The sequence below is a fragment of the Ambystoma mexicanum genome, chromosome 5q, assembly GCF_040938575.1.
Source record: "Ambystoma mexicanum isolate Mex_15411 chromosome 5q, UKY_AmexF1_1, whole genome shotgun sequence".
NCBI lineage: Eukaryota > Metazoa > Chordata > Amphibia > Caudata > Ambystomatidae > Ambystoma > Ambystoma mexicanum.
This window is the reverse complement of record NC_090933.1, coordinates 575,423,195-575,567,373: the sequence shown is the minus strand read 5'-3', so window position 1 is coordinate 575,567,373 and position 144,179 is coordinate 575,423,195.

The window sequence follows — 144,179 nt, the reverse complement described above, 5'->3', positions numbered from 1 at the left end:
GTGGGCTCTTGTGAAGAGGGGGAAAATTAGAGGGGGTTGACCATTTTTACATGGGTTATAACGTTGTTGATGTTTGTGGAATGTACGAAAAAGATTTTAGAAAGATCATAGACAGAACCTTGAATTTCTTTGCAAAGTATGAATGGATTTCATGAACTGGGAGCTAAGTTATTTGACTATTTTATATATGTACATTTTGACACTTTTCTAAAAGTAAAATATGGATAGATTTGCAGGAAAGTTGTGCAAGGAGAATTGGCAAGGAGTTGAAAGCATGGTTTTGGAAATGTGTCTGTGCTTTATTTTTTGAAAAGTGTCATAATGTAGGTACAAAGAATAGTGATATACCTTTGGTGACTGAAGTATAGCCGGTGGCCGTGAGCAGCAGCCAGATTGTCAGAGTCATGGCCTGTGGGCATTGGCAGTGACCAGATTGTTTGAGTCATGGCTAAAAGGCCCTGACTCACATAATTTGGCTACTGGCTATGACCATGAGGTACTGGCAATGGGGTTAATGTGGGCATGGCCACCAGGGACTGCCTATGTGGTGAAGTTTTTGAAAGTCGGGATAGGTTTGAATGGGAAAAATCATTCTGCCCATGGCTAAAATTCTGTCCATGGCTACAGCCCAAAGTGCTGCATAGGATTGCATAAACAGATCGCCGTGACCACCACTGCATACACTCTGAGGCAATTCTAATGAGCAGATAATGATCAAGCGCGCTGAACCAGGTGCCCGCGTGGTCACGTTAAAATCATTAAGTACCCTTATTTGTGACTATAGCGTGACAAGATATTGGAATTGGATGCCGGACTCATTTCCACAACTTTGCAGCAATGACTGGCCCACAACCCACATGCCTCGAGAAAGACCCTAGAGAGTCAAATCACGTGTCAGCTGACTTCTAACAATAAATATAGCATCAAGAATGGTTTTGAAGACTGCTTCATTAAGACAACTGTTACTTATTGAATAACCCAGTGCTGAGGTGAACAGGGCTCACTGTCCTATTCGAAACCTAAAACTTGAAGATAGAAGGACACCTTCACAAAAGAACCCCATTACCAGCAGCAGGGTCATCTGTTTAAAGTACTAGACGAAGTGCAGTGATCTACCCATTCTCCCACCTTTCAATTATTTAATAATCGTGTACTCTGATCTGATTATTGGGGCATGCAGCATGGCCGAACTCTAGGTTTCAATGGGAAGAAATATACTGCTTGTGGCTACAGCCTGAAGTGCTTTATTGAATTACAACAAACCTGCATGAGGAGCATAAGCAAGTAGCTTAAAGCATGGTTTTGCAAATCTGTTTTGTGTTTTATTTTTTCTAAGTGTCCAAACGAAAGCAGAGAAAATAGTGATATAAGTTTGGTGCATGGAAAATGTGCCTGGCCCTCGGCAAGGACGAATGCCTCTTTGATTTATTTATTGGGGCATGCAGCATGGTTGAAGCTCTAGATTTAGATGGCAAAAGCAATTCTGCTTGCGGCTGGTGACCGAAGTGCTGTACGGGATTACAGCAAAGTTGCACGAGGAGCATGAGCAAGGACTTGAAAGGATGCTTTTGGAAATGTGTTCTGTGTTTTACTTTTTTAAAATGTTGAAACGTAAGTACATAAAATAGTGATATAACGTTTGTGCCTTGGGCAGAGGGCTTGGCCTTAGGCAAGGACAACTGTCTACTCTGATTTGCCTATTGGGGGTATGCTCTGCTGATAATGACTCACATAAGTATGTGTTGCAAACATATGTTTGTTAAAGGAATTTTGTAATTATTTTATATATGTTAAAAGAGGAATTATTAATAACTTATATACAGTGATGTAACATTATGAAACATTTTCACTTATGAAAACATATTCAATTGACAATTGAAAAGAAGTACCCCACCCTTGGGACTCCTGTGTCCCAGCAGTTAGTGAGTGGCCTCCCCACTTGGCATCGCGTGGCACCTCCCTCCTGGGCTCCCATGAGCACTTATCCATTCGTACTGCCCCTTTTTTAATGCACTTCTGTCACTGCACAATGCATATGTGCATTTATAGGAGCAGTATGTAAAAGTTGTAGGTACACATATGGGAAATGTAGATACAAAAGATATGTAGAACATTGTTACATGGGAGTTGGTGGGTGGAAGTATAATATGTTGATAGGCTATATGTAGAATTTGTTTAAGTGGCTGGGGGATATATGTGTGAATGGTTTAAAGCAAGCAATGGAGGAGTGTTACAAACATAACAGTAAAAAGAGTAGAAGGGCTGTCTTGTGTGATGGTGTGCATGTGCAATCCGGGGGCCTCATTACGACCCTAGCATTAAGGGTTTAACGGCGTCGTAAAAGGTGTCGGCGCCGTTAAACCCTTAATGCCTCATTACGAGTTCCCTTTGCGGGACCCGGCCTTAGCGCCTGCTTTTAGCAGGCGTTAAAGTAGGGTGCCGCAAAGGGACCTTGGTGCCAAGTACGGTGCCGTAATTTGCGGCACCATACTTAGCGCCTTCCCCATTCCCATTGAGCCCTATGGGGCAAAAATGGGAATGGGGAAGGGCCCATGGTGAATGGGGAATTACCGCACCGCCAACCTTGGAATGGGACGGTAATTCCGCCATTCACCATGGCGGACCCCGGCATGGACCATGGTGCTAATAGCACCATGGTTTAGCGCCGGGGTCGTAATGAGGGCCCGGGTGTTCTAATAAGGCATGTGCAAGACAGGGGAATGCAGAGACTGTGGATAGTCATAAAGGGAATGGATTATGGAGTTTATTGTAGAATTTCGGACATACATTTGTTTCTGTGCTTTTTTTTAGCAATATACAAGAAACTCAAGATTGATTACCCCTCTCTTTTATCCCCAAGTGGACAGGAGGTCGGGGACACGAATATCTACTTTCTTATTTGCCAGATATCTCTACAAAATGTTCATATACTCCCAATGTTTGCAATTTTATTAAGACTTTAAAACACATAAAACATATGATAATTCATATCATAAACGCATGAACTAGTGCCCTAATAATTTGTGCATACAATAGGATTTCATGTACAATACAGAATTCATAAATAAAAATAATATTCAGACACAGTTTCAAAGAAAAACATTTATGAAGAAAAATTGGAGGAAAAATTAAGGGTGAAATTAGGGTATACAAGTGACATATAGGTTGCCAAAGAGACAAAAACATACCCATATTTGATCGATTCCTATTATAATGACCTAAACAAACAGACCCAGGGCAGAAGTGGTAATACAGGCAATAGAAGAAGAAATTACGTCAATTTCTCAAACACCTCTAATAGTTCCACCAGCAGCGGTTCAGATACAGTTTCTTCCAATACAGCAGGCTCATCCACTGGACAACAACAACCACAGTTTTTTCGTGGGCAAGGGAAAAAAATCGCAACCAATATCAAGGCCCTCCAAGACTGCAAAACAGAAATTTAAACGGACCGCCTCAGAACTAGTAGTCCCCATTTATAACCTGACAAAATACAATCTGTCGGAAGCAGAATCTAGAATTCTGATGAAAGGCCTCACTTTTGTTCCAGCTACTAGATCTAACCATTTCCAGACAGAACTGCACAAAATCTTTCGGCTGATAAAATATTTTTTCAGACATCCAACAAAAAATGAAAAACAGAAAAACGTCACTGGCCTAAAACCACCGTCTAGGTTTACACCCATCAATTTAATGGTGAGCCCAGCCATTCTAGCCTTTGAAAACAGAATCATTGCTGAAACAAAACAAAAGGCCTTTTAAGCACCAACAACAACTATTAAGACAACTTATCAAAACAGGAAATAATGGCCTTGAACAGCCTTAATAAGAACAACACTTTTGTCATTAATACCCATAGATACGGGTGAGGGAATTGTGGTATGGGATAAACTGCCTATGACAAAGAAGTCTTGAAACATCTTCATGACCCCTCCTTCTACTGGAAAATAGAAAGAGATCCAACAAACCGGCTCAAGGAAGAAACAAAGAGTCTAATGAAACATGCTTTTGATGAAGGCTGGATTGAGATAGATGAAACCGCTTTTCTAGTCAATACTCACCCTACAATTCCAGCCTTTTATATCCTTACAAAAATTCATAAGGACTCCAAAACACCACCTGGGAGACTGAAAGGGCTCACTCCCCGCATTACCAATATAAGTTCTGAATAAACGACACATGCCAGTAGGGAATGAGACCAGGAGAACAGATTGCGAGGTTGCCATAGATGTATAAAAGATTTGGAATCCAGAGAACTCTGCTGCCCTGTGATCGCCCTAGCAAACATTACAATTACAATGGATTATAATGCAAAAAGGTGTCATCAGTGATGTCAGCTATAAAGGTTACAAAGTAAAATGTCATTGGGTGCGAGGCGGCGATGCACAGGTGCCTGTAGGTGCTGCTTCGTCAGGTTTGGCTGCTCCTTTGGTGGGCGGGTGAGCCTCACATGGTTCAGCTGGACTTGTCGGGTGGGATGAACATTGGGTCAAGCTGGAGATGCGGTTGAAACAAGCTAAGCTGGCATGAACATTTATCCTTGGCATATAATAAACAATGAGCATCAATATACCTTTGAGTAAATCTTAGAGGCTTACAAGTTGTACATACATAACTTCATCATTCCACATTGGGTCATTCCTAAGGTGAAAGGTGCGGGGTCTTACTTTTCTGCGATAACCTGGGGGCTGGGTGGGTCCAGCACATCTAGGAGAAATAGGGGAGGTGGATTGACACTTGTTAGTTTAGGACAGGATATACTGTGACAGAGGTCTGAGTTTATTGGGGGCACTCTGGGATTGTCAGCACAATGGGGCACACTTCTGTTACATCAAGAAAATGCCTTAGGAGAGCACAAGGTTACACAAGCAGTCATTTTCCAATAGCAAGGCTGAGGGGTGAGGGAGCAGGTTCGTGGAGATGGATGAGCTACAAGTCATGGTTCAGGATGGTTCACACACAGGACAGTGATCTCAGAGGAAGAAAGATAACATACATAATGTTAATTGTTGCAGATGGCTTCAGTGCATCCGTGAGAAAGGGACTTGGGCCATGCAGAAAAGGTGGGGGTGGTTGGTGCTCGCTGTGCACGGCGCTGCAGAGGGGAGAGGAGACTTCATCGTACCAATTCGCTGCCTAGTCCAAAGATGGAATCGAGGGTACACAAGTGTGTCTTACAATAGTCCCACCTCTGCTTCAGCTGAGGCTGTATTCCTTATGCTAGCAGAAGGGCAATGGAGGCGTCCCCCACTAGTGCAAGTGCAAGCGGACCATCTCATGTAGAATGTATGGGGGGGCTAATCCACCCCTTCCTTCCTTTCAAGACCAATAGTTTCACTGAAACTATGGGTCTCCCAGGAGGTGTTTTGAAATCCTTATGAATTCCAAATTTGTAAATCTTTTTCTCTAGCATACAATTGTCAATTTTTTCCATTAGCATAGTAGAAAATTCTAATGGAATTGTTGTAAAAACGTATTGAATTTAACTACTTTACTGAAAAATATAAAGCAGATGGAGTCTATAAGCTTATTCTTTTAGTTCTATTTTTTTCTGTGAAAGGTGATTCCAAAAAGATCCTTTCCTAACGTTTCTTTACATTTTCTTTTTTTGCAGGAGAGGCCAGAAAGTAAGGTGGGGAAGGAAATTAGTGAAGGGGCACCAACCAAAGATATGAAGTGGCATGTGGACAGGGGAAGATGGTGTACATTTGTTAAATCTAAGGTAGAGGGCAGTGTTTCTCATGCTCCATGATTACAGCTTCAAAAGCACTTCAAAAGTGCTCCCCCCTGCAGAGTGGTGTGTTGCAGTGTATACAGAGGACTGTTGTTTTCAAAAGATATGGATCAACAGCCTCTTCTATCGCTTGTAAGGTATCTGATGGGATTTTGTTTCCCACAGAATTAGGCTGTGTGGTTACAGCATTGGTTGAGGAAGATGAGGTAGAGGAAGACAGCCTACTACTTCCTAAGAAAGGAACAGGCTTTCTGAGAGCATTGCAATGGTTGGATTTGTTGTGGTGGCGCATGGACACGGTCCCATAGGAGTACTGCCCAGGTTGTTCATAATTGAGTACAACGTTGCACTCAGTGCATTTTTCTTTGGTAGGTTTAACCTTTGGTACATTTCCAACAGTGGTAAATAACTGTCAATCCCATGATTCTCTCTAGTTGCTAGAGGAAAGCACTTCGTGTACCTCATCTTCCTGGTCTTCTTGATTGTCTTTTAAAGCATTGCGCTTCTTTCATTGTGTAGGTCCTCCAGCTGGTGGTGGCTCTTGGGGAGGCAGGATGGCAAACAGCTCATGCCATTTTTAAGATAAATAGCAGTTTTCCTAACATTCTTTGAATGATGTGCTGTTTGGTAGATTATTAATGGATAATGAGTAAGGTGGGTGTAGGAGCCGTGCAAGGGTACATTTTGAGGTTGAAAGTTCCTAACTGAACTGAAAAATGCAGTTCTGACTGTTCACATAGCATGGACCTGTTCACAAGGTGCAGACACGTTTGCGAAGACGTCATAATGCCGCGTGCACATGTAGTCACTTGACACGGTTTGAAAGTCAGCAGTGACGTCAGACTTTCGAGAGCATAGGTGAACACAAAAAAGAGTGGAAAAAGATGCAAAAAGCATATTGAAGTGTTAAAAATGATACTAGAAGGTGGGGAATGGCAGAGATGTAAGTTGAAACTTTCTAAATTGGACAAATATGTTGGTAAATTGGGTAAAGTATGATATTAGTAAGTAGTAGTAAATTAGGGTGCACTGGTAAAAACTGGTCACTATACCTATACAAATAACTTTTAAAAGAAATAAAACACAAACACACCAAAATCTATAATTGTAGGGACATAACTACTCATATCCATGGCTATCTGTAGTCCTGTATAGCCTCAAATATTGCTGCGATAATCAGAAAAACTACCAAATAAAAAAGCTTTCCTGCCCTCACCAAGTGCCCCCCTCATGTGTTCCAGCTCCCCCCACTCCACAGATGGCCTCCTCAACTCCCCTGCAATCTCTGTTTCCCCCCCACAACACACGCTGTTTCTGTGACGCAATTTACTTTGAGATGTCAGCTATTCGAGGCTATAGCCGCAGCTACATAGACTTTTGTTTTGCAAACTTAGTCCCTGGACCTCATATAACCCCCAAATACCACTCGGTGACCTCCATCAACCTCCCCACCCCTGGTCTAAATTCATTTGCAATTATTTTAACCTGCAAATAGCCTTTTAACTAGCTGCACATAGCTTTTTAACTACTTTTCATTTCCAATTATCCTTGGTTATAGGCGCAGTTATCTCTCACATCGAGAGAAAAACAAGATGGCTTTCCTTTCATTTCTAAAACCCCTCGGTTTTGGGGAAATCCCTGAGATATAGATATATATTTTTGAAAAGGGGGCCCCCCCTTCTCCATCAAATATTTAAATAACTACTGCACAGAATAACCCCAAACAACAAAAGCACTCTTTTAAATGCTTTGTGCCCAAGTTGTTTCGGACTTTCATTTTTTTAATGTATCTTTATGAAACTTTGCAGTCGGGGGGGCCCATGAGTCCCTAAACATTTTCAAAATGTCAGTCAAATCTGTTACTACAATCAAAAGTTATTAACAGTACCATTTTAAGAGGTTCCAATGGGAGTCCAATGCACCTTAACTATAACTAACGCCGCCATATAATATATATATATATGGTTATGGTTAAGTTGCTCAACTCATAGAAAGAACACTTTTTGTGGGGCTTATAACTTTATTCTCACTGGAGGAATCCTCACCAAACTTTGAAAACACTCTTGAAATTATTTTTTGAAGTTTGGTGTGGTTTCATCAAGGAGGGAGGCAATGGAAAAAAAATTGGATTATCACCAAATGTGTGCCAGGAGTGGTAGCTTGGTCCCAAAATCATGCTTTTGTAAATTTGGTGTAAATCCATCTGGTAGTTTTAAAGAAAATGGCCAAAAAGTCCATGGACACATTTCCTGATTCAGAGTCCACGGACGCCTCTGGACCAATTAAGGTCTGACGTGCCTACCTCTCACATCGTATGCACCTGCTGATCAGTTTTCATAAAATGTGAGACGTGAGCGGCATCAGATATTTTGAAACGGTCGCTGTTGGATCCGCAGACATCAGCCATCGAACTCGGACTCCACGCTGAGAAAAATGTCTGGAAAACAATTTTAGGTTATTTGGTGTTCACGGTGGACACAGCAGTGAGAAAAAGTGTGGAAAACACACTTGAGGTTAATTTGAGCCAAAAGAGAACCTGGGAAGGGTGGTGGAGTGGAAAGAGTTAAGATGGAGCCATTTCTGTATGTGAAAAGAAGAGGTACAGATTTCATTGTATTTTGGTGATTGTGGCCAGCATAAGTAGAAGAGATGCCCTCTGCTATGGTGTCTGCAGACCATAGCGGTAGTCTGCAGATATTGCACGTGCCATCCCGGTGTTTTTACAGTTGCCACGCATGGAAAGGGGACTACAGTGACCATGGACATTCGCGGATGTCCACTGACATCGGGAGGATTAGCCAAGTTAACAGGGGGACTTTCTGCTTTCTATCAAGCTTTTCACATATGTGAATTCATTCTGAGGATCAGACAGAAACAAAGGAAAAAGGGTGCCCGGATGAGTTTCACAGCCATCTTTATTTACAGGTTCACAAGACACACTGCAAAGCACACACAGTCATTCTGCTTTCCCCTCCATATAAACGGCTTTTTGAATGATGCAATACCCACAGGCATATTTCTGGTAGGTCCTATTAGTCAGCGAAAAGCCCTCCTTATCTTTTGATTGGGTGGCTTATCTGTAACTCACCAAGCCCATATTACCTCACTCTTGGTAAACACTTGCTGACTGACACATAGACCGTTACATTTATTTTAGACATAGCCAAACCCAAGTACACTTCCTTCAACTCCTGCCAAAAGCAATTATAGGTATCTCATTTGTCAACTCTATCTACTCTTTGAGGTCCTGTCAAGATGTATTCAGTGTCTCATACCATGTAAAAACACATATAAACTTAATGATGCTGCCCGGTATGCAGCTGTTCTATCCAAATTGGTCTTCAAAAGTACATCATGTCTGGTTTTCCTGCCAAGTTTCTAAAATTAACCTTACAGTGGTACTTATCTTAGAGCAAGATGCTGCCAAAGAACATTCTGTTATCAGCATGAGTCAGGACTTCCACAGCTGCTCTCAAGGCACCATGTTGTACTTTGGCATCCATTTGAAAACATATCTCAGTCTGTTTGACCATGCTTCCATATGGTGAGTCAGTATTTACTTTTATGCATTTCTTAAATTGTATCCTATGTTCAGAATACATTTTTACATATTCATGATATGATTGAGGCACTCTTCACTTCCTGGGTTATTCTGACCCAAAATATGTGTTGCGCCGCATGCACATTTCTTTCTTCAGAAAGCACTATAATACTAAAATGGCAATACTGGAACCATTGAACTGTCTATCATGTTACCTGTTCTCAGAAGAGGAGGGGTCTGGTACCCCTATACACAATCATGTTCTGTGTTTGGGGTGTACAGGAAGATAGGGTAGCAGTTGTTTTTTTTTGTTGGGTGCAGATGTCTGTAGCTATGGTAATGAAGAAGCAGAGTGTGTGGATACTGGGAGATTCTTGGATGCATTCATTGAAGGGTTAACTTGAATCTTCTGGCATCTCTGGTACTATTTGATTGGAGGAAGTGCAAGTTTCGTGGTATGCAGTTTGTGGGTTAAACTGGGTGACCTAATTGCTATTTTCTAAGAGTATGGCTCACTTTAAGCATCCAGATATTATTGTTTTGCATTGTGGAGGCAACAGTTTGGGCTATATAAGTCTATCATTTTTGCAGCTTGCCATAAAGAATATGCTCAGAAGCCCTACGGAACTGTTTCCAGCTGCAAAGATATTTTTTTCTCAAATCAATGAAAGGCAAATATGGAGATGTCCCCATTTGTTTTCTCCACACATGGAAGAAGCTAGGCTCCTTGTCAATAAAGGTGTATGTTCTTTTTTCATGGTTTAGGGATGGTATTTTTTAAGAATGAACATTTCAAGTTGGATGGGGTAAATTCTTTTTAGAGTGATGGAGTGCATTTTACTGATGTTGGCAATCAGATTTTTCTTTGCAATATCACAAATGCATTGAAAAGGTCCATGTGAACAAGTTAAAAGTGACATAAACATTAGAACAAAAAATAAATGTAAACCTCCAAAAAAAGAAAATAAATGATTTTTTAAGAGCCACCATTGTAAAATAAATGCTTTCTTTTCAGTTGAAACCTCCCAACACCATTCAATTGGTCATACCGTCCACGGACAACGCTGTAGTCTCCGGAACTATTTGTTCAATACAGGTATTTGAATGATGCTAGGCATTGAAATGATACTACTGGTTCTGTGGGTGTGGTGTACAGGAAGATTGGCAGCAAGAGTTATCTTTGTTGTGTGCAGTGACGATGGCTTTTGCTTTAAGAAAGCAAAGTGGCTGGTTGGTGGGCGATTCTTGGGTCCTTTGGGATAAGGTGTACTGTGAGCAGTTTGGATTACCTGGGAATCTTGGATTTCAAGAATTTTACGTTTCCTGGTTTGGAGTTCAAGGAATAAAGTGGGTAGAATTGCTCCTGTTTTGTGAGAGTATGTTACTTTGAAGCATCTGGATGTCTTTGTAGTTGACTGTGGGGGCAATAGATTGGGCTATGTTACTGACATTCTATTAAAGTTTGCAATGAAGGATACATTTTCATAGTTGATGGAACTGTTTCCACATTTGATGATTATTTTCACTCAGATAGCTGAAATACAAATGTGGAAGCATTCAAATGTGTTTTGTCCACAAATTGAGAAAGCAAGGTGCAATATAAACAAAGCTGTATGTGCCTTTTTTACAGGATGTTGGAATTACATCTTTTCAGAGTGAAAATATTGCGTTTCATATTGTCAACATTTTTTGAAGAGATTCTTCTTGAAAATATTCTATATGCATTGAAACATACATACTAGTAGTAAACAAAAAGGAGAAACAGAAACTAAAATTAGAAGCACTTTTTGTGAAAGTTAGAAAAAACAATTAAGTTCAGTCGAACATTTGTTAATTAAGTATGTAAAACCCTATAATCATAAGACCCCCAAAAACAGAGTTAATTGATTTTAATTTCCCTGCTCCACCTCTGGAAATTTTAAGGTGTCTGCACACTTTAATAGTGTCTTTGGACCTTACAGGCAGATAAAGGTCCTCTGATTATTTATTTTCGTTCTTTTTTATTTAACTGTGAATGGTGCCTCCAATAGTAACCTTTTTTTGTCTTTCTAGCATTTATGTTTTTTTTCAATTTTGTTTCTTTGTCGGAGAGGTGAGGAGGTAAAGTGGAGTAGAGAAGGTTGGTTAGGGAGGGAAGGGGTAGCAACCACAGATACAGAGGTGTAGGTGGACAGGGGAAGATATTGGGTGGGCCTTAAATATAAGGTAGGGGGCAGTTTTTCTCATGTTCCTTGACTGTGGCTTCGAAAGCACTTTGAAACTGCTCTGCCCTGAAGAGCGGTGTGTCACAGTATATACAGAGAACTGTGACCCTCAAAAGGAAAGTATTGACATCTTCCTGTATGGCCTGCAAGGGAGCTGGCAGGATCCTCTGCTAAAAAGGAGTACCTTGTGTGGTGGTAGAAGTGGTTGAGGACAATGGGGTAGAGGGAGTTCTCTGTGACAAAGGAATAGACTTTCTCCGAGGTTGGATTTGGTAAGGCAGGTATGTGGAGGTGGTGCCGAAGGAGTACTGCTGAGGTTATTTGTGAGCAAGTACGGCCTCGCACTGAATGCATTTTACTTGGTCAGCCTGAGCCTTTGGTACTCCCCCAACCGTGGTAAAACATTGCCACACCCATGGCCTTTTAGTTGATGGTTTTGGTGGTGGTGATGGGCTCTGGGAAGGAGGGATGGTCATGAGAGTTGCCATTGTTAAACTTTTTGAGATTTGTTGGAAGTAGCTCTATTGGAGGATTCTGTCTGCTGGTGAGCCAGATTGTGAATGATTAAAGGAGGGGATAGGTCCCTTTAGAGGAACCATCCACGAACTACCAAGCCAAAAGTAGGCCTTGGAAAGTTGTACAAAGTTGACGGATCAAGAATGGGTCTGGGAGCTGTGGAGAGGTAAACTTAGAATTTGAAATATTGTAGATTGGCTAAAATTCCAGTTTCAAACTGTCCACAGTGATGGACAGTGTCTGTGGACACTCTGTGATGCTGCACGGACTTGTTACACAATGATGTCTGGGGATGTGTGTGGCGGCAGATGTTCGCAGACCGCGTTGAGTGGAAGCTGTCATGTTCATGCACATGCATGTCCAGAAAAGGGTGTGCCGTCCGGGGAATAATAAAAAATGCATTATGTCAGACCGGACATGTGCAGACAGGTTACCAGACATTTGGTCGAAAAAAATTGGTCGACCAGACAAATGGTCGAACCAATTTGGTCGAAAACCAAATGGTCGAATTTTTTTATTTTTTATTTTAACCCTTTTTTTAAATTTTTTTGGGGGGGTCCCCCCCCAGCCCCCTTTTTTTCTCTAAAAACCACTTTTTTTACAAAACGAAAACCCGGAAAATAAATATATAAATAAAAAAAAAATTGCGTTGACCAAATTGCAGTCGCCCAGTTTTTTTTCGACCAATTGACTGGACACCGTGCAGACATGGTGCAATGTGTGTGGACACTCTATATCACTCTATTTCATGAACGGACCCTCGAATAGTCATGTAATCTGTGGAGTATTAATTGGGGTTTTAAAAAGAAAGGAATCACAGAATTATATAGAAGATATTGATAGCATAAAAAATAAATGTATTTATCAAAGTGATGGGGTATCAGCATGAGAAACATAAATGTGAGAATTTGGAATTCATATAAAGTGATGATAGGGTGAGGGAGGGATGTTTATATGATGAATGGTAATAATATTATTGGTTGAGTTGCTAAATTTATGGAAAGAGTATTTTTTGGGCAGCTTATAACTGTTGCACGTTTGAGAAATAGTCACTAAACTTTGTTAAGAGGTGCACGCTAATCGGATGTTTGAAAATGTGAGGTGCATCATCATTTCTGAAACAGTGGCCATATTGGATGGGCGGATCATGGCCTTAGTCCACTGACAGTGCAATGATGAAAAGGAGTCTGGACATTATAGTTGGGGTTATTGTGTGGATGAAAGTGGGCCTGGGAAGGGTGGGGGAGTGTAACAATATAGAGGTCTTTTTATAGGTGAAAAATGTTCTCCAGGTGCTATGGTGTGTTCTGTGAATGTTTCTGTTTGTGGAAATTATTGGGATTGGGGGGTGGGTTAGTATTGTCATTTCAAGTTACATTGTACATACTTGTTATATGGTTCATTCTATTGTGTTGGTTGTGGCCAGGGGCCACATTCACTATAGTAATATGTGTGCAGTTAGTATAGGTACTATAAGGGGAGTATATTGTATTTGTAATATGGTGGAATTATATAATAGAAGTGCATATGGTATTTATGATTATAGTACTATTGAGGATAGTGATCATCAATCTTTTCTTCGCGTTTGACACGGTCAACCATTCTATCGTTATTTAATGGCTCCATCATAACTTTGGCATTATGGACCGGGCACTGGACTGGCTGAACTCTTCCGTCATTAATCACCCTTTGCAGCTGCAACTGGGCTGTTTCTCCTCCACCAGTTGACTCTTCCCAGGGTTCTAAGCTGGAGTACTGGAACAGAGTCATCCTTAACCTCCCCCTTCATTACCTACACCCTCTTCAGATAATCCAAAATAGGGCTGCAAGACTTTTTCTTGGCTTGAAGCCCAGGAATCGTATCTGTGCAGCCCTGAAATATGTACAGCGGCTCCTGGTGTCCATATGGACGAAACAGAGGACCCGGTGCATTATCCAGAAGGCTTTTTGTGGCCTGGGACCACATTATTTACAACTTTGTCTCCCTAAAAACTCCACTGCTCCTGTAACTTGAATTCTCTGCTTGATAAACACTTGTTGAAACAGAGGGCGGGAGGCAGGTCTCTCTGTTCGGCTGGTGCCTCTCTTGGGAACAGGCTCCCTGCCTGCCTACGACTTGAGCGGGACTTCCCAAAGACAATCTTGTCTAAACTTCTATAATAAAAAAGAAAATTCCATGGTGTAATGACACAGTACATTGTACGACTTTCCTGAAAACTTCCACAATGCAAATAGAAGATCTTTAAACATTGAACAAACTAAGACTTATAGTAAGCTGTTTTCACTTTGTGTGTGTCTCTATTTTGGCCACCCACACAGAAGACAAGTCAGACACAGTATATCTAAATAATTCCCTAAAACTATTATTAGTAGTTAGATGTCATTTATTTTACAAACATTGTACTTTATTGTTTTTGTATCTTCATCCTACTGTTTACTTGTTTCATATGAAAACAGACATGGCCTTCTACACTCCTTAACACTCAAAATATTGTACATGGAACCATTTATGTAACCTAGCACTTATAGGGAATACTTGTACATTTCAAAATATACACTGTTTTACACAAACAAAACAGAAGTAGAAGATTGCAGAATGCTGTATTCTCTTCTAAGTTATGTAATATTCGGAATATTATCTCTACATTTATTTCGTAATGATTTTAAAATACATTGTAGTATAAATCCATCTTCTACTTTGCATAAAACACTTATTACCCTATTGTTCCATTTCAAAAAGTTATCGTGCATGTTTATATTCACAAAGAATATAACACATATATTTTAAAACTTTGGTTCTAACAACATTAAGTAAGTATTCCTTAAACCCTTTGGCAATCTAGCTTGGTGTGTGACTATAGAGTAATTACAAACAAGCCAATCTACTTGTGTACACACCCATGTTGTGAAATGTCCACAGTTACTGGATGCCCCCTCATGAAAAATAAATGCACACATCTTAAAAGTTTTCATACTAAGAGAAACTTGACTATTTACAAAATTCACTACTGACGTGTTAAGTATCCTACCATCCACACTGTATCTTTAAACATAACCAATACATACTTATTAAAAACTAGATGTTGCAGTGTATATTGCAAATTACAACTACAGTAACTGTATTGCATGTGATGGAAGTCTTTAGTTAGAATATCAGAAACATTTACACTTTTCTGATCAGTGATAGGGACATATACAAATCTTTCAGAAATATTTAAATAGTGTAATCTTTTGTACATTGTGGAGACATATGATTCCACTCTTAACTAATTCCTACTTATCTATCTACACTAACTGTTGTAATAAATAGAAGACAGTCATTACAAATTCTTGACTATCGTTCTGTGACTACATTTTGAGAAAATTGTTGATTTCCATTTGCAACAGCTACTACATTTCGGATTGACATTGCCAAATGGGTACTGTGTGATTATTCATCTACAGATATGTTAAGAAATTAAAGTTAAACGCATAGCTGCTTGTCTGCTGTAGAAGCTATTTCTTTCATCATCATTATTAAATCTGCAATAAGAGTATGTCATAGTAGAATGACTCTCAAATTCCAGTAGATTCTGTTGTTTGATTTCAGGGGGGTTAGGGAGAAACAAAAACAAGGGACAGAGGGTGGGGGGTAGACGGTAGCGGGTAGAGCTGGCTGTCAGGCGGGATGGAATGCAAGCTTTCACCAGCGATTCAAGCCCACGTTCCTAGCCACCTGATTGGCTAGCTCCCCCCACCAGTGTGCTAATACTCTATCCAGTAACGCGTTTTTTAGTCAACTAGCATCCATAAGGGACATCCAATATAGGCCCAGCCCCCATACATTTGTTCGCAAGCAGGGTTGGACTGGGAAAATTGAAAATAGTCAAGTGCACCAAAATTGACCCATGACAGCATATTGCATTTCATGGTGATTTGCCACACACTACTTAAACTGTACCTGGGAATAGGTTGTGTGGAAAGGTTGGAGCAAATAAACCACTTTAAAGCACATTGGGTTAGTAACATTTGTCGAAATTGCACAGGGCACTGAGCAGTGGAGTAACTTTGCTGAAAATGTTGGGGGGGTCATGACATCTGAAGAAAAGGTGCCCCAGCCAAATGAATGGGGACAAAATGGTGTGCCATGAAAGTTGGGGGGGGGCAAACACCCCTGTCCCCCCCTAAAATTACGCCCATGGCACTGAGTCATCAACCTGGCACAGATTAGTCCACAAAACCAGCCCTGCACACATTGCCTTATTAAACTTTAGGCCGGTGCTAGGCCTTCCCCTTCCACTCATTCAAACAAAGACAGAGAATGAGTTGTGTGTTCATCCCCACCACCAACAGGGACAATTAGTGTTTTGGAGATGGGTTGGCTCCAGTGATCAAGTTGAGGGTATACGCGGGTGGACGGATTCGCCCCACTTTTTTCAGAGGGCACCTTCTTATGCTAATTTCTGGTGATGCCACATTCAATTGGTATGTTAATGAGTCCACCCACTTTTTTTCAGGATTGGTTGGCTGTGGATCGGAGGGTAGTATGTGGAGTAGGCCATATTAATAATGCTGAGCACTAGAAAAGGGTTAAAATTCCACGTTTTTAAATGTACTTCTCTGTCTTTCAATGCTTTCGAGAACAACATGATTGATATGGACTTTCTAAAAATCCCTGTCAAAAAGGAGCATGCAGACAAGCTGGAGCGGTATACACAGATCAGAAAACAGGATTTAAAGGGCAATTGTACATCAGCATATACATGAAAACCGTAAGTCAGCTCCGCTATATAATCGGCTTTCTTATCTCAAGATATGGCTTTACTTATCAGATCAAATCTAAAGCGCGGATTGGCAATGGTTAAGAAGGTTTTAAATGCAGTTCTGTGTTTTCAAATATAAACCGCAAGAATCCATTTCACGGAAATCTTAACAAGTCAAAAGGTTCCCTTTGATTGCAATCGGTCGCTGTCCCAACAGAACTGTCACATCTATTATGTGACCAAATAAATCCAATCTCACCTACACTAATCCATTATCCATTAGCGCTCTTCGCAGGGATGTATCCTGTCTGGAGAACATCTGTGTGCTGCTGCAAATTGATCCTGCTCCACAAGCTGAATGTTTAAATTGGCACATGGACAAGTAACGATGTTTAGATTCCAGAAATGATCAATTTCGCGTTTATCGATGACCAGAACACTCAATATACATTCACTGAACAAATCACCCATATAAAAAAACCGCACAACGTTATGAAACAGCACTGGCTGCGTCCACCCTTCAACTTCTTTCAAATAAACATTTTCATAGAGACAGCAACACAATATATTTGGAACAATCATGCACGGTATGGAAAGAACGATTCAGAAAATCTCAATGATGGAGAAGAAATGAAGAGAAAAGGCGTTATTTTGGTACGTTGGCGCATGCGCAAAAACAATGTGCAAATACCCAAATGTGAGGTGAACCGGGCGCACATGTATTTGCTCTGCCATTAATGGGATTGCACATGTGCACATCCTTTTTTATTCTCCTTCTGTTTTTGGACAAACAGGTTTTTTTTCATACTAGCTCTTTAGCTCTTTATCACATGTTACTTAATGATCTCAATCCGTTAAAAATACAAAAAGATGTCTGGAAGGTGCCCACTCCGGACGGTCTTTGCATTTCACCCTAAGTTAACAAGGATAATCCAGACGTGGACCACTTGCTCACTGTGCTTATTGATGCACGGCTTCACCTCACTGATGAGGCCGAGACACATGTCTGGGGTTGCTGTTGGCACTCTTGCTCAGAGGAGAATTGCCTAGAATTTTGGTGCTGGACTGCCCTTGCGGGGGAGAAAAACACTCATAAGCAAATTGATATTTCTCTTCTTTGAAAGGTACAGTGAACTAATGCGTGGTTGTAGACCCTCCCGATTGGGCACCTTCCCATAGAACAGATTATTTGGCCGTGCTCGTTCTCAGTAGAGGGGCCCCCAGACGTTTTTGTGCGGTTCATTAAATGGACAGAAACGCAGAGACTAGAACTGCAAAACTAAGCTTGTAAGCTGATCTCACAAACCTGTTGCAACCAAGGTAACCCTGATGCCATTGTTTGACAGGACAAAGTAACAGCAGCCGAGGTTGCTCATTTTAGAAAAAGCAGAATTATGCAGTATAAATCCCTGAAGAGATCAGCCTTATCCAAGTCCATACACCACTTAAAGTAGTGGCAGGAAGCCAGGTTTGCTGCCAAGAGGGAATGCTCTTAAGTGGGTACCAGTGGTGATGGAGCAATTTTCAGAGTAAGGGTACTGCCCGTGGCATCACCCTACTAATATCAAAGGCTTGTGAACAGTCTTTAGGCTCCCATAAACAGTAAACTCCCACACGAACGAAGGAAGAAGAGATTTGCCAACTGCACCAGAAATAGGTGTGAGTTTTTCCCCAAACAAGTTTCAGAACAAGTAGAGTGAAATAATGCATTTTACAGCACAGTTTCCCCAAGAACATGGTTTAACAGACAATTAAATAACTTAGGTATCAATTTAGCCTGTCCTTCTAGCATCTTTTAAAATGTATAAAGCATCTCCCTTCACGTCTTCCTCTTACTTCCTTTATGTTCCTTTATTGGCCATTGTTAGGGAGAATTCTCTGTTTAGGCTGAATTTCCTAACCTAGTGAGTCCCCCAGCAGCTTTGCTGAATTTCGGGAGTTTGTTTTTTCCATCCTGCCAAGAGTGAGACTCTTTTCCTCCCACTCTTGGACATGTATGTGTGTAATTCCTTTGAATGTCAATGTGTTCTATGGGCTATGGGGTCTTTTACTCCATAGGGTCTCATATGTTTTTCTATGTGTGTTACACCGCACCCTATGTACCGTAGCACTGGGGCGTCCTAGCGGACCTCCACCATAGACTCCATACCCGGGGACTGACTACTGTCTCCCCGGGCATGTAAAGTCACCATTGGCTTTACTAGACCTAAATTTACTAACAGAACTAGTACAAACCATCTTATTGTGGACATACTAGTAGGGGTAATTCGATTACTCCTGCATCTGTTACTCGAGGGGGCACTGTCCCGTCCCCCCTCGTCGAGTTTTGGCTGGTGGCAGTGGAAACTACTTGTTATGTTCAACCCCGAACCTAACCCTATGGGATTCGTCCCATTGTTGGAGATTGATACTTTTCCTCGTTAATCTCTAACGTACCACCGGTCTACGTATCGTAAATAAGTTTATCGGATGGTATTTTCTGCCAGAACTCGGTTTTTAAAATGGCGTCTGTGTTCGTCTCTGTGACTCCTAAACCAAAGGTTGAGCCCTTTGTTCCACTTTTGGCGGGCTCTGTACAGAGACCCTCCAAAGTGGTGCCATTCTGTCTGGGTTACCACTGGGGTGTGGGAGGGGGTTTAGGCACCCTGGACCGAGTTGCCTTGCCAACTCCGGTCGCACTCTGGAGTGATTGGCCCAAGTGGTGAGCCTTCCCGCTCACCACTTAGCATGTGTTGATTGACAGCTAGGCTGAATGAATGGGGGTTTTGTGCATAAAAGCAGGGCTTTTAGGACTGGATCTTCAGAAGTCGCCACAGGACCTAAGAATCCGACGAGGGTAACGCTGAGCCGACCTGCACGACGACACCTCCGGTGGAGCCCTGCGGAACCGACTCACCACTTCCTGACGACAGAGGAGATCTCCCTGCCGGACAGTCTCTTCCCCTGACTGGTGGGAACAACCAGTCCCCTTTGCTTTTTATTCACCTCAGGACGCAGTGGTCGAATTGCCCGTGCAACGCACCCCGGCAACCGGATAGCCACTACCCCTGTACCACGACCAAAAGGTGGTGCCTTGTGACGGAGCACTCCGCGGCTGGTCTCTTCCCTGGTGGTGCACCGGACTTCACTTTTCTTCGACGATGAGAACCTCTCTACTCTTGGCAAAGACCAGACTTGCATCCACCACCAGGAACAACTGCCCCCACCGGAGCTGCCCTCCACAACAAGGTACCGTGTCCGCCTGGCTTCCCTTTCGATCGGTTCGAGTGAGGTGTCTTAATCCTCTCCATTCCGTTGGGTCGCCTCCAAGCTTTTCTCATTTATTGTTCTGAACTGGTTCAATCTGCCGATAACAATTTGCTACAAAGACTTGAATGCATCTCCACTAGAGACTTTTTGGGACATGTCGCCATGCCTCTATCCGAGTGGGCCTGGCCTCTGAACTTTATGATCTATTGTGGTTCTTGCCTTCTTACCGTACATCTTGCCTGTGAAGTAGTGAACTGTGTTGATTTCGTAAACTGCCTATCTTTTTCTCTCCCGTCCTAACCAATATTAAAGTGCCATCTAGGTTGAGGTATACACCTCTGTCTGTAAATAAGTGGTGCCGGTAGAAGCTAGACTTGTCGAAATATTGCTAGGGGGATTGGTCGTTTCTTCTTCGTAGAGTAATTGTGTTTTATTTGTTTGCCGTGAAAGTGCCATAGTGTTTTTCATAGATGTTTTGTTATAAATAAATACCTTAATATCTTTACACTAAGCCTTGTTGCGTGTTTGCTTGTCTTGCTGGGAATAATTTCCCTATTTTGTATACTCCACATACTGCTCAACTCTTCTTGAGGAAAGTCTGACTGCTCAGCCACAGCTACCAAGTGAATCTGTGTGGTACAGACTGCTACCAAGTGGGTTCACCGCCAAACACAGGTTTCCGCCTAACAGCCATTGTATGTAGATCCCCAGGCATGCAATATTACTGAGAACCTACTTGCCTACAGCATGTTGGGACCATCCTGGGTCCTTCTGAAAGCATTAGACAGCACTGATAATACCCAGATAAGGTAGATGGTACAGGATTAGACAGCAACTTCTCAGGTTAAATGAATGTAATCTGTTTAGGAATTAGACATTGGGGGTCATTACGACCTGGGCACCGGTAAGGTGACCGGTGCTGGTAATCCCTTACCGTCCTATTCCAAGTTCCCTTGGCGGGGAGCGTAAGGAACATGTGGTCTGACGACACGTCCCTAACGGGTCCCGCTACGGAACCAGGGCGCTAATAATGGGCTTATAAGTCGCAAGCCCGTTATTAGCACCCTCCCCATTCCCATTGAGCCCTATGGGGGCTCAAATGGGAATGGGGAATGGTTTGTTCAATGGGGATTTACTGGTCCCACCAAGGTCGTACTAGACCGGTAAGTCCCCATTGAACGAGCCCGGACACGGGAACGGTATGGGAGGCAGCCATGGAGCTAATAGCTCCATGGCTACCACCCATCTCGTAATGAGGCCCATTCTCTTTGGTTACCCTGATTGTACATGCATTAGAAAGCAGGAACTCATGAAAGAGCTGCAAATAGAATATTAGGACATGCCCTAACATTAGCAACAAGGAACTGCAATTTAGCAACAAATAAATAATTTCATAACATTAGTAATAGCATTTGTGTCCCTGAATGACCAAGCAAAAGAAGTGATATACACGTTTTGGTTTTTAATGATGAAACAATAATGTGCCCCGTGCACCTTCAACAGCCTTCGCATTTAGCCGACTAGCCATTTCCTCTTGGACCAGCTCTGTTGGAGTGGAACTATGGTGAGTGAATCAAGATCGAGAAGCTGAGACCCCTCATCATCAAAATGAACAAACTTAGGTGAACCCTTGTCACTGCATGAACACCTTGTGTTTACTCCTAGATCCTCCTTCATTAGTGGCATTAAAACATATAGGAGCCAATATACCCCTATCATTCGCCTTAGGACAAGTCACAGGTTGTCTGGATTCCTTTGCTTCCTCGTCCTCTTGCCATTTCAGCATATGCACGAATTTCATTGAAAAGTTCTTATTTATACATTTGTTTTTCTGATTTTTGGTCTTTTTAACCTATTTCCCCCCTCTTTTTGATCACTTTGTCCTCCCTCCTTCAGCCCTTTCCTGGAAGGTGGTTTCAGAAATAATGATGGCAGAAGTAGGATCAGCCTCTTTCACCACAAGGCAATGCTGCAAGCCTGGCAAATTCCTCGTAATCTTTCTTGTAAAGGGGTTGGCAGGGTGTCAGGATCTTCATGGACTCCCAACAATTCTGCTACAGGAACCAGAGCTTCTAGATTACTCACCTTAAATGGCCCACTTGTGTTTTGTACACAAATGTCTTGTCTGGATCGAATATCGACCAGTATATACGAGTGTAAACAAACATTCACTTTAGTATTATCATATACAAAACTCAACTCATCAAGCATAGAAGCATTAGACTCAGGAGCAACCTTTGGATGGTGGGAGTATTCTGTAGAACAACTATCCAAAGGAGTTTCCAAAGAGGTGTCAACTGCCTCTGGCACCTCACTGCTAAATAATGCTGGACTGTCTGATAATGAACCAAAAGAGGTATTTACCCTGACAGGATGCTCTTTTCTGGTTCATTTGGGACCAGGCCCATTTTCCTGTTCGTGACTCAGGTGCCCGGACCCTCGCCTTTCTAAATTCAGAGATACCATGGAAAGTTCTGAGTGCAAGTCCCCAAACACACATTCTTGATTCTGTGATAAAGTCCATCATTTTCCTTTTGATGTTGGTTGAGGATAATATAAAGTCATGTTGACCTGTAAAAGGTGGCAACCCCCCCTTATCAGGATCTAGGGTTACACTATTGGAGAGATTTGCCGGCAATTACTTATCTGAGCACGATATGAGTCCAACACACCTTCCTCCAACACGCAACCTCCATGTCATTTACCTCAGTTAAATTTTTGCTTCTCAAAAATTGCATTAGTCTGTTATTATTTCAAAGTTGGAAAAAAGTGTCAAGCTAAAGTAGTTTGCAGCCTACAACCTTCAAAATTAAATGAGCCAAACTACTCCCAATACCAAATCTGAGCAACAGCGTTCCTGGTTTAGCTTTAGTCGAGCCTTGCAGAGTCGCTCGAAATGCAGACTGTAACCAAACATCAACCGGATGATAATGGATGACAAAATAAAGCACATACCGGTAAAACCTTCCACCTCCTGCAGACTGCCAACTGCAATCCACTTAGCACACACTTTGCATGGGGTTCGCACAAACACACCCTATTTCAATCCAACGGGGCGTAGCTAAAGGGCACAGCTCTCAGGGACCGTAACTGCCCCAAAGACCCAGAATGCTCAGACAGAAGAGAAATGTTTGCTGCCAATTGCAATCCACGTAAAATGCACTTTGCTACAATTACCATAAAATATCAGGACCACTAGCCATGTCCTTTGCCATAGCCAGTTGCCCTTGCCCCTGTATCTTCGTTACCTTTCATTTCCTTGGTAGCATCCCTGAACATTTCCTGCAGAAACACAACCACATTCAGTGATGCACCACTTTGTACTAATGCAGTAATTGCTTCCAGTATTGCAGTGTTTACTTATTTGTGTGGTGATGGAAACATGTTTGGAAAAAAAAAGACGTCCTCGCCCCAATTCTACTCTCAATATGCACCCCTTCTTTCTTTGGCCCCTAATGTACCCACACCCCTGTGTTATATCCCCAGTACCCTGTTCTATTATTCAATTTCCCCCAATGCTTCCCCTAATTACTTTTTTTCACAAACACATATTTCAATGTTCCATGCAAAATTCTGCAGCAATCGTGCTGGAGTCCTCTGGTAAAACGAAAATGATCTGACCCAAAAGGGGCTCTTCAGCCCCACCCTCAAAGTGGCCAAATATCTCTCCACCCACTCCTACCCTGGTACCCTGGAAGTGAAGCCACCCCTTTCCCTCCTGCCAATATCTTTTTGACCCCATTTCTTGTTCACCTTCCTGCCATGAAAATTGATAACATTGAGAAAAAGAAAATGGTAGCTTTTCATTTCTTTAAAGCTTTAGTACTGATGTTATTCTTATCACCACTACCTCACATAGCGGTTCCTCCACCTCAAGGGAAGTGTGCTTGTCCCCCCCCACCCCTCAGTAGGGGCTCTGGAAGGAATAGAGGTAGAGAAAATCATATACCTGTCAATGCATCAAAAGACAGAGTAGGCAATAAGCCCCTGCCCTCACCTATCCACTCATGACTGATTTATGGGGTCATGTAGTTGTAGAGAGACTATAATGTTCAAACCTCTACCAATCCATTCCTTATCAAAACAGGCATCATATAGAATGAGACAACATACAGTACTTTGTACAGATGCCCCACACCTAATACATATTCATAAGTGCTTCTAACTTGATTCTCAATAATGAACACTCAATGAATGCTCTCACGCTCTCCTGTGAACTAAAGTTCTTTTTATTATGAAAAATAAGTAATAAAAAAAGCATTGCAACTATTACGGTAATGAAACAATTAAACATAACACATTCAATATGCAAAAGGTTGCACATGAAAACACAGCTATGATTTTCTTAGCCTCTATGTCTACTCAAGATGAGTCAACCATCTCAAAAACATTATAGCTCCTTAAAGCTAATTGTATGCTCATCAATTCTCACTAAACAGCCTCATAAAATGAACTGCCTTCTCAATAGTTCATACATTCTCACTAAACAGTTTCATGAAATGAACTACCTTCACAATAACTCATCAATTCTCACTAAACAACCTCATAAATTGAACTGCCTTTTCAACACATCTACTCTTTCCCAATGTAATATTAAAGATTGGTAACACTGGCTCTCATACTCACTCCAGTCCTCTGAGAGTAGGGAGAAGAGAGCGGAAGGCTGGATGCATGGAGCCTGGAGCCAGGCTTGTTGTCTGTACAATCCAGAAAAATCCCTGAATATCCAAAAATATCCATTCCAGTTGAAACAAAAACTATCAAAATCACTATGATCTCTTAGCAAAATGCGGCAAAAGAGATAACATTTCTCGAAAGATTGTGCAACCCCATAGGAAATGTTCTGTGAATGAGGGCCTAAATGTCAATTGGAATGGACCATGATGCACATACTTTTCTCCTACTGGAAAGGAGGCAGATTGGATGACCGGAAGGCTCTGGTTTCTTCTTCAGAATACCGTTGTACACTGATGTTTTATGAAGATTCCAGATTTCACACCAATATTGAATATGACATTCATGCCTGCTCAGGTGGGCTGATAAGGCCGGTAACAGCCTGCCAAGTCAATGGCTTTGACCCGGAGATGGGCGGAGTGCTGGGACCAGAGCACAGACCTCCGTTCCCACAGGTCAGTGGGGATGGAGGGTGGGGATTGGGAAAGTGGAATCAGAGGATTTTGGAAGGAGGGTGGGGAGGCAACAGGGAGAGGAACTCTGTTTCCTCCCCACATTAACAACAACAAAAAATGGTGCCACCTGGGGAAGGGTGACTGGCACAGCTGGTGGAGAATGTCTATTCTCACTCGCTGTTCCAGCCACCCGATTGGCTGAACGCCCTTCTCCAGGTTTTCCCTGTATGAAAGTGATTTATCAACACTATTCTATTCTGTTGCTATAAAATTGAGACAGGAAAACAAATCAACATGTCTCTGTATGTGTGATGCTGCAACAGGTCAAACAAAAAAACATTTTAGAAGGAAAAATTACCATTATCCTTGCCACAGTGAGAGGAACTACAGAATATTGGTATAGAAGACACCCAGAGGTTAGATGCATGATAAAAAAGTAGACCCTCCAAATTGTTTTCTAACTTTAGGTTGTGCTTAGTATGGTTGGGATGATCTTGCAGAGTGAATTTGTGAAGGAAACCCAATTAAAGAAGGTATAGTACACATGACACCAGCAGAATTGTGTGCCGTGGACACTGTAAATGTTTTTGGCCATGATACATTTTATATTTAATAAAGAAAATGGACCACAAGGTACTGTGGTACATTTCTTTTGTGGAACTCCACACATATATATATATATATATATATATATATATATATATATATATATATATATTCAGTAAAAAAACTTTGTTAAAAGGACGTTATGGTTAAGTTGCGCTACTAAAAACCTATGAAATTCAGTGAAAAAACTTTGTTAAAGGGACGTTATGGTTCAAAGTAAAACCGAAAAACCCCCTGAAATTCGGCAGTTATGGTAAGATAAGCAACCATAACTCGCGCCACCGTGCACAGCTAACACTAACACCCAGGACATCAAAGATGACATCACAAATGTCATTGATGACATCACTGATGACATCACATGGCTGGCTCTCCCTTTTTTTCCTTTACTGACATATCTAAGCCACATAGTTTTCTTCAGTAACAGTCAGGAAGTAAAAATTGAAAAGGTACTATATTTGTAGACGTAGGGTCAAGTCAAATCATATGAAACATATACATAGCGGAAGACACAGGCTTGAAAGAGAGCAATCCTTTCTGTGCATGAAGATAATCATTAGGGTTATCAGCACTTTCTCATAGTTTTATTTTTATTACTCTACCTTCCCTGTATATGCTCATATTTGTATACATTATACTCACTCTCCTTTCCTTTGTGTGCAGTCACATCATGGGAATCACATACATATGGTAAGCAGCAGCTTTGAAACAGAGCAATAGTTTCTCTGCATAAAGACAATCAGGTTATGAACTCTTTCTGCTACTACTTCTGCTTTTTTGTTTACTTCACTGTCCCTGTATATACTCATATTTGTATGTGTTGTTGTCTCTTTGTGTTTTGTCTGTAATAATTATGAATTAAGTTGGTTTTATTATCTACTTATTACATGTTTCACAGTACGCAACACTCTAATAAGAAAGCAGTTATCATTTCACTATTCAACATGGCAAGATTATGAATATGGAACCTTCATCATGTATGCTGCACACACTGCCTATGTTTCTGCATGAGTAGCTTAGTATACTGGATAGAACTTCATAATAGAATGCTATTTATATCAATGCATTGCTTAATGCACTAATTAGCTCATGATATTTATCCCAATGATCCTTGACAGTTTTTGGTCAGCATTATAAGAATCCCTTGTACATAGTTTTTATGAAAAGTAAATGCACATGTGATGCCATCAGTGATGTCATCAATGACATTTGTGATGTCATCTTTGATGTCCTGGGTGTTAGTGTTAGCAGTGCACAGTGGGGCGAGTTATGGTTGCTTATCTTAGCATAACTGCCGAATTTCAGGGTTTTTTCGGTTTTACTTTGAACCATAACGTCCCTTTAACAAAGTTTTTGTTACTGAATTTCACAGGTTGTTAGTAGCGCAACTTAACCCTAACGTCCCGTTAACAACATTTTTTTACTGAATTTCATAGGTTTTTAGTAACGAAACTTAACCATAACGTCCCTTTAACAAAGTTTTTTTACTGAATTTCATAGGTTTTTAGTAGCGCAACTTAACCATAACGTCCCTTTAACAAAGTTTTTATACTGAATTTCATAGGTTTTTAGTAGCGCAACTTATCCATAACGTCCCTTTAACAAAGTTTTTTTACTGAATTCCATAGGTTTTTATTAGTGCAACGTAACTATAACGTCCTTTTCAATGGAGGAAGACCACTAGCATCCTAGGTTCTCCAAGTGGGAACCCGGGGTGGTAAAAAAAAGTTTTTTCTTCCCAAACCGGGACGCCGCAGGCAGGCGTCCCGGTGTAGGAAGGAAAATCTTTTACCAAGATAGACACCAGGGAAAGGGAAGGCAGGGTGTATAAAGAGAACAAAACAGGCCATCAGCGGGGGGTCGGGAAGACCAGGAGAGAGACACGGGGCATGAGCAGGGGGTGAAAAGAAGGGGGACACGGGGCATGAGCGGGAAAGAAGGGAGACACGGGGAATGAGCAGGGGTTGGTGGGGGAGAAGGGAGACATGGGGCATGAGCGGGAAAGAAGGGAGACACGGGGCATGAGTGGGGGGTGGGGGTGAACAGGGGAGACACGGGCCATGAGCGGGGGGAAAAGGAGGGAGACAGACATGGAGCATGAGCGGGGGTGGGGGTGAACTGGAGAGACACGGGGCATGAGCGGTGGTAGGGCAAGGTGGGGCCCCCGCTCATGCCCCGTGTCTGCCCTGTTCCAACAGTGCAGACACAGGGCATGAGCGAGGGATGGGAGGGGAGAAGGGGGACACGGGGCATGAGCGGGGAGTGGGGGGGAAAGGAAGACACGGGGCATGAGCGGGGGGTGGGGGGGAAGAAGGGAGACACGGGGCATGAGCGGGGGATGGGTGGAACAAGAGGTCAACAAGGGGCATCATAGGAGGGGGGACAAGAGGAAGACACGGGGCATGAGCAGGGGGTGGGAGGGAACAGGAGGAAGACACAAGGCATCAGCGAGGAGTGGGGGGTCATGAGGAAGACACGGGGCATGAGCGGGGGATGGGTGGAACAAGAGGTCAACAAGGGGCATCATAGGAGGGGGGACAAGAGGAAGACACGGGGCATGAGCAGGGGGTGGGAGGGAACAGGAGGAAGACACAAGGCATCAGCGAGGAGTGGGGGGACAAGAGGAAGACACGGGGCATGAGCGGTGGTGGAGGGCAACAGGAGAGATACACGGGGCATGAGCGGGGGGTGGGGGTTACAGGAGACAGACACAGGGCATGAGCGGGGGAGTGGGGGGAAACAGGAGACAGACACAGGGCATGAGCAGGGGGCAACAGGAGACAGACACGGGGCATGAGCGGGGGGTGGGGCCAACAGGAGAGAGACACGGGGCATGAGCGGGGGGTGGGGAGAACAGGAGACAGACAGGGGGCATGAGCGGGGGGGGTGGGGAGAACAGGAGAGAGACACGGGGCATGAGCAGGGTGTGGGGGCAACAGGAGACAGACACGGGGCATGAGTGGGGGGGCCAACAGGAGAGAGACACGGGGCATGAGCGGGGGGTGGGGAGAACAGGAGACAGACACGGGGCATGAGCGGGGGGGTGGGGAGAACAGGAGAGAGACACGGGGCATGAGCGGGGGGTGGGGAGAACAGGAGACAGACACGGGGCATGAGCGGGGGTGGGGAGAACAGGAGACAGACACAGGGCATGAGCGGGGGTGGAGGGAACAGGAGACAGATGCGGGGCATGAGCGGGGGTGGGGAGAACAGGAGACAGACATGGGGCATGAGCGGGGGGTGGGAGGAACAGGAGACAGATACGGGGCATGAGCGGGGGGTGGGGAGAACAGGAGACAGACACGGGGCATGAGCGGGGGTGGGGGACAACAGGAGACTGACACGGGGCATGAGCAGGGGGTGGGGGGCAACAGGAGAGAGACACAGGGCATGAGCGGGGGGTGGGGGGATACAGGAGACAGACACGGGGCATGGGTGGGGGGCAACAGGAGACAGACACGGGGCAGGGGTGGGGGGAACAGGAGACAGACACAGGGCATGAGCGGGGGGTGGGGGGAACAGAAGACAGACACGGGGCATGAGCGGGGGGTTGGGGGGCAACAGGAGAGACACGAGGCATGAGCGGGGGTGGGGGGTACAGGAGACAGACACAGGGCATGAGCAGGGGTGGGGGGGAAACAGGAGAGAGACACAGGGCATGAGCGGGTGGGGGGAACAGGAGACAGACACGGGGCATGAGCGGGGGGGCAACAGGAGAGAGACACGGGGCATGAACAGGTGGGGGGTACAGGAGACAGACACGGGGCATGAGCGGGGGGTGGGGGGTACAGGAGACAGACACGGGGCATGAGCGGGGGTGGGGGGCAACAGGAGAGAGACGTGGGGGTGGGGGCAACAGGAGACAGTCACAGGGCATGAGCGGGGGGCGGGGGAACAGGAGACAGACACGGGGCATGAGCGGGGCGTGGGGGGAACAACAGACATGGGGCATGAGCTGGGGGTGGGGAGAACAGGAGACAGACACGGGGCATGAGTGGGGGGGTGGGGGCAACAGGAGACAGACACGGGGCATGAGCAGGGGGTGGGAGGAACAGGAGACAGACACGGGGCATGAGCAAGGGGTGGGGAGAACAGGAGACAGACACGGGGCATGAGCGGGGGGTGGGGGGCAACAAGAGAGAGACACGGGGCATGAGCGGGTGGGGGGAACTGGAGACAGACACGGGGCATGAGCGGGGTGTGGGGGTGAACATGGGAGACACGGGCCATGAGCGGGGGGAAAAGGAGAGAGACAGACACAGAGCATGAGCGGGGGTGAACAGGAGAGACACGGGGCATGAGCGGGGGTAGGGCAAGGTGGGGCCCCCACCCCCGCTCAGGCCCTGTGTCTGCCCTGTTCCAACAGTGGAGACATGGGGCATGAGCGGGGGGTGGGGGGGAAGAAGAGAGACGGGGAACGAGCGGGGAGTGGGGGGGAAGGAATACACGGGGCATGAGCGGGGGGTGGGGGGAGAAGGAAGACATGGGGCATGAGTGGGGGGTGGGTGGAACAAGAGGTCAACAAGGGGCATCATAGGAGGGGGGACAAGAGGAAGACATGGGGCATGAGCAGGGGGTGGGAGGGAACAGGAGAGAGACACGGAACATGAGCGGGGGGTGGGGAGTACAGGAGACAAACACGGGGAATGAGCGGGGGTGGGGCAACAGGAGAGAGACACGGGGCATGATCGGCGGGTGGGGGGCAACAGGCGATAGACACGGGGCATGAGCGGGGGGTGGGGGGTGGGGGGAACAGGAGACAGATACGGGGCATGAGCGGTGGGTGGGGAGAACAGGAGACAGACACGGGGCATGAGTGGTGGGGTGGGGGCAACAGGAGACAGACACGGGACATGAGCGGGGGCTGGGGGGCAACAGGAGAGCGACACAGGGAATGAGTGGGGGGTGGGGGGTACAGGAGACAAACACGGGGCATAGGTGGGGGCAACAGCAGAACAACACGGGGCATGAAAGGGGGTGGGGGGTACAGGAGACAGACACGGGGCATGAGCAGGGGGTGGGGGCAACAGGAGAGAGACACGGGGCATGAGCGGGTGGGGGGAACAGGAGACAGACATGGGGCATGAGCGAGGAGGCGAGGGGCAACAGGAGAGACACGGGGCATGAGCAGGTGGGGGGAACAGGAGACAGACACAGGGCATGATCGGGGGGCAACAGGAGAGAGACACGGGGCATGAGTGGGTGGGGGAAAAGGAGATAGACACGGGGCATGAGCGGGGGTGGGGGTACAGGAGAGACACGGGGCATGAGCGGGGGGTGGGCGGGAGGGGGAGAGACCCACGGGGCAAGAGCGGGGGTGGGGGGGAGGGAGAGAGACACACGGGGCATGAGCGGGGGGTGGGCGGGAGGGGGAGAGACACATGGGCATGAACGGGGGTGGGGGGGAGGGAGAGAGACACGGCGCATGAGCGGGGGGGTGGGCAGGATGGGGAGAGACACACGGGGCATGAGCGGGGGGTGGGCGGGAGGGGAACAGACACACAGGGCATGAGCGGGGGGTGGGTAGAACAGGAGACAGACACGGGGCATGAGCGGGGGTGGTGGGGGCAACAAGAGAGAGACACGGGGCATGAGGGGGTGGGGGGAACAGGAGACAGACACGGGGCATGAGCAGGGGGTGGGGGTGAACAGGGGTGACACGGGCCATGAGCGGGGGGAAAAGGAGGGAGACAGACACGGAGCATGAGCGGGGGTGAACAGGATAGACACAGGGCATGAGCGGGGGTAGGGCAAGGTGGGGCCCCCATCCCCGCTCATGCCCCGTGTCTGCCCTGTTCCAACAGTGCAGACACGGGGCATTAGCGGGGGGTGGGGGGGTAGAAGAGAGACACGGGGCACGAGCGGGGAGTGGGGGGGAAGGAAGACACGGGGCATGAGCGGGGGGTGGGGCGGGGAAGGGAGACATGGGGCATGAGCGGGGGTGGGTGGAACAAGAGGTCAACAAGGGGCATCATAGGAGGGGAACAAGAGGAAGACACAGGGCATGATGAGCAGGGGGTGGAAGGGAACAGGAGGAAGACACAGGGCATGATGAGCAGGGGGTGGAAGGGAACAGGAGGAAGACACAGGGCATCAGCGAGGAGTGGGGCGACGGGAGGAAGACACGGGGCATGAGCGGGGGGTGGGGGTAACAAGAGGTCAACAGGTGCATCATAGGAGGGGGGACAAGAGGAAGACACGGGGCATGAGCGGGGGTGGGGGGTACAGGAGACAGACACGGGGCATGAGCGGAGGGTGGGGGGCAACAGGAGACAGACATGGGGCATGAGCGGGGGGTGGGAGGTCGGGAGAACAGGAGACAGACACGGGGCATGAGCGGGGGGTGCGGGGCAATAGGAGACAGACACGGGACATGAGCGGGGATGGGGTGCAACAGGAGAGAGACACAGGGCATGAGCAGAGGGTGGTGGGGTACAGGAGACAGACACGGGGCATGGGTGGGGGGCAACAGCAGACAGACACGGGGCATGAGCAGGGGGTGGGGGGCAACAGGAGAGAGACACGGGGCATGAGCGGGTGGGGGGAACAGGAGACAGACACGGGGCATGAGCGGGGAGGCGGGGGCAACAGGAGAGACACAGGGCATGAGCGGGTGGGAGGAACAGGAGAGCGACACGGGGCATGAGCGGGGGGCAACAGGAGAGAGACACAGGGCATGAGCGGGTGGGGGTACAGGAGACAGACACGGGGCATGAGCGGGGGGTGGGGGGTTACAAGAGAGACACGGGGCATGAGCAGGGGGTGGGCCGGACGGGGAGAGACACACGGGGCATGAGCAGGGGTGGGGGGGGAGAGAGACACATGGGCCATGAGCGGGGGTGGGGGGAGGGAGAGAGACACACGGGGCATGAGCGGGAGGTAGGCGGGAGGGGGAGAGACACACGGGGCATGAGTGGGGGTGGGGGGAAGGGAGAGAGACACGGGGCATGAGCGGGGGGTGGGCGGGAGGGGGAGAGACACACATGGCATGAGCAGGGGTGGGGGGAGGGAGAGAGACACACGGGGCATGAGCGGGGGTGGGGGGGAGGGAGAGAGACACACGGGCATGAGCGGGGGGTGGGCGGGAGGGAGAGAGACACACAGGGCATGAGCGGGGGGTGGGCGGGAGGGAGAGAGACACACGGGGCATGAGCGGGGGTGGGGGGAGGGAGAGAGACACACAGGGCATGAGCGGGGGGTGGAGGGGAGGGGGAGCGACACACAGGGCATGAGCGGAGGTGGGGTGAGGGGGAGAGACACACGGGGCATGGCCGGGGGTGGGGGGGAGGGAGTGAGAATCACGGGGCATGAGCGGCGGTAGGGGGGAGGGAGAGAGACACAAGGGGCATGAGCGGGGGGTGGGGGAGGGAGAGAGACACATGGGGCATGAGCGGGGGTGGTGGGGAGGGAGAGAGACACACGGGGCATGAGCGGGGGCTGGGCGGGAGGGGGAGAGACACACAGGGCATGAGCAGGGGTGGGGGAAGCAGAGAGACACACGGGGCATGAGCGGGGCACGGGGGGAGGAAGAGAGACACACAGGGCTCCTCGGCCCTCCGCTGGCCATCATGTGCCGATGGCGTGAGCGGGGGGCTGGAGGAACAGGGGAGACACGGAGCATGAGTGGGGGTGGAGGGGGACAAGAAGGACACACGGGGCATGAGTTGGGGTGGGAGGAACAGGAGACAGACAAGGACAGGGGCGGACTTACTGTGCAGGCGGCAGATCCCGCTCCTGCTGACAAAGCCTCTCATGCGAGGAACAAAGATGGTGGGCGTCTCTGAAGCCAGACGCACTGCACGCTTTCACCGCATCCAATGAGAGAGCACGTCAGATGTCCGCGGACATCGCGCAAGCCGCTCGGCCAATCAGGGTGCTGTCCGCGGAGCGAACCGGGAAGTCCATCCGTGAAGCGAACAGCGATATCACTAATTTTTTTTCCTTACATTTTGGTCATTTTCAAAAAAACTACTGGACGGATTTACACCAAATTTACAAAAGCACGCGTTCGGGACCAATCCCCTGCTCCTGCCGCAAATTTGGTGTAAATCCGTCCAGCGGTTTGGGCTGTAGGCGTGCGCATTATGTCTATGGGAAAAAACAAAAGTTTTGGGACCCCCCTATAACTTTGCCCCCCCTGGACCAAACCTCTCCAAACTTTGCAAAAAAATTCAGAGTGGGCCAATACTTTTTTTGCAAAGTTTGGTGAGGATTCGTCCAGAGGGAGCGAAGTTATAAGCCACCCAAAAAATGCTCTTCCTATGGAAAAACCAACTTAACCATAACTACACGGACGCTACCGTGTCCATGTAATATATATATATATATATATATATATATATATATATATATATATATATATACATATGTTCTTTTATTTTTAGAAAAAAGGGTGACTGCCACTTAAAACAAGAAATTAGAATTACAGATAATCCGATATTCAGTGATTAACTTCTACCATTCCACAGATATAGCACCTCTCTTGGCTACACATTCAAGACATCGAGCTTCATTACAAGTTTGCCGTTCCACAAACAAGAGGGGGTTAAGCTCACCGGCACCCTTGATTCTGGACCGGCAAACTACGAGTCTGCCTGCCGGAGCCGCTGTGCCCGACAGGTCTGACCCTGCCGGGTACAGCGGCCACTGTAGGCAGATTGGTGACAGAAGAGCTGGCTCCATTGGTAACGGTGCTGGCGCTTCCGGGTCCCCACACGCATAGAGTCCTATGGGACTCTATGGCAATGGGAACTTACATTTTTTCCAGCGCCTGACTTCCTGGTCGCTGGACCCGTAATGAGCCGGTAGCACCAGAAAGTTAGGTGCCAGTAAATCATTACGAGACTGGTGGAAACCCACCGGTAGCACTGCAGGGGTTACCGCCGGGCTCATAATGAAGCCAAACGACTTGCATCAAGGAAAGATTGGGAGTTGGTAAAACAGGAGTCTGTGCAGTTGACACCATTGCTGAAGTTGAAGCTTCTTTTGCAGTTTGTAATATTGTTGCACTGCTGTATGGAAGTGCTGCAAGTGGTGCTGATGTCAGTCTATGCAAAAAATAGAACTCATGCATTTTCCTTTTATAATGTTTGTGTGCTTTCTGATGGTCATTATCAACTTTACCCGAGTGGACTCACACTACATGATTAATTATAATAGATATTCCTACGTTTTCAGATGGAACATTGGAAGGCCCAAATCGTAGAGTTTTGTTGCAGAATGTGCAAATTATTTCCTCTGCCACTTTGACAGAAGAGTGTTGTTTAACTTTAAAGAAGCACCAACTGTCAGCAGTGATTTCCATCACAGTTGCCTTCTTCCTCGGTGGTGATGGATTTGGAACCAAAATGATAACATCATCACTGCTGGTAGCCTCATGGGAGGACATGTTGGAACTGACAACATGAAAAAGACAATGCCTCAAAACATCTTACTGTTTTCTTGCACAATGTTAGACATATTCAAATTTCCAAATGGTGAAGAAAATATAACATAACAAAAATCACAACTCTAAAAATACAATTTTACAAAAAATGAAGCCGCCTCTCTGAACCTCTCCACCATTTCTACTAACTCTTCAAATAGAGTTCTCCATATGACAAAACAAAGACAAATAGAAATTGGGGAAAGGTGAGCAAAAACAATAAATAACTTCAGTGGTATAGTGAAAAAAGAGCTTTCAGTTACTAGTTGTGGTGATTATTCGCACCTACAGACTTCGGCACCCACAGATTGGATAGTTTTGTATGCACGGATGCATTATCTGGCTGCTTCAAAAGATCTGAACGTGCAATTGCACTTTCCATACACACAGCTGGACAACACCACAACAAATGAAGCCACCTCTATGAACTTCTCTACCATTTCCAACAACTCTTCGAATATAGTGGTCCAGTGCTACCAGTGCTTAAAAGCTCTGGCTGTTGCTAGCAGCACTTTTAATGGATGGAGGTTGATTATGCACAACTACTTCTCACAGCTACAGTAAAGATATAAGAATAGATATAAGTAAAAAAAAAAGACGTCAGCCCAGTATGGGCCAGACCATCTTGTCCAATTTCCAATACACATCATCAACATCTTCCCAGGACACTTGCCCCAGATTATTCATCATAATTCATGTTTGCAATTTTTGTGATGGAACATTAAAAAAAACACATCTTCAGCTTTCCTAACTCAATGTGCTTTTTACTGTCCACAATTTCTCTTAGGATGTGTTTTGTGAGTAGTTGCTGTAGCGCTTCTTCTTTCATTCGTTGTCTTACTACAATAACCTCTTCACGTGTTTGAAAATATTTCATATATTTTGAAACAATTGAAGATATAACATACTTTACAAATAATTGTGTTGGTTGTATAAAGAATGTATAGTCGACAGACAATATATATGTGTTTGGTGACTAATATTTCTTTCTTAAAATATTATTGTTAGTATCATTTTACCTATACATAAGAGTGACGTGTAGTCGTAGGAGATTGAGCTATTTTTAAGGTACATTTACTCTTGGATTAGATATTTGAAACATTCAGCCCATTTTTGAAAGAAGATTTTTATTGTTCAGAACACTTAACACTACCAGGCAAAAAAGGTGGACATGTAAAATAGACACTATTATCAAAATCAACAGTTCATTAATTACTGGTGCCATTGCACTAGGGGAATCACCTACTCCACGTGCAGCCAATTTCCATACACATAACACATGATCCCCAAGCACTTTATTTTTTGCAGTGCTCCCACAATTTCCAATACACATCATTAAAATCATTTCAGATCCTTGCCAATGCTCCTTACACGGCTTAGCTGGAAAACCGCCCATGTTTAATTTTTTCAAAACTGTCAAAATGTACATTCATCCAATAGTCATATGACATAGCCCCCACTTCACAAAATGCATTCAGACTTTGCACAAACATTAAAGGTTGGATCTATAATCTTTCTGAAAAAGTTTCTTCACACTCGTCAAATGGCAAAAAAGTTATAAACCATCTAAAAATGTTGAGAACCACCTCTAATTTTGCTAGCTCTTGACAAATAGACTCAACACGAGTTGGGCGGTAACACCGGTGCTATTAGCTCTGGCGTTAATAGCCCTACCGCCAAACACCCTGGCACTAATAACGCCGGATCACGGGTTTGGCAGAACGGGTATTGCCCATTCCCCACTGAGGCCATTTGGGAATTCCCCATTCCCCATTGGGCTCAATGGGGAATTTTTACGCTCTTACCGCATTCGGATTTCCCGCCAGCGGTAAGAGCGTGAAATTTCAGAGGATTTCCCCCCAGCTCAAAGCTGGGGGGAAATCTGTCAAACCCGTGATTTGGTGGACCCTTAAATGCGGCGGTAATAGCACTACTGCCGCATTTAAGGGTTACCGCCAAACTCGTGATGAGGCCCAAAATCTCATTGAGCCCCAAGCATTTTCATTTTTTTAGTTCTCATGCAATTTCCAATACGCATCATCCACATCATTTCAGGAGACTTGCACCACATAATTGATCATAATTAATGTTCCCACGCTTTAAAACAGAACATTAGATGGGCCACTCTTCACATACATAAAATAACTATAAAGCTCCTTTAAGAAACACTTTTTTTGCAACAGATACTTATGTCTGTTGTTATCAGTATTGCATGCCGGGGATGGAAATCATCATTAAATTGCCTAGGCCATAATGCTCCACCATGACCACAGCCAAACTAAACAACCCCATTTATTCACTGCACCTACCCTGAATTCTAGTTCAGTGTCCACTATACCATAATAATGCAACAAATTTCCTCTGCTCATGGTCTGCAACTATGGCAAATCTCTATATCCATGGAGCATAGGCATCAGCCATGCCGCATTACCCAATAAGCAAATCATTTCCATTGTCGAGGGTCAGGCCCACTACCCAGACACCAAATGTATATAACTAGTTTTTCTACTTACATTCTTACACTTTGGAAAAATAAAACACAACACATATTGCCCGCAGGTTCTTGCTAATGCAAGAAACAAGTTTGTTGTTATCTAGTCCACCAATTCAGGCTGTAACCACAAACTTGGCTAAATATGTTTCCTCATTCAAATCTACCTATTCGGCCATGCCACATGCCACAATAAACAAATTACAGTACACATTTCTCCTTGCTAATACCCACTCCCATTGCCCAGTCACCAGTCACCAAAGTTATAGCACTCTGTTGTGTACGTACTATGTTTACTTAAAAAAGAAATCACAGGCGATATTTGCAAAACCATGATTTGCAGTTCTTGCTGCCCCCTCTCGTACACATTTTCTGCAATCCCATCCAGCACTTCAACCTGTACCCACAAGCCCATCTGTTTTTCCCTTTCAAACCTATCCCAATTTCAAAATTCTTGCCACATAGCCGGTCCCTTGTGCACATGGCCACTTAACCCCATTGTCCATCCTTCGTGGTCATGGCCATTATCCAGATTGTCCGGGTCATAACATTATGCCATGAACCAGACATTCTGGCCACTGCCCATGGCCACAGGCTATACCTCAATCACCACAGATATCTCACATTTTTTGTACCTACATTATTCCACTTGTCAAAAAAGAATCATGCTTTCAGGTCCTTGCCAATGTTCCTTACGCGACTTTGCTGGGACTCCACCCATGTTTTATTTGTTCAAAACTGTCTATATGTACATCCATACAATAGTCATATGACTTAGCCCCCACGTCACGAAATCCATTCAGACTTTGCACAAACATTCAAGGTTGGGTCTAACAAATTTTATATCACCCCAAAAATTACTTGAACACACATCATAAGTGATTAAAAAAGTATTTCAGATACAATCACATTTCTACTGCTCTGTGATACATCATTTATTTTGAAAACAAGTATACTTCATGATTTTATATTATGCACCTCACTAAAATTCAATTTCTTTCCCAATAAACAACTTTTAATAATTATTCTCACCCATGATCTACAGCAGCAGCACTTCATTGTTAACAAATACAGTAAAAAAACTAAGAAAACCACAGAGCCCCATTATGAACATATTATCAAATCAAACTTTCAACACAACAATCACCAACAACTGATTAGTGCCAATCATATTTTATCACAGGTAACATGAACTGCATAGTGTGAGTTCTGCAGTGAAAATGAGAAAAATAGACCAAAGTTAACAAAATCAAATCCACAAAAAGAGCACTGATAAAATGGCTAACATGTTCACTGCAACCTAGCACAATGAAGTACACATTTACACTACCCAATTAGAAACACCATAACACATACAAACCCTGCTCAGCATCAAAAGTAGCAGCAGATATTGAACACGGCTACACAACTCAGTGGTAGCCACGGGTACACGTACATTATTCTGCAAGCCCCGAATCAAACTAAATTGGCCTTGAAAACTTTAAATCAAATAAGTGAACAACCAAGTACATGAAAAAAACAAAATAAAAATCTATACTGTATCATCCACATACAAGTATGATTATTGCACAGAAAATGTATATTTATAGACGAGGCCATGACTACCACGTGTCCACAAACACACAAGGTGTCACTTTCTCTAATATAGCCACAGATGCATTGGAGGAGGTGTCTTCCCACGACTGCCAATGCTGCACGCTGGGTGGCTGTTTGTTAGCCGCAAATACTAACAATAGCACCATCCACCAATACAAAGTACAACACACACACACATCATACATACCCTACCCATACAAACTACTAGAAATTCAAAGAATTAATCATTTTCCTGGAAACAGACAAGTACTGTAGATGGCATGGTTGTTTTCAAAACTGTGTGGCTGATTGGAGACAGTTGGCTGTTGGTTCCACGTTTTTCCAAAATTGCTAAGTCTGAGAAGTAGAGGGTACCCAGACATCATACTAATTCATTGTGGAGGCAATGAGTTGGGGAAAGTATAAGGGGTGTTGCTTACTTTAATGATGAAACAAGACATTGTTGGAACTACTTCCTCACACCATCTTCATCTTTTCCAATCTAACTCAGAGACAAAAAAGGAGGTGGACCACCAGATTTAATGGTAACATGGAGAAATCCTGAAGAAATGTTAATAAAGCAGTTTCAGCATTCATGAGAGACCACAACCAATTATGGATTTCAAACAGCAACATACAGTTCTATATGGCCAATTTCTATAGGTATGATGCAGTACACCTAACCGATGAATGAATACTGCACATTTAAACAGTACTCCTGGGGCCAGATTACAGAAACTTTGCACCGGTGCAAGGGCAAAGTTGCACGGTATTAGCACTAGGGCAAAGTTTGCCCTATTTTTAAAAACAGTGGCACACACTAGAAAACTACTGCACCAATGCAAGGGTAGTTTGGCATATTAAAAGCACCAGGGCAAACATTGCCCAAGTGCAAAAAAGATGCATTTCTACTGCATTTTTGCACCAGGGCACAGTTTGCCCTAGTGCTAATACGGAATGGTATTAGCACTAGGGCAAACTTTGCCCTGATGCAAAAATGTGTCAAAAATGTATCTTTTTTGTACCAGGGCAATTTTTGCCCAGGTGCTTTTAATATGCCAAACTACCCTTGCATTGTTTTTAAAAATAGGGCAAACTTTGCCCTAGTGCTAATACCGTGCAACTTTGCCCTTGCACCGGTGCAAAGTTTCTGTAATCTGGCAATTTGCCCCAGTGCTTTTAATATGTCAAACTGCACTTGTCATGGTGCAATAGTTTTCAAATGTGTCCCAGTGTATTTAAAAATAGGTCAAACTTTGCCCTAGTGCTAATACTGTGCAACTTTGCACTTGCACCGGTGCAAAAATTCTGTAATCCGGCCCGTGATGTGCTAAATTTGTACACTCACTGCTCCACCAAACAGTCCTTTTAAGGACAATTTTCATATATAAGTACACAAATACAAAAAAATAACAAACCATTTTTTTTTATTATACCCGTGGCTACAGTTCATTGACTTTTATCATAGCCGTGGTTACAAAAAGTTAGTTGAGAAGGGGACTGACTTTAACTTTTATAATACTATGCAACTTGAATAATCACTACAGAACAACAATGCTCATGTACTTATATGAAATAACTGAAAAATTATAAAAATATGTAACAAACAAGGTAGGCTAACATTCCACAGCCACATAATATAAAACCATAATTGAAAATACTCACCCTAAAATACATACTATTGTACATCTAAAACTACACTACAATTCCTCCTTTTCATATTCATTTTGTTAAACTATTTTCTTCTATTTCTCTCTGAAGTCTCACATGCTCAAAAGTCTGAAAACACACATCCAAAATAAAAAAAGACTCCCTAATACCTGCCAAGTTCCTGACCATCGATTGCTCACCCCGACAAGACTATATCTAAATAAAGAATGTTAAAAAAATAAATAAAACACTGACACTGCAAACTATATAACTGCGCATACCGAATTGCACATACCCAGGGACTATCTGTAGTCTTTTTGTAGCCTTGAATATAGCCGTGAATGTCATCAAAATGGGAGAAAAATTAAATGCTTCCTTGCCCACCCAGACCCTCACCAATTGACCCCTTCATCTGTGCCAGCTCCGTCCACTCCCCAGATGGCCTCCTCACCTCCTCTGCCCTCTCCCTATCACCACCGAACACACACTGCTTCTGTGATGCAGTTTGCATCAAGACTTCGGCTACTTGCGGCTACAGCCGAGGCTACGGAAAGCTTTGTGCTGCAAATTCAGTCCCTACACCCCCTACACCCCCTCCAAATCCCACATTTCTCTAAGTGTTCTCTGGCCGTTCCCGGACCTCTTCCCTGACAACATGTGTATGTTTTATGACCTACAAATAGCTTTTTACTTAGTTCCACTTTCCCATAACCTTGGCTATAGCCGCGAATATCTGTCGCATCGAGAGAAAAACAAGATGGCGGTCTTTTTATTTCTGAAAACAATGATCCTGTAATCCAGCATGGGAGATATAAGTATAATTTTTGTGGAGGCCGGGGCACCCCCTTCTCTGTCAAATTTTAAAATAACAACTGCATGGAATAACCTGCCTCAGTTGTACTGCATTTATCAGAGTTTCATGGCCTTGTAATGTCACTCACCAAGTAGTCTCTGCATGGTAATGGAACTCCTCAGTGGCTTGAAATATCCATAAAGTGTATTTTTGGAGGTATTTATTTTTATATTTTAAGTCAAGAGCTTTTGCCAAAACTCACCTGTAATAAGAAAATAAACTATCGTCCATATGTAGGTATGTCAGGCTTTCGTATATGGAAGGAACATAAAACAGGGTTACAATCGACACGGCCCAGATTTTGTAATTGAATCACATTTCTAGTTTGAGGTTAAGCCTTCTAGCTCAGCTTCACAGTTTTCAAGCAAAGCAAAGGCATTGGGCAACACTGGGACTTTGGTGGTGCAAAAATAAATGGCAGTAAGGGGTTTACCACCACTTTTACCTCACTGCCAAATTCCATCTCTCGAAGTAAGGTGGAGGAAAAGCCACCAACACTTGCCTTGAGGTATTTCCTTGAAGAATTGCCACTTGTGGTATTTCCTCAAAACATCTATTAAATCCTATAACTCCATAAGCGGGAATAACAACACCTCAGAATCTTGAGGGTTTACCTCCAGTTCCGAGGTGGTAATGCAGAGGTAACTGTAAATCCTATTTCATGATTTAACATGTCTAAATCCACCAAACCCAGAACCAGTTCCGTTTACAGTGAAGTACCGAAAGGACTTGTATAAGTATTCAGTGACATGTTCAGGGTTTTAAGTCTGCAAATGGAGTTGTCTTGAACTTTCATGATCACACAATTTCTTAATTCTCCCTTTAAGTGATATGCATGAATTTCAAAATCAGTCCATGGTAATTATATAAAGGATAACCCGGTTGAAGGCGTTCCTTTAGCTGTTAAATTGCACACTGCTAACAGGCTTGGACTGGCCTATAGGACAATAGGGCAATGCCCAAACTGACAGCCCACGTTTCTAGTGTGGGTCCGTCTTTTTGGCCAGACTGGGCCACTTTTTAGCCCGAGTGTGCCAGTTTCATTAGTTACTACAATAGTTTTAACAAACATTGCTAAGAAAATATTCTTTCAACAGCAATATCTTCAACACATTTTACACATAATTCCAGGTTTTCAAACAACCTGTTCTGAAAATTAATGAATTTCAATTTGCGATTGTGGACCACTTTTTCATTTGTGCCCAGCCCTATTTTATGTCCCAATACCACAGTGGTTGGTAGGTTGTTATATTTTTTCTACCTCAAATCAATTTTATAAGCCATTAAAACATACCGGATATCTGTGGCGATGGACGAATGAATGTAGTGTATTGCAGCTACCCTTGTCCTCTCATCCAAGTGCTTCCTTTTCCCGCGTTCAGCAGGTGTACTCATGACTATCAATTTGTTTTAGCGTGTGCCCCACACCTGTATGTCATACAGCATCTTTGAATTCCCTGAGGCTGTTCTCAGCTCACAATAGGACTTATTGTAATTCATCGCACCCTTTGTGCGATCATTATAATGCATAATGGAAACACTCAGAAGAGTAATAGGAAACGAGCTGATTGCTCAGTTGATTGGTAGAAGTCGCAAAGAAGAAGCAGAATCCTCTTCCTTATTAACAAGAAACAGTCAAATCATTTCATTGATCCGTGCATTGATTTTGAGGGGTCTGTGTCTGCACGCTCCTTTTATACTCATTAAAGTGAATGGTGCTCTTTAATGCAATCGGCGTCACCCTGATATAACTGGATGGGCTCCCCATTACATTATGCATCTTTAATTGGGACATGGGATAAAGGCTTGGAAACATGTTTTAGATACTTGGCAAAAACCAATGCGTTGAATTCAATGAGCATAATTTGCTAATAGTTACGTTGCTCACATTATAAAATACAGTGCTTCAGGGATGTTCATTAAAGTTTTGGGTGACTTCTAAGCTATTGTTGGCATGTGATATACACGTGCAAGATTGCTGGCTTTGCTAATTGTTGTAGAGTAAATCACATTTAGGATTAGGGAACAGTTTTCATCTCTCTAGCCATCGCAGATTTAGATACTTCCGAATGAAGCTAGGATTTCTTTTTTAAATGTGTTACCTAATTTGATACATCACCTTTATTGAAAGTGGGCAACATCATTTTTGGTTTGGTACTATATTCTGCAGCAAAGCCCGTTTCTTATCTTAAATCTAAGTTTATCAAACATTCTACAAACAAGGGCGGCATTGCAACCGGGCTGCGCCGCAATATTGAAGTACATGAGCCTCCTCTGTGTCTACATGGACATGCAGAGCGCATCGAGGCAAGCAGTGTCAGTGTCAGTACTGCACATTAGTACCCGGCACGTGCGGCGCACCATGAATCCAACGTGTTGATTGGCTCTTTTCCGAGCCATACCACACGGTATTCAGGCTCGAAATGGGGCAATCCCGCTGCGAGCCTCCCCATGGCTGGAGGCTGCCTTCGTCCCCCGCTGTGGACTCAGGTAAGACTTTTTTCCCTCCCACCTCCCTGTCCTCCCCACCCCACTTACCTTCTATCCCTTGGTCTCCGGCGGAGGACGATGGAAGCCTCCAGGTGTGTGTAGACTCGGAGCGGGGCCATCCCTGATCCGAGCCTCCACTCGGCTGGAGGCTTCCATCCTCCCCCGCCGGAGCCACGGTACTTTTTCCTTCCCCCCTCCCAATGCCACTTACCTTCTTTTTTCTTCTTTTCTTGGGAGCAAACGCGCTGGAAACACTTTTGTTCCCAGCGCGTCCGCTCCCGATGGCTGCCATGGAAGGCGAAAACAAACTACATTTTCCCTTTCCCGGTGGCCATTTAAAAAAAAAAAAAAATTCTTCTTTGAAACGCGGCAGCATTTCTAAACAGAAAAAAATGCCATTAGTACCCCGGTCTAACGGGCCGGGGTACTAATGGCAATAAGATCCGAGGCGGCGGCATTACCTCGGGCAGTATTGAGCCGCCGCCTCGGGTCTTATTGCCATATTGCAAAATTCGTATTATATTCATGGTGGACCCCATATTCTTATGCCTCCTCATTGCTGATCAGAATGTCCCTATGCCATTTATGGCAGGTATTCGGTATGCAATAGTTCCTTGTGCAACCTCATTGGAGGCTATGACCTCGGGAAAGCATTCACTGCACATCTGCTGGCAGAACATTTGGTGTCAGACTTCATGGGTGGAAATTAACAGACGCAAGTGCAGAACATCTGGAAGCCATATGTCACAGTGCCATTGTACAGCTGTGTCGTGAAAATGACAACATAGAATGCCCACCGTCATGCGATTGAACTACATGCACTACAAAAGATGTGAATCATTTGGCCTTATCAAGAGTTGCCGTGTAACAGTAGAAACTGTTAAGGGCCTGATTCATGGAAGTGTTTTATAATGGTGCAATCCCATAGGGAAACGTTCCATGAATCAGGCAGTATTCAATGACATCTGAGTCAAAACCACACAACCAATTGCCGGTCATATACTGCATTACAAATCTGCTGTGGAAGACACATAACACAGTGCAGGTATTATAAACTGTGGCATTACATAGGAAGATTCGTCTATAATTCACTCAACACACCTCAAAAAAATACCTCTAGCCAAATGGCGGTGGTAATGACAGGCAGGGCAGACTATCCAAATCTGGATGCATATTCCTATCAGAGCCTCAAACAATATGCACCTTGCATGAAACAAGGTGCATAACCATGTAATGCCATGTGCAAATCATGAGGAAATTGAATCACAACTGAGCTGCAAACACCCTACCCAGCAACAGGTGCAGGCCACACACTGCACATGAATACAAAAGCCTTACATGACTTAGAAGAACATCACAGAGGAGCGTGCAGGGATGGGACGCTGAACCAACATGTTCAGGCACCTAATTTGCAATTATGGTCAGGAATAGAAACAGCTCTAAAGAATTCATGTTCCAGTGAGAAGACATATTTTGTCACCCTGGATCCACACTGAACAGAAACTGATCCTACTGTACGACCATGACAGAGACAGTCTCTTAGACTAATTGGTGTGCATAAGGGCTCTTCTGATTCCCTGTACAATGCCATGATGGCATGGCATGGTCCTGTAAGACTTTTGTGTTTTGTCAGCGATTGTGTACTGCAAAAGAAAGGGGGAACCCTGGTCAAGAGAGACAAGTCACACATATGGGTGAACCTTGTGAAAACTAGCGGATACAGGCGAATTTCCAGCCTATGCTAGCATTTGATTCCAACAATGAGCCCCCCGACCCCTTTGCAGGTCGACAAGGGAATCTCCAAGCATCTTGTACACTTTGGAAGTCAGCAGTGGCAAGACGGAAACAATCGGGCCTGATCCGGCAGATTCAGTAAATTGACCCAAATAGGAGTCCTACATGCCGAAGTGTTAGATAGGGATCAAGAGGTAACAGAAGAGTGACTGTTGCCTGTTCTTCACCTTGCAATCCATAGATGGCTGTATTGAATGAGACATCAGAAGAGAATTAAAAAACTTCATCATAACCCTGATTTTACCACCAGAGTCACCACAGGAGTTAAGCCAGGGTCTACTTTTCGAATTGATATTCACGTGAAAGCAATATGAGCAGATTTATTCAAAATGAGTACCCGGCACACGCGGCGCACCGGGAATACAATGTGTGGATTGGCTCTTTTGCAAGCCATACCACACGGTATTCCCTTGTATGCCGGTGCGTCCTGTGCGTGCTGGGTACTCAGTTCCCGGGGAGGGGCGTGGCAGCCCCTCAGGCAATGAGGAGACTCGAAACGGGCCAATCCCCGCTCAGAGCCGCCCCATGGCTGGAAGCTGCCTTCGTCCGCTGGGGACTCAGGTAAGGCCTTTTTTTTTTGCCCTTTCCTCCTTCCTCCCACCTTCCTGCCCTCCCCATCCCACTTACCTTCTATGCCTTGGTCTCTGGCGAGGGACGATGGAAGCCTCCAGGAGTGTGGAGACTCGGAGAGGGGGCCATCCCCGCTCCGAGCCTCCACGCGGCTGAAGGCTTCCATCATCCCCTGCCGGAGACCGTGGTAAGTTTTTTGTTCCCTCCCAACCCCACTTACCTTCTTTTTTGTTCTTGTCTTGGGAGCGAACGCGCTGGAAACACTTCTGTTGCCAGCGCGCTCGTTCCCGAGGGCCACCATGGAAAGGGAAAACGGACTACGTTTTCCCTTTCCCGGTGGCCATTTTTGTTCATTTGTTTTTCTGTTTCGAAACGCAGCAGCGTTTCTTAACAGAAAAAAATGCCATTAGTTCCCTGGTCTAACGGGCCGGGGTACTAATGGCAATAAGACCCTCGGCGGCGGGCCAATACCGCCCACAGTAATTCCCCTGGGACTTCGTTAACTACGGCCCCGGGGACATTACCTGGGGTGGTATTGGCCCGCCGCCGAGGGTCTTATTGACTGCACCTGATAAGTTTCGCTGCAAAAATAATTACAAATTCTATATATCTATAACTGCTTCCCAAAATATGACCCGGTCCCCCAGCTAGAGGTAACATCTATTGCTGTGACACTTTGTCCTTCTTCACACCCACTCAACATGTTTAGCATACATGGAGCAACAAGAAACTCTGTTAGAACATTTATGATTGAGGCAATTCTTTATATTGTATACTGCCAAGAGTGGTTGCTGAGTGGGCTGTCTTGCTGTCTCCCACGCTGCTCCTGTGTCAAGAGCAAAACCACTGTGAATCGATTTTGGATTGGACTCTGTTGATTCTGCTGAACCTTGGTACAAACCAGTTATGAAAGTCTACTAAGGAACTGATTGACTTTATTTTGGTGGATAGTGACTTATTTTCTTTATTTTCCTTGTTTTTCTTTGTTTTTCATAGTTACTTGTGTAACCAGTCCATTACATTGACGTTCTTCGGGTCATTTGCCAGCTTCCTGCCCACCCCTTTTCCCAGCAACCTCCTCAAAACCATCAACGCCACGTGTTTACGCGCGCGTATGATTGAGGCAATTCTTTATATTGTATACTGCCAAGAGTGGTTGCTGAGTGGGCTGTCTTGCTGTCTCGCGTGTGAGCGGGCTGCGGCTGCTACTCTGAATTACCAAATTTGTTGGCTGTTAATTTAAAATGACAACAACGGTTAGTAAAAAATGTAAATTAACCTCAGGTATGCCTGTAATCAATCCCGGCCAATTATTTAATTTAGAGATGGTGGCGATCAAAATTGGTAATAGAGTAAGCCGCAAAAAGCAAAATCTTCAGCGCTCAATGTCACTATCGTCTGACATTCGCCTGTACTATACCCAAGAAACGTTGCATAGTGAAGAGAGTGGGTCTAATAGTAGCACGTGTCAGTCAACTAAGCCTCCGTTAATAACGGCCCCCAACCAACTACTGCGCTCTGAGTCTGGGCAAGAGCTGACAAAGAATGTGTTGGCAGAGGTTACCGAGAGTGCTGTCCCTTTGCTTGTTTCCGGAACACTTGCGGAATCACATATGTCAGTTGATATGAATGAAATTACTAGTATAGATAATCTAATAGCTGCTGATGTGCATGTGTTTACTAACCCTTCAGGCGAAGTCACAGACATGACTTTGGTGACAGCTTGTACTCTTGATGTTCTCCAGCCTGGTGGAGAGTTCATGCCCCAAACTGACATGGGCACACAGCCCATGTTGGAGCCCATTTGTTGCTCAGTGGCAGCCCAACATCGTTTGCGCGCTGCCCATGAGGCGCTTACTTTGACAGGGGAAATTGATGAGGAAGCTATGGAGTTTCCGAATACATCGGGAGGGTCCATCTCCCCCTCCACTGATGTCATGTATATATGTTCAAACACTGGGGATTTAATCCAATTAATCCAACACCAAGATAATACTACAGGGAACGAAAATCAGGCAGCTAATTTCAGGGGAGGGTGGACTCCCATTCAAAAATGTCATCAAACCCCTCCAGACATTAATCAAATGCCTAGCTCCAACTGTATTGAGGGATCACCCTCTTTCATTGCTCCGACTCCTTGAAGGACAAGGTTTGAGGAACCTAATCGAGAGTCTGACTTTTTTATTAATAAGAACTGCTCCAAGCGGTTTTCATTTCCAGAAGCCCCGGTGCTTAACAATACTCCTGGCACCATGACTACTGCATTGCTAGCTTTAGCAAAGCTTTATGAAGTTCTCGATGGTAAGCTCAATCATCAAACCATCTTATTAGAACAATGTTGCAGTGGCTTAGCAGTGTTAACACAACTTCTGCCCAATGAGCTAGTGAGCACTCAGTCCAATGTTGAGGCTGTTCAAGCTCATCGGCCTGATTCCCGAAACCTCATGAATGATGAATGTATACAAGACTGTGCCTTGACTGAAATAGGAGTCAATGAAAGAATGTGCGATGCAGATCTGAATGGTTGTAATCAGCAGACAACGATAATGATTGATGAATCTGACCCATCCAGATCCAACAGTAAAGGTACCGAACAGTATCATGTTACCAAAAGAATTGATGATAAAGCTATCCATGAGACCGATGTTCAGACTAAGGAGAAGGAGCCAGTAATCACCGCAGCATCGTCAAGCTACACATTTTTTTCATCTAAACCTGTTAAGACAAATGCAGTCAAGACAATAGCGGTAGTTACAGACCCCTTGCCCCCTGCACCCAGGATATTATTTACAAAGGGGCGAGGTACCACATCACAGGTCCCAGGGCGCAAGTTTATCAAAACCCTATCTAGACGTGAACAAATTGTTAAAGCTGCAAAAGGCAATCTGGCAAAACCATGCCCCAAGCAAACCACTCAAACCTTCATGCCGTATGGGCCCCTGGATGAATTGGTTGCTCTTTCAGTTGGCAAGGGTGCCCCAGAATCTGAACGGTGTCCTAATCCCCAAAAAACATTGAATAATCCTAATTCTGGTGATTCTATGAACAATGGTATAAGACCATACAACAAGGGCCATGAAGATACACAGACCATGGTGCCCACAGAGGCGAGTGATGGGCATTTGAGTCAGTTGGCCCTAGCGGAACTTAGAGAGGAAATTAGAACGTCTATTAAGTCATATATGTCACTCATACCCGAGGGACCCGCCTGTCCACTGAACAGTGCAGGCTCTATGATGATGCAGGGTGTTGATGCGGGCAAAGAGACTACAGCAATGAGAAATGTAAAAACTGTAACGTTTGGTGAAATCCACTTACAAGCTGAGGCAAATTCCAAATCAAGCCTGATGCCCTCCTTGCAAGCTGAATCCCTTGGTCAACCTCAGCTTTCAGCCATGCCCCGACAATCAGTAAATATCTTGGGTGCTCCATTGCCCCAACAATATGGCATCACACAGATACATGGTAAGTTGCTCCGGCCAGAAACTACTGTCCAGGATATTAGAGATATTATAAAATCTTCGATTGCGCCATATATTGACGAGACCAGTCAATGTTCTCAAGGGGCTGGTGATAGTCAAATGCTGCGATATCCTGATGTGATGTGAGCCAGTTATTGAAGGGACCAGCCCAGTTGGTCGATCGAGTAGCATTAGAAAATGATGTTGCAACAAGGCTAAAATTCTCTACAAATGCTCAAGCCCCTAATACTAGTTTTATAGATGGTAATAAACAACAAGCCAAGTTCAGGTCTCACTGCCTAGTGATCAGATGTCGTGACGACCCTTATCCTCAATATGTATTAAATCGGGCTAGCATCTTGAACATATGCAGTGAAATCCCGTCCTTGTCTGACATATCCTCATCAGATGTAACATTGGTCGAATTTACTAACATAAATGATCCATCTGAAGCAAGAATTCATCTCCAATCACAATTGTGATGAATATTTTGTGGCAATCTAAAACAGCCCTTTATGAAATGGGCTTCCTTCTGTTTCAAGATCCACTTACAACAAGTAAAGTGATGGACAAAGCTCAAATCAGGACATACCAGCCTACTAAAAATAGAGAATCGAATCAGATTGTAAACTTTGCTCCAAGAATGTTGACATCACATGAATTCATTACATAACATAATGCCAACGATAATATAGGCAGCCTACTTTCGTGGAACACGAGAGGGCATAAGCACTTATTTGACCTTGCAAGTAAAGATTTGGCTTCCTATGAACTGATAGCCCTACAGGAAACCTGGCTTGTTGATTGCCCCATCTGGGAATCCCATAACATTATAATAACACTGGCTATTCAAAATTGTAGGGGCCGTCCTAGTGGTGGCCTTTAGCTAGCAATCAACAAATCTGCTGGCTTTGTAAGTGAAAAATTAGTCTCTCCCTCCATGTATTTTCAGATTGTTAGACTGCAGAGAAACAATGAGCTCTTAGTAATTGTCAACATCTATTGGAGCAGAGGTAATATGACTTCAGAAACCTTTTTTCAGTCATTAAATTCGATTCTCGATCGCTTGACCTTTGAAGGCAATATTTGTCAAACTATCATAGTAGGTGATTTAAACCTCCATTTGATATCACAAAGTCTACAGGGACACACTGCTGATCAACTAATGTGGTCAAATATGATGGAAGAGAGACGTTTTGTGATGCTGAATGGTGCAATTGTGGGGGACATTCCTGCTGAGTTTGCATGCAGTAGGGAGCCATAGCGAGCAATCCTCGATTATGTTTTTGTCCATAAGAATTTTTTAAACTGTGTACAATCTATGCAAGTGGTTGCAACTAATCGTAGTGATCATAACAAGCTCGTTATGCGTTATCTAAGAACACCACCTGTAACCCCTTTTATGCTTGAGACCTATGCACATTCGAATCTCGTAAACAACAGTGGCACCCGAGTGAGATGGACTGTAAATCGATTAGATCAGTTTCATGAGGCGCTTCTTGTGTCATCTGGGTCAAACAACTGTTATGTAACGGTGATGCAATTGTTTAAGCAGGTAAGAATGCCGGACTTGAGTGTTCGGCACAAACATTGTCATCCCTTTGATCCTATAGTACAGTGTAGAAAAGCTGAATCACGACGAGATCTACGTAACCTAAAATTTGTACCAATAACCAATCGTTCCTTAGTCAAAAAACAATTAAAAGCCTCCTATAGAACATGGCTAAAGGGTCAGAGAGCCCTGTGCTATCAACAAGACGGAGAGGTAATGCTGTCTCAAATCCTTAAGAAGTCCACTATTGGCATATGGGCTTGCCTGAATGAGGCCACGTTTAAAACACAGGATGCTGTTCAAGTAAATGCCATTCCAAATGCAACCTGGAAAGCCTATTGTGGTAAGCTCTACTCATCGCCTTTCCCAAACTTGATCCCAAATACACATTCTCTAGGATGGACCCATCACTTTGCTATCTCCATTGACGATATACAGATATGTATTAAAAACTTGAGTCGCTCGAGGGCGGTGGGCCCGGATGGTCTTCATAATGGTATACTTAAAGATCATCCAAAAGAATGGGCAAGGATTCTCCATCAGATATTTAGTAAAATATTTTTGACAGGTGTTATTCTTGACTCATGGAAGAAGTCCATCATCCTACCCATATTCAAGAAAGGAAACCATGACGATCCAGCCGCCTACCGCCCCATAGCGCTCCTGGATTGCCCGGGCAACATTTTTGCACGATTAGTGTTGAATAGATTTAACACATGGCTGGACACGAACAAGTTTAGAGACGTGTTTCAAACAGGGTTTTTGCCTGAAAATGGGACGACGGTAAATACTATTACTCTCACGAGTATTATTCAGAAGGCACTCCAACAACAACAGCCACTCTATACCGCCTTTATAGATTTTAAAATGGCATTTGACGCTGTACCTCGTGAACTCCTTTTTAAAAAAATGATGGATAAAAAATTTCCATGGTCAATTGTCAAGTGGCTTATTAATTTACACACAGACACTTCAATACAAATCAATCTTTCCAGCGATGGGCTTCTGTCCTATCCTATTAAGACTGCATGTGGGTTGAAACAAGGTTGCCTGCTAGCCTCGGCCTTATTTACCTTCTTTATTTCAGACTTTGGTGTAGATCTCAGTAGAATTGTAGCAGATCCACCTAAAATGAATGGGGTTAAAGTAAAATATCTGCTTTATGCTGATGATATGGTGCTATTTTTGAAAACACCCAAAGGGTTACGTGCACTCCTGTGTGCTTTGGATACATATACCAAAAAGAAATGTATCACCTTTAATCTAAGTAAACCAAAGGTAATGCAATTTGGTAAAAGCAAGCAACGGAATGTTACATATAGATGGCCCTTACAAAATGTTAACCTCTTATCAGTCTCCTCTTATATCTACGTGGGGGTCTACATAAGTAAATCATTAGACAAGGACGCTAACCATCAACATCTAAAGCAGCGTTTAACGACCGCCATTTCACAAAGTAGGTTAATTAGGAGCAAATATTGTAAATTCTCCATAACACCATTATTGGTCTGTTATAGACAGAAATTTACCCCTGTAATTCTTTACGGTTCGGAGGCCATCATGGGAAAGTCATATCAATATTGGGCCATATTAGAAGGCTGCTATTGGAAGCGTGCTCTAAACCTCCCATTGTCGGAAACCCATTTGCATCCTGCGACACGAGCTAGGGCTTCTGTCCCTTTATGCCATCTATAAATGGAGATTATGCTTGTTGTATCGAAAATGTATACTAAGTATCAATCAACCTGGGTTGTTAGGAATGATTGCAATATACCTTTTAAAATCTGACGATGCTTTTGCGGTATCCTGGAGAAGTAACGCCGAAAAAATCATTACTAATATCGTTTTTTCTTTGGCATTATTGCTAGGAAATCACGATAAGGTGAAGAAACGGATATGGGAGGATGACTGGATAAAAACAAGGTTGGCATGTCTCCTATACAAAAAGTTTAAGATTAACCCATTTGCCTTAAAACGCTATGGGGAAACATAAAGCTATTTGGTTATGTTCCCACATTCCCGACAGTGGGATTATGCAATTTTTGTATATGTATATGATTTGTGATCATATTTTCATTCTTTTATTCTAAAACTTGTTATGTAGATTGTATGTTGAAAAATCAAGTTTTACTTGATTAAAACAACTTTTAATAAAAAATAAAAAAAAGTATACTGCCAACTGAGTCACTTCTAGGTGATCCCAAGTAAACATATATAGAAAATAATGCACAGTGGGGAGGTCACACAATTCGTCCAGGATCACACAATCTGGCGAAGACTACATTTTCTCCTTGATGTCCCTGTATCCCAGGCCTGGCTTGCAAAGTGCAGACACTGCCTGAGATATCAGCCTGACATTATATACAAAATCCTCATGAAACCATGTAAAGTAAAATGAGGATGAGCCAATCTCAAGAAGGGCCACTATGTGGGATGTGTGCTCTTTTCCATAGTAATGTCTAAAGTAGGCAAGGGAAAACACTTGATGTATACTCTAATATCAGTAGGCCTCACTTAAGGTACACCCCTCCACATCTTCCCACCAACTCATACCTGCTTGAAGTTTGGATGGTACCACACCTAAAGCTTGGTCTCTGGCATGAGGGTTACCTGCATTTCGCTAGTTCAAACCCAGCAGCAGGGTCCACTTAACCTTTCATAAATTCAGTGCTGTTCAAATGAGGGTAATCATACCTGTTATTACTTTGCCTAGAAGCTGAAAGCATCTGGCATGACGTGCTATGACCAAAGTGTTATTATATTCCATAAAGAAACTATTATCAGCACAGACCTGAACTCTGTCCCTGCCCAAAATAAACCATTTGTTGGAGCCTATCCTGCGCATCTCTTAAAAGAAATCAAGTGCTAATCTTCTGTAGGTCTTGGCTAAGCTTCATCCTGTTTTATTCAGCCTGACTGTTTCTGTCAGCATACTTGAATGGTCGCAGTGCGATCAGATTTTGGGGATAGAGCCTCTGTAGTATGTGGATTTAGTGACTTCTGTGTCTGTTCCCCCTTCCAAATATCCATGCTCCTGACTATTTCTTAAGAATTAATGCTTGCAGGTATCAATGGGCCCTTTTAAGGTCATGGATCTGGCATGCCTGTTTCAGCTTATTCTGAGAAGCTATATGGAGTGGTTGGTCAAGCAAGGCTTGCAAGAGAAAATGTGTGAAATGTAAGCCAGGATAGTGAGGGTGCTCTGGAGACTGAGGAGAAAGTACTGAGTAAGTGTAAATGAGAGTTGTGGGCTGCTGGTCATGGGGGAATGGGAAGAAAGGGACGGGGGTGCAGTAGAGTGTGGGACTGCAAAGTGAAAAAGGGTAGAAAGGGTCCAGAGGACAGAAAAAGAAAGGAGCAAGAGAGGGGAGAGATGGGAACAAGAACAGAGTGCAGATGAAGGATAGGGATGGTTTCCAGCACAGGGTGACCAGTGTGTGTGTGGGGGAGAGAGGGGTGCAGGAAAGACCAGAACACAGGTAGATTGGTGTAGGGCAGAAATGGCATAGGAGGTGCTTTGTGTTTTGCAAATGAGAGAGAAGTACAGACAAATGAGAAAGTGCAGAGGGCAGTGTGTCAGAGGAGTGACTTGGTGTGGGGTGCATGGAAGGGACTTGGGAGGAAAGAGTGTACAGCAGGTGAGAATGTGGAGTAGAGAAGGGTACAGAGGGGAGATTTGTACAAGGAAGAATGGTGCCTCGCCGCATGTTCTCAGATAAAGGGTGCAGTCACAAATGCGTCTTCTTCTATCGCTTGATCCATGCTCACAAGGCCTGCACGACGACAATTAGAAGTCGTTAGTTGAAATAATTGCAGATATATACACTACACCATATCTGTCTGCAAATTGATTGGGCCTGATCATACACAAAGTGGCCCCCCTCTCCCGGGTGCAGGCCGCCATGGGGAGGATTTATTAGAGGGAACGTGGGAGCTCGGGCTTGGCGCACTCCCACTGCCCCAGTGTCATCTGTGCTGCTGTCTGGTTCCTCTACAGGAAGAGACAGTCACAGCAGGCTGTTCCTGCATCAACTCCCTTTTCACTCAATCCTACCTCCAGCCTAGGTCTGAAGTCAGGACTAACCATAAATGAGGTATATATTCACCTCTGGCCTATCCTTTAGTGGGAGCTGGTCCCAGGGTGAGTGGAATCTTGCCTTGCAACACAGCATCATGTTATTTGGGCTATTTTAGCAACTTTCATGGGTTTCTGGTGGATGGATGGCACGCGGGCTGCAGACTCATTTTACGCCATAATCTATTCCTTTAAAAAAACACTAGAATGATCTGTAAAGAGCACATAAAGTGCCAGTTCTGGTTTAGATAAAGCCACTGATTTAAGGATCTGTACTACACATCCCTGTGTAGTTAATACCTTAATTGGAGCTGGGAACATAATACTGGTGTAATACAAATGTCTTATCCAGGGATGCCTTCATCCACTACTTGTTCATTGCACTTGCACTATCTGAAATGTTGTCAGGCTGATTATGATAGTTATTCGTAACATTCTTAATTGTTTCAAGGACCTGTAGGAATGTAACTGTATTTCTCCCATGCTTCCTCCCCCCCTTGCACCGCTTTGAAACACATTGTGCATAGGCGCTATACAAATAAACAATCAATCAATCAGCAATCAATCAATCACTCTATCAACACTATGCATTTCCTTCACTGAAGTCCTGCTAAAAACCTGCAATGGCAAGTGTTTGCTTGTCTCTACGTATTGGGCATTTGCCAGGCACTGCTATTAAATATTCAGGTACTTGCACCATTTTGCAGCTGCTACTATCAGTGGGTACTTAATACCACTATGGTGGTGCTTGGTAAGGGCCTTTTCCATGCCTACATTAAAGCTCCAATGGTTGGTGTTGCCAGCGCTGGTTTTAAAATAGGGATGCAACTGCATTTTTGGGACCTACCACCAGCAGAATAATGAGTTGTAGACAGGTTTTAATAGAGGCCACCATAAGCCATCTGGATGACCCAGAAAAAAATAATTGAGATTCAAAACAGCACTTGCTCCGCTATCCATGTAAATCCAGTGAATACCCTGGTGCCAAGATATGATTGCAACCCATACACTGCTGTATAGGGGCACACTCATGTTCCATCATTGAGTGTTCAAGTGGAATAGGATAGGATGGGTTGGCGAAACTCCATAAAGCATTTGCTCGTAAAGCGCACGTGAGAGTATTAGAAAAGATCTCTCTAAAGGTCCATCGCTGGGAGGATTTTATAATCTGAACTGCTTTTCATTTTCTTCGGTTTTCTTTCCTTCTTTTCTCTTGTTTTATACCGTTTAATACGTACTGCTGTTTTTATTTTGTGGAAAAGTCGAGTTCTTTGACTAAAACACAACAAATAAAAACAAAAGCCCCTAAGGTGTACCCTGTCCCCCCAGATTTTAAGGGTCTCCTACGCCCCTGACCAAGGACCCGCAAAGGCAACAGGAAGGTCAGCACAATGACACAAATGGCATGATGTGTGGAACCACTGTGTGGGGGTTTGGACTCCTGAAAGCAAGGTTCATCTGCCCTAAGCAAATTGAGGGAATCTATAATGTGCTCTCCCGAGAAGGTCTATAATACCTGTTTGCTACACAACATATGCATTTGGTATCATGTTGCAACGTTAGCACAACATGACATACAACCATACATTGAGGATGATACTGATGATGCGCATCAAGGACACGTTCTGCATGAGGAACATCTTGGACTCATTACCCGCCTTAATGTCATGGTATTTTCAACTCGGCCAAGAACAAAACTAGTATCTTACTGAGGAACCTTTTTAGGTTGGGTTTCCCTTGCAGGTGGACCTCAGCACCCTTCTTTGTAGCTGATGATTAACCTTTCACGGTCGCATGAGATTGTAACAACGGAGTTTGTCTGGCTCCTCTACTCCGTTTTGACTTCAAACACAAAAACTTTTTAGTTACTTTGAATTTCTCTCATTTGAAATTTGGCTTTCAAGTCATGGGTTAAATCCCTCTGAGGGATTTAACCCATGACTTGAAAGACAAATTTCAAGTCCAGACCAGTAGCACTGGGGTTGAACCCCAACCCGTGACCTTAAAAAATGTAAGAAGTAGGAGATATGAACTAGCACCATTAGCCCTGAATTGAAAAAGACTCTGAAATCGTTGAAACACGTGTTATCACAAAGGGCACTGTAAAAAGTACAAAACATGTTGAATTAAAAGTCGAATTCTTACAAAAAACACGGAGAAGAAGGGTCATTTGTCTTTTTTTTCTCTGAACATATAGGCGCATGAGAGAAATTCAAAGTGACAAAAAGTTTTTGTGTTTCAACAACAAAACTAGTAAATACTGGAAAATACATGCACAATGTAATCAATGGGTTCAACACATACCATATTGAGTGCGCATAAAATAAACAGAAACACAGACTAACACCATCAGTTACCCTCCCTATCTCACTTCACACTCATAGAGCATCTGCCCTAATGGCTCACCCTACCCTACCTCTTAATGAAATCCTTTACAGACTCACTTCATATGGCTTTCTTGGCATGGACATTTTGAGCTGGAGGAAACAGTTCCAGCAGCTGCAGCTGACTTTTGACGTAATCTAAATAGGACAGACGTCTCTGGGATGGTGGTTGGTGTTTGTTTCTGATGAATATTCTTACCCGTGCATCTAACTCTACATCCTTTCCAGGATACACCATGCATGTCCAAATCCTTGTGCCATGGTGGCTGACGCTTTACCTATCACTGCTGCTATGCAATCTGATGGCAGCTGGCAGAGGTGGCTGAGAAAAAAGCACACTTGGCAGGCCGTGCACTGCTGTGTTAGCTGCATACTAATCAGTGCCACCATCGGCTGTGTTTCTAGGTGGTCCTGTGCATCCTGGCACATCTCCATTTCCCACAGTCATGCCATTGACATCTTTTGCACATCCTCATAATCTGTGTCCAAGAAACCTGAATGCTGAGTGGCAAGCGGGTGGGTGCCTTGCTGTGTAACATCCACATCACAATAAGCCTTATTATCATTTTTATCAGTACTGATGGTGATGCGGGAGAAACTTGGGGCCAGCTGTGTTGTATACCTCTCCCTCCTGCCGGTTGACAGGGCGAGCCTCATCAGGTTCCAGTAAGCCCACATCCTCAGCAGAAAACGAGAGTCGTGTGGTGTCAACATTGGCTGGAGGATTGTCACAGATGGAGCTGCTGGTGACTTGGTGGTTGTTTGTTTTGTCAGAAGCATGCTGACTTTTCGCTTCTGCTTTGATGTTGCACATACAGCTGTGCTCCGGGCAGCGCAGTTGCAGAGAGGTGGTGGTAGCAAGCGTGGTGGCAGTAGCAGCAGTACTGGCAGTAGCAGGAGTGGAGGCGGTGGCAACAACGGTAGCATTTGCAGCAGTGATAAGTTACTTTTCAGGTGAACAGCACCAAGAACCTCAGATGTCTGCATGCACTCAATTGAACACCTCTCCAACAAGCTGGTCGCATGCATCCTTCCAAAAACACTTGGCACTGGCTCACTATCAGAGAAGATGTCAAAAGTAGCACTCCAAGAAGAATACCGCCACTTGGGGTCCCATCTGGAGGCATATGCTCCAAATGCCCCACAACAAGTTACCTTGATACTTAGCAGAAGACAGAACATTGGTTCTTTTGGTCTCCCCTCTTAGACACTTCAGGTTTTGCATCTTGCCACTTCTTCTCCACCCAATAGTTTCCCCTTTGTTGTAGGACATAGACCTAATACAATGCCAGCATAGCTGAAGCTGTGTTACACAATACTAATCTTCAATAGATTGCACCGTTGCCACTACACCACCCCCACCCACTATAAACAGTGACCTTGACCTTATGACTCCAGCAATCACCTGGGATAACGAGTATTCACTTAGTACTATCATGGGCAATTGTATGCATGGTAATAATGGTAATGTGAACAATGCTGTGAATGACTGCATCTCTGGCATCCCTACCAACCGAGAGAAGCACGCTTTCAGCAGGCTGAAGCAGATGGGTTGATTATTCAAGCAAAGACATAGCTTAGCCTTTTCTAACCACTCTGGGTCTCATAGGGCATAGCCAGTTCGTAGCATTTCTCAAAGATCTAGGACTCACCCTTGATCTATTATGTCCCCTAGAAGACCACAGCCCCCACATTGCAACCTCTAGCATTGGTCAGGTATAAAATGGATTTAATGGACTCCATATGAATTAGGGAAACCGAAGAACCTAGGATCCTATATTTTAAAATCGATACAGACTTCTTGATCTAGGTGAACTAGGAAAAGCGGCACTGAAACCAGAGGAAGAGCTTCCCACGATGGTTGGTGTAACAAATAAACTCATTCTGTTCACAACAAATATTGGAATATTAGTGCATCAATGGATCAGAGTCCATGCTTTTCCCCTGGTATACACTTGAGTTTAAAAGAAATAAATGAAATGCCTGACACCTAGAATGGCATATCAAACAGGATCATAAAGGCTAATGAATTTAGATGTCAAATGTTTTCTATGGCAAACAACCATTTAAATATTGAACAATTAGATAACCAGCTCTTATGGCTGAATCATTCAATAATCTGAGCATTTGTTAAGGAAAGTATACAAAATATATTTGCTTTGTCAGACTGCCTTTAAATGTGTCATTTCACAGGCTCTGTTGGGCTTCGAGGCCATCGATCTCGGGATTATTGATGGATTTATTTGTTGAGTTTTTCCAGACAATCGGAGCACTCCTATGCTTATTTGTCAAATTTTGTTTGTGTTTGTTCAGCCAATTCAAGCCCTAGAATATCCGGCCCCTGATGCCATCCAAGGAACCACAACATCCATCATGTATTCCCTATCGCAGTTTCTCCTTGTATGGTTCTTATTGTTATCTTGCCTCATCTCCTCAGCTGCTGATTTGCCTTATAGTGTTAACGAATAATTATAGTTTAGAATGTGCTTGCTTGTTTGCAATACATCGGTCTTGTTCTTGGGTTCCTATGGGTGATTTGGTGTTTCACACTTCTAAGTATGCACACGTGTCGCAGGCAGCTTCTTCAATTCCCATGTGTAATTCTCATGGCATGCAAGTGACAATGGAAGGAGAGGGGGAAGAAGCGTGCATGAGAAGTGAAGGAGGCGGAGCTCCATTTCTCATTGCAGGAGGAAGAGGATCCCCACATGATGAATGAAGAGGGGACCCCTTGTGCAGATTATGGGCACTGGTTCTCAGAGCTGGACCACAGAGCATTGCTGGTCCGCCTAAAAGGAGGAGATGCTAATGAGAAATTGGAACTGGCCTTAGGAGAACTGGTGAGGGAGGAATTAGGACCTTTGCAGGCGGTCTCCACTACTGGCGTTAAGGCTGGGTGGCAAGGGTTCTAGCGCATGTTCATGAGAAGGCAGGGCAAGTGGGCCAGCAGGAGAGACTTATTCTCATATGGGAGATTATGGGGCAACACCTATATAGGTGGGAGGCATTGGGGAGGGTGTGGTCTAAACCCAGCAGGTGGAGAGTGCCACAGAGGAAGAGGGATGGGTCCATTTATAGGAGGCCCAGGGGATAGTGCAGCCTGTGAAGGTAAAACACGAGGTGGTGGACCTACCTGAGGGACGGCAGGAGCTGGCAGAGAATTGGGCTGAAGAGGCAGTGAAGGAGACACTTCATGTTCATGCCATTGTCGAGGGTGAAAGCCAGAGACAGGAGGAGCCCATCAGAGTGGAGCTATCCATCCTCTGCATAGCCCACATGGACTTGGGGAAGGACTATTTAATGGAAGTTGCAATGGCCATGTCCTATAGAGGATAGCCATGATGAATCACATTGGCTTATGTCTCAGACAAGTCTACCTGGTACAGAAGTCCTATCCATTGAGGCTGATAGAGAGCTGTCTGCCACCATCACCTTTTTTCAACTGTGAGCAGGAGGTGGGAGAGAGTCCCAGCAGTTCAGAAGTGAAGAACAGCAGTGGCATGGGGCTGTCTGTGCCAAAACTCCCACACAAGTACAGCCTGCTCATTCACGGTCAGAGGCTTTGGCAGCCATGGCCAATAGCAGGCACCTGTTGCCAGCACTTCCCCAACAGCAGGGGGATCTGTACCACACAGTGATGGTTAGCAATATGAGGAGGCACAGGGAGCTCAACCTTCCATATTTCCTATTAGGATTGTACTAGGGGCAGGAATGGGCTGTAATGGGGAAGGGACTGCCCACTGAGTGAGACTCTGCAGCAGTGAGATTGGCAACATTCATTGGGAGATATGGGAACCTTTAGAAGCTGCTATGTGTGAGATCTTGAAATATTCAATGAGTGGCTGCACCCTGTTGAAAAATCAGAGAGATTTAGATGGTGGCTGCACCTTGTGAAAAAACCTGAGAACTGTAAGGGGTGGCTATGTCCAGCGGGAGATGCCAAGAACCGTAGTGAGTAGCTCTGAAATGTGAAAAAAATGGAGAACCTAAGGGGTAATTGTATCCTGTGGGAGAACTCTGGGAACTCTGAGAAATAATCTTTAAATTGTATGGAATGGCTGCTACCCGAGGCAGAAGCTGAGAACAATAGTTGGTGCTGCATCCCGTGAAAAAGCCAGATAACCTAAGTAGGTGGCTGAGACCTGTGAAAAATGCCAGGGAGCCTTAGTGGGTAGCTGAGACCTGTGAAAAATGCCAGGGAGCCTTAGTGGGTGGCTGAGACCCGTGAAAAAAGCCAGATAACCTTAGTGGGTGGCTGAGACCTGTGAAAAAAGAGACTCTTAATTGCTGACTGCACCCTTTTGGGAGAGCATGAGACAAGACAGGGGTGAAATAGAGTACTCATACACTAGGAAGTGTCATGTGTAAAACAACAAATAATAACGGTCTCTCAGTCACTACTACAGCAATCCATTTCCCCAAAACGCACATCATGAAATAACCTTGCTCACTTTTCAGTGTGAGACATGTGCCGGATAACTAATTATCATCATCTTCAGAGCCAGTGTGTAGGCTATTGGTAGGTGTCATTCAATTGTCTTCTACAAGGAAGTGGCTGCTCATTTTTATGAATGCCAATTGATCAACATGAGCCACTGCAAGGCTTAACCTTTGGTTCGAGACAATGACCCTGGCCACATGAAGCTTAACAATTCGACTGTAGCTTCCACAAGTGTGTCTGTCCAGACTGACACTTGCCGTACCAATGCTCTAATAGGTCATTATTCCTAACCAGAGATGCGTTTTCCAGTAGATAGGTTTTAAGGATTTGTATGAGTGATGGACCACTTTGTGTTCCTGTTAATGACCCATCAATATTGGAGATACCCGAGTCCCTCAGAAGGGTGCACTACAGATCATCGTCCATGTGAGCTATGCCCACACTTCCCACAAAGCTTTCAACAGATATTAGTGACATACTGGCCAATGATGCCATCAATCTCGAGGTTGACATTTCTGATGCACTTGGAAAAGTATGCGCAGCTTGGTGTTCTTCTCCAATTGAAGTTGCAATCACTGAAGCAATGCATACTTGCACATTTGCATAGAGTCTTTTCCTGGGCAAACTACCTCCCTCAGGATATGCGTATAAAAACAGACACTTTTGTTTAGGAACCTAGATCCATAAAGGAAGCCAGCACATACCTAATGCCACCTTTCAATACAAATACACTTGGATAGCCAAGTATCACATCAACATCACCAGTTAAGGCATGGACCACGTCATATTGCTCTCATTGGTCAGATTGAGCTTAAACTGGTACACCAGAAAAAGCATGAGTAAGGGATGAATTGTGCATTGTGATGATTAACCAACTTGGACACATCCTCAAAAGGGTACAAAGTGGGTCCAACATTATATAGAAGCTGCCACTAACACAATATTATCTAAAAAAAGAAACAGCTGTTGGTGTAGCAGTAGCTGTGATACAATTGTGCTCCAGAAACTCACTGTCTAAAGAGTCCCGGCTCTCTCTAGGCTGGACTACTGCTACAGACTCTTTCTCAATCTGCCTTTCTCTTCTCTCTGCCCTTTGCAACTAACCCTCAAGCCCAGGGACAGTATCTCTCCAGCCATGAAAACTATCCACTGTATCCCGGTGGCTACAAGGATAAAGGCCAAGACCGTCGGCATCGTCCACAAAGCTTTCACTCTTTCCAACTCTCTCTCCCTAAACACCTTCCTCCTTGACATGTTCGCTCAGCCGCCTCCAACTCTCTTAGGGTCAGATGCTTCTCCAGGCACAGAGTTGGGGGTAGATATCTATCCTCTGCAGCTGCCTCCCTCTGGAATGGCCTGCCTGCCCCTTTCAAACTTGAGCCAGACCACCTGAAGTTCCAGAAGCAGCTCGAGACCTTCCTTTTCACTTCTGCTTTCTCTCTCTCTCCCCTGCTGACAGACCTGTCTGCTGCATTGACTTCTTGCCTGGCTACCCTCACTGGTTCCAGGCCCCCCATGACCAGTAGCCCCAGCACTGCCTCCGGGCTGACCGTGCACTTAGGGTCTGTATCTAGATCCCTACAGAACCTGCCTCCTTGCAGTTACTCAGAGCCGCAATGCCCTGGCTGCACTTACTCAGAGCATTGCTGCCCTGACGCACTTTCGCCCTCCCCTCCCCTTGGCACTTCCCCTGTCCCCCCCTGCACTTTGGCGTATTGCACTTGCAGGATCAAAATTACTCAAAGCATAGTAAGATTGTTGTTTTGTCCTTCCTCTGTCTTCCCTCCCTTGTCTTGTGGCGCCTAGAAACACTTGTGTACAGGTGTGTTATAAATGACTTATATCATATCATATCATATCACTGCTCACATAGCATGTCCAGCATGTGCAAAGTACAGTTTCACTGATGTCTTCAGATTTTGTAGTGGCAACTTGTGGTGATCCTGTAGTTGGTGCAGTGTGTGTTAGGCCCTTCTTAAATGGGAGCTGATTTTCTGAGACTTTGCAACCATTTCCTTCTCTGACGTATGTTTGATGATGAAATGTGTTACCAAAAAGTGAAGGGCATGCACCAAGCAAGGGCAAGGGACATGCTTCATAATGACAATTTCTAAGACAGCAAGGACATTTGGGTGTTTGTCTGCTGCAACAAAGCCACACATAGCCAAACATTTCAGAATTTAGGCACTGTGCCTCCACCTTCTCCACGTTTTCCCAGATGTCTACTCACCTGTGGCTTCTTTCCTGATACCTATGAATGCACAGCTTTCCCTGGTGCCAACTTACATGCCCCTGCTTCACCCTTGATATTCTTCCGAATCGCATTGGCTATTAATGGAAGGAATTTCCCCTCGGTGTGCTGTTAAAGCAATGTGGACAGTGCTTTGACCATTAGTCCTTGTTGAAGTTGATTGTTTGTTCCACAGGATGATGTAGTACCTGACTAACTGGAGCAATACTATTGTTGGACAATTCAGGTGCTGCTTTGTAGGAAAATAAATCATGGCCAGAAACTTTGGCTTGGCTTTTCCTATTAACTATTGGAATCCACGGTTTTAAACAAACAACTATGGGAAGAGATCTCTTTCCAACATTATAGCCAGGTTAGTATCGAGCAGTTGTCCTGTGTCATTTGACTTGTGGTAATCCTGGTCACACTCAAAAGCTTCCACAACAATGTGCTGATGCAACTTGGGATTGCCACTATGCAGTGTCGGTGTACAGTGGGTAGAGGTCGCTGTCCCACTTCCAAGTAGTAACACAGCTGCAGTATTTTCAGGTGTAACTGTGCAGAATGACGGTAGTATGCTGCTTGTCGGACGGTTTGGGGGAATGCACCTCAGAAGTTTTGACTTCTTCTCATGTCTGTGCATGTTGCCATTAGATATAGTAACACATAGATGTGTTATACACGTTTGTCCCAGCATTCCCCTGGCACATCACATTCCAGTAGACTGTACAAGATGCCAGATTCAGTTGCTGCTTATTCTGTGTGATTTCCTATCAGATGTATTACTTTCATCATGTGAAAGTAACATATGGGCTGGTCTCACCTGGGCACAATGGTGCTGTTGGTGTGGATGTTGTTCTTAATGCTGCATAATGATGTGATGTGCACCCTAATCTGTTTTAGGAAGCCTGTTGCTTGAGTAGACTTTATACAGGTGCAGAGCGAGTATCTAACAATTCTATTGGCATTCTCATGCTATTCCTCCTCAGTATTGATACTTTCCACCAGCAACACCTATTCCCATATGGACTCTGATGGATCATGACCTTCGTCTTGATCATCATTCATCTCCACACATACATTAGCGTTTGACTTATTAGTGGATACAGGTGGTTGAGATAAACAGCTGAGACCTTTGAATTTGTGCCAGTATTACATTTATCCAAATGATGTTCTTCCCAGAACTTTGTTAGTTAAGATTTAAACCTCTCCACTTTCTCCCCCTGAGATAGAGTGCATAAGTGCAAACTCCTATTTAAGTCTCAGTGGATATTAAAAGCTGCAATAACAATGCGTTACTTGTACTGGCGTATGAACCACAGAGTGAACTGTGATGGAAGACTAAACCTTCATTGATCAAGTGCATGTCTGGCCTCACCAGTGAATGATTCATATTATGTATATATGTAAAATCTCCTATTTCTACTAGTTGAATGTACACTTTTGTTTACCTTTTCATTGTATATGTGCATCTAGTGGCTTCAAATGTATGGGCATATATTGTTATGTATATGTTTACACTCTTTTAAACATATGGTTCATACAACATCCGTTTCTCTATTTCCCCTATTCTCCTTTGGTCTCACAAGCATTTATTAGCTGTGACCATATTTTAAGTACACTTCCTCCATTAACATCCTTCACTGATTAGGGTGTCGGATCACTGTTTGGGGCCATGCTGAACAGCGACATTGAGTCTCTCTGCGAGATCATGAAACGATTTCGCCACATCTACACATACAGACTGCAATTTGATCAGTATATATTGGACATCTACAACATTGCAATTAGATGACTTTGAAGTATGTATGTTTTTATTACTGTGAACTACTACGCCCAGTAGACATTGCACTAACTGTACCATACCATACTCTAGTCCGTTTTTGTCACTAAGAACACGCTTATCTATATATATACAAACAGAAAAGTCAGTTTTCCAGGTTTCCATTGTAAGGGGTTATTTATGATACGCTTAATACACAGAGTTTTCAAAGCGCACCGAGGCATCGAACTTGTGTTGCTCTGTGTCATCTTGCTTCCAAGGCGAGCGTGTTGCCCCTGAGCTATCCTCCCTGTATCCTTCCAACTCCATTGGTAACTGGAGGAAGAGCCCTGAAACCGGCAGGACACTGGGCTGAAAATGGATTTGGAACAGGGGGGCGTCCTGCTGTCAATATTTACAATTTTGCAACAATTTAAATGCAATTTTTTGATTCTTAGATCGTATGTCACCAAGACAGGGAATATATTGTGTCTCACAGATCACCTAAACGTAAAATAGAGAAACTCATTGTGACTTATTAATATATGTACAGCTTTCATTATTTAGCTGCAGGTATTTCTTTTTTTGTACTCAATTTCTTTCTATATACATCTTATACTTATCAGTGCTTTAAACGAAGTCCATAAGATCATACAATATGATTTTTTCATAAAGAACAGTGTGTGCGTTGCACAGTTTCAACAAATAAAACAAATTCACAAAGAGATGAGCTTGTGTGCAACACAGGGTAAGCAATGGCTAACCATAGTACATATATACATTTTGCATGTTCAAGAATTACTTTAATTGACAACCAGTCTAAATAAAATGCACACCCTATGTTATAGGTAAGGCTGAGGTGGGCTTGGGACTGAGGTACAAGCCTTTGTGGTGCTACAAATTGACATCCACATCAATAGTCGCGGAGTGTGTGAACTATCACACTCCTTAGTGAAGACCTAATAAGAGGTCTGGTGGTGCCAGGCAGAAGGGTGACCTAGTATTCTTGGAGGGGACTTCAAGGGCACGTGGAGCGCGACGTCCCGAGACGTTTTGGCTAGGTGTGATGGAAGCCTTCTTCTAGTGCAAAGGTCTCCCTGAATAAGGGACATATACAAAATGTGGAATTAGAAAAAACATGGAGGTGGAGCTATGGGAGGTTAAGGTGCATAGTTGTGAATATGTGCAGGCATTACAAATAAATACAATAGACAGTGCCATTAGCCAGGAGGCACAGACCTTAAAAGCAATCCTGCGGATTTACTTCCCCCTTGGAAGTGAGGGAGTGTCAGGGCAAAACATTATCCCTCAGGCTCTCTTCAAGAAGGATAGGGCAGCTGGGAAAGGAAAAGAACATGTATCAGTGCTGAACCGCAGCCATAATATGGAAAACATATAGTATGAGCAAAGTAAAATAAAAGCACAATGCGTGGATTACCTGCTCCCGCATGAGGCTAGGAACGTGTGCTTGGTGAAGCAACCATGGCGACTCGTTGTAATTTGTGGGCCCATGCGTGTGTCTGCAGGAAAGGAACAAAATGTTATATCAGACTGCAAGCTACATGGGGGCATTGGCAAAGTGTCTATGGAAGTGGTTGCAACTTAAAAGAGTCCAGCAGGTCAGGCTGGAGTGGAAATTACCTTAAGGTAAGAGGATGCAGAGTGAAGCTGGAGTCTAACAGGCTAAGGGGCCGTGGCTACGGACGATACTCTAGGAGCAGGAGCTCTATCCAAATGAGTGCCGCGCATGCCTGCAGGATTAGTGTTGTAGGGCTATGCGCATGCGGGGTGAAAGCCGCGTCCCGTCGGCTTGGCAATGGGCCGGCAGTGAGCGTTGTCGTGCAGGTCTCATACGGTGAAGCTACGGCAAAGCACATCAGCACTGGGTGGGCTAAAGTAATGTGCTGATGTAAGAAAGGAACAAAAGATCAATTAATGGGGGTAAACTGCCCTGTGAATACTAGGTGGAGGCTTGGGAGTGGAGAGCACTGGGGAACCCGTATTTCCACAGATCTAGGGAAGCGGAGGGCTCCAAGGGTCGCCTAAGTATTACTGTTGTGTGTCCCACTGCTGTGTCAGTAAAAGGTAAAACCAATGCACCCTGTGCACCATGGCACTGTAAGGGTGCTCAGGGCTGGAGAACATTGGCCTGGGGAGTGACTATAGCTTCCCCAGTATGTGAAAGAGGGGGCCATTGTGCCTCAGAATAGAATGGGGCAGGACGCTCTGCCAAATAGCGGATCACCAATGGTAGAGGGAAACCCCCCAAGAGTGGTAGGATAGGATCATGTATAGGGGCCGCTGGGTATGCTTCATTAAGGCCCAAGGTTATGGACTTAATTTTGAATATCCACCAAGATTCCTTGTAATTCAAGGCAATCGTGGCACTGGTGGTGTTAAGTACTCTGTCTGCCACCTACCAAACCCGATCATCAGGGCCATGTTGGAATTCTAGAAAGTGGGAAACTAGTGGCGCTGTGTGTGTCTTAAAGTGAATCCTCGACCTGTGTTCCCCAATTCTTTTGTTAATTTGCCTTGTAGTCTGGACCACGTAGCATAGGCTGCAGGGACATTCAATGATATAAATGACATTTGATGTTTTGCAATTTGAAAAGTGTTGCAGGTGCCATTCTTTGTTGTCTATGAAAAATTAAGACATTTTCCGGGTAAATCTGCAAGGTGTACATGTCCCACAAGGGTGATGCCTACGAATCTCACCCATATTCCTCATTTCGGATCTGTTCATCTTTTTCCCTGTCCTGCTGTGTGTGAGCATATCTTTTAGGTTTTTGGCGTGCATAAGCACCATTCTTGATGCCGGTTCCTCTGGCAGGCTCAATTGTACCAGGGGCCAGAACTTTTTCAGGAGTCCCTTCAGTTTTATGGTGGTAGGACCGAAGGTGGAAACACATGTCATGACATCTTCATTGGCAGTATTCTATACTTTTGCTGTTATTTAAGCCTCTCTGAACATATAGCATGCCCTCATTTTGGTGTTTTTGAGGAGTTTCTTGGGATATCCTCTTGAGGCCGATTCTTCTGCAATACAGTGGCTTGCATCTTAAATTGTTCCAGATCAGTGCAGTTTCTACTGACTCTTAAAAATTGCCCGTCAGGCAGATTGTCTTGTAACTTTTTGGGGTAGTAACTGCTGTAGTGCAGGACAGTGTTTCTGTCAGTTTCTTTCTTGAAAATGGTGCATTCCAAGAGATTGTTTTTCGGCCTGATGGAGAGGTCCAGGATGTTTAGGGGGAGTTTACTCTTACTCATAGTGAACTTGATCTCCTCTGTGCGTTTGTTGATCCAGTTGAAGAAGGTTACCAAGTTGTCTTTTTGTCCTTTCCGAATGAAGATAATGTTGTCTATGTATCAATGCCATAGAAAGATGTTGTCAAGGAACGGATTGGCTGTATTAAGTATGTGACTGTGTTCGAATTCAACCATAAAGATCACTGCCATGCAAGGAGCAAATCCAGCCCCCATGGCTGTACCACAAATTTGGAGGTAAAACAAATCATCAAATGAGAAGAAGTTGTTTGTTAGGGCTAGGTCAAACAGTTCTAAAATGAAATTCGTAGGTACCCTCCTCTGGGTCATATGATGTGTGAGGTGATGTCTTATTCATTCTACTGTTGCATCTTGGGGGATACTCGTATAGAGGCTTTTGATATCCATAGTGACCAAAGTGTCTTAATCTTGGTTGAATGGTTGTTATTCATATTTGACTATGGTGGACATAGTGTCCCTGAGGTAAGTCAGGGTTTGTTGGTTCAGAGGTTTGAGGAACTGATTGACAAACTTTCCAATCTGTTCTAAGATGGAACCACACCCAGATACAATCGGACATCCCTGTGGAGACATGTTGTTTTTATGGAGTTTGGGGAGGGCATAACATGCCAGTGTTCTGCCCTCTGAAGTATTAAGCATTAAGGAAGTTTTCTTCTTTATCAGAGAACCAGTTGTATTCCAATGCAAATATGGTAATTTCTTGTATTTTGATTTTGATTTCATCCGATGGGTCTTTTTTGAGTTTGAAGAGTCATAACCATTTCTTTGTATTGTTTAGTACTCTGGACCACGATTCCTCCTACCTTGTCTGCAGCTTTCATCACCAGGGATTTATTAGCGGCAAGTATTTTAAGGGCCTCTCCTTCCCCTGTCATCAAGTTGTGTCTCGACTGTTGTGGATCTTCTTGCAGTTTTTTTATTTCCTGTTTGATACACTTTCAAATGCCAAAATGGTGGGGGGTATTTCATTATCCCTTGGGTTGAAGTTGGATTTCGTCCTTAGTCTTGAATCTTTTTGGTGTGTGGTGTAGTCGCTGTCTTTGAAATACAATTTTCTCCTAATAGTTCTAAAAAAAAAAAGTTACAGAGCTCCGTATCGAGTTTAAACCAGTCTGTAGAACTAGTCGGTTTTGCGCCGCCTGTTGGGTTGTATCCATTGCAGGTAGTTGCAATATGCCATTGGTTGTGGTTGCAGTGGGTCCCAGTAACCTCCTCTGGGGCTCCCCTGCCCTAAAAAAGGAACCTGGGGGGTGGCTGATGTTGTCCCTGGTATGTGTTTCTCCGTCTAGACAGAGACTGGTCATCCGTCGAGGAGTCAGAGCTTGGCATACCCGAGATCGATACCCACTTCAGACTGTTTCTACCGGTGCTCACCTGATTCTCTGCACGTTCTTTCTCTTTTTTGTCCTTATAGTCTGGGGCCAGACATGGATATTATACACTATTGTATACTATATACACTGCTGTATACTATACTATTGTATACTATAATACACTGCTGATAGCCTTTAGAGATTTAAGCGTTTACTTCTGTGAATTATAATGCACAGTGCATTTTGCGCTTACTGTACATTTCGTCAATCCATTTCTGTTGCCATTAAAACTATACTGATTTACATACATTCAGACAGGAGAGTCCTCTTCCTAGTTTCCTCTCCGTCTCCATAGTTACAATATAAACACCACTAATGAGATGCTGTCTTTCTTTTACAGACTTGGTGACACATCCTTTGATGCGTATTACCACTTTTAAGTAGGTGCTCACCTCTTTACCCTTGCGGCATTCATTTCCTTTACTTACGCATAGCTAGTAGATCTGCTTTTCACCGCTATATGGATCCCCTTAGCAACATAGACTTTCATATCAATCCACTTTATATGACAGTGATCATGCTGTCCGAATTTTTGTTCCACTACTCAATTACACGCGGTCCCTAGAGGTAGGCTTCATTGAATTAACTTGTGGTATAGCCGCATGCTACTGTATCTTCTCCTGTATCTCTTGAGACTGACCAGCACTACTTGGAATGCATTTTTTTCAGTTGATGCCCGTACAAATTCTTCACCATTATTGCGATACACATTTAGGAATGGTTTTACTCTTGAAAAAGAGGTAATGATTTTTGTGTTTTACTTGCCTCTTTTGACCTTTTAATTTTAAATGTTTGGTTGATACATGTCCACTACATCATGTATATTTGATTGCACCTAATTACCAATCTGTTACATAAATGGTACATAAATGAACTTATACATACAGCAAATAACATATTGTTTTTCATTTTGGGTTATTTTATCAAAATCGGTTGAACTAGAAAAGTTGCATTTTTTGCATTGCTGTTTAATTTTGTCTCATGTACTCTAACACTTTACTTATATGACTATATATCATATTGCATTGTAGGGCCTATGTCAATTTCAGTGCATCTATATTTTAACAAAGTGCTGCATACACAATACTAACTCCAAAACAATGTGGGAAGTCAGAGGGAAGAGAAAAATCGAATTTGCAAGGACAATGCCAGCAGTCACCACATGTTAAATCTACTTTTGCAAATAAAGAAAAATACTTAAAAGTGTATGTTCTGTCTTGCATAGATCATAAGTCATTAGCAATATTTTGATTAAATAAATATTTTTTCCCTAAAGAAAAGGGGTGCATTGCGTGAAGGGTTACAACTGCAGCATAACTTTTATATTCACAGGTGGCAATCTCTTTTCTTAGCCATTAAACCTAGTTTAAGTCAAATTTGCCTTTCCTTTTAAAAACGATTTTCTCTTTTTCACTGCTCTATTCTACTAAAAACGAGTCTCATTCCACCTTCCAAATCTCTCTAAATTCACCACCTATAGCTCTCTTTTCAACTATTTTGTCCCTGGGCTGTGCATCTATTACCCAGCCCAAAAACTGTTTTCCAATTCAGTGTTTTTCACCCGTTTTCTGGAAAAACCGTTTTGACATTTAAAACTGCAAACTAAAAAAAAAATCAACTTTTCCATGTGTGAATTGGCTGCACTGGGTTTTCCATTTCAATCGGTTTTGTGAATTGCATGCTTTGGTGATACTTTGCCTTGGGGTTTTTGGTGTTTATATATTAATGCTAGTGTGAGAAATCATATTTGCCTCATAGATTTAACCGCACATTAATTATTTGTCAATTTCCGAGTGCCATTTTAGGCCTTTGTTATAGAAGATCGGATTTTGATTCTGTTCACTGGGCCACATTACGAATGTGGCATAAAGGCAACAATGTGGCGGTAAATGGCACCGGTAGTGTTACCGGTGCCATTTTACCTCTCCGCCACATTACGAGTTCTGCTTGCCGGTGACGGACAGCACGTGTGGTCCAACCAGTCGTGCAAACTGGCACCCGCGAGCATAAATCGTGATTGCACCGTTATTAACGGTGCTGGTGCAACCATGCTCCCGACCCCCATTCTGCCCTTTGGGGCACAATGGAGAGCGGGAGGCCGGCCATACCAGCACCCACGAATGGGCAATTACCCGCCCATTCATCTCGTAACAGGCTGGTAATTGCCCATTCACGGGTGCCGGGGCCTGTAGCGAGTTTGGCGGTAGCCATGCCCTCAACAAGGGCACGGCTACTGCCAAACTCGTAATGAGGCCCAGTGCCTCTTATCCCTGACTACCTGCTGCTTCTTTCTATCCACTCAGAATTTTATTATTGGTGGGTCATGGGAATATTGCAGGGGAAAACCTTAACTTGGGTGCAATCTATCCTAATTCTAAAAAGTGTTCCTATTCAATTGTGCTTTGGATATGTTCATGTAGAATGTTAACCAAGTGTAGTTCAGTAGTGTTTATTGTAATTATCACCCCATTGGCGATTTCTGCCCAATATTAAAATTTGTGTTATTTTAGTTAATTCTAAAAATAAATAAATATTGTACTTTCACCAACCGGCCTGGTTCATGGTCTATTGTGACCTGGGGTATTTGTAAAAGGGGGTGTGAGACGGGTCGGTATTGGCTAAATTTGAATTCATTGAAATTAAAGAAAAAACATTCCTATTGAGTGCCACATCACAGGATAAGAGCAAGTGTCCTGGTCCGGTGTGTGACGCCCGATTGGTATCCTTAACACAAGGAATGGTGGGATGATGTGGCAGGTCCCCATTTAGTTGGTGCTCACATCAGGGGAATCCTAGTCCCATGTTGGCATCCCTATAAAATGAACTCTGGTGTATGTGTCCATCGATAATCTAAGAATTTAGGGTGTGCCCCATCTCCTGTTAACAGCAAGATGTTAACCCTACCCAGCGGGCCTGGGAGGTTCGGGTGGTGGTATCCATGGGGGCTGTTCCTGACCTAGGACTGGAATGGATGCTCCCTGGCTTGGGTTAGTTACGGGAAACAGGGGCTGCAGTATAGTAACTAAAATCATCCCATATTCCTCACAAGGAGATGAAATATAACAAAATAAATCAGTAGTGGCAGGGTTGTGTCCAAATTATTTATATGATGGAACCCACAGACACACACAAAAACATTCACACAGACACAGGTGGATGTTTGACTGCTTCAGATTTCACAGGAAAGGGGCAGGACTTCCAAATTCTGAATGCAGTGCACACCTTCCTATGAACAGTTATTATGCTGGTCTGGCAGTCAAGATGATCAATGTAACATGTAAGTCCCCAGACCCATAGAACAATATTTAAGAAGTTATAGTTACTTCTCAAAACATGAAGGACTGGATCCACGTGGGAGCCTGGCAGCAACTGTGATAGACATAGTGAGACCAATACTTTGCAATATAAAGTGGTAGTTGGTGTAAATATTCCTTTAATCAGACACCAGTGTCTTTTTTTTCTGTGACCAAATGTAATCAATCATGTTTTCTAAGCTGTGATTTCAGGATGCATAAGGCTTATCTCGAGAACAATTTGCTTTTTTGAGTTGGGGAAGCATCAACATTTATGTTTAAATATTGAAGCAAGTTGTTTCCTCATATCAATGATGAAAGCTAAATTATGTACGAGAAAGATGGCTTTTTTAAGAATATTTCTAATGTAAAAGCAATTAAGGTGGATTTTTCAAAGATGAATGAGACAATAATTGGCTACCTGTAAACGGATACATGGCAGGCTGCATGTCCATTTGTTTACATGTTAAATTGGAGAGAAACATGCAGAAATTCAAATGCTTTGTAGAGATTTTATATTTTCTGAATACAAATTAAACGTCATGTATTTTTGACACAATGAGAGCCAGATGTGAATTTCCTAAATATGTGTTATGCACACGTGTTCATAGGGACCAGGGAAATTCATTCACATGTGTCTATAATTACATGGTCAATGTATTACTCCATAAATAGACCTGCGAATCCGCAGGCCTCTAAACAGTGTATTCCTAAACAAACCTAGACAAAGGCAATTCACAACAAAATAATCATAACTGAAACTCTGTCAAAGGTAACTTCAGAGGAAAGAGATCCACATTGCTCCTTTCTTTTCTTACTCACCTATGGTTAATGCAATGCACTAAGGTGTGCAGTCAGCCCACTTCTAGTTCTACAAGATGTCCAGCAACCAGGATGTGTTTATAAATTACATAATAGGTGTGTTGTTTGTTCCTTTTCTGTCAATGGGTTGCGTCGAAGCTCTCATGGGCAATTTCTCTCACATTCTCTTCTTACGTGTCTTTCTCTGGAGGTAGAATGGCACAGATCTCTTCTGCAGATCACAGTAGATCAGAGTGCCCAATACAACATGGACGAGGAGCTGCTGTATTGTCCCTTGGTTGAGGCACTTCTTCGCGGACGGCTGATTGACAGCTGGCCCTTTACAGAGAAAAAACCCTTTTGTAGGGCATTAACCAGGCCTAGGACAGGCTTGTAGTGGGGCATGGATACACTGCTATCACTAGCAGTCCACCTGAGTCCAGGTAATGGTCTCTCACATGTTTTGTCAAGCTGTGCTATTTAAGGCATTCAGGGTGGCTGCACGATTATGAAATCTACATAGGTGAAGCATATTGTACCCCTGTTATTACAATGTACATATATTTTGCGATAAAGGTCCAATTAGGGTAACTGTGGGTCTTTTAAAGGTCTATCCTGTGTTCTTCTTTCACAAGATGATGGGTGCATTATTAAATCATGCAATTCATTACAGTCAACACATACTAATAAGAAAATCAGTGTGAAAAGATTTATTTTTACGCTTCCCATTGACATTGTACATATATTTCAAATCTTTACATATCCATTGCACTTAATAAATTACATCTGATGTATGTGTGTATATGTCACATTACCTTAGCAGAGTAGTGGGCATTCTATCTTTTTTTTTACCACACTAACCTGGCCGTTAGTGACAACAGAGTGTGTGTAGTGTTACACATCACTTACATACCATTTGTACTTTGAAGCACCAAAATAAAGTTGTTAAAACTCTGGTATATACAAGAACACATTGACATAAAATGTGAAATCCTATAGCATTAATATTTTTGAGATAATCCCAAAGACAGGAAAATCACTCCACACTGAAAACGACTTTTTCAAACGTCCGGTCCCTCGACACAACTGCTTAGGCACAACACTATAAAGTAACCAGAACAGAAGACTCAAACAGAAGAAGAGTCTTCTTAAGGCCATCAAACATTACATTGGTCCGTTGACAGTTACTACAGCATTGGATCCATGGACAAACGTCACGCAATGGAACCATTATTCATAGGTAAAATGAACAAGATACATTGCCATGTTGATGACACCCAACCCAACATAGATGTTCCTGCTACCCAAATACGCTGTGCCCTTTGTTGGTCAGAATTCGGAATGCTAACACAATTAAAGGTCAAAATGATCCCCACAGCCTTCAAAGACACTTCATATAAAGATGACGTTCAACCAGCACCATCTTGAATAACACCATGGGCCTCATTACACGGACGGCGGTAACCATGGCGCTATTAGCGCCATGGTTGCTGCCGGTATTTTACCGAGTCCGCCATGGTGAATGGCGGAATTACCGCCCTATTCCAAGGTGTGTGGGGGCGGTAATTCCCCATTCACCATGGCACTTCCCCATTACGATTTTTGCTGCCATAGGGCTCAATGGGAATGGGGAAGGCGGTAATTACGGTACCGCAAATTGCGGTACCGTAATTACCTCCTAGGTCCCTTTGTGGGTCCCGTCCTTAACGGCTGGTAGACCAGCCGTTAAGGTGGGGTCCCACAAAGGGACCTCGTAGTAAGGCGGTAAGGGTTTATCGGCACTGGTACCCTTACCGGTAAACCCTTACCGCCATCCGTGTAATGAGGCCCCATGGCTTACTGACTTAAGGCATCCGAGATGGTGCAATGACAATGGGCCAGACCCTACCTCTGCTAAGTATATCCCCACTAAACTGGATACCTCGTAAACTACTGCCCTTTAACAAATATATCCACCATTGAAAAACCGATAGTGAAGACTTTCAACTTCTAACGACATGAAAACATTATCCAACACATATACATCAAGATTACCAATGTAGCTTACATCTTAAATGCAGTTCAGTGACCGCCAGCATCCGTGTTATCAACAACACACTCCTCATCAGGGGAAACGAGGGGGGTGCTTCCTAGTTCTGCTTAATCTTTCTACGCAATCAACATAGTCAGCCAAAAGCACTCCTCAATATCCTTTCCATCCCAATGGGATTAGATGCCTCAGCTCATGCCATGTGTCCCTAGGAGTTCCCAAAGGCTTCATCCTCTCCGCTGTCATTTTCAACATGTATAGCAACACGTTTTATTCCTACATTTTATTTTGTTTTCAATCCTTTGTTTTATTTAATTTCCTTGTACTCCGCTTGCACGGCTCAAAGTTTGCCTGGACTTGTGCAGACTGGTGTTTCTGCTGGGGACTACATTTCCCAGCTGTCTTTATTTTTATACCAGCATTCACTGTTGCACGCAAGTCTTTCCTCGCTTTCTCCCATTCTCCCACCTACTCCAGCCTCCTGAGGGGCTGTTCTATACAATTTAATTACATACCTATTTAAGGGTCCTCGCCGGCAGCATAGCTACCGAGCGCAGCCCGAAGTCAGGCCAAAGTCTGGCCTGTTTGCGTTCGTCCGTACAGGGTCTGTGCTCTGGGTACCTTATATAGCCCAGGAACAGACATCTTGCAGGATGCTACTTGGCCTAGGGTAAGTACTGTGTTTCCTAAAGGCTGGCAAGAAACGGTCCCTGTGGCCTCCTGCACCCCTATTCCTTTATTTGCTTGCCTTTTCAACGCATGCTCCCTGGTGGCACACAGAATAGAAATGTTCTCCTTATTGGAGGACCTTTGTCCCAATTTGGTATTTGTTACAGAAACATGGCTTACGGATGCTACAGGTCCTGACATTATACAAATGTTACCTCCTGCCTATGTCTTGTTAAAGGTCGATGAGGAGCCACACATTGCAGAGGGAGAGTTGCACTGTTATACAGCTTGCAGTATGAGTGTGTACTGCTGCATAACTGTCTAGAATCAGAAATGGAATACTTAGTGTTGAGAGAGGTGGTGAATGCGGCCTGGGTATGTCACTTTGTGTTAGGCTACCACCCACCTGCAATGAACCTTACCACTTTTACACAAACTTTTCTGACTGATGTATCTAAATTATCACTACAATATAAAAATCTGATTATATTCGAAGGCTTTAACTTATGGGCGGAGACAGAATCTGCTCAATCACATGGGGCTCTTCTTCTAGCCTTGAAACCATTACAATTGATACAGCACGTGGTGGGTCCCACCCATGTTAAAGGCCACACCTTGGACCTTCTATTTGCCCACCGGCTTTAGTAGAAGTGTTCTCTTGTCATCCTATGACATGGACGGATCATCACATTGTGCCGTTTGTAATTAAAACTGGAGGAGTCCCAAAACAGCCCCCTGCCCATGCAAATGATCCGTACTGGGGACGAAACTGGGAAAAAGCTGATTCGGCCATGGTTTTTACTAAACCTATTCAGCAGCAGACAGATGAAACCTATATGCTGGTTTTCCTTCACCAGATATGGGTAGATTGGTCAACTGTCTGGAGTCAGTAGCAGATCAATGGGCCCCACTCAAACTTATGAGAAAGGCACCTGTCCATTGTGCCCCTTGGTACATGCCGGAGCTCTGGGCATCATGCCTGGAAACAAGGCAGGCAGAGCGGCAATGGAGGAAAGGTTATGAAGCTCACTCGTGCAAAACGTATGAACAACAACGTGCGGCCTATCACAAGGCTTTAAAAATAGCTAAATCCTTATATTTTGAGGATTCAATTCAAGCAGCAGTAAATGCTCCAAAAAATGGTTTGAGATCATAAACAATCTGACCAAACCTGATTGTAATAGGCAGATAGCTTCCTCTTAATCTTTATGTGACGAACTTTCCACCTTCTTCGTCACTAAAATTGATGAGATTAGGAATGGAATTGTAAGTAGCAGGAATCTTAAAAAATGATAATAATGCCAATGTGGATGGTGATCTACCAACGTTGATAGTAGCAAATAAGGCAGAAGTATGCTTCTCTGATTTCAATTTAACCAACAAGGGGAGCTGATTAAGATAGTAGCCAAGCTCAAATCAGCATCGCCCTTAGACCCCATTCCTTTGAAATTGTTCAAAGTAGCACCAGTATACTTTTATGATACACTGGTCACTGCAGTTAATTCATCTCTGAAGGAAGGCCAAGTTCCATCGAAACTTAAGGAAACGTTGGTATACCATTATTGAAGAAGCCAACACTGGATGTGTCGATTTCGGCAAATGATCGGCCTATCTCACTTCTGTCCTTTCTTATAAAAGTGCTGGAAGCAGTAGTGACTCCCCAACGGAGAACATTCTTGGAAAGTCAAAACATCCTGGACAGCTGTCAAATGGGCTTTCATCCCTTTGATGGGAACCGAGTCAGTCCTGGTATCGGTCTTGGATGATCTCACCATGATCAGGTTCGACAGCGGTATGACAGGCTTAATTTTATTGGAACTGTTGGCCGCCTTTGATACCATTGAGCATGGAAGTTTGCCGGCGAGGCTGAAGGAGGTAGGGTTTTTGGGGGCAGTATTGGACTGGTTCTGTGCATTTCCGACCTCACGTTCTCAAATAGTTTCCCTTCACCCTTATCGTTCATCCCCAGCCCTGCTCACCTGCAGATTCCCGCAGGATCGGCTCTTTCTCCCTTACATTTAAAATTATATATTCGCCCTCTGTTGATTCTTATTCATTTGTTTGGTTTCAGGGTGTTTTCATACGCAAATGACACCCAGATCCTGTTTAAACTAGACAAAAAAACCGGGTGAGGTAAGGGACAGGTTAAAAAAGTGTTGGGAAGCAATCCGGGTATGGATGAAGTCAAATTGGCTCAAACTAAATGGTGGGAAGACAGAGATTTTGATCTTAGGTCTGCCAGGGGCAGCTGAGAGATGGACTGGGGCACTGTGACCACGATCATTGGGCCCATTACCTAAACCGGTTAAATTGGTGCGTAACTTAGTGATTAAGCTATCGGAACCCCTGTCCTTGGAATCACATGTTAGTGCAGTATATGGAGCAGGCTTTGTTAAGCTTAAACAAAATAAAGTCCTCCCCTTCATTCCAGATACGTTTCAGGCTCAAATTGTGGCAGCATATGTTAATGGGAGTTTGGACTATTGCAATGCCACCTATCTGACACAGCCTTCTTTTCTTATGCAGCGCCTGCAAGTGTTACAGCATGCTGCAGTGCATTTGGTTACACACATTCTTGTTGGAGCAAGAGTAACTAGGGCTAGACAAATGCTACATTGGCTTCCGATTGAAGCCCGGGTAAAATTTGAAGCACTGTGTATTATGCACCGTGCGTTAGGCGTAAATGGATGTTTAGCAATCCATGAAAAACTGAATAGGTATACCCCAGCTTGTTCCTTGAGATCTGCAAATGCAGCACTGCTACTGATACCCAAATATGAGAAAGAACGGTTGGGTGGCCGGGACTTCTCAGTGGCAGGGCCTAGGGTTTGGAATTCACTGCCCAAAAGGCTGAGAAAAATTGAGGATTTGATATCCTTTAAACAAAATCTGAAAACGTTTCTCTTCAGCTAAACTTCCTTTCTCACGTACCTACCAATGACTCTTAAACGTCTGTCTTGTTATCTGCTGTTTCAAGCACCATGATGCCTTTGGTGAAAGAGCGCTATATAAATATCTGATTGATTGGTTGATTGACATAATGAGTAACTGGTGGCAATCCTTGTTGACATCAACAATACCAAATATACCAGTATAATCATGACACACAGCTCCTCTTGAAGGTCACCTTCATCAAGGACATTCAACAGCTGAAACACTGATGTTCCCTCATTCGTGTATGGTTGTGGAGAGCTTACCTGGAATGCAAACCAGCAAAAAGAGGGATCACCCTCCTTTTAGGCATCACCAAATGCATCTGTGCCAAGCACTGGAAGAAAGTGGTGGAGCACTATGGAGTCTCCCTTCTAGACACACTGCATCCCGCAGCTTCACTATTGTTTGACACACATTGGAATTTATACACAAACAGTTAAGAGCCAGTTTTCACTCCTCCAGAATCAAGCCATTGAGCACCACTTTGGACATCTTATCCTTCATCCAAGAACTGTTGCTTTCCCAGAAGAATGCAGGAAATTCCCTTTTTTTAGTCATCCCAGCCAGAATCCTCTCCCTGCTTTGAGCTACTGGCATGCTGCAGACTGCTTGATTTCAGTACTGTAGAAATTCACCCACATCACTCTGAAACCCAAACAACATTCCTGGTTGCCTTTAAAAAGTCTGTATCTCCTGCAAAATGGCATCTATCATCTACAACCTGTGGCAACGAAGACATTGTAATATCTCTCTGAGAAAGCTACTATGTAAGGAGGTCATCAGAACACTAGGGGCCACGGACATCGCCAGATTTGAATACAAGCACAAGCACAAGAAGGAGAAGACTAGAAATCACAAAGTAACCTACTACATCTTCTGAAACAACCTAGGCACAGGTCAAACACACATCAGGCTAGCTCCCAAACTCCTCCACCTCAGCAAGGTACTGAAGACACTCCATTTACAGGAACACCACACTGACAAATGGTGATAGGATAAGGACAATATCATTCATTACCCTAGCCTGCACCCTAATAGCATCTGCTATCTGTTACGGTTTTTTCTTTTATGTTGGGTATTCTTTACACAAACCTTACAAACATACAAACTTAATATGACTGGTATGAATGACACCCATGCTGAAGAAGGGCTGCAAATCGTGGAATAAATCAGTGTAATCCTTAGTTTCTTCCTCCTTTACTATCATGATGGTGTGCATACATAATGTGGTCCTCCTACCGTATCTACACTTTACAGTACTTGCTATGCTTTTCTGCGCTATTTACCCCATCCTGCTTCATCCTTTGGTGTTCCAATGTGGCATGAGAGCAGCATGACGAAAACAGCAATAAGAAATTCAACTAAATTCATGGGTGGGCTTGCATTTGGACTTTGGGCCATAGGAAGACTTCCAGATGTCACTGATTTTAGTGATCTCTGCTCACATTTGTGCTGGAAAAATAAGTATGCTGCTTCATCAGTTACATATTATCTATGAAAGGCATGGGGGAGTCCTGATTGTGGTATTTAGGAGACTTGTTGGTGTCCTTGTAGATCCAGGAATTCAAGTGCGACACTTAGTAGCACTCATAATATTCTGTCGGGGCAGACACATTTAAATTAGAGGACAACAGGGTTAGCAGCTGCTACATCGTCCATTACACCCGAATCACCTGAAACTACCTCTTCTTTCCTGGCCTTAGAGATATTGACATAAGGGCTGGTACATTTTGTATACCACTCCCCAGAGGTCCGTCAAATTTGGCAATGTCCTACACATCAGTGCTCTCAACTCTCAATCGGCTGTCCAACACTCCCCTGACATCTCTGACTACTGCAAGAGCTTGATTTGGATGTCTCACCAAGACTTGGTTCATAGCCAGCTCTGTCATGAGTTTCGACACTCTCCTTCCCGAAGGATACAAGATCCTCTCAGAACCCAGAACCAACCATCCCGGTGGAGGTGCAGACTTAATTTTTCCAGAGTGGATCCCTTATTCAGTCATTCCAGTGCAGGACTACTCCTACTTGAATTGCCTACTCTACAGGATCTCCATATCTCCTGGCATCTCTCTCACTGTGGCCACTATCGACAGGCTGCCTAGTCAGGTCACCATCTTCCTTTCTGAATGGCCTGACATGTCCTCCACCTCTGAAACTCTCCTCCTTGGGGACTTGAACATCCACCTGGATGATACTAGACCTTCTTGAGGACACATTACCAACATCTGTGATTTTCTCTCTATATGTATTGTTCCCTTTGGACTGATACACTCTGCAGGACACTCCCTGGATGTTCTGATCTCCTCATACCTCCCCTTCTCAAACCCTCTCATCACTCCTCTCTCTTGGAGTGATCTCTGTCTGCTTTCTTCCCAGCTTTCTCTCTTCCCCACAGGTCAAGCTGACTCCAACACTGCCACCTACCTTCTCGGTCATCCGACCCATAGAGCATGTGTCAGCTGAGGCTTTCAACGCTACTTTCTATCTTCCTCCTGCACCATTGGCTGACTCACACCCTGACACAGCCCTCTCTAACCTTCATTTCTCTATCTCTAACATTCTCTATGTCCTTGCCCCTATCACGAGGATCCACTTGAAGCCCTAATCCAACTGCAACTCTTGATATGATTCCGACCTTCCCACCCTTAAATACAAGTGTAGGGCAGTGGAGAGGAAATGTACCCGCCTGACAAACTGGCCTGCCGCCTGCTCCAAAGACAGTGCAGACTCTCTGTCCTCTCAAAGAAGAAAGCTTATATCCAAGCCTGCATCTCTGCAGCATCTAACAACCCAGCCACATTTTCAAAATCTGCAAAGAGCTGGCCAATCCTGCTGCAGTCTCTACCTCTTCTGTTCCCTCGCAGGCCGTCTGCACGGCCTTGGCCTCTCATTTCACCACTAAAACATAGGACATCCTGTCCGCCCTCTCTTCTTCTACCTCCTTTTCCTCCACTACCACTCCTGGCCAGTCTGAAGCCATCTCTCCATTTCTAGACAATTCTGATCTATGAAAGTCTCATCAAAGCAGGTTCTCCCCTGCTCATCCAGAACCATCAAGGACCACATCGACACCCTCGGTCCAGCCTTGCCCGATTTCTGCAATCACTCCTTTGCCACTGAAACTTCCCCTCCCCCTTAAGCACTCCCTTGTTCACCCCCTTCTGAAGAAGCCCACAGATTATCCTTTCTCTCTGGCTAACTATTGCCCAATCTTCATCACTCCTTTCCTTGGCAAACTCTTGGAAAAGCTGGCCATCTCCCAGCTTAATCTACATACTGAATCTTTTGGATGCCTCCATGACCACCAGTCTAGCTTCAGAGCTGTCAGAAGCATGGAAACTGCTCTCCTGAACACCCGTGAAGACTTGCTCTCCAATCTTGACTCTAATCTCCCTTCTGTCCTCATTCTCCTCGATCTATCCTTTGCTTTTGAGACTGTCAACCATGCCATCCTGCTCAATCGCTGCCATGACAACATTTGTATTACTGATCAGACCTCCTTTATAACCAACCAATCCCCACAGGGTATTTCCTCTCTTCTAACTCTCTCTCTACTTGTGGTATTCCCCAGGGGTCTAACCTCTCTCCCTGGCTCTTGAACCACTACCTGATACCTCTTGCCCACCACAACACTACTTTCTGATCAAATTTTCAAGGTTATGTGGATGACACTCAGCGCTGGGATCCCTGCCTCTGTGCTTCACAGCACCGTCTCTGCCCTCTTCATCAGTCGACGCTGCAGACAGGGAGAGACAGAACACAGGCATCAGGGCACTGTACAATGGTGGGATACACATGTCAAAGTTGCACATGAGTGGCAGTGTCAAACTTCACAGATGCCATCACACTCCCTAACACTCATATCATTTGAACCCACACACATGCAGAATTTGACAGGAATCGTGCAGCAGGCAGCAGCATCCATACGCACACAACAGCATGAACATCCGAAGGTTGGCATGATGTCACAAGCAACATGGGGAGTGCCGAACACATGCACACGCGCCAACAGACAGACATGCATCTGTACATATCCACCACCTGTCACAGGGCAATCATCGGCAACTATGTCACATCTGCAAATGGGGTTCAGACATGTCTGTGTCACAAGCATCCATGGCGTATCATAGTCGCACACATGTCAAACACACACATGCACATGTATGCCATGCATGTACATGAAGGTGAAATCAGCATCCATGTGTCACATCCCAACCATGCCATAGTACAAACACAGAAATGCTAACATGTGTGCATCCCCACATGCATTTGTGCATCATGCATTTGAACACATACACCATTGATATGCATCACACATGACAGGACTCACATGCAGCACGGTCACGTCCCTGCACATAGACATCCATACATGGGCCTTTTCAGACATATGTCCAAGCTGCATACTACTGGCACACCTCAACATGCACTGTGTCTAATAAGTATGCATGGACACTTACCGCTCGACTGCGGACTGCTCTGCCTCTCGAGGATCTGGCGGTGAAGCGCTGGGCGTATACGTTCCAGGACCCTCATGTTGTCGGTGGTAAGGTGGACCCGGCGCCTCAGTGCACCCGCTGCTTCCAAGAGGCGCTGGACCTTCCTGAGGGTCCTGGACCTGAAGTCCTCCCAGCTCTTCCGGACATGTTGTATGTCGCGGACTGCCACCCCCTCCACGTTGATGGCAGCCACGATGTCCTTCCAGATCCCCTCACGTCCATCCATGTCGGCGCGTCTTCTTCCATAGAGGGCATCATAATGCCCCAGGACTTGCTCCACCAGGATACCAACTTCTTCTGCGGCACTGAAGCTGGTAGCCCTCAGCCTTTCTGGTTGGGTGTTGCCAGTGGTGTCTGATGGTGTTTCCCTCAACATGGCAGGTGTGGGTGGGCAACTGGGTCCTGGGGCAGGGCTGTGGAGTGATGGAACTTGAGTCGGGAGTCTTCTGTTCCAGCAGGGGTGGTCACAGCAACTAGACCCCTGCAGATGGCTGATGTGCAGGCACCAAATGGCAGGGCACATGGCCAGCAGGCAGGCAGGCAGCAGCAGATGGCAGGTGGTTCTGGGGGGCGGGAAAATGACATTCTGGGCAGGAGCATGGTCTTCCGTGTGTTGTCGCGTGGCCAGCTGGCCAGCTTGATACAGAGTGATTTGGCACTTGAAAAAACAGCACGTCAGCGTGTAATTCGAGGAAGGTCCCTTAGGGCGTAAGCGCGTATGTGACATGATACGCGCGGGCGTTTCTCTCATCACGGGTGCATGGTGATTCGGCACGTGCAAAAAAATAATGTCCGTGTGTGGATGCGTGTAATTCAGCAAAGGCCCTTAGCGTGTAAGTGACACAGTCGGTGAGTCGCGTACGCTTTTTTCCCACTGTGGCTCCCCCTGTGCATGCGTACCATTTAGAGGTCATAGTAGCCCGCGTGTTCCACGCGTATGTGTTTTTTGTGTTCCTGGGTGCCACACTGTACTGCTGGAGGTAATATTCACGCACGTGGGCTACCGGGGTCGTGTGCACAACATTTTCTTTTTTTTCTTTTTTAAATTTCCTGATCTTATGTTGTTGTTTTTTTTGATTATTTGATTTTTTCCTTTTTTTTTTGGGGTGCCTGAGCGTTGCGCAACCCTTCATCTTTCCCCAGGGGTCACAGAGAGCCTTGCAGGGGCACTGGGGTACCTATTACATCAAGTACCCTGCCCCCTTGTAGCCAATTGCCCAGGACAATTGTTGAGTGAACCTCCCATAGACCATTTTCTATCGGTGCCATTGTTGGGAGGCCACCAAAGGCTAAGGGCGGCAAAGCTGGGCGTCCTCCTAGGGCTGGATGTGGTCGGGCACATGGGCACGGAGACCAGGGAGGACAGGGAGTCCAGGGTGGCCAGGGTGGCTACAGTGGGGTAAGAGGCAGGGGTGCACCTCAGGGACGGGATGCCCAGCCACGTTCTGGTGCAGACGTGCCACCACCCCCTGTGGTTCCTGGTGATGCAGCTGTTGCATCACAACCTGGCGCCCATATCACCCAAGAGCAATTTACATCTGCTGTCACAGGCCTACCGGTGGTGGTAGCTGCAGGTGCGGCTGTGGACACCTGCACCCGGGCTCTGGGCCAGGCAGCACATGTTGCGTTGTGTGACGAGGACTCCCAGGTCGATTTCCATCTTGTCCGGAGGTTGGGCTCATGTGCGTCCACTGTGGCTGTGACTGTGACACACACATCTGGGGCAGTTATGACATCTGCTGCCCCAAGCAGCCGGGTGGTGGTAACTGCATGTGCAGATGCAGCCAACACTACTCCGGCAGTGACTCAGACCCAAGCCAGACCTTCTGTCCTCATACCAACACCCACTGCCTTGGTCCAGTCCACCAGCGCCACTACCCCCACTGATCAGGGCCACATTGCCCCCTCAGGGTCAGTACCACCGTCCAAAAGGAGGAAGCGTGCTCCTGATATGGCTCCGGCCTCCAGGACGTCAAGGAAGAAGCCTTTCTGCAATCAGGAACTGGACTTCCTTGTGGACTACGTGTCAGAACACCAACACGATATGCATGTGGGCCCACAGTGCCATACAATGCATCACCAGTGTTGGGTCCACTGGCAGCATGTTGCGGATGGTGTGACATCCATGGGATTCCAGCTCAGGACTGCTACAAGCGCTGGAATTACCTCAGATGCAGTGCTAAGCAAAAGCGTGCCTCCAATTACACCATGCCTCTGGTGACTGGTGGTGGGCCACCCCCAGAGGAGGATGAACTCACTCAGTATGAGGAGATCGCTTCAGAGTTCATCCTGGAAGAACAAATCTGTGGAGTGGGAGAGATGATGGATTATGATGCATCATCTGGTGAGTATTGATGCGTGTAACTCAATGACATGTGTGTTTGGCATGTGTGACACGCCCAGCTACAAGTTGCCTCTTTCCTATCATCAATCTCCATCACCATCTGTGTTGTTCACCAGGCGTCTCACCTCTTGGCCCCAATTCATGGAGAGCAAGTGGCAGCTCTTGACTACTGCATTATCATTTTTTTGTACAAGTTTCGGTGCTATGGTGATGACAACCAACTCATTTCCTGGCTGCCCTTGGCCACCTCTTGTCCCTCCCTTATTCCTGATAGCCTGATTGCCATTTGCTTGTGGTGTACCACCAATGGTCTCTGCCAGAATGCCAGCAAGACTGGCATCCTCCTCATCGATACACCTTTGGCATTCTTTGCCATCAATCTCTGGCCAGCCCAACTTGGCCCTCCTCCTGCCTCCACCTGCAAGGCCAAGAAACTCAGGGCCACCTTTGACTCAACACATCCCTTTTACACACACATTTGTGACGTATCTTGAGATGAATTAACTTCTTGCTCCACCTCCTCAAGGGTACTGTGCCTTTCCTAACATTCTCCTACATGCTCACAGTCTGTCAAGCTCTGGTTTACTCAAGTTTGGAGTACTGTGACAGTCTCTTTCAATATTCGACCTGCCTCCACCCTCCACCACTAATCCAGTACAGAACTGCAAGACTTGTCCTTGGCCTCAAGCCCTGGGATCCCATCTTTCCAGCTCTGTAACCACTTCATTGGCTACCAGTGGATAAAAGGATGTTACTTCAGACCCTCTGCATTGTGCACAAGGTTTTTTTGGGACTGGGTAGAAAATACCTTGAACACTCCTTCTACCAATTCCTCCCCTCTTGGGTCCTTTGCTCCTCTACCCCACACTCCCTCAAGGTCAGTCGTTAATTCAATAGATAAGGTAGGTGCAGATCTGTGTGTACAGCTGGGAGCTCACTTTTGAACAGCCAACTGGCCACGTTGAATCTTGAGGAGAGGTATATCTGCTTCTGTAAGCACCTCAACACCTTCCTACTTGCTCCTGCATTAGCCCCTCTTCTACCCAGCTGAACAGTTTCCTCTGTTGGCACTGTGCCCCTGCACACACTCTGTCGGGTCAGGTACCTGCTCACCCTGCCTCCCTGCTGCACTGCCTACAGGCCTCCCATATCAATGGGTCCAGTGCGTGTCCCCATACAGTCCAGAACTCTTTGCACTCATCAGATTTGCCCTGTCCAAATCATCTTGCACTTGCCACTTGCTGGCTGCACTACCACTTTTTGAATGGACATTCTATCATTGCACTTCATTTTCCTTCTTTGGTCTCCTCTGTTTGGCACGTTCCCCTTCTCCCTCTTCCTGGGTCTTCAACCCTTTATCCCTTCCCCATGCACTAGTGTGTTCTGCATGTCACTGTGCCCAGTATGATAGTTGTATTGAATTCCTTTTCCCCCTTGTTCCCCTCCCTTTGCTTGTTTGCACTCTGAGCCACTTGTGTATGAGTGCAATCTTGATGAGATGTCACATCATGTCATACGCATCCTTTGTCCTTGGTGCATTGTGGCACCCATTCCTTGCTAGCACTACTTAGGACATTTCCCAGCCCTGGCTGGTGTTTGGCTGTGACATCTGAGTTATGACTATATTGTTCGCGATTTTATTTTCTTGTTTTTTTCCTGTACCTTCTCCCCCCCTCCCACTGTTTGCACTTGGCCCTTGTGACAATCCGGCCAACCAGGATGCTTGAGCCTGCCACCACTACCAAAAGCCCAGAAAGGTGGCCCTGTCTAGACCTGTCCAGATGCCTTCTCAGTCACTTGAATGCCCCCCTTTCTCCCCTGTCCCTGTCAGTGTCCCTCTGTCTCCCCCCCTTCATCATCACATCCCCTACTTGCACCGTCAGGTTTCCCTCTGCCCCCTGTGTGTGCTTTCTTTCACCATCTTCCCCATTAGTCATTTGGAGCTTGGCCCCCTCCTCCCTTCTCTCCTCCCTCTCCCTCTCCACCACCCTTTAGCCTCCTCCTTGTACTCTGACTGTCATTTTCAACCACTACCCCAAATTGGCATCGGCCATGGTGATACGTAGGCGCTTGTTTTTTACAGACATTTGCCCTTCTGCCTCCGTCCTTCCACACCCCACCTTCGCCATTTTACGTATAGTTTTGCCAGTTAATTTGATCATTAGTCCCTCCACCACTGATTACAGGTCATCTCTTCCCCCTTTCCCTTCTGTCTATCTTTTCCCCCTCCACAGCACTATCTTGATTCTTTGTAGACCTACCACAGTTTGTCACTTGTTTTGTTACTCTCCTCACCTCTTCCCTCCTCTTCCATCACTCACCTCCTTATGTGACTCCTGCACTGCGACTATTGCCGTCAGGCATAGGAATGTTGATGCTACATATGTCATTCAACATTCCCTCCCTAGACTCTCCCTTATTGGTCCAGGCAATTGTAATCTGTACTTTGCTTTTCCAGTTCATTATCACACTGTGGACTGTTTGAAGGACATTTAGGAATGTACTGTTCTTCTCCCTTGTTCCCTCCCTCATTGATGCGCTTTGATGAAGTTTGTGTGTAGGTCATATTATGGATCTCTATGATTCAGTAATGGGCAATGTCTGCCATTGCCGATGTGGGGTACTCTGTACATGATATGTTCTGCTGGTCAATGGCTGATGCAATGTAGTGCTTTCTTTTGAGGTGTCAGGGGATGGGTGTGGTTTGACACACAGGGGGTTCCTTGGTGCTATGTTCACATGTGCTGTGTACTGGACACTGGCATTCACTTCGTTTCACATGCATGTATTCTAGGCATGTCCATACAGACAAATGCACTTAGGCAACACCCCCCAACTACATTGACACCATGCAAACGCATGCACCCAGATTGCCTTCTCAAGCATGCTGTGTCACGACAATCCATGTTCACTTCCGAGTCATTGATCATGTACATGCATGACAGAGGAATATTTGGTTGAATGCCATTTTTTGAAATGATGCAGAAGGGTTTTCACCAATGCAATGCACACTCACTGTGTTGTGCAGTGTGCGGTGTTTGATATGGCAATTTGCAATTGTCCAATGAGCATGGCAACAGGTATTCTGACTTTTGTTGGTTGCACCACTGGTGGCATGCATTTGTGCCACCGTTTTCAGGGTGTGAGTTTTTGGTCACTCCTTTCTTCCAATTCCATGTCAGGTATAATTGTCTGGTGCGTATTTACTTTTCTCACGTGGCACTTCATCACTATTGTGTCACGTGTTGTGCATATGGTTGTATGTTTTGCCGTTGCATACCATGGTATGGTGTGGCAGTTGGGGTTCAGGAGTGTTGGGAGGGTTTGGGTGGCATACACGTCCTTTCATGCCCTGTTTAACAAGGTGGGGGAGGGGGGAAATGCCTTGCATGTATTCCCTTTGGTCACATGGGATTGGTTTAATTAGATAGGGATGCACACAATGTGGCACTTACGTGGACACATTCTCAGGGTGGTAAGGTAGTGACAGTTGACTGTCCCTTTCTCATCATCGATTGTGACCTGGTATGTGCCAGGCCTGTGTGCACTCTGCAGGGGTTGGAGTTTAGGTGAAAAATGTGGCCACAAGCCGGGTATGGGCTGCCTCGCCACATGCCCTTTTCCCTCCCATGCGCAGCGGCTGTGCGTGTGGTTGGGGATGTGGGGGCACCACCATGTCCACCGGTACGCCATGCCGTGTTGCAACGTTGTGCAGGACACATGTTGCCACAATGATCCTGCACACTACTGGGGGTGCATATAGTAGCTGTCCACCAGAGCGGTCAAGGGAGCGGAAGCGTGACTTGAGCACTCCGAATGTGTGCTCCACTATGGCCCTGGTTTCAATATGGGCTGCATTGTATCTTACCTGGGGTGGTGTGGTGAGGTTCCGTATGGGCGTCATCATGTAGGTGCTCAGACGGTAGGCACTGCCCACTGGTAAGGTGATAATATTTGTCATTAATTGGGCTTGTGTATTTGTCTGTGTTTGACATGTATGCATATGCACAGGCATTTGTACTCACCTAGGAGCCATGTGTCGCCATGCTTCCCAGCTTCCAGGGCCCGGCTCAGGGCAGACATTCTGAATATGAAACTATCATGGGTGGACCCAGGATAGTTTGCATAGACAGAGGTGATGATTCCCTTGGCATCGCATACCACCTGCACGTTGATGGAATGCCAGTGCTTGCGGTTTCGATAGATGTGCTCAGTGGCCCTAGGTGGATGTAGGGCCACATGAGTGCAATCTATGGCACTGAGCACTTTGGGGAAGTGTGCCACCCTGTAGAAGTCCAGGACCACGGCCTGCCTTTCTGCAGGTGTTCGAGGCATGTATATGTGCCTGTGGACTGAGGGGTGAGCAGTGATGATTGCCAACACCTAATGTAGGCAATGTGACTGCGTGGCCTGTGAGAGACCCCCCACTATGGCAGTTGTCTGCTGAAATGACCCAGTGGCCAAAAAAAGCAGTACATTGAGCACCTTCTCCAAGGGGCTCAATGCTTGGGAGCACAGGGTGGGTGATACAAGTTCATCTTCCCACTCCCTGACCAGCTCTAGGATGATACGAGGTGGAAACCTATACCTGCCATAGACCTGGTCATCAGGCATCCCAAAAAGGCTGGTCCAGGGCAAAAAAATGCGGGGCCTGGCTATTCTCCTCCTCCTGTGGTGTCCCACGATCACTGCTGCGAGGAACGGGACATTCATCGTAACTGTATATACTTGTTTGTTGTTTGCGCACACTTTTATGCTGCGCGAGGGCGCTTCGGCCTGGTTTTGTGTGGCAGACGTAATCGTGCGTGTGTTTTGACGTGCGTGGGTTTTCCCTATTCTATTCCATGAATATGTGTAGTTCGCGTTCGTGTGGGCTTTCCGTGTAATTACCAGTGGAACTTCCCCAATTATACCCTTATTTTCACGAGTTTTTCCCCATTCCGCGTGTTCCGCCCCTTGTTCTGCCCCCTTTTTGATGTGTGCACTGACGTTGTGCGCTTTCGCTGTGCGCGTCACGCACAGCGTTCAGGATGTGGAAGTGTCATGTGCGCTGGTGGCTTTTTTTCACGCTTGTGCCAGCTTGCGCCACTGTTTTCAGCATACATTTATTCCATGAATTACCCCCATTGTTTCTTAACTGTATTTGTTTTCCCTCGAATGGATGTTCTAAGGTATTTTTAGACTAATGTAATCATTGCCCCAAGTGTTAATTGCTTGTCCTACATGAAATGGCTATCCCAGTGCATTAACTGTTTAGCCAGATTAAATTGTTACTACACTGTACTTGCTCATTGGCATCCCACTGAACCCCTATTTCCCTTCTAGCAGGTGGTGCCATACAGATTTCCATCCTCTTCATTTAACCGCTGGTTGTCTACCCCTACTTCCTCCTTACCTACTTCCCTCTAAAATCTCTTTCCACCTTCACAACACAAATAAATCCTCATTCCAACCAATATAGACTTATCAGTTCCTACACCAGCATTAATTTAGCCATCAGAAAGCCACCCTTTCAGCTCTACAACACTACTCACAGCAGCGACTAACTTAGACAGAGACCGCTGCAATCTTATCAGATCCTGGGCTTTCCCATTTAGTGAAACACGCTCAGACATGTAACAGCCAAACACATAGAATCAGACCAGCAATCATGATCCGAGTATTTCTGACTTTGCACATCAAAACCACAGGCTTCACATCCGCCTCTTACTCCACCCCACTAGGGGACCTGCTCCATCTTCCCTAACAGGGCAACAGACAGGAGCTAATTTTCTATTATCGAGTGACGTAAATGAAAGCGTAAAAGCCGTGAGGGATTTTAAGCCTTTCATTTTTTCCACACCACATTTTTATCATTTGTATAGCGGAGAGGAGGGGTGGAATGCAAATTGCGTTTCCTCCGCCTTCCTTCCTCTCTGCCATTCAAATGCTCCAACATTTGCACCGGCATGGATCAATGCTGGCTCAAATGCTGGAGTTCAATATCTGGTCTGCTGGATGAATGCACCCGCATAAAGCAGCCGGACCCCATAGAAATCCATTTAACATGCTGCCTACCATTCTCACATGGCAGGCAGTGTGTACAATTACAATTAAAGGCTGCCAGACATGCTCGCATTGAAACTGTGTTTGTTGCTTTCCATGCATGGCAAGCAACGTTCACATAATAATAATAATAATAATAATAATAATAATAATAATAATAATAATAATTATAATAATAATTTTGCATTTATATAGCGCTACGAACCCTCAGGCTTCTGATCGCTGCTTATTATTACCCACGGTGTGTGATGCTCATTTATCGAACTCAGAAAGATGAACGGCTGAGTTTGGCACTGCCGGGATTCGAACCTGCGTCTGCAGGCTCTGCACAGATGTCAAAGCGAGTGCTCTACTCGCTGTGTTATCTGATGTAAAATGAAACGCTGCCCAACATGCCAGCATGTTGCGCAGGTTTTAATAGTAATTGTGACTGTTACTTACCATGCATGGATGGTAAGCAAGCAAGTGTTCACAATTAAAAGTAAATGCTGCCTGGCATACAAGCATGCCAGACAGCGTTTACTCATTTGCACAAGTGTGCAGGGCTAAAGGTGGTGTACACATTTGACAAAGTGTCACTGTTCAAGAAGGTGCCTTGAGAAAAAAGGCATAGAAGGAGGGCTTAAAAGTAACTAAGATACCAAATGTGGACCAGGGGGACAGGGACTCGACACAGTAAATTATTATTTTTCCCGTGGGTGCTTGACATCATTTAGCATGGCTTGTTTGCACTTTCTAGTGGTCGAGATGGGACGAGTTACATTGTTCAAGCAATGAGTCTGCCTTGAGTCGGTGTCGAGATGCAGTTCTGTGTAGATCAAGTCCGCACTTGAGAAATGGCAAGTTGATTGATCCTGACAGGTTCGCATTGGTGGTAGAGTTGTATCAAAATGATGCTTCGGCTGGGACGAGTCAGCAATGTGATATCGTGGCCTCCAGCGGGCCGAGTAGCTGGCCATGTATAGTTGAGACAAGGGTATATTGGGTTGATACACTGCTTAGTATGCAGTGAGTCAGATGCTTCCACAGCTATGAACTGGTGCTCAAATCGAGGCAGCAGTGATCGTCTAGTGTAAAATAGCATTGAGACTCTGAAAAGGTAGGAAAGCTGCTCAAATTCCGTTGAGTGCAAAAAGCAGGTGGGTCCTGTGTCTGCTCAAAGGGTGTCAAACATGGTTTAAATTGCTTAAACATGTTTGTAAGTGGAGAAACAGGATTCCACCAGCTCTTAGAAGTCTGTGTTGCTGTGACTGACAATACAGGGCCTCCAGGAAAAGGTGAGACCTTGTGATGCACTCAAAAACCAGGGTCCTGGTTCTTTTCTCAGCTCAAAGGATGTTGAACATGGTCAAAGTGTCTTGAGGATGGATTGAAGTGGAGAAACAGGATTCCAGCTGCTCCTGGACATCTGTGTTGCTCTGAGTCCCATAATAGAGGTTTCTGAACAAGGTAGTTCCTTGCTATGCACTCCAACTCCAGAGAGCTTGATTTGCACCTACAGTGCTGCACATTCAGTGGCAGGATCCTGGTTCCAATGCAGCCACAGTGAGGTTGTTGTTCAACAGTAGGCATTCCCACTGTTCCGAGGGGATGGGTAAGGGACTTTGATTTCCTCTGTCTTTGATCTCTTCTATCTTCACCTCCTTGGTAGAAGACTTTAGAATTGACTGCACTCCCATCAGAGATCCAAATGTGTATTCTTGTTGTTCTTCCTACAGGCCACATTAAAAAAATGAGGGGTGCCACTAAACCATTTTAAGCAAAATGCCATACAGTATTGGTCCAAATCAAGATTGAGGTAAGGGTCCAAACTCTGTTGTTGTAGCAAGTTACCTTTTCCTTATAACATTACTCTCACAGTTCCTTGCATGATGGACGTGTATGTGACACATAAAAGGAAGAAAGGAAGGAGCACTAAAAGAAAGCAAGCTGGTGTTATCCCTCTCTGGGTTCCCCTTCCCTCACTGGCTACCCTAACTCTGTCTCCTTGCCATGCCTGCTGGCATCAAGGCATTGTAGTGATGAAAAATCTGGTGTGAGGCTGGCTTTCTTATATCAGTGTTGCCTCTGATACACCATTCCCAGAATACCTCATGTTGCAAGATTCTATGCCCTAGGCTAAGGTGTGTTACTTTCCACTGGAGAATCAAAGGAGGCAGCATCCTAGCTATTGTTCCACAAGGCAGCTGTGTACACATTCAGCATCTATGGCAATACACATTAGTCCTGTCACATCTGTGACCTACTCACATAGCTGCAATTTGTTTGATTTTAGATTGCTGTGGCTTATAATTGTGTGTTCCTATCAGATATCATGCTACAAACACGTATTGCTTTCATTTCGAGTGTTTCTTTCCACCAGACAGATTAAGGCAGATAATTATTATAATTTAGACCAGAAGTGCAGAATTTAAAGTGGTTCTTCTACCTGCAGTGACTTCATGTCCTAGCAGCTTCAGGTATGCACAGGTACCCTTTGAACATGTTCGTTTTCCACCCCAGATATGGTGCTATCATGTCAGAAGACTTGTCACCAGAAGGCTACTGTGTGCACTATAATTTTGACATGAAAGGTATTGAAAGGGAAGGGGGTCTAAATAGCAGACTGCTCATTCAGAAAACAAAATACCCATATAATTTAATTTAATACAAATCAGAAAAGGTTGGGGCTGTCACACCTGAACCAGATGGCATTCTGTCAAAAATATCCATCCTCTTTTTCATAACTGTGCAACATAAGGGTGTTGGAAATCAGCCTCCGTGTAGGCTGGAGGGGGCTGGTAATATAGAGATCTCCTCAGCACAGGTTATGTTTATCACTCATAGGGATTCTCATGATTATATGCTTGATTCCCACCTCAAATTCTGGTGTGGCCCATCAAGAGTGGGGCATGGCACCTGCCCAACTATTCCCCTCTTGGTAATGAGAGAGAATGTGGTGCGGTCGACCCTTCTGAGTTACATTCTTTCCCTATTGCCAGTGCGCCTCTGGTGGCAATGGATTTTTTTCTAGTTAGTGTGTTGCACGGGACACTGAAAGTTGGGCACTGGTATGAAACCTTGCCGCTTACAATGCCTGCTTCTTCCGTCTGAGGCCTTGGGCGTAATCTACAACTTTTGTCTTTTGTGGCTCTGGTACCTGGTACTTGTTTCCTAGTACTGGCTGCTCCAAGTAGCCATGAGGGAGGCCTCTTTATTAAGGGTTACATTCATCGTTTAAAACATGCAAGATACATTTTGGGTACGTGTTTCAAGAAATTGGCTAACTCAAACATATTCAATCAGGTCTTCAAAGTACCCAAATGGAGCAAATCTGTGTGGGTAATTCCAGACTGTGTATGACGCATTGTGTGAGGGAGCCCTCATGAGTCGCATATCGACACAAGGCACAGATGTTATATCCAGCTTACTCCTGAGGAGAAATCTGTTTATTCTTAAATTAAAGAAGCCAATCACAGAAAGCTTTGCAAAACCCATGAGCAATACCTTTGGCATTTTAGAGAACACATCAAGAAGGATAATCAAACATTGAAATCCTTTACCCATTTGTCTGTGGTTGTGTACATTGTAACAATGTTGACGCATTTTAAGGAGCATATACGTTTATTGAATCAGAGCATATTCTTATAATTATGAAAGAGAGTTGCATCAACTCCTTGAAGGACTAAATGATCACAGTGCCTTGGGAGTTTGCAAAAGCTGCTGTCAGGTATGAGGCTACTCAAGTCCAAAAGAAAGCTCAAGTGAGTACACACAAAAAGAAAGGACAGCTTCTGACAAAAATAAAACAAAAAAAGATATGAGTAAGAGCACAGATTTGCATGTGTGTAGTAGCACTTTGAAGCATCTCATGTGCTTGATGGAATTCCATGAATGATCTCAGTCCCAAATAACCAGACAGACTCAATAAATATGACACAGTACTACTTTATTATGAGCTCAATAAAGTAGGGCAATGCGGCGAACAACAAACTGTAGTCCACACACTCACACTTAAGTATCGATTATGCAAAGTCTTTATACTTCAATGTACGTCAGCTATGACATCATCATACGTGGAAACTGTGAAACCTATTGAAGGGAGGGATTGGTTAGGGGAACATATGTACCTATATGTCATTTAAGTTTTATTAACTTTAATGGATGCCCCTTATCTAGAAGGTGCACAATGGACTATCTATAAATATGTATAATACAGATTATAGCAGAATAACAGCAGTGGATTGGCCTGTGCAATATTGTTTAACATGTTGCTTCATAGACCCCTATGATTGGTTGGCATTTTCTCCCAACCTTGGACTTTTGGCTCGTTAGCAGCACGTAAGCTAAACAAAATGTATGTGCAGAGAACAACGCCAGACTACTACCCACTTGGCCAATTAGTCCATCATCTTTCATCTATCAGGCCCTAAGCCAAGGTTTCTTCTTTGTAGTCGACCTTGCAGCCTGTTCTCTTCACACTGGCATTTTTTATCCTTCTTTCTTCTGTGTTAGCTTGTGGAGAGCAGAGGGAGAGAGAGACAGCAGGAAATAAGATGAAACAGTTGCTCAGAGAGCAAGGATTTCATTGTTCTGAAAATGAAGGGTGGCACAGAAAACATTCTTTTTAACCTGATTGGAAGAAAATGTCTGCAGATATGTCACGTAAAAAAATGGGAAGGATCTGAGGTTTGCTAATGGTAAAAATTGCAGAGAGGAGTTACTTGAGAGTGGGCTGTGAAGACAGAGGGAGTTCCAAAGGGTTACAGAGCGCTGGCTGGGAGAATTATCTTGTCGTGCTCCCCACACAAGATTTACAGAAGCTTTTCGCGCTGACTGGGCTTGCCTTTGCGAGTGGATCAAGGTCGTACTAAGAACTTCAAAGAAGTGCTAATCTCGGTAAGATTTGTGCCAAGTGAGGATCATTTGAACGTCATATGTGTGGCTACAAATTATTACAGTGTAGAAAGGTTAGGGAATTACTACATGTGTATTCTTGGCATTTCAGGATGTGGAATATTAATTTACATTTCAAATAGATCTGCCTGTTCTGCTTTTTTTTGTATTCCAGAGGCTGCTGTAAATAAACATGGTAAGACTTGATGATGTGTAATTGTAACTCAATATGATAAGCACCTATGAAAACAAATGTGAGTTTGTGTCATTCATGCATCTGTGAATTATTTTCAATAGACAAAGTCTAAAGGGGAGGCTCATATTAGTGCATTAGTGCAGTGCCAATTTACCAATGCAAGTCAAGTAACAGATAAGCAAAGGTTTATGTGCGGTATGATGAATGCCCTTTTCTTGCATGCTGATGGAAAAGGCATAGATTACTGGATGCATATAAGCCAGTGATACCTTATGACATAGATGACTGGATGTATATAAGCCAGTGATAACAGCCACAAACTATAGGTGGCACTCTAAATAAGATTATTGGGTTATAACAGTGCATAGGTCCGAGGCTCTCTATAGACCACTTGGAGGTATTCTAACAGAAAGGAAGTTTTTTTTTTATGATGGGGTTATAGTATAAGGAAGAAAACCATGCTCATCACTAAATACCGCAAAACAAGATACCACTAAAATTACCACCAATATAAGCTAACAAGGTATGGTCACTTAAATAATATGAGGCCCAACTCAATCTAAATGCAAGACTAATTTACCACCAAATTACCGCCAATATTTTGCAGCAAGAAAATACCGCAAAATCTTTAATTTACCCCAATAAAACAAAATATCTTACAGATAAAAAAAAAATGGAGCACTTCATTCTCTGCAGTTTCAAGTTGGGCTTGGCTGTGTTATACATTCTGTACTTTGCATACTAGCACTAAAGCTTTATTATACTGGCTAAATAACATTTCTGTACAATTACTGGCAATAAAATGTCACTACATTTTGCAATAAATGCAATAAAAATACCATCACATTTAGTAAAACGCTCTATATATTCTTACATATTTCCTCCTTTTCCGACAATTCTGGCTACCCAAATCCACAATTGGAGGAAACCCAAATTGTTATTCTTTCTTTTCATCATATGAATCACAATTGAAATAATAGCAACTTAATAAAATGAACATTGAAATATTTCATGATATATAAACCACTGCTTAAACATAATAGCAGTAACATCTCCCGAATGGGCCCATGAGTCCTCATACACATGTGCATATGTATGTATAGATTTATTTTTTTTAAAAATTGTCCGCCATCAACATTTTATGTATAATAACAAAACAATAAAATAAAATAAATAAATAAAATAAATTACTAACATAATTAACTAAAACAACTAATTAAAATAACAAACATGTGATTTTCCACCATACTCCTTTTCAGTTCCATAGAATAATACTATGCTTAATCAGGAATGCCATAGAACTAAGTTCAATTCACTACTGGTTCTTTAAAATGTTTATCATTTTTATGAATGACATGCACCTCTACGATGTTCTGATCATCAACTTTTCGTTATCTGGTTCATGCGGTGAAATCCATCCTGGTACCCTTGGATTCCTTTCCAGAGAAGTCATCTCTTTGGGTGTCCCTGTTACTTTGTCTTCACCTCCATATTTCGGACCGGAGGAATTACTTGAGCTTCATCCCGTCATCTCTCGTGTGCTCCGGTCCTGAGAACCTCTGACCTCAAAAGATATATTAGTTGTTCTAAATCAAATAGAAAAGAGACAGATTAAGTACATAGCACAATACCAATTTTAGCCTTTCTACCATAAAAAAACTGTTCAAAACATTCTGCTTGCTTTCTGAAACTAAGCACATGTTAGAGAGAAAACAAACATATACATAAGACACCATTTTACATCAAAATATATTTCAACATTGTACCATAATAATTCAATCTGCTTCAGCCCCTTATATCAATGTCTATCACCTGTGGTATTTTCATTTAGATTTATCTCTATAATAAGGACCAAAACTATAAAGGAGGGGAGTGCTGTTTAGAGGACCACTTAGAAGTGGTGCATGATATATTTAAAGCCCTCCAGATACCTAAAGAGCAATACAGGCAATACTTTCATTTAACTCTGGATGCTCCCACTGCCAGTATCATTAGAGGGTTATATAAACAGCAGAACACAGCATGGGCAGAGTTTGAGAAAGAGATTAGATGTCATTTTTCTCCATTCCAGTCCTTACAGGAGGCGAAGAAAGTTGCTTACACAATTACAGCTAGGCCAAATATGTCCCCTTGCCAGTTTTTACAAGACTTAAAAACAGCTTGTTCTCGCTTTGATGTATCTTTTGACACCAGCTCCAATGAGTTTAAAACTGTATACTTCTATAGGTTGCAGAAATATATCATATCACAGTTAGTCTGTGACAAGTCCCTTGAATGGATTGTGCACCAAAGTACAAAACTATATGAAGTGCTATATTGTCAGGGTAGAGAGAGTGATAAAATAAATGACACTAAACCAAAATCTAAAGAACCCTCAGCAACAGTGATGAAGATCAGGTCAGCTAAAATGTCACTTGAGTCTGCTCAAAGGCCAGGCAAACATAATTTGACACCTGAACAAAGGGGTAATCAACAGAGGTTGTCACTCCCTGCACCGATGCTTCAATCACATGATCCTAGTAATAGGGGGAGCTACATTAGCCTCAGGTACTTAGGAGACATACCCCGGGCAGGATATTGGCCTGATATGTAAGGTATGAACAATAATCACAGACAAGGCCAGGACCAAAGACATTATGGTCCCTACAAGACATTGGGGAAACAGAGCAGATTTGACCCCAACACCATGATATATAGTAATCAGGATAGAGCCCGATATGTGGATCGGTTTACTGAAAATGGGAATCAACATAGGGGACAATACTCACAAAATGAGAGACAGGACATGAGGCAGAGTATGAATTATGCCTTGCATCAATACAATCAATCACCACCATCGGAGGACTGCAACCAAAGGATAGGTGCACCCCGCTCCCCATCCCACACGAATCAACAATTCAGAAACAACCCCAATAGAAACCATTCTCCTGAGAGATATCATAATAGATTCAATCAGGGAGAAAACAACCAATATCAACCTAGGCCACAGAGAGAGGATTCTAGAGAGATGGAAAGATTCCCGTTTCTCAAGGCCCAAGTGAAAATGTTGACTGAACAAATAGGAAAGCTCTGTATGGCACAAAAACAGTCATCAAAGGAGCGGGGCAGAAGGCCATAGCAATGACCGGGTGGTTTCCGATAATAAGTGACTAAATATTAAACATACCTGCAATGCTAAAAAGACAGATTGCCCTGATTTGATCTTGCATAATGACTCTGAGATGCTGTAACGCTCACCTGGTATCCACAGGGATGTCACTCAGCCTGTTCTGACCTCTTACGACTTTGAACCCTTTCCTGGAGGCTATTCGACTGGAGACTAGGCCTGAAACACAGGATTGGTAGAGTTTAACTCCCTATTGTCTCTGTGTGCTTGAACCCCTTCTTCCCCAGGGTCCAACCCTTCCCTTTGATCCACAGCTCACCTTGTTTTCTTGGATAGTGTGCTCTCCGTCCTGCTTTCAGCACAGGGGCACGTTGATTGATGCGGGCTCGTTGCTGCCTATTTACTTCACTGGCAAGAGTCTGACAGGTAAGTATAATGAGTCTTTTGAACAGTTCTCTAACTTCGTTCCTTTCCTTCCTTAGATGATGGCCGGCGTCCAGGGATGGTGGCGTGCTGCTGAGATGAGTAGCACTGAAGGTGAGTGAGAGCGCGAAGCACCCCTTTCGTATTTGCATTGAACTGAGTTCTTTTTCTGTGTCTTTTAGGTGCTGCGACGTTTTCAGCATGGATGCCGGTTATGAAGAACAAATGTGGTGGGTAAACGCGGTATGCAGCACCTCTAGATGTTTCCACACTAACCTGGAGTGTCTTTTCCCTCTTGCAGATGGATGAGAAGTTCCGGAGACAGAGTTCCCCCAGAGCGGCTGGGATTCAGGTATGCGTTTGAAGCTTGTATAGTATTTAAATATAAGCAAAGATTTGCAGAATGCTTACTAATGCTTTTTTCTGTTATTTTCCCTTTTCCTTAGGAAGCAGCGTGCCGGGGTGGGAATGACACCGCCGAAGATGCCCGCAGAACAGAAGGAGCGATGACTGATGGTCAGAAGCGCTGCAAGGTAAGGCTGTTCCTAACAGTGTTCTTGTTCTTGCAGGAGCTGAGCGCAGAAGAAAGATGCAGGCCTACTGGAGACCAATCCGAACACGGTGAGTGTCACACTGCAGGTGCAGAAAACGCAAAGCATGTTTCTCAGCCTGGGTGTGGCTTAAATAGTCTCTGGGTATCCCAGGTGCCTCTGGGCAGAACCACACCGAAAAGACTAGACCCCACATGCAGTTCTGGGAACCAAAATATGTGGGGGCATCCATCTTGTCCCCATCAATGCACTACAAGTCCAATCCCCAATGTTATCCTATGGTAGTGAGTGCGTCTGGTGCCACAAGCGCCAAGTCTGACTCCAAGTGGGTCTTTGGAGGGATGGAGAGGCCCTTGAGGGCCATGTAGGTGATCGTGGCCTGGCTCCAGCCTGACATCTTGGAGGGCTGGGAACATGAGGGGCAGGAATCATGACAGATGCTTAATGATTTAAAAAGGAAAATACCAGCACATGAACTGTGACAGGAATTGCAAATACATCTAAAAAAGAAGTTTAGTTTAACCTGGAGTTAAATCAAACGTTGGAGATTTGCACAAATGAAAAAGGAAAACATGAAATTCCAAAAGAACAAAGGGACAGATTTAAGAAAGACAACTCACGCATGGGGAATACAATTGAACAGGGAGTAAGTCAGACCATCCACCTTATTGCGATTTTGCGATTTGCAAAAAAATCGCAAAATTTGCCATTTCCCGCAATTGCCGCTATAAATCATTAAATGAGCGCACAAAAGACACGTTAGCTTAGTGTGTCTTTTTTCGCGCTCATTTAATGATTTAGAGCGAACACAGCTGGCTGCTGATTGCAGCAGCTTGAGGGTTAACACCTCGGCTCTGCGTTGCAGGCCCAGGATTGGGGGAGGGTCACGCAGGCCTGGGAGATGCACAGCATTTGGCTGTGACCCCAGGCACCTCCAAGGCTCATTGAGTGCCTGAGCTGACAGTTGGTGAAGCTAGCCATTGTAAGCACTGGCCTGTCCACTCATCTGCCCCCAACTCAGAGCACCCAAAGAGGCCACTGGACTGTTTTCATTCCCGGCGCTCGACAGGAAAGTAAATTACTTTCCTGTCGAGCGCCGGAAAAGAAAGCATAAACTTAATGCTTCCTGACGCTCGTCTACAATTGGTATCATGCAGCCCAGCCTCAAGCCTCAAGGCTGGGCTGCATGATACCAATTGAAGACTCTCGTAGCTGTATTAATTTCAAATTGCTTTACAATTGGTATCATGGGCTGCATGATACCAATTGTAAAGCAATTTGAAAATGAATATAGCTACGAGCGTTTGTATCATGCAGCCCAGCCTTGAATCAAGGCTGGGCTGCATGATGCCAATTGAAGACTCTCGTAGCTGTATTCGTTTCAAATTGCTTTACAATAAATGTAAAGCAATTTGAAACGAATACAGCTACGAGCGTTTGTATCATGCAGCCCAGCCTTGAATCAAGGCTGGGCTGTATGACACCAATTACGCACAAAATTGGGTGTTAAAATTTATGAAAGGCAAATGCCATTCGTCCTGTGCAATTTTGGTGGTTATGCAAAGCCAATTTAATGATATATGCATATTTCACCTTGATATGCTAATTTCTGATGACATCACATGCCATTGCATTTGTTAATGAGTTCCCTCCCCCACTTTAATTTGTAGGACTTGACCCCTGGTAGTGTTGTGATGTTTCATTTCTGTTTGTGGGTGTGTTTAGTCACCATGTGTGGGTGGCATAACCAAGGAATTATGACCACCCAAGAGAGTTCATTGTTTGGCTAGGTATTATGGGCTTGCAGTTACTGCCACTGCATTGCCCCTGTGTCTTGGCCTCATGGATTCCTTCCATGGAGAAGTGTAGAGTTGTTCCCCCTCTCTCCTGGGGTCATAGGACAAGCGAAAAGCAAACCTATGGGCTTCAACCAGGGTTACACTTTTGAATTCAAGCCTATCTGTTTATTTGCTTTCCACTTGTCTGCTGGAAGTAGTGGCACAGCACCATTTCCTTGGAGCTCATCAGGCTGTATCCCCCTTCCCCAACCACAATCCAAAATGTTAGGCTGTGGTGACTCGACCTGGCTGTCCTACAGAGCGCAGCCAGACAGAACACATTTTGTTCCTCACTAACAAAAGCCTTGCAATTACTTGGTTTTAGGCTAAAAAAGATGTTAAATGATATATTTTTCAACGTTAGAAAATGCCGCAAAAAACGCAGTTGGGTGCCGCAATTTTTTTCTTTTTTGTGCCGCAATATTTTCCATTTCATGCCGCAATTTTCTGGAGGGTCTGGTAAGTGGGGATGTTAGAACGCTCTCCCTAGACAATCAAAACACTAACAAAATACAGGCAGGAAAAATAAGTACTCAGAAGGAGGGTACAGATCAGTTACCTGAAGAGTTCTTTGAGCCACAAATTTTTGAAGAAGTTAAAAAGATTGGTACCATGCCAAACATCCACAAGTGCCCAGAATTAGAAAATGGCAAATTATCAAGTAATGTGTTTACGCATACTCAGTTGGAGAATTGTAGTGTGAACTCTGATGATCCCCGGATGGAAGGGCGAACAATGGCCACACTCCAAAGGACCCCTGAATATGGGGAGATGAGTAAGGTTTCTCAAACGAAAATGGACAAAAAGGAGGGAAAAATGTTCTTTCATTTACCAATGTGCTTAGCCAAAAGTGAAAAAGGTCTGAGAAAAGTGAATCCTGAAATTACTAAGAATTCACACTTTTTGTGTGTGTTAGAGGAGGTTGAAGACAGATATTATGCTCCTATTACTGTGGAAGAGAAATGCACTACATTTGCAATGATTGACATAGGCGCACAGGCCACAATTATGTCCAAAGAATTGGTAAAATGTATCATTGAAGGGAGATCTCCACAGAACCAGATCACAGTCTGGCAGAGTGAAGGCCCAGTGCATAACTTTAACGGTGAGGAGGTGCCTATTGTGGGTGTCACTGAGGTTGACATAAAGATAGCAAAACACAGAATGAAACAGGAAGTTTTGATCACACCTATTTGTAAAATTCCATTCCTAATGGGAACAGGTTGCTTGAAAAGATTGTCTCCTATCATAGATGGGGTAAATAGGGTACTGTGGTCTTTGACCAAAAAACCATTAAGACCTAATAAAATAAAATCACAAAACAACAGTATAAATGAATGCCACACTGTTGCTTAAAGAAATGTTGCAGTGGAGGTATACCTACAGAATAGCTGTGTGCCTAGTGTTACTGTCATTTTGATATGTCAGGATAACATGCTAAATAAAAAGGAAAAACAATCTGCGCAGATTTATCTGGATTCCAGGAAGAAATGGCAAACTGAAATATATGAACACACATTGTGCTTCTATTTAAAAGAGAAGAAATGCAAACAGAATGCTATTCCTAAAACAGACACAGAAAAACACATTACCACTCTTGCGGAGCTACACATGGAAGATGAGCAGCCATGGGTTAACATTGGTATAAATGACCAATCTAAAGTGGTAAAAGCTACCTTGGCACATGAACAGGGAAGGAGCTTTATTAATGAGAAATTACTGCAGAAAATAATGGAGAGGGAGGAGATCCTAAAATGTAGAATTAAAAAACAATATTTCTCTGGTTTGGACAACCCAGATTTCGAAAAACGAATTGCAAGAAGATGCATGCTAAAAATTAATATTGGACAGAAAACCATCTACCACAATGTGTGGATAGTGAGTGGAACACAAAATGATTTTTACATGGGCAATGATATCATACACATAATCTGTATGGTGTTAAATTTTCTTAACCAAAAAATATGGTCCCAGCTAGGCGGGCCTGCACCTGAATTTTAAGATAAGAGAAAGACTTAATATTGTGCACAACTGGTCCCATATGCAATTGAATTACAGGTGAAAAAAGATATTACTATTCCTGCTTTCACCAAGCAGGTTGCTATAACACTAAAGTGCAAGAATGGAAAGCAAATGAAAGATTCTGATGCATTTATGTGCCTGAATGAATCTATGAAACAGCAGGGCCTGGATTTTGAATACACCCCATTGATAGATGTTGGAGAAGGATCTGCCAAAATTATGGTGAATAAAGGGTGTCAGGATATTCATTTAGAAGAGAATTCTTCATTAGGAATGGCTGTACAAAAATCACATTATACCGCAGATTTCAATAACATGGTGATTGGAAATATTCCTGAGAGATATGTAGATGCACAGGGTGTGTTGCCAGAATATCTGGATTCTCAACCCAAAGGGATCTTTAAAATTCAGTCTGTGTATCCTTATGATTCCAATGAAACAGTGTGCTGTCACCAAGAAATTGTATAGTATTTGACTTAAATGAAAATGAAATAGAAAATCAGCACATTGAAGTGGAGGCTGATATGCCACAATAATTAAAAGTGGCAGATTTACAGAAACACACAGCAACACAGTTGGAAGAAAGCACAGAGATTCCTCCACTGGATGATTTCCCAGAATTTTCCAAAATGGTAGAGGTGCAGATTTTGTTAGCAGATCCATGTGATAGCAAAGAGGATAAAGATGGATTGAGGAAAATATTTATGGAATTTAAAGATATTTTTGCCAAAGATGCATATGATTGCGGCCTAGCTAATTTACATGCTGCCACATTATCAGAAGGGTGTGGTAGAAATCCAGTATTTGTGTGCCAATGTCGGTTACCACTGGCATGTTTAGAGTCATTGGCAGAGATCATTAAAAATGTGGAGTCTGGGGGAATTATTAGGCCCATTCATAGCACCTCCAACACTCCTATTTTGGGTGTGTTAAAGGCAAATGGTCAATGGCGTCTGTGTGCAGGCCTGAGAGAGTTAAATAAAAGATTGTCAGTGTCCAGATGGCCACTGCCATTCATTGATCAAGGCCTTGCTCAGGTGCATGGCTCAAAGGTATTTACTACCCTAGATCTCACATCTGGATATTGGTGTGTGCCACTGGCAGAGGATATTCAGAATTTGTTTTCATTTTAATTTGATAAAATGCAATACGCATGGGCTAGAACACCATTCGAGTACGTCAATAGTGGGAGCGAATTTGGCATATTTTTGAGAAAGGCTATGCCTGATGCAGCGGAAAGAGGAACTATAGTTTATGTGGATGATGTCCTGATAAAAAATGAAAACTTAAAAAGCCATGTTGATGAAGTTAGATATGTACTTGGCCAATGGCAAAAGGCGGATGCCAAAGTATCTTTACAGAAAGCACAATGGTGCAAGAAAAAAGTTAATTTCCTGGCCCATGAAGTAACTGAACATGGTCTAAATCCAGAAAAGAAAAGGTGCAGGCTATACAAAAATTGAAAGATCCTAGAAATGTGAAAAGTTTAAAAAGTGTATTAGGAATGACGGGATATAACAGGACATTTATTGAAAATTATGCTGAAATTACTCAACCATTAACTAAACTATTGAAGCTGCATACACCCTGGAAATGGGAAAAAGAGCAATCTGTGGCAGTTGCTAAATTAAAGGATTGTCTTCATAAAGGCACCATGTTTAGCATATCACATAAAACACAGGGATTTCTTTATAGAAATAGGTTTTACTGAACATTGCATGTCAGCAGTGTTATCTCAAAAACATGATTTGAACCACAAAACCATTGCTTATGCAAGTAAGGCATTTTTCTCAAGTTGAAATCAAATTCAGTGAATGTGAAAAGGCCGTTTTGACCACTGTGTGGGTGTTGCAGCATTTCCGCCCCATTGTTCAAGGAGAAAGGGTAATCATTGAGACAAATCATCAACCGTTGCAGTTTTTACAGAGTAAAAGGATTAGGTCAGGCAATCTAGCACAGTCCAGAATTACTTCATGGACCCTGGTATTGCAAGGCTTTCCTGTAGAAGTGAGGTATGGCCAAAATAAAAAGAGCCCAGTTTCTTAAGGATTAGTGGATTTACATGACTGTGCAGCTGAATATGTATCAGATGAAGTAGAGGTGGAATCTAGTTTGAAGGAGTTTGAGCAATCACCACACAAAGCTTTTGATGAAAAGACATGCAAGAATTTACCAACTGTACATGTTGACGGTTGTGCTTTTCACATTGAAAATGACAGTAATAAACAGTTGGTATGAGGAATAGGGAATGCTTGGTTGAAATGTGAAGGCATTCCTAGTATAGGGATGAGAATTGGAGCTAGGAGTAGTCAGGAAGTGTAATTGGCAGCCATTTATAAAGAAATTACTACTGCAGTTGTTAATACATTCAGTGAAATTGTCCTGGTGACTGATTCTGATTATGCACGAAATAGTTTTGTAGAGTATTTGCCTAGCTGGGAAACAAGAGGCATGCTTACATATAATAAAACGCCCCTCAAACATGGAAAAATGATACAGGCTATAGACAAATTAGTGTCAGAGAATGATTTAACAATATACTGGAGGAAAATTCATGGACATTTAAAAACTCCAGGAGAAGATAAGGAGGGAAATTATAAAGCAGATTGTTTAGCCAAAATTGGGGCTGTGATGGGAGAGTTGCTACCCATTGCACACTTAATTGGTGAAATACAGATAGATGCAGTTACACGCTCTAATGCTCCAAAAGAGGTAGAACAACCATTAGTGCAATGGATTTATGATACACCAGATCAAGATTTGATTAATGGGCAAAAAGATGATCCAATATTGGGGATCTATTATAATCATTTGATGGATCCCGAACAAAATCCTTTAACTGAGAATGATTGTACAGGAAAAGAGGAGTTGAGGGTATTATTAAAGAATAAAACACAAATTAGACCACAGGATGGACTCATGATCAGGGAATCCATAACAGGACAAATACAGTGGGTGGTACCCCTTTCATTCAGAGGGCTAATGCTACACCATGCACATGATGCAATAACTGCAGGACACAGAGGTTCACAAAATACTTTAGAGATACTGAACGACTATGCTTACTGGCCACATATGTTCCAAGATGTGGAATTATATACTAGGGGGTGCCTAGTATGTGCCCAATTTAAACCTGCATCACCAATGCATAGAACACCACTGATGAAAGCGGCTTAAGCCTTCCATGGTCAGATTTGCAAATTGACTATGTAGGACCTGTAAAGAGGTCAAGTGGGGGAACCGTTATATTTTGAGCGTGGTTTGTTTGATGTCGAAATGGATAGAGTGTATTCCTGCACCAGATTGTAGTGCGCAAACCGCAGCTACGTTACTGGTAAATCATATATTTTCAAGATTTGGGATACCACAAAGAATAGAGTCAGAATGAGGAAGTCATTTTACAAGCGCTTTAATGAGTAAAGTGTGGCAGATACTGGGGTGAAAAGGAAACTGCATATTGTGTACCGACCCGTCTCTTCTGGGAATATTGATTGTTGCAACAGGTCTGTTGTGGAGATATTAAAGAAGTTTGTAGCAGAGGCAGGTTCCAGCTGGGATTTACGATTACCCCTGGTTTTGATGGCAATCAGATCGACTCCTGCAAAAGCAACAGGTGTCAGTCCTCATGAGGTGTTGACAGGTAGGAAGATGGTACTGCCAAACATTTGTTATACAGGACACATGAGCAGACACTTGTGAGTGCATCTACAGTTCACAAATATGTGGAAGAACTGAGGAAGCATTTACAACATGCATTTGCATTGGTGCAGCAAAATTTGGAAAGGGCTGCTGACAGTGCAAAATCATATTATGGTAGAAAAACGTCTATGAAAGAGTATAATGTGGGGGATCAGGTATATACATTTCATTTTGGAAAAGGTACACATAAAAATTCTAAATTTCTTGCAGCCTGGCAAGGGCCATTTAAAATTGTGGATAAGGTGTCTCCAGTAGTTTACAAAATATTAAAGACAGAGGGTGAAACGATGACAGATCAATTTGTTCATGTTAACCAAATTAAGCCCTGTCATCCCAAACATGAAGTCAGGAGGCTTGAGCAAGTAGAAACAGCTCAAGTGCCCTGAGTACATGGAAGGAAAAACACAGTAGCTGTCTTCATAGTATCTCACAACATTAAAATAAAATATATAGTTGTGTTCCTTATTATAGAGGTAAATGTAAATGAAAATAGCATAGGTGATAGACATTGATATAAGGGGCTGAAGCAGATTGAATTATTATGGTACAATGTTGAAATATATTTTGATGTATAATGGTTTCTTTTCTCTCTAACATGTGCTTAGTTTCAGAAAGCAAGCAGAATGTTTTGGACTTTTTTAGGGTAGAAAGGGTAAAATTGGTATTGTGCTATGTACTCAATCTGTCTCTTTCTATTTGATTTAGAACAGCTAATATATCTTTTGAGGTCGGAGGTCGCAGGACTGGATGACACGAGAGATGACAGAGTCTTGGAGTCCACGGGATGAAGCTCAAGTAAAACCTCTGGAGCAAAATATGTTATGTTATGTTATGTTAACGGTACTTATATAGCGCACTGTCACCAACATAATTGGTCCCCAGGTGCTCTGGAGGATCTGTAAATGCTGGGTTAGTAAGGTGGGAGGGGTTAGTAAGGGGAAGAGGGCATAGGATAGTGGGAGGAGTGGTGTACTGTTGGCATTTTCAACTCGGTAGACACCGGGTGCTGAGCTTTGGTGCGAGTATTGGATCCGTGTCAGTCCGCGTGTGCTGTTGGTGCGATTTATGTGTTGTTGCAGTGTGGTGAAGTGCGTGCAGCTGGCTGTGCGAGAGATGGTCGTGTGAGTTTTTTTTTTAAGTATGCAGAGAGTTAGAGTTTATATTGGTTAGTGGGTTATGTGACATTTAACATGCAAGCATTCACAATTCTATCTAAGTGTGGCACTTGCTGCCCTACACAATTCAGTCTGAGTGTGGCACTCACCAACCCTAACAATACCATCCAGATACCACACAGGGCAATGTTAATAATTCTATCAAAGTGCAGGACATGCCAACATTCTCAATTCCTTTTAAGTGTAGTGCTTGGCAATCTTCATAATTCCGTCTAGGTGTGGCACATGCTAACATTCACAATCCTGTCTAGATACGGTTCAGGCTAATGTTCTCAACTTTAAGTGTGGCACATGCTAACATTCACAATCCTGTCCAGATACAGCGCATGCCAATGTTCTCAACTTTAAGTGTGGCATATGCTAACATTCACAATCCTATCTAGATACAGCGCAGGCTAATGTTCTCAATTCTAAGTATGGCACATGCTAACATTCACAATCCTGTCTAGATATGCCGCAGGCTAATGTTCTCAACTTTAAGTGTGGCACATGCTAACATTCACAATCCTGTCTAGATACGGCGCAGGCTAATGTTTTCAACTTTAAGTGTGGCACATGCTAACAGTCACAATCCTGTCCAGATACAGCGCATGCCAATGTTCTCAACTTTAAGTGTGGCATATGCTAACATTCACAATCCTATCTAGATACAGCGCAGGCTAATGTTCTCAATTCTAAGTATGGCACATGCTAACATTCACAATCCTGTCTAGATATGCCGCAGGCTAATGTTCTCAACTTTAAGTGTGGCACATGCTAACATTCACAATCCTGTCTAGATACGGCAAATGCTTATGTTCTGAACTCTAAGTGTGGCACATGCTAGCATTAACAATCCTGTCTAGATGAGACGCAAGCTAAAATTGAGAATTCCATCTAAGTGTGGTACATGCTAACATTGGCAAGTAGTTAGGTTAGTATGTAATGCAGGCAAAAGTTACAGTCTAGTCATCATTGAGTAGATTTAGGTTGGTGGTCACAAATCTCTCAGTATGCGTGGTATGAGGCCACGGAAATCCATAAAAACGAAAGGTAAGCTAGAGTGGCAGGGGCTTTTTCGTGTAGAGTAATTGCTCTACACCCCACCCGTGCCACACTTATAGTTTTTGTTGGTGTCTGTTGACTTCTGGCTTCATTGGCTTCCCCTGCTGACATCTGCAGACACATCTAGGAGCCGCTAGTATAGGAGCCGCCCTTTGCCTCGGGCCCTTAGCCAGAAGGGCTGCCAGGCAGAGGGGCTGCCTTGGGGGGTTTACTTAAGACTGGAGAGCCGGCCAATCACGGGTGGAGGGAGGGCCGGGAAGCGGGCGGAGGGAGGGGAAAGGATCGGGTGCAGGCAGCAAGACAGGGCCTGGGTGCACATGGAGACACGGCACAAGCTTTTTTTAAACCATTTTTTTTAAAAGGCCAAGATGGGACTGAGGGGGCAGACAAGCTCACCTGGGAACGCCGCATACGAAATGGCGTTGTCCCATGGTGTGCCTGCATGCCTCAGAGTGTGGGCCCAAGTGGCCAATCACAGAGGGAGGGAGAGCTGGGAGGCGGCCGGAGGGAGGGGAAGAGGAAGGGGAAAGGATCGGGCTCAGGCTGCAAGATGGGTCTGGGTGCGCATGGAGACACGGCACCAGCTTTTTTTTGGAGAATGGAGATGGATAATACCAGCCCCCGCGACACTGCACGATTCTGGCAGCACATTCAGGGACCAAACTAAAATTATCTGAGATATTTAACTGAGGAAATGATGACGTCTGAGGTGCAGGGACAAACACAAGGACCTTTTTTCCATTTTGCACATTTGCACTCTTGCATTTTTGCAATAGCGGGAGCCATAACTGAGATTCACATAGTCAGAGTGATTAATGGACATTCTGCAATGCATCTGTTGACAAGCTAAGCTTTCAGCAAAACAACCCCGGGTTACAGGCATTTTGGGATAGTAGAGCGCGGAGTACAGCATGTTTTCCCACCAGTAGACCCCAAAGCTGTTTTGCTGTTTCAAATATGGAGGTAAAGACAAAGTAACTGGGACACCCAAAGAGATGACTTCTATGGAAAAGAATCCAAGGGTACCAGGATGGATTTCACCACATGAACCAGATAACGAAAAGTTGATGATCAGAACATCGTAGATGTCAATAATAAAAATGATAAACGTTTTAAAGAACAAGTAGTGAATTGAACTTAATATGCTGATGAAGCATAGCATTAGTCTATGGAACTGAAACGGAGTATGGTGGAAAATCACGTTTGTTATTTTAATTAGTTGTTTTAGTTAATTATGTTAATCATTTATTTTATTTATTTTATTGTATTGTTTTGTTATTATACATAAAATGTGGATGGCGGACAATTTGTTTTAAAAAAAAAAGCTATACATACATATGCACATGTGTATGAGGATCCATACCCATGGACCCATTTGGGAGATGTTACTGCTATTATGTTTAAGCAGTAGTTTATATTATGAAATATTTCAATGTGCATTTTATTAAGTTGCTATTATTTCAATTGTGATTCATAAGATGAAAAGAAAGAATAACAATTTGGGTTTCCTCCAATTGTGGATTTGGGTAGCCAGAATTGTTGGAAAAGTAGGGAATATGTAAGAATATATAGAGCGTTTTACTAAATGTGATGGCATTTTTATCGTATTTATTGCAAAATGTAGTGGGATTTTATTGCCAGCAGTAGTATAGAAATTTTATTTAGCCAGTATAATATAGCCTTAGTGGTAGTATGCAAAGTACAGAATTTATAACACAGCCAAGCCCAATTTGAAACTGCAGAGAATGAAGTGAACCAATTCTGCGATGCCTTATACATGGAGACTACATTAATCATTTAACTGACTAATTAATTTATATTGCTAAATACTAATTCTAACCTCCCTAACATTATAATGTAGTCTCATTTGCAAAATGTGGTGAAAGTTCATGTTTTGGTGACACTACTGAAATGCATTTTAAATGCACACTGGCATTTTTTTTTCTTCTTTCCTCTGTGTTAGCTTGTGGAGAGCAGAGGGAGAGAGGGGCAGCAGGAAATAAAATGAAACAGTTGCTCAGAGAGCAAGGATTTCATTGTTCTGAAAATGAAGAGTGGTGCAGAAAACATTATTTTTAACCTGATTGGAAGAAAGTGTCTGCAGATATGCCACGTAAAAAAATGGGAAGGATCTGAGGTTTGCTAATGGTAAAAATTGCAGAGAGGAGTTAGTTGAGACTGGGCTGTGAAGACAGAGGGCATTCCAAGGGGTTACAGAGCGCTGGCTGGGAGAATTGTCTCGCTGTGCTCCCCACACAAGATTTACAGAAGCATTTTGCTCTGACTGGGCCTGCCTTTGGGAGTGGAGCAAGGTCGTACTAAGAACTTCAAAGAAGTGCTAATCTCGGTAAGAATTGTGCCAAGTGAGGATCATTTGAACGTTGTATGTGTGTCTGCACATTATTACAGTGTGTAAAGGTTCAGGAATTACTACATGTGTATTCTTGGCATTTCAGGATGTGGGAATATTAATTTACATTTCAAATAGATCTGCAAGTTCTGCTTTTTCTTTTTTTTTTTTGTATTCCAGAGGCTGCTGTAAATAACCATGGTAAGACTTGATGATGTGTAATTGTAACTCAATGTAATAAGCACCTATGAAAACAAATGTGAGTTTGTGTCATTCATGCATCTGTGAATTATTTTCAATAGACAAGGTCTAAAGGGGAGACTCATATTAGTGCAGTAGTGCATTTGCCAATTTACCAATGCAAGGCAAGTAACAGATAAGCAAAGGTTTGTGTGCGGTATGATGAATGCCCTTTTCTGGCATGCTGATGGGAAAGGCATAGATTACTGGATGTATATAAACCAGTGATACCTTATGACATAGATTACTGGATTTATATAAGCCAGTGATAACAGCCCCAAACTATAGGTGGCGCTCTAAATAATATTATCGGGTTATAACAGTGCATAGGTCTGAGGCTCTCTATAGACCACTGGGAGGTATTCTAACAGAAAGGAAGGTTTTGGTTTATGATGGGGTTATAGTATAAGGAAGAAAACCATGCTCATCACTAAAACCGCAAAACAAGATACCACTAAAATGACCACCAATATAAGCTAACAAGGTATGGTCACTAAAATAATATGAGGCCAAACCCAATATAAATGCAAGACTAATTTACCACCAAATTACTGCCAATACTTTTGCAGCAAGAAAATACAGCCAAACCCAAAATGTACCCCAATAAATCAAAATATCTTACAGTTCATGGCTTATCCTATTGACTCCCTTTGTGCCCTGCAGATATTCCTTGATTTTGCATCCTTGATCCCAGCAAAAACACTACAGGGTCAACCCTAAATTTATCCATAGAAAGGACACCTACTCCCAAAAATGGGGTGTCATGTAGTACACCAAAAACAAAGAGTAGGATACCCTGCCCTCATGTGTATCAAAAAGGGGACACCGTAGTCTGTTAAATTACTTGTATTAGATGATAAATCCAGTGGCACACTGATTTCAAGACACCAAGATATAATGTAATGGTGTTGCTTCTACAAATCTCTCAAATATATATAGACAGACAACTTCATATCATTAAAAAAATGTATTACTATTAATACAGATTAAAATCACAACAGATAATATTAATTCTGACCAACGGTCTCTGTGCAAAATTGCTTAACATTGCGTTAAAGTGCTACATGAATTCCATAAAGAGCAAACTGCATGAAAGTGCTTGCTTCAAGTGCAACAGTGTTTCAATAAACTGTTTGAGGGAAAAGTATATGAGTCTCCTAGACCTCACTTATACCATAGTCCTCAACTGATCACATGTGTGATAACTGTCATTTTAAATGTAAATAGACACCCTCATCTAATGTGTATAATTTGTCACTGTTTAGGATACCATATACCCCACAGGGAGTCTAACCTCTGTCACAGATGACAAAAACAGACACCACACATTAAACATCGATATTCAGGTGTCGACCCTGTGTTTTTCAACCCGAGTTAGGATGGAATACATTCATCCATGATGTTTCCTCCAGAATTACAAAGGGCCACATCAGGATGTATATCAACTTAACTACTGAACTTAATTCATGCACATATTGGAGTAGAGACTCTCTGTACCAAAGTGATCTCTTAATTAGTGTTCAACTTAAACATGGGGCTTTTTATTTTCAAGAAATTGGGAAGAAATCTGTCTAAATGTCACATACGTATGTTAATGTGAGGATGACGGGGATAAAAGTTGCTAATCCAGCTTGGAATTGAAAATAAAAAACCCATGTTTAAGTGGAGTCTCTACTCCAATGTATGCATGAATTCAGTTTAGTAGTTAAGTTGATGCAGCCACTCCACAGGAAGCTGTCATGGGAACTGGAATTAAAGGTCACACCCTTCACAAAAGGACAAGCCTCACACCAGGGTTCTGTATACCAAAAGATCCTGTAATATTATTGACAAGGACAGTGGAGAGGGTTATTATAGGCGGAGGGAGCTCAGACCAGCTGGAGGAAGGTTCTCCTCCACTTCCCTTAACACAAGCACCTTGGGTGGGATGCGAGAAGGCAATGTCCACTTGTTTCAAGAGCAGGGGTTTGACCCTTAAGGAAGGCATACTCTTGTCCAATTACCTTTAGACATGTTCAACTGTAGAACTATTCATTTATAATAAGGGATATCCTGCTCTCTCTTAGAATCATCTCTAGACTTCAATCCTTGAAGAAGATTTTATGTGGACCCTGTTGGGAGAAATTCCTCCAGCTGTGAGGTGAAGACAGCCAATCCAAGGCGCAGATAATCTCTGTCCTCTAATTATCTCTAGGGCACATTGAGAGTGACCTGCTTCTGAAGCAGGAATTTTATCTCTGCTAGCCACACCGGTACCCAGGACCTCCTTGTGCTGAAGGACTCCTGCAGGTGTGCACCAAACTCACCCGTGAAAAGCATTAGTTTTGCCCCTGGAACACTGGAGTGAGACTCACAGCGTAAAGCCAAGACAGCCAGGGTTTCTGCAGTTTCATCGTCAAACCACTGCAAACCATGATTTGAGCCTGTGTGGCTTTCTTATATCATGTCTTTGTCTCAACTTGAACAGAAAAGAATGCTGCACCTGCAATGCTCAAACCACTAGTCGAAAAGCCAGCCTTTTCATTGCTGATCCAGTTGACGGTCAAGCTGACCCTAGTGTTTATATATGAGCCACAACCTTTGAGAACAGCATCAAACCGACTCACCTTGCACATCCTGACATCAGCCCATCTGCCGATGACCCTGAACCATCAGACTCAATCTGGTGATCTTCACAATCTGCATTGCTCAAATAATTCTTCGAACTAAAGCATCCTTCAGTTCGATCCCGCCTACACAAATGCTTGCTATTCTGGACTACTGTAACTGCCACAACTGAATTGAACCACTGAACAGCACCAAGAAGCCTGGTTCATCGTTGTTGAACCACCAAGACACTGCAAGTGTATTATTGCATGACAATTTGCCTCTGGTCCATGTTGGTACCTAAAGACTGGCAAGGTCACATTTATCCATTTTGCAACTACTTGAACACATCCTTTACAAGAACATTGTGGTATTCATCTGTCTTTCTCCCTCTGTCTCCTTATCCAGAGTGCTGCAACTTGCTCTCTTGCATCTTCAGTGGTATCTGTAGTGTATTTCTGTTTTGTTATTATTGTATATGGTGTGTTTAATTATATTATATATATTTGTATAGAACCTTGATTGGACATTTCATTATTTTGAACTGTTATACTTTGCTTTTTGAATGCAACTGAATCAAATTCACACCCTTCTATAGAGTATAGCCATCCCTCTGCCCATGTTACCACAACAGGTGAAGGAGCTATATATCTCTAAACTGTGACTGTTTTACCTTTATGATTGTTTTCATCCTTGTTTTTCAGAACCACATCTTATTCAGCCATAATAAAAGTGTACAACTAATGTCTGAATCACTGCCAGGGCATTTTATTTTTATTGCACAATAGAATATGACATCAGCTTTGCACACCCCTTCTCAGTAGGTGAGCCATGGGAGTTCTGACAAGTAAAGGGACTCCTTTGTGACAGCAAGATTAAAAAGGTCAAATGGCTGAAACACCTCCAAGCTCTTGAGGAAGCAAGGAGGATGGCAGATTCCCAAGGTAGCGTTAACAGTACTGAGCCCCCCGCTCAAGTACCCATTCCTTGTGGAAGCGGATGGGTAGAGAGACAGTGATAGTGCCTCCCATCATTCCTCCAGACAGCAAGAAGCATAGTCTCCCAGAGGTTGTACAAGTCCCAGGTATCCGTCAGGTCAAGGTTTTCTATTAGGTCCTGGGGAAGCAACCCACAAGAACACCTAACCGATAAGAGCTCCTCCATGAAGAAACAAGGGTGACTTTAGAAGTATAGAAGCAGAGAATGTTGCTGCTCTGCATAGACAGAAATTGAGGGCTGCTTCTAAACTAGAGGAGCAAATGTAGCAATACTTAAGCAATATGCCCCGAGCGGCGGGGGCATTACCGACTCAGGGTCGGTAATGCCCCCGCAGCAAGGGGCATATAGCTATTAGTACCCCGGCCCGCAAATACTGTGTGACCGGGGCACTAAAATCTTTATTTATTAAAAAAGACATCAAAGAAAATGGCAGCCATGGAAAGGAAAAACGGAGTCTGTTTTCCCTTTCCATGGCGGCCATCGGGAGCAGACGCGCTGGAAACAGAAGCGTTTTCAGCGCGTCCGCTCCCGAAGAAAATGAAGGTAAGTGGGGTTGGGAGGGCGGAAGGGAGGGGGAAAGAAAAAAAAATGAGAAAAAAAACATACCTGGGTCCCCGGCAGGGGACGATGAAGTCTCCAGGTGTGTGGAGGCTCAGAGCGGGGATGGCCCCACTCTGAGTCTTCACACGGCTGGAGGCTTTCATCGTCCCCTGCCGGGGACCAAGGCATAGAAGGTAAGTGGGGTGGGGAGGGCAGGGAGGTGGGAGGAGGAAGGGAAGAAAAAAAAAAGCCTTACCTCTGTCGCCGGCGGGGGGCAAATGTAGCCTCTCAGCCTTGCAGAGGCTCGGAGCGGGGATGGCCCTGCTTCGAGCCTCCTCATTGGCTGAGGGGCTGCCAAGCCCGCTAGCCAAGGACAAAGGCTGTGGAATCCCAACGGAGGGATTCCCGGCCTGGTAATGACTCAGCGAGGGCCAATCAGAATGGCTCTTTCATTCTGATTGCGCCCTCGCCGGGTACTAATTTGTGTTACTGCACAAAATGGAGATTGAGAGTCAAAGGGAGCAATGAGGATTCCAGTGGGGATGGGAGTACCTCTATTGGTGGACCCCAAGGGCAACTTAGGCATCACAAAACCCAAGGGCCTAGTCCCTCCATTTGAAATGGGAAAGACATCATTGATTGGTTTGTGTGACTGGAGCTTGCCTTCGGTATGAAGGATGTGTAAGGAGAGTGTTGGGGTTCAGCCCTTATGATGTTATTATTCAGTTGGCTCCTGAGGAGAAGCTCATTAATAAGAAAATGAAGGCTTGCATCTTTGGGAAGTTCTGCAAGACTCCCAAGCAGTACCTCAGGATCATTAGAGATCTCACCGAAAAATGAGTTCAAACTTCTGAGGCGTTTCTGCATCGATCTGAAGTACCTGAATGGATGGATTACAGGTAACAAAGTTGATGCATTTGATAGCATGTATACATTGATTGCATGTGAAAATATCTTTAAGAATTGGCAGATGGAGTTATTCCAGCATTTACTGGATACGAGTATCACAGACCCATGGGAGCTTTCAAAGGCTGCTTACCAGTATATGAGCACTCAAGTACAGAAAAAGACTCAGACAACCACATCTAAGCCAGATGCGAATGCAATTGAGAAAGGAGGGTAACAGCATAGGCTCTCATCACTCTACCAAGAACGAGCCCCAAAAGTACGAAGGGAAATCCCTGACACCTGGCTCATCAACACCCTGGCACAAAGGGATGAGGGTGTCCCTAGCACTGGGGCACCTGCTCAATAGGTGCTTTCTATATGGGGTCATGAGACATTGGATAGGCTATTCCAGCTTGCTAGGGTAGATCCAAACAGACCTTATTTCGTAGTAGCCTGATGGAGGAGGAATCAAAAAGCAAAAAGCATCATAAATAATGAATTCCTACTAGCCTGTGGCTGGCCGAATATGCCCTTATCTCAGTATGTGGGAAAGACACTGTCAGGCCGATTCATGGAATAATTAGCGCGGCGCAAGTGGCCAAAAACGTGCGAATCACAGTGGAATAGCGAAAATCGCAGTGCAAGTGCGAAAATCGCACGAAAAGCAGCGCACATCGATTCATGGAAGGCCGTGCGCGAGAAAACCATTGGATGTGCGATAAAAAAGTGCGCGGCGCATGTTGGCGCACAGGCCATCTAACTGCGTGCGCCAGGTCACAGCGAAAATCGCACAGGCCACAGCGAAAATCGCACATAGCGCGGCGCATGCAACAAAAGTAGGCGGAACACGGGGCGTAACACTCGGAATGGGGAACAACTTGCCAAAATGTGGGCGTCACGGGGGAAGTACAGGGTACAAGTGCGCGGAACGCCCACACACTCGCCTACAACACATATTCATGGAATAGAATAGGGCAAAAAAGCACACGCTCAAACCAGCGCACAGGCACAAACACGACCGCCACAAAAAAGCAGGCGGTAGCGTCTCTGCGCCTGTAAGAAATGTGCGCCAAAAGGTGCGCCAACAAATAGCACCTATATACTGCCATGATGAATGTCCTATACTGTGGCCCTCCAGGCCAAATGACGTGCAAAGGGGTACCCACAAACACAGACACCCGCTGACAAAAAATACGTGTGCGTGTATACCGGGGTGCGCGGGAAGTCTCACACGCGAATTGGCAGGGCATGTGAATTCCAGGGGTTTGCGGGAAGTTCCACACGCGATTTGTCAGGGTACGTGGATTACAGGGGTGCGCGGGAAGTTCCACACGCGATTTGGCCGTGTACGTGGATTTCAGGGGTGCGCAGGAAGTTCCACACGCGATTTGGCCCGGTACGTGGATTTCAGGGGTGCGCAGGAAGTTCCACACGCGATTTGTCAGGGTACGTGGATTTCAGTGGTGCGCGGGAAGTTTCACACGCGATTTGGCCGTGTACGTGGATTTCAGGGGTGCGCGGGAAGTACCACACGCGATTTGGCCGGGTACGTGGATTTCAGGGGTGCGCAGGAAGTTCCACACGCGATTTGTCAGGGTACGTGGATTTCAGGGGTGCGCGGGAAGTTCCACACACGATTTGGCCGTGTACGTGGATTTCAGGGGTGCGCGGGAAGTTCCACACGCGATTTGGCCAGGTACGTGGATTTCAGGGGAGCGCGGGAAGTTCCACACGCGATTTGTCAGGGTACGTGGATTTCAGGGGTGCGCGGGAAGTTACACACGCGATTTGGCTGGGCACGTGTATGACAGGGGTACGTGGGAAATTCTACACGCGATTTGGCTGTGTGCTCCCAGGTATTCCCTGTACACCCTCCACGGCCCCTGCAGGCAGCACACACCACAGGGGACTACCCTGCACACCTGCTCATGTCACCCAGCACCCCCACCCCCCAGCATCCAGGGGCACCCTCCACCAGGCCCCCACTCATGTCTCCCACCACCCCCACCCCCCAGCATCCAGGGGCACCCTCCACCAGGCCCCCACTCATGTCTCCCACCACCCCCACCCCCCAGCCACCAGGGGCAGCCTCCACCAGGCCCCCACTCATGTCTCCCACCACACCCACCCCCCAGCAGTGCAGGGGCACCCTCCACCAGGCCCCCACCCATGTCCCCTATCACCCCCACCCCCCAGCAGTGCAGGGGCACCCTCCACCAGGCCCCCACTCATGTCTCCCACCACCCCCACCCCCCAGTATCCAGGGGCACCCTCCACCAGGCCCCCACTCATGTCTCCCACCACCCCCACCCCCAGCAGTGCAGGGGCAGCCTCCACCAGGCCCCCACTCATGTCTCCCACCACCCCAACCCCCCAGCATCCAGGGGCACCCTCCACCAGGCCCCCACTCATGTCTCCCACCACCCCCACCCCCCAGCAGTGCAGGGGCAGCCTCCACCAGGCCCCCACTCATGTCTCCCACCACCCCCACCCCCCAGCAGTGCAGGGGCACCCTCCACCAGGCCCCCACTCATGTCTCCCACCACCCCCACCCCCCAGCCACCAGGGGCACCCTCCACCAGGCCCCCACTCATGTCCCCTATCACCCCCACCCCCCGCCACCAGGGGCAGCCTCCACCAGGCCCCCACCCATGTCTCCCACCACCCCCACCACCCAGCCACCAGGGGCACCCTCCACCAGGCCCCCACCCATGTCTCCCACCACCCCCACCCCCCAGCCACCAGGGGCACCCTCCACCAGGCCCCCACTCATGTCTCCCACCACCCCCACCCCCCAGCAGTGCAGAGGCACCCTCCACCAGGCCCCCACCCATGTCTCCCACCACCCCCACCCCCCAGCCACCAGGGGCAGCCTCCACCAGGCCCCCACTCATGTCTCCCACCACCCCCACCCACCAGCAGTGCAGGGGCACCCTCCACCAGGCCCCCACCCATGTCCCCTATCACCCCCACCCCCCAGCAGTGCAGGGGCACCTTCCACCAGGCCCCCACTCATGTCTCCCACCACCCCCACCCCCCAGCATCCAGGGGCACCCTCCACCAGGCCCCCACTCATGTCTCCCACCACCCCCACCCCCCAGCCACCATGGCCAGCCCCCACCAGGCCCCCACTCATGTCCCCTATCACCCCCACCCCCCAGCAGTGCAGGGGCACCCTCCACCAGGCCCCCACTCATGTCCCCCTGCACCCCCACCCCCCAGCATCCAGGGGCACCCTCCACCAGGCCCCCACTCATGTCCACTATCACCCCCACCCCCCCGCCACCAGGGGCAGCCTCCACCAGGCCCCCACTCATGTCTCCTACCACCCCCACCCCCCAGCAGTGCAGGGGCACCCTCCACCAGGCCCCCACCCATGTCTCCCACCACCCCCACCCCCCAGCCACCAGGGGCAGCCTCCACCAGGCCCCCACTCATGTCTCCCACCACCCCCACCCCCCAGCCACCAGGGGCACCCTCCACCAGGCCCCCACTCATGTTTCCCACCACCCCCACCCCCCAGCAGTGCAGGGGCACCCTCCACCTGGCCCCCACTCATGTCTCCCACCACCCCCACCCCCCAGCAGTGCAGGGGCACCCTCCACCAGGCCCCCACCCATGTCCCCTATCACCCCCACCCCCCAGCAGTGCAGGGGCACCCTCCACCAGGCCCCCACTCATGTCTCCCACCACCCCCACCCCCCAGCATCCAGGGGCACCCTCCACCAGGCCCCCACTCATGTCACCCAGCACCCCCACCCCCCAGCATCCAGGGGCACCCTCCACCAGGCCCCCACTCATGTCTCCCACCACCCCCACCCCCCAGCATCCAGGGGCACCCTCCACCAGGCCCCCACTCATGTCTCCCACCACCCCCACCCCCCAGCCACCAGGGGCAGCCTCCACCAGGCCCCCACTCATGTCTCCCACCACCCCCACCCCCCAGCAGTGCAGGGGCACCCTCCACCAGGCCCCCACCCATGTCCCCTATCACCCCCACCCCCCAGCAGTGCAGGTGCACCCTCCACCAGGCCCCCACTCATGTCTCCCACCACCCCCACCCCCCAGCATCCAGGGGCACCCTCCAACAGGCCCCCACTCATGTCTCCCACCACCCCCACCCCCCAGCAGTGCAGGGGCAGCCTCCACCAGGCCCCCACTCATGTATCCCACCACCCCCACCCCCCAGCATCCAGGGGCACCCTCCACCAGGCACAACTCATGTCTCCCACCACCCCCACCCCCCAGCAGTGCAGGGGCAGCGTCCACCAGGCCCCCACTCATGTCTCCCACCACCCCCACCCCCCAGCAGTGCAGGGGCAGCCTCCACCAGGCCCCCACTCATGTCTCCCACCACCCCCACCCCCCAGCAGTGCAGGGGCACCCTCCACCAGGCCCCCACTCATGTCTCCCACCACCCCCACCCCCCAGCCACCAGGGGCACCCTCCACCAGGCCCCCACTCATGTCCCCTATCACCCCCACCCCCCCGCCACCAGGGGCAGCCTCCACCAGGCCCCCACCCATGTCTCCCACCACCCCCACCCCCCAGCCACCAGGGGCACCCTCCACCAGGCCCCCACCCATGTCTCCCACCCCCCCCCCGGGGCACCCTCCACCAGGCCCCCACTCATGTCTCCCACCACCCCCACCCCCCAGCAGTGCAGGTGCACCCTCCACCAGGCCCCCACTCATGTCTCCCACCACCCCCACCCCCCAGCAATGCAGGGGCACCCTCCACCAGGCCCCCACCCATGTCTCCCACCACCCCCACCCCCCAGCCACCAGGGGCAGCCTCCACCAGGCCCCCACTCATGTCTCCCACCACCCCCACCCCCCAGCAGTGCAGGGGCACCCTCCACCAGGCCCCCACCCATGTCCCCTATCACCCCCACCCCCCAGCAGTGCAGGGGCACCCTCCACCAGGCCCCCACTCATGTCTCCCACCACCCCCACCCCCCAGCATCCAGGGGCACCCTCCACCAGGCCCCCACTCATGTCTCCCACCACCCCCACCCCCCAGCCACCATGGCCAGCCCCCACCAGGCCCCCACTCATGTCCCCTATCACCCCCACCCCCCAGCAGTGCAGGGGCACCCTCCACCAGGCCCCCACTCATGTCCCCCTGCACCCCCACCCCCCAGCATCCAGGGGCACCCTCCACCAGGCCCCCACTCATGTCCCCTATCACCCCCACCCCCCCGCCACCAGGGGCAGCCTCCACCAGGCCCCCACTCATGTCTCCCACCACCCCCACCCCCCAGCAGTGCAGGGGCACCCTCCACCAGGCCCCCACCCATGTCTCCCACCACCCCCACCCCCCAGCCACCAGGGGCAGCCTCCACCAGGCCCCCACTCATGTCTCCCACCACCCCCACCCCCCAGCCACCAGGGTCACCCTCCACCAGGCCCCCACTCATGTCTCCCACCACCCCCACCACCCAGCAGTGCAGGGGCACCCTCCACCAGGCCCCCACTCATGTCTCCCACCCCCCCACCCCCCAGCAGTGCAGGGGCACCCTCCACCAGGCCCCCACTCATGTCTCCCACCACCCCCACCCCCCAGCCACCAGGGGCAGCCTCCACCAGGCCCCCACCCATGTCTCCCACCACCCCCACCCCCCAGCCACCAGGGGCACCCTCCACCAGGCCCCCACCCATGTCTCCCACCACCCCCACCCCCCAGCATCCAGGGGCACCCTCCACCAGGCCCCCACTCATGTCTCCCACCACCCCCACCCCCCAGCCACCATGGCCAGCCCCCACCAGGCCCCCACTCATGTCCCCTATCACCCCCACCCCCCAGCAGTGCAGGGGCACCCTCCACCAGGCCCCCACTCATGTCCCCCTGCACCCCCACCCCCCAGCATCCAGGGGCACCCTCCACCAGGCCCCCACTCATGTCCCCTATCACCCCCACCACCCCGCCACCAGGGGCAGCCTCCACCAGGCCCCCACTCATGTCTACCACCACCCCCACCCCCCAGCAGTGCAGGGGCACCCTCCACCAGGCCCCCACCCATGTCTCCCACCACCCCCACCCCCCAGCCACCAGGGGCAGCCTCCACCAGGCCCCCACTCATGTGTCCCACCACCCCCACCCCCCAGCCACCAGGGTCACCCTCCACCAGGCCCCCACTCATGTCTCCCACCACCCCCACCACCCAGCAGTGCAGGGGCACCCTCCACCAGGCCCCCACTCATGTCTCCCACCACCCCCACCCCCCAGCAGTGCAGGGGCACCCTCCACCAGGCCCCCACTCATGTCTCCCACCACCCCCACCCCCCAGCCACCAGGGGCAGCCTCCACCAGGCCCCCACCCATGTCTCCCACCACACCCACCCCCCAGCCACCAGGGGCACCCTCCACCAGGCCCCCACCCATGTCTCCCACCACCCCCACCCCCCAGCCACGAGGGGCACCCTCCACCAGGCCCCCACTCATTTCTCCCACCACCCCCACCCCCCAGCAGTGCAGGGGCAGCTTCCACCAGGCCCCCACTCATGTCCCCTATCACCCCCACCCCCCAGCCACCATGGAAAGCCCCCACCAGGCCCCCACTCATGTCCCCTATCACCCCCACCCCCCAGCAGCGCAGGGGCACCCTCCACCAGGCCCCCACTCATGTCTCCCACCACCCCACCCCCCAGCATCCAGGGGCACCCTCCACCAGGCCCCCACTCATGTCTCCCACCACCCCCACCCCCCAGCCACCATGGCCAGCCCCCACCAGGCCCCCACTCATGTCCCCCTGCACCCCCAGCCCCCAGCATCCAGGGGCACCCTCCACCAGGCCCCCACTCATGGCCCCTATCACCCCCACCCCCCCGCCACCAGGGGCAGCCTCCACCAGGCCCCCACTCATGTCTCCCACCACCCCCACCCCCCAGCCACCATGGGCAGCCCCCACCAGGCCCCCACTCATGTCTCCCACCCACCCACACCCCCCAGCCACCATGGGCAGCCCCCACCAGGCCCCCACTCATGTCTCCCACCACCCCCACCCCCCAGCCACCAGGGGCAGCCTCCACCAGCCCCCCACTCATGTCTCCCACCACCCCCACCCCCCAGCAGTGCAGGGGCACCCTCCACCAGGCCCCCACCAATGTCCCCTATCACCCCCACCCCCCACCAGTGCAGGGGCACCCTCCACCAGGCCCCCACTCATGTCTCCCACCACCCCCACCCCCCAGCATCCAGGGGCACCCTCCACCAGGCCCCCACTCATGTCTCCCACCACCCCCACCCCCCAGCAGTGCAGGGGCAGCCTGCACCAGGCCCCCACTCATGTCCCCTATCACCCCCACCCCCCCGCCACCAGGGGCAGCCTCCACCAGGCCCCCACTCATGTCCCCCTGCACCCCCACCCTCCAGCATAAAGGGGCACCCTCCACCAGGCCCCCACTCATGGCCCCTATCACCCCCACCCCCCCGCCACCAGGGGCAGCCTCCACCAGGCCCCCACTCATGTCTCCCACCCACCCCCACCCCCCAGCCACCATGGGCAGCCCCCACCAGGCCCCCACTCATGTCTCCCACCCACCCACACCCCCCAGCCACCATGGGCAGCCCCCACCAGGCCCCCACACATGTCTCCCACCACCCCCACCCCCCAGCCACCAGGGGCAGCCTCCACCAGGCCCCCACTCATGTCCCCTATCACCCCCACCCCCCAGCCACCATGGGCAGCCCCCACCAGGCCCCCACTCATGTCTCCCGCATGTCCGTTTAAAATAAAAAAAAACACCAAATCCTAATCCAAAAAAATGTTGTCCAAAGTCAAATGAAAAATAAAATCAATCCAATGAAGAACTATGTACAAAACATCCAAGGGTCCATGAGCCCAACTGAACAAAGGAAACCTACAAAAAACCCTAACTAAAATGCAACTATATACAAAAAGTGGAGCAGTGGCCGTCGACTCCAAATCATAAGAACAAACAAAGGAAACCTAAAACTAAAGAACTATATACAAAGGCGGCGGGCAAGTCCAGCGGCTCACTCCGTGGTGTTCCGGGCCAGGGCATCATCGAACTCCTGTTCGATGTCCCGGAGGCGGTCCTGTTCCATGGCCCCGAGGGTCCGCAGGGACGACGCCGTGTCCTCCTCCAACCCCCTGCGGATTGCCTCGAGGCACTCGGCCCGTCTCAGTGCCCTCCGCATGGAGTTCTCCGCCCTGACCATTGTGAGCCGCGCCTCTTCCGCCCGCCGCCGCTCCGCACCTATCTGCTGGCCCAACCGCTGCCACACAGAAGACACACCCCGTCCTGGGTCAACCTGCCCTCCGGCCGATGCCTGCCCCTCCGATGTTGAAGGCCCCGAGCCTTCATGGCTCCCACCACGTTGCTGCTGCTGCTGTGCCTCTGCCCGTGCACTGCCTCCTGCTGCCTGCACATCCTCCGCCGGCTGGGGTGCAGTTGTTGATGAGGCCACCCCTGCTGGACGTCCAACTCCCGACTGTGGCAGGGATGCCTCCTCCACCAGCCTGGCCGCACCGTCAGAGGCAGCTCCACAGGGCACCCAGGTGACTGATGGGTGGGAAGATGGCACAGAGGACGACTGGTGCGTATGGGGTCCAGTTGAGGAGGGGGTCGGAGCAAGCCCCATCAGACGGAGGAATCCGGCCTGGGTGACCTGTCCCAGCAGGCTGACATGGTCAACGAGCCATTCGAGATGACGTGCAGTCTCTCCATGAAAAGACTGCAGGTCACCTCGCATGGCCCGTTGACGCAACGCCACACCAGCCAGGACAGGCTCAACCCCGACCTGGATAGCCACGTCCGCAGGCAGAGGAAGGCCAGTTGACGTCAGCTCATCCCCTGCCTGAAAACGGGTCTGGACGTAGGCATCCCTGCTGGTGCAAGATGATGCAGGGACAGGATCGGGGACAGGATTGCACACAGGCACCTCCGCGGCGGCCTGTGCTGCCTCCTGTCCCTGGTCCTGCACTGCACCACTAGCACCAGTGGGATCCCCACCTCCAGACCCCGTCTCTGGTGCTTGCACGGCCTCCTCCTCCACCAAACCCCCCACCAACCTGGATGACTCCGTGCCATCTTCCCCTGTTGGGCCCTGTGGGGTCCCAGCTGCCCCTTCTGCTGCCGAAGAGTCCAACTCCAACCTCCGCCTCTTGGACCTCCCCCCGTCAGCTGCGGCCTGCGACGCGGCACCGGACTCCTCACTCCCCGACGAGATGACAACACGGGAGGGGAGCCGGGCCTTGCGTCTCCGGCTGGCGGTGGGATCCCCGCCGCTGTGCTCCACAGCACCTTCTCCGCCCTCTTCATCAGTTGACGCTGCAGACAGGGAGAAACAAAACACAGGCATCAGGGCACTGTACAATGGACACATACACACATGACAGTTGCACATGAGTGGCATTGGCAAACCTCAGACATGTCATCACAATCCCCAACACACATGTCATTACAACTCGCACACATGAGCCATACCACAGCCATATCGCAACTGCCACCACCATCCCTACACATACAACAGCATGAGCAGCCAAAGGTGAGCCAGACATCACATGCAACACCGGAAGTGCACCACACATGTACACACACCACCACACTTGCATGCATGTGTACACCTCTGCCAAGTGTCGCACTGTTCAGACGGGCATCCATGTCACATCTGCCAATCAGGCTTCCACATACCGCTGTCACATGCATCCATGTTGCATCACTGTTGCACCCTTGTCAAATACACACACATGCACATGTACACAGTGCTCATACATGCAGCCGAAAACAACATACATGCGTGACATCACGGACATGTCTACTTACATACACATTCATTCAAACATGTGTGCCCACACAACTGCATTTGGCATGCAAGCCTACACACACAAGCACCATCCATGTCTCACACATTACAGCCCTCGCATGTGTCAGCCCCACGGCCCTGTACACCCCCACCCATACTCGACCCCATACAAACAGATGTGCAACCTGCACACTACCAAATAATCACCACACGCACTGCTCACAATCAGGATGCATGTACACTCACCGCTCGACTCCAGACGGGTCTGCTTCTCTAGGACCTGGACGTGGAGCGCTGGGGATATGCGTTCCAGGACCCTCATCTGTTCTTCGGACAAATGGCCCCGGCGCCCCTTGGCATCCGCTGCCTTCAAGAGGCGCCGGGCCTTGTTCAGGGTCCTGGACCTGAAGTCCTCCCAGCGCTTCCTGACATGTTGTAAGTCGCGGACTGCCACCCCCTCCGCGTTGATGGCAGTCACGATGTCAGTCCAGATCCGAGTCCGTCCTTCCTTGTCGGCGCGGGAACTTCCGAAGAGGGCATCATACTGCCCCAGGACTTGCTCCACCAGGACACCAACTTCGGTGGCACTGAAGCTGGTGCCCCTCTGCCTCTCTGGCCGGGGGTTGTCAGTGGTCCCAGATGGTGTTTGCCCCGACATGACAACCCCAGAGGCAGGAGTGGGTGGGCAACTGGGTCCTGGGGCTGGGCTGTGGAGCGATGGAATCCCAGTAGGGAGTCTTCGGTTCCAGCAGGGGTGGTCACAGCAACAGCACCCCTGGCTGATGTGCAGGCAGCAATGGCAGTGCACGTGGGCAGCAGGCAGTCAGGCAGCAGCAGATGGCAGGTGGGAGCGTGCTCGGGGCTCTGGGGGGCAGTAGTTCGGCCTTCTGGGCAGGAGCGTGGTCTTCCGTGTGCTTACGCGTGGCCAGCTTGATACGGAGTGATTTGGCACGTGACAAATCTGCACGTCAGCGTGTAATTCGAGGAAAGGCCCTTAGCGCGTAAGCGCGTCTGCACGCATACGCATTTTCATTGGACAGAAGGCCCCTGAAGCGCAAGCGCCCCTGTGACGTGACGCGTACAGACGCGCATGGGCCCTTTCCACGTATTACACGCGGACGTGCAGTTTCCACACGCGCTTACGCGCATGGGCCCTTTCCACGTATTAAACGCGGACGTGCAGTTTCCACACGCGCTTACGCGCATGGGCCCTTTCCACGTATTACACGCGGACGCGCAGTTTCCACACGCGCTTACGCGCATGGGCCCTTTCCACGTATTACACGCGGACGTGCAGTTTTTCACGCGCGCTGAAATGCCCATGCGCGTCTGTACGCGTCACGTCACAGGGGCGCTTGCGCTTGAGGGGCCTTCTGTCCAATGAAAATGCGTATGCGTGCAGACGCGCTTACGCGCTAAGGGCCTTTCCTCGAATTACACGCTGACGTGCAGATTTTTTACGTGCCAAATCACTCCGTATCAAGCTGGCCACGCGTAAGCACACAGAAGACCATGCTCCTGCCCAGAAGGCCGAACTACTGCCCCCCAGAGCCCCGAGCACGCTCCCACCTGCCATCTGCTGCTGCCTGACTGCCTGCTGCCCACGTGCACTGCCATTTGCTGCCTGCACATCAGCCAGGGGTGCTGTCGCTGTGACCACCCCTGCTGGAACCGAAGACTCCCGACTGGGATTCCATCGCTCCACAGCCCAGCCCCAGGACCCAGTTGCCCACCCACTCCTGCCTCTGGGGTTGTCATGTCGGGGCAAACACCATCTGGGACCACTGACAACCCCCGGCCAGAGAGGCAGAGGGGCACCAGCTTCAGTGCCACCGAAGTTGGTGTCCTGGTGGAGCAAGTCCTGGGGCAGTATGATGCCCTCTTCGGAAGTTCCCGCGCCGACAAGGAAGGACGGACTCGCATCTGGACTGACATCGTGACTGCCATCAACGCGGAGGGGGTGGCAGTCTGCGACTTACAACATGTCAGGAAGCGCTGGGAGGACTTCAGGTCCAGGACCCTGAACAAGGCCCGGCGCCTCTTGAAGGCAGCGGATGCCAAGGGGCGCCGGGGCCACTTGTCCGAAGAACAGATGAGGGTCCTGGAACGCATATCCCCAGCGCTCCACGTCCAGGTCCTAGAGAAGCAGACCCGTCTGGAGTCGAGCGGTGAGTGTACATGCATCCTGATTGTGAGCAGTGCGTGTGGTGATTATTCGGTAGTGTGCAGGTTGCACATCTGTTTGTATGGGGTCGAGTATGGGTGGGGGTGTACAGGGCTGTGGGGCTGACACATGCGAGGGCTGTAATGTGTGAGACATGGATGGTGCTTGTGTGTGTAGGCTTGCATGCCAAATGCAGTTGTGTGGGCACACATGTTTGGATTAAAGTGTATGTAAGTAGACATGTCCGTGATGTCACGCATGTATGTTGTTTTCGGCTGCATGTATGAGCACTGTGTACATGTGCATGTGTGTGTATTTGACAAGGGTGCAACAGTGATGCAACATGGATGCATGTGACAGCGGTATGTGGAAGCCTGATTGGCAGATGTGACATGGATGCCCGTCTGAACAGTGCGACACTTGGCAGAGGTGTACACATGCATGCAAGTGCGGTGGTGTGTGTACATGTGTGGTGCACTTCCTGTGTTGCATGTGATGTCTGGCTCACCTTTGGGTGCTCATGCTGTTGTATGTGTAGGGATGGTGGTGGCAGTTGCGATATGGCTGTGGTATGGCTCATGTGTGCGAGTTGTAATGACATGTGTGTTGGGGATTGTGATGACATGTCTGAGGTTTGCCAATGCCACTCATGTGCAACTGTCATGTGTGTATGTGTCCATTGTACAGTGCCCTGATGCCTGTGTTTTGTTTCTCCCTGTCTGCAGCATCAACTGATGAAGAGGGCGGAGAAGGTGCTGTGGAGCACAGCGGCGGGGATCCCCCCGCCAGCCGGAGACGCAAGGCCCGGCTCCCCTCCCGTGTTGTCATCTCGTCGGGGAGTGAGGAGTCCGGTGCCGCGTCCCAGGCCGCAGCTGCTGGGGGGAGGTCCAAGAGGCGGAGGTTGGAGTTGGACTCCTCGGCAGCAGAAGGGGCAGCTGGGACCCCACAGGGCCCAACAGGGGAAGATGGCACGGAGTCATCCAGGTTGGTGGGGGGTTTGGTGGACGAGGAGGCCGTGCAAGCACCAGAGACGGGGTCTGGAGGTGGGGATCCCACTGGTGCTAGTGGTGCAGTGCAGGACCAGGGACAGGAGGTAGCACAGGCCTCCGCGGAGGTGCCTGTGTGCAATCCTGTCCCCGATCCTGTCCCTGCATCATCTTGCACCAGCAGGGATGCCTACGTCCAGACCCGTTTTCAGGCAGGGGATGAGCTGACGTCAACTGGCCTTCCTCTGCCTGCGGACGTGGCTATCCAGGTCCAGGTTGAGCCTGTCCTGGCTGGTGTGGCGTTGTGTCAACGGGCCATGCGAGGTGACCTGCAGTCTTTTCATGGAGAGACTGCACGTCATCTCGAATGGCTCGTTGACCACGTCAGCCTGCTGGGACAGGTCACCCAGGCCGGATTCCTCCGTCTGATGGGGCTTGCTCCGACCCCCTCCTCAACTGGACCCCCTACGCGCCAGTCGTCCTCTGTGCCATCTTCCCACCCATCAGTCACCTGGGTGCCCTGTGGAGCTGCCTCTGACGGTGCGGCCAGGCTAGTGGAGGAGGCATCCCTGCCACAGTCGGGAATCGGACGTCCAGCAGGGGTGGCCACATCAACAACTGCACCCCAGCCGGCGGAGGATGTGCAGGCAGCAGGAGGCAGTGCACGGGCAGAGGCACAGCAGCAGCAGCAACGTGGTGGGAGCCATGAAGGCTCGGGGCCTTCAACATCGGAGGGGCAGGCATCGGCCGGAGGGCAGGTTGACCCAGGACGGGGTGTGTCTTCTGTGTGGCAGCGGTTGGGCCAGCAGATAGGTGCGGAGCGGCGGCGGGCGGAAGAGGCGCGGCTCACAATGGTCAGGGCGGAGAACTCCATGCGGAGGGCCCTGAGGCGGGCCGAGTGCTTCGAGGCAATCCGCAGGGGGTTGGAGGAGGACACGGCGTCGTCCCTGCGGACCCTCGGGGCCATGGAACAGGACCGCCTCCGGGACATCGAACAGGAGTTCGATGATGCCCTGGCCCGGAACACCACGGAGTGAGCCACTGGACTTGCCCGCCGCCTTTGTATATAGTTCTTTAGTTTTAGGTTTCCTTTGTTTGTTCTTATGATTTGGAGTCGACGGACACTGCTCCACTTTTTGTATATAGTTGCATTTTAGTTAGGATTTTTTGTAGGTTTCCTTTGTTCAGTTGGGCTCATGGACCCTTGGATGTTTTGTACATAGTTCTTCATTGGATTGATTTTATTTTTCATTTGACTTTGGACAACATTTTTTTGGATTAGGATTTGGTGTTTTTATTTATTTTAAACGGACATGCAGCTTATCTTTTTTTCATTGCCATTGTAGTTTGTTTCATTTCTTTTGCATTTTTTTTTTTTAATACAATTTTGTTTTCATACTTCACTGTGTGGTATCATCTCATTGGTTTCATGCATGTCATGTTGGGTGTTTTCCCATTCAATTGCAACCATTGTGTGTGACGGACATGGGTTCATTAGCTTTATGAACATTGGGGGTGTAACATGTAATTTCCATTTCCATGTGGGTGAATGGGTTACTTGGTAGGGCTTTTTGGCTGTGGAGGCTGACCATAACGCACATGATTGGGGATTGTGAGGACCTGGTGGAGGGTGCCCCTGGTGGCTGGGGGGTGGGGGTGGTGGGAGACATGGGTGGGGGCCTGGTGGAGGCTGCCCCTGGTGGCGGGGGGGTGGGGGTGATAGGGGACATGGGTGGGGGCCTGGTGGAGGGTGCCCCTGCACTGCTGGGGGGTGGGGGAGGTGGGAGACATGAGTGGGGGCCTGGTGGAGGGTGCCCCTGGTGGCTGGGGGGTGGGGGTGGTGGGAGACATGGGTGGGGGCCTGGTGGAGGCTGCCCCTGGTGGCGGGGGGGTGGGGGTGATAGGGGACATGGGTGGGGGCCTGGTGGAGGGTGCCCCTGCACTTCTGGGGGGTGGGGGTGGTGGGAGACATGAGTGGGGGCCTGGTGGAGGGTGCCCCTGGTGGCTGGGGGGTGGGGGTGGTGGGAGACATGGGTGAGGGCCTGGTGGAGGGTGCCCCTGCACTGCTGGGGGGTGGGGGTGATAGGGGACATGAGTGGGGGCCTGGTGGAGGGTGCCCCTGGTGGCTGGGCGGTGGGGGTGGTGGGAGACATGGGTGGGGGCCTGGTGGAGGGTGCCCCTGGTGGCTGGGGGGTGAGGGTGGTGGGAGACATGGGTGGGGGCCTGGTGGAGGCTGCCCCTGGTGGCGGGGGGGTGGGGGTGATAGGGGCCATGAGTGGGGGCCTGGTGGAGGGTGCCCCTGGATGCTGGGGGGTGGGGGTGCAGGGGGACATGAGTGGGGGCCTGGTGGAGGCTGCCCCTGCACTGCTGGGGGGTGGGGGTGGTGGGAGACATGAGTGGGGGCCTGGTGGAGGGTGCCCCTGATGGCTGGGGGGTGGGGGTGGTGGTTGACATGAGTGGGGGCCTGGTGGAGGCTGCCCCTGCACTGCTGGGGGGTGGGGGTGGTGAGAGACATGAGTGGGGGCCTGGTGGAGGCTGCCCCTGCACTGCTGGGGGGTGGGGGTGGTGGGAGACATGAGTGGGGGCCTGGTGGAGGCTGCCCCTGCACTGCTGGGGGGTGGGGGTGGTGGGAGACATGAGTGGGGGCCTGGTGGAGGGTGCCCCTGGTGGCTGGGGGGTGGGGGTGATAGGGGCCATGAGTGGGGGCCTGGTGGAGGGTGCCCCTGGATGCTGGGGGGTGGGGGTGCAGGGGGACATGAGTGGGGGCCTGGTGGAGGCTGCCCCTGCACTGCTGGGGGGTGGGGGTGGTGGGAGACATGAGTGGGGGCCTGGTGGAGGGTGCCCCTGATGGCTGGGGGGTGGGGGTGGTGGTTGACATGAGTGGGGGCCTGGTGGAGGGTGCCCCTGCACTGCTGGGGGGTGGGGGTGGTGGGAGACATGAGTGGGGGCCTGGTGGAGGCTGCCCCTTCACTGCTGGGGGGTGGGGGTGGTGGGGGACATGAATGGGGGCCTGGTGGAGGCTGCCCCTGCACTGCTGGGGGGTGGGGGTGGTGGGAGACATGAGTGGGGGCCTGGTGGAGGCTGCCCCTGCACTGCTGGGGGGTGGGGGTGGTGGGAGACATGAGTGGGGGCCTGGTGGAGGTGCCCCTGGTGGCTGGGGGGTGGGGGTGATAGGGGCCATGAGTGGAGGCCTGGTGGAGGGTGCCCCTGGATTCTGGGGGGTGGGGGTGCAGGGGGACATGAGTGGGGGCCTGGTGGAGGCTGCCCCTGCACTGCTGCGGGTGGGGGTGGTGGGAGACATGAGTGGGGGCCTGGTGGAGGGTGCCCCTGGTGGCTGGGGGGTGGGGGTGATAGGGGCCATGAGTGGGGGCCTGGTGGAGGGTGTCCCTGGATGCTGGGGGGTGGGGGTGCAGGGGGACATGAGTGGGGGCCTGGTGGAGGCTGCCCCTGCACTGCTGGGGGGTGGGGGTGGTGGGAGACATGAGTGGGGGCCTGGTGGAGGGTGCCCCTGATGGCTGGGGGGTGGGGGTGGTGGTTGACATGAGTGGGGGCCTGGTGGAGGGTGCCCCTGCACTGCTGGGGGGTGGGGGTGGTGGGAGACATGAGTGGGGGGCCTGGTGGAGGCTGCCCCTGCACTGCTGGGGGGTGGGGGTGGTGGGAGACATGAGTGGGGGCCTGGTGGAGGCTGCCCCTGCACTGCTGGGGGGTGGGGGTGGTGGGAGACATGAGTGGGGGCCTGGTGGAGGGTGCCCCTGGATGCTGGGGGGTGGGGGTGGTGGGAGACATGAGTGGGGGCCTGGTGGAGGGTGCCCCTGGTGGCTGGGGGGTAGGGGTGGTGGAAGACATGGGTGGGGGCCTGGTGGAGGCTGCCCCTGGTGGCGGGGGGGTGGGGGTGATAGGGGACATGGGTGGGGGCCTGGTGGAGGGTGCCCCTGCACTGCTGGGGGGTGGGGGTGGTGGGAGACATGAGTGGGGGCCTGGTGGAGGGTGCCCCTGGTGGCTGGGGGGTGGGGGTGGTGGGAGACATGGGTGGGGGCCTGGTGGAGGCTGCCCCTGGTGGCGGGGGGTGGGGGTGATAGGGGACATGGGTGGGGGCCTGGTGGAGGGTGCCCCTGCACTGCTGGGGGGTGGTGGTGGTGGGAGACATGAGTGGGGGCCTGGTGGAGGGTGCCCCTGGTGGCTGGGGGGTGGGGGTGGTGGGAGACATGGGTGGGGGCCTGGTGGAGGCTGCCCATGGTGGCTGGGGGGTGGGGGTGATAGGGGACATGAGTGGGGGCCTGGTGGAAGGTGCCCCTGCACTGCTGGGGGGTGGGGGTGGTGGGAGACATGAGTGGGTGCCTGGTGGAGGCTGCCCCTGCACTGCTGGGGGGTGGGGGTGGTGGGAGACATGAGTGGGGGCCTGGTGGAGGCTGCCCCTGCACTGCTGGGGGGTGGGGGTGGTGGGAGACATGAGTGGGGGCCTGGTGGAGGGGGCCCCTGGATGCTGGGGGGTGGGGGTGGTGGGAGACATGAGTGGGGGCCTGGTGGAGGCTGCCCCTGCACTGCTGGGGGGTGGGGGTGGTGGGAGACATGAGTGGGGGCCTGGTGGAGGCTGCCCCTGGTGGCGGGGGGGTGGGGGTGATAGGGGACATGAGTGGGGGCCTGGTGGAGGGTGCCCCTGCACTGCTGGGGGGTGGGGGTGGTGGGAGACATGAGTGGGGGCCTGGTGGAGGGTGCCCCTGGTGGCTGGGGGGTGGGGGTGATAGGGGCCATGAGTGGGGGCCTGGTGGAGGGTGCCCCTGGATGCTGGGGGGTGGGGGTGAAGGGGGACATGAGTGGGGGCCTGGTGGAGGCTGCCCCTGCACTGCTGGGGGGTGGGGGTGGTGGGAGACATGAGTGGGGGCCTGGTGGAGGCTGCCCCTGCACTGCTGGGGGGTGGGGGTGGTGGGAGACATGAGTGGGGGCCTGGTGGAGGGTGCCCCTGATGGCTGGAGGGTGGGGGTGGTGGTTGACATGAGTGGGGGCCTGGTGGAGGCTGCCCCTGCACTGCTGGGGGGTGGGGGTGGTGGGAGACATGAGTGGGGGCCTGGTGGAGGGTGCCCCTGCACTGCTGGGGGGTGGGGGTGATAGGGGACATGGGTGGGGGCCTGGTGGAGGGTGCCCCTGCACTGCTGGGGGGTGGGGGTGGTGGGAGACATGAGTGGGGGCCTGGTGGAGGCTGCCCCTGGTGGCGGGGGGGTGGGGGTGATAGGGGACATGAGTGGGGGCCTGGTGGAGGGTGCCCCTGCACTGCTGGGGGGTGGGGGTGGTGGGAGACATGAGTGGGGGCCTGGTGGAGGGTGCCCCTGGTGGCTGGGGGGTGTGGGTGGTGGGAGACATGGGTGGGGGCCTGGTGGAGGCTGCCCCTGGTGGCGGGGGGGTGGGGGTAATAGGGGACATGGGTGGGGGCCTGGTGGAGGGTGCCCCTGCACTGCTGGGGGGTGGGGGTGATAGGGGACATGGGTGGGGGCCTGTTGGAGGGTGCCCCTGCACTGCTGGGGGGTGGGGGTGGTGGGAGACATGAGTGGGGGCCTGGTGGAGGGTGCCCCTGGTGGCTGGGGGGTGGGGGTGGTGGGAGACATGGGTGGGGGCCTGGTGGAGGGTGCCCCTGGTGGCTGGGGGGTGGGGGTGGTGGGAGAAATGGGTGGGGGTCTGGTGGAGGCTGCCCCTGGTGGCAGGGGGGTGGGGGTGATAGGGGACAAGAGTGGGGGCCTGGTGGAGGCTGCCCCTGGATGCGGGGGGGTGGGGTTGCAGGGGGACATGAGTGGGGGCCTGGTGGGGGCTGCCCATGGTGGCTGGGGGGTGGGGGTGGGTGGGAGACATGAGTGGGGGCCTGGTGGGGGCTGCCCATGGTGGCTGGGGGGTGGGGGTGATAGGGGCCATGAGTGGGGGCCTGGTGGAGGGTGCCCCTGCACTGCTGGGGGGTGGGGGTGGTGGGAGACATGAGTGGGGGCCTGGTGGAGGGTGCCCCTGGTGGCTGGGGGGTGGGGGTGGTGGGAGACATGGGTGGGGGCCTGGTGGAGGGTGCCCCTGGTGGCTGGGGGGTGGGGGTGGTGGGAGACATGGGTGGGGGCCTGGTTGAGGCTGCCCCTGGTGGCGGGGGGGTGGGGGTGATAGGGGACATGAGTGGGGGCCTGGTGGAGGCTGCCCCTGGATGCTGGGGGGTGGGGGTGCAGGGGGACATGAGTGGGGACCTGGTGGGGGCTGCCCATGGTGGCTGGGGGGTGGGGGTGGGTGGGAGACATGAGTGGGAGCCTGGTGGGGGCTGCCCATGGTGGCTGGGGGGTGGGGGTGATAGGGGACATGAGTGGGGGCCTGGTGGAGGGTGCCCCTGCATTGCTGGGGGGTGGGGGTGGTGGGAGATATGAGTGGGGGCCTGGTGGAGGCTGCCCCTGGTGGCGGGGGAGTGGGGGTGATAGGGGACATGAGTGGGGGCCTAGTGGAGGCTGCCCCTGCACTGCTGGGGGGTGGGGGTGGTGGGAGACATGAGTGGGGGCCTGGTGGAGGGTGCCCCTGCACTGCTGGGGGGTGGGGGTGGTGGGAGACATGAGTGGGGGCCTGGTGGAGGCTGCCCCTGCACTGCTGGGGGGTGGGGGTGGTGGGAGACATGAGTGGGGGCCTGGTGGAGGCTGCCCCTGCACTGCTGGGGGGTGGGGGTGGTGGGAGACATGAGTGGGGGCCTGGTGGAGGGTGCCCCTGATGGCTGGGGGGTGGGGGTGGTGGTTGACATGAGTGGGGGCCTGGTGGAGGCTGCCCCTGCACTGCTGGGGGGTGGGGGTGGTTGGAGACATGAGTGGGGGCCTGGTGGAGGCTGCCCCTGGTGGCTGGGGGGTGGGGGTGGTGGGAGACATGGGTGGGGGCCTGTTGGAGGGTGCCCCTACACTGCTGGGGGGTGGGGGTGGTGGGAGACATGAGTGGGGGCCTGGTGGAGGCTGCCCCTGGTGGCTGGGGGGTGGGGGTGGTGGTTGACATGAGTGGGGGCCTGGTGGACGCTGCCCCTGCACTGCTGGGGGGTGGGGGTGGTGGGAGACATGAGTGGGGGCCTGGTGGAGGGTGCCCCTGATGGCTGGGGGGTGGGGGTGGTGGTTGACATGAGTGGGGGCCTGGTGGAGGCTGCCCCTGCACTGCTGGGGGGTGGGGGTGGTGGGAGACATGAGTGGGGGCCTGGTGGAGGCTGCCCCTGGTGGCTGGGGGGTGGGGGTGGTGGGAGACATGGGTGGGGGCCTGGTGGAGGGTGCCCCTGCACTGCTGGGGGGTGGGGGTGGTGGGAGACATGAGTGGGGGCCTGGTGGAGGCTGCCCCTGCACTGCCGGGGGGTGGGGGTGGTGGGAGACATGCATTGTTGATCAGTAGTGCAAGGTGACATGTGGGTTGGCTGGGGGGCATGCCGATGGTGGATGGGCTGCCTGCGGGACATGAGCAGGGGTGCAGGGTAGTCCCCCGTGGTGTGGGCTGCCTGCAGGGGCCGTGGAGGTTGTGGAGCGTACACCTGGGAGGACCCACACGGCCAATTCACGTGTAGTACTCCCCAGAACCCCTGAAATACACATACCCTGCTGAAATCGCGTGTGGAACTTCCCGCGCACCCCTGAAATACACGTACCCTGCTGAAATCGCGTGTGGAACTTCCCGCCAACCCATGGAATACACGTACCCTGCTCGCACTGGGCCAATCGCGTGTGGAACTTCCCGCGCACCCCGGAAATGCACGTACCCTGCTTGCACGGGGCCAATTGCGTGTGGAACTTCCCGCGCACCCCTGAAATACACGTACCCTGATGAAATCGCGTGTGGAACTTCCCGCGCACCCATGGAATACACGTACCCTGCTCGCACTGGGCCAATCGCGAGTGGAACTTCCCGCGCACCCCTGAAATACATGTACCCTGCTGAAATCGCGTGTGGAACTTCCCGCGCACCCCTGGAATACACGTACCCTGCTGAAATCGCGTGTGGAACTTCCCGCGCACCCATGGAATACACGTACCCTGCTCGCACTGGGCCAATCGCGTGTGGAACTTCCCGCGGACCCCTGAAATACACGTACCCTGCTGGAATCGCATGTGGAACTTCCCGCGCACCCATGGAATACACGTACCCTGCTCGCACTGGGCCAATCGCGTGTGGAACTTCCCACGCACCCCTGAAATACACGTACCCTGCTTGCACGGGGCCAATCGCGTGTGGAACTTCCCGCGCACCCCTGAAATACACGTACCCTGCTCGCACTGGGCCAATCGCGTGTGGAACTTCCCGCGCACCCATGGAATACACGTACCCTGCTCGCACTGGGCTAATCGCATGTGGAACTTCCCGCGCACCCCTGAAATACACGTACCCTGCTGAAATCGCGTGTGGAACTTCCCGCGCACCCCTGGAATACACGTACCCTGCTGAAATCGCGTGTGGAACTTCCCGCGCACCCATGGAATACACGTACCCTGCTCGCACTGGGCCAATAGCGTGTGGAACTTCCCGCGCACCCCTGGAATACACGTACCCTGCTTGCACGGGGCCAATCGCGTGTGGAACTTCCCGCGCACCCCTGAAATACATGTACCCTGCTCGCACTGGGCCAATCGCGTGTGGAACTTCCCGCGCACCCCTGAAATACACGTACCCTGATGAAATCGCGTGTGGAACTTCGAGCGCACCCCTGAAATACACGTACCCTGCTTGCACGGGGCCAATCGCGTGTGGAACTTCCCGCGCACCCCTGAAATACACGTTCCCCGCTTGGCGTTTGCTGTTTGCCAGCCCGGTGAACTGGTCCAGGGTTAGCGCAGCCCTTTGCGATGATTTAGCGATTATGATGGCTTTTCCTTGCGCGAGGGCGTTCTCGGGGGCGTTACTGGCGCTGCTGCAGGGTCGCTGCGATTCTCTGCGCCACGGCTGGTTTGGGAGCCTAAAATCCACGAATACGCTGTGCGCGGAAATCGGTTTTAGCGTACGTGCCTGGCGCAGACAATCGCACGCGGACACTCTGCGCCAGCAGCTTGCGACACTTTTCTGCGAAATTCTATGAATTACCCTGTTCGTCTCCAACTGAGGCCTCGTTTCCACAAACATTGCAATATTTTTGACAATGTGCTCATATATCGGGGCATAGCCCGAGCACTTTGTGATACTGCTGTATCTCCACTCTGTGACAATGGTGGGTGCAAGAAGTCCAGATCCTTTCTGGTCCTACCAGGTTAGTCAGGGGATTTGATGGCCTCACCCGATATCAACTAGATATTTTAGCTGGAGGGGTGAAACTTCTCAGCTTAACTTCGCTGTTAAGGACACAATTCCAGTGGACTGTCTGTTAGGAAATGATGAGCCTGATGCTGAAATAATTGCAGCGATCACAAAATCTCTGGCCAAAGAAGCTGCATGTGCGGCAAACCTCCTGACCATCGGCCCAGGGTCATTCGCGACTGAAGATCCACAGAGGTGACTGATCCTGCCAGAGAGGGCCTAGCGGCTACTGAGGTTCCTCCTGCAGTGGCACCAGACCCAGTAATCCCAGGGTTGCCTACAGGTGTAGACTCTAAACCTAGGGAGAAGGGCATAGTAGTCTCAGACTCTAATGGCCTAACAGAACTAAGTGCCTTGTCCTTAACTTTCAACGACACCCGTTTTTACGAAAGGTGTTTTTCCGCAGAATTTTTGCCCAAACAAACTTTTCAAATTGTTTGGAGGGTGAAAAGGGCATATAAAGGGTTGGGGTGAATGGAATAATACAAAAGAGGTAAATGACAGGGGATTTGTGGGGAACCCCTCAAAAATAATAAAACAAATTCAGAAGTTTTTACGGCAAAAATCCTGCCTAAAAACACCCATCATAAAAACGGGTGTCTATGACATGACATAGAACAAACTGAAGGTCCCAGCCAGGTTGATTTCTGCTCCCACCCTTGGCAGATCTGTATGCACAGGTAGAGATTCAGGCTCAGAGGTAAGTCCCTGTGATGTTCAAGGTGTGCTGGACGAGTGGCTTCCGAGACAGTAAGCTCAGGAATCCTGAGGCAGGGGCCAAATGGAGTTTGGTGATGTCCCAATGTCAGATGAGGTTCCTATTTGACTTGGCTCACAATAATCCTTTGGCAGGTCTCTTTCGAGTGGCTAAAACAGCTGACCGGTTTTGCCCACCACATTTTACTCAACCCAGTTGAGTTATGAAAACAAAATCAAAATATCGAGGCTGAGTACCCCAAAAGGAAATACACCAGACACGGGTTACAAAGGAACATACCAAGTACTTTATTTTGTACTGAATTCAGTTACAAAGAACAGAACAAAATCAGATAGCTATCGGCCCTCAGTGCAACACAACAAACTCCAGCATGGTTCAGTGCGTTCAGTGAGAGACGCTGTACATTAGAATTCATTGCTCTTTTATACTATTTGTGAACACGATGTCCAACCCTACTTCGGGTTAATATTCCTCTAATACATTACTGATCTAGGGTTCATGCCGAGTTCGCATATCCACATGTAACTGGTTTGCTTTTAATACATATATCAACAAGCCTAAACGGCAACTGTGTATTCTGAGATTCTTCATACAAGTCTTCTCAAACATTGATACAATGTAGTTAAACAAGTATTCTACGTTCAGTATTTGAATACATTGTTCACAAAATATGCTTGCAGATTAGTTTCATTGCACGAGTAATCCTTTACACACAGGTCAACGAAGGACAAGGTCTCAGTTCACGACCTCAACAAGTAGCCTGCAGGCAAGTTACATATTAGCTAAATGCAGAGGTCAAGTCGGCCATGTTGTATTTCGGAATGACATCGTCCACCATTTTAACTCATAGGGTGACTTTACAAAGCGAACCTAAAATGGCAGATTGACCTAAAATGGCGGCTTACATTGATTTTATGGTCAGGACCTTGCAACACGGATTTCTTCGCAAGTGACTTACAAGCAGCTTGGCGTAGGCCAATATACATATATTCATTGCAATAG